Genomic DNA, 126530 nt, shown 5'->3' on the forward strand with positions numbered 1-126530 from the left:
GGAGAAAGATAGTGGAAATAGACCACAGGGGACTACAAAAGTGAAGGATGAAAAGAGAAGGGATTTGGGAGGGAGGGAAGGGTGAAGATGTGCACGGTGATATGAAGAAAAAATAAAAAAGTAATTTACACTTGGCTTGCCATCCTGGCCTCGATTTCCATTGTAATCTCAAATTGATTGTGCACACTGCAGCATTTATACAGCTTTTAGTTCTCTGTGAAAGGTAATCTATCTGATAAACCAGAATTAACCCAAAACAAAACCTGAACAGATTACCTCATTAGGTATTTTATGTCATAATACAGAATATTCTTGGTCTAAACCAAAAAACTGACAAGAGTTAAGATGGTTCCAGGAGGTACCTGGAAAGTGCATTTAAATTTAGCTTTGTTGAACCCATAAAACGGAAATATTATTAGATTAAAATAACTAATTCTAATTAATGATTTCAGCAAATCTTTCCTTTTAAAGAAAGGAAAATGATTTGTGTAATGTGTGCGTTTTTTTTTTTTTTTTCCTTTTCTTTTTTCTCCCCTTTTCTCCCCAATTTGGAATGCCCAATTCCCAATGCACTCTAAGTCCTCGTGGTGGAGTAGTGACTCCGGGTGGCGGAGGACGAATCTCAGTTGCCTCAGCGTCTGAGACGTCAATCCGCGCATCTTATCACGTGGCTTGTTGAGCACGTTACAGCAGAGACATAGCGTGTGTGGAGGCTTCACGCTATTCTCCACGGCATCCACGCACAACTCAACACGCGCCCCACCGAGAGCCACATTATGGCGACCACGAGGTTACCCCATGTGACTCTACCCTCCCTAGCAACCAGGCCAATTTGGTTGCTAAGGGGACCTAGCTGGAGTCACTCAGCACGCCCTGGATTCGAACTCGTGACTCCAGGGGTGGTAGTCAGCGTATTTACTCGCTGAGATACCCAGGCCCCCAAGTTTTGTTTTATTAATTTATGTGAAAGAAGCTCATATCAGAATACATGTATGTGCTATTTGGTGGGTCTGTTTTTCACCCACAGTATCATAGTGACTTTATTAATATTGATAATCATGCTAAATTGTATCCAGTATAATATAAGTAATAAAAAAAAAAAAAAAACATTTCTGGTTTATTTTTAAGACGTACATCTTATTGATGGGGCTGTGAGGTTACATAAGACAAAAAAAAGTTTGGGAAATGCTGGTCTAAATTATATTCCAAGACTATAGTGTAGATTCACCAAGATGATCTTTGTGTATAGACACAAATCAGTGTATAAAACAAATTCAACAATTTTAGCACTTCTGATGTCATGCGTATGCAAACCATATGCCGATGCGGCTGTATGTCTGTCCAGCACTGCGGCTGCAGCTAACCAATGGGTGGAAAAGTTGTGAGTCATTGTGAGTGTGTATCTCTGTAAGAGGCGGCATGGTGTTTGCGCACAACTGTTTGTTGATGTGTTTGTCAAAAGTAGGTCAGTCATGGCGGACATTAGATTTCATCATGATTCATAAGAATGAAACAAAAATGTGTTTTCATGTTAACGATGTGCCGTGTGCCCAACTTTTGTGACTCTTGAGCTATCGCGTCAATTACGAAAGTTTAAATGAGCTGCTGAAACATGTCTGGTTTGTTTAAAGTAGAGTTGAAAAGTGTTAGTAAAGGGGACTGCAGACGTGTTCTACATTATTATATATATAGAAGGATATATGGTAACACTTTACAATAAAGTTCCATTTGTTAACATTAGTTAATGCACTATGAACTAAAATGAACTAAAAATGAACAATTGCATTTTTATTAACTAACATTAACAAAGATTAATAAATGATGTAACAAATATTTTGTTAATTGTTTATTCATGATAACTAATGCATTTACTAATGTTAACAAATGGAACCCTATTGTAAAGTGTTACCGTATATATAATATGTAGGTCTTTTCACCTTTTACAATGCAAAATAAAACAATGAAGTAATATCTTATAACACTTTTTAAAAGAAGTTAGAAGGTGATTTTATAAGATCCATATGAAATTTCATTGTATGTCCATGCAGATTCTTCTATTTCACTCTTACAGTAGTCTGCATGCAGGGTGTGTTTGGGCTGGCATTCTTTGTGTGTGTCTGTTTGTGCACAATATGCTCGCCCTTTGTCCGATTGGCATTGTTCAGAGAAAAGCCACAACTTCATTTTAAGGGTGTGACTTGCTGGATAAACTGCATCTGAGGACGAAGGAGCTCTTAATAACACTGGCAATTTCAAAGGCCATATTACAGCACAATGCAGCATTTACGGGAACTGCTGTTTCCAATAGCAAAAACAATATAATTTTTTTTTGCATATCAGATAGCAGCTGATAAGGTTTATCAGCTGTCCCGAGAGCTATATAGAACGGGTCTATTTACTCAGGAGTATCGTTGGAGGAAGTTACTTGGTGTCTGACCTGTTCATGAGACCCATAGGGCATACAAACCTGCAGGAAAGGAGAGGAGAGGAGATATGTGGCATCATTAGAGAGGGGAATGAGTGAGTGAGAGGGTGAATGAATGAGTAGACCTGACTTTCAGTTGTAGTGATTCATTAAAATGAGAACAGTCTTGGCAAGCCATACCACTGGTTGTCATGACAGCAGGGCTAGAGAGACAGAGAAAGAGAGGTCATCTTTCTTCACATCCTTATCTGAGGAAACAACTATTCTGCTGTCAGTTATTTATTTTGATCCAAAAAAAAAAAAAAAATACAATTACTTGTGCATAATACAATATTATTATTTATATTAGGGCTGCACGATAATGGTTAAAATTATAATCATGATTATTTTGCTTAAAATTTTAATCACGATTATTAATCACGATTATTCTGCCCTTTGAAGTTTTATTTATTTATTTTTATTACAGGGATGCACAATTTGGACTGTTGCCACAGCTTTGATATTTTTTTCTTAAATAAAAATAAAATGACATTAAACAGCAGCTCCCATGTTGAACAAGGTTTTAAAACTACAAACAAGTAAATTATTCTTTCTGACCAAAATTAAGTAATGTTTTGCCCATGCTTTACTTCCAATTTAAGGGTTTTCACACTTAAGTTCCCTTAAAAAAAATTATTTACTTATATTATTATTATTGCAATAAACAGTATTAATGTATTTCTGTAATAATTTAGCAGGAGGCAATGTTTAAATGGTCTCAAGCCTTTACTTTGATGTAAAAAAAAAATAAAATAAAAATAAAAAATGGTGTGTGTGTTGTTTCTGTTGACAACAGTTTTGGTAGGCTCTGGTGCTCCATCCAAACATGGTGAAATGCTCATATCTCCTCCTCGACCCACAAAACCCTGGTGCCATGGGTTTACTTTAGATTTTTTAGACACTTGTAATGGCCAAACATACCTGAAATTACGCAAATGTGCAATTAGGTAAATCTGGAGCGTGTTAGCGACGCGCACGAACCGAACCGAACCGAACCGAACCGAACCAAACACCGAGCACAGCTGCCGGTGTATAATGAGAGCACGAGATGGAACTCGTGGCTATTGAGCACTAAACCCGCTCTAAACCCGCTGTAACACCGCGCTGCAACCAGCGTTTATTCAGACTTGCTGCATAATCAGCTAATGGCTGAACAGACAGAGTTGTTGAATGACTGGTCTCAGAATAATTTGAAAGGCACCAGATTTTCATCCTACCTCCACATAGTCTCCGAAGGCAGCATGTTCCAGCTTTCTGATGCGAGTCTTGTATCAATCAAAGCGATATATGAAACATACTCGTAAACATCTGCGGCTCCTTTTGTCAGTGCATGCTCGACACTTAAAAGTGATTGGTCAGTGGCGACCTTCTGAAGAGAGCTCGACTGGTCAGGTGAGGTGAAAATAGACTCAAAAGCGCTTGTGATCTGACCTATCATCTGTAGACACAGCCTATTATAAAAATGAGCAACAATTTGCAACTTTAGTTGGCTGATCATTTCTGTTTGCTAGCTCACGAATGTGTGCAAAATACAAGATTATTATTTATATATTGTATTGTACCAGTGTGTTCCTAACTTTGTTCACTTTCTCTCAGGGCTAAGGGCTTGTCCTGCACCTTTATGCCATTGGTTAAAGGAATAGTTTGCACAAAATGAAAATTTGGTCAATATTTGTTCACCTTCATGTTAATTCTAACCTGTATGACTTTCTTTTTACCATGGAACACAAAAGATGTTAGGCAGAATGTTAGCCTCAGTCACCATTCACTTTCATTGCATCTTTTTTTCCTTATAGAATTAAAGTGAATGGTGACTAAGGCCAAGGGCGGATTATGAACTGAGATGCCCATGGGCTGAAACATAATGGAGGCCCCCATGCCAAATGAAAATAATAATAAAAATGCAACTGCATGACTAGTGACATGACTACATTTTCCTTTATGTGCTGTGTTACAGGATGCTTAGGAAGCTTGGTAGATTTAGTCAGATTTTTCAAATAGAAAGAAGAAAAGTTTAGAAAACGTTGCAGTACTTATTACAGTGGAAAAATGTGAGCAATGTCATACATGGCCAATTAGGCCTATTTGTACTTTTGTATTATGAACCGAAGCAAGATCAATGGCCATTGAGGCCTACTATCAGTTTTCCATTAACAATTTAAAGCTGGGGCCTGGGTACCTCAGTGATAAAATACGCTGGCTACCACCCCTGGAGTTCGCTAGTTCGAATCCCAGGGCGTGCTGAGTGACTCCAGCCAGGTCTCCTAAGCAACCAAATTGGCCCGGTTGCTAGGGAGGGTAGAGTCACATGGGGTAATCTCCTCGTGGTCGCTATAATGTGATTTGTTCTCGGTGGGGCGCATGGTGAATTGAGCGTGGTTGCTGCGGTGGATGGCGTGAAGCTTCCACACGCGCAATGTCTCCGTGGCAACGCGCTCAACAAGCCACGTGATAAGATGTGCGGGTTGACTGTCTCAGACGCGGAGGCAACTGGGATTTGTCCTCCGCTACCTGGACTGAGGCGAATCACTATGCGACCACAAGGACTTAGAGCACATTGGGAATTGGGCATTCCAAATTGGGAGAAAAAGGGGAATAATCCCCCCCCCCCCACCCCCCAAAAAAAAAAAAACAATTTAAAGCTACACTATGTAAGATTTATTTGTTAGAAATTAACAAAATTTAATTGACACCAACACTCCGTCTTCCAAATCATGTTTTTGCCTTACCCAGATTCACTATAGTAAGCCTAAAATAATGATTTATATTTTAGAAATGTCAGGACGGATTTGGAGGGAAATTGCATGTTCTGCCATTCGTCCGTGTGTGTTATGTCCGTAAATAAAGAAAAGGAGGTCCAGCTATACAGCATGTTTATGTGCGGTGATAGGTATGGTAGTAGTTTGAAGCTTAACGCTTGTAGCCACAACACATGAGCAACACTGATAATGGATCATTCAAAAAGGCAACCCTCTGGGGAATCACCCATTTTCAAAATAAAGAAACCTCAAACCGAGAAGAGTCTGCAAGCAAAAAGGGAAAGCAACAGAGCCGTAATAAAAACGAATCAACATGGGCTTGGCTCTTCAGAGGATTTAAAACTGACCCAGTGATGGAGTTTTTCTTCCTCGATGGGTAAGATATTTTATTGGGTCGATAGTTAGCCAGGTAGCTCCCTTAGCATGGTAGTTTGTTAGATAGCGTTAGCCACTCTAATATGGAATTTTATTATGGATTGTGGTACTGCAGTGCTTTCAATTTCATTTTCGAGGAAGGACAGTGAAAAAAATAAATAATTTTATGCTGGTAACAATGCCAGTCTCTAAACCAGTTACTACATTGGTCTGTTTGCCTATGTTATAATAGTTTGACACCGTTTGACTTTATCTGATTTGACTAGCAATCATGCCTTGCCTAACTTTTGTAACGCTATTTATTTAAAAAAAATTGTTTTCAATAAGTCGAAGCAGCGGAAGATATGCTACTTACCTGCTCATAATACATATTTTTCGGATATCTGTATTTTTCTTCCTTTTGTTATTGATTTATTTATTTATTGAGGGGAGGGGGTGAGTTTTGTTGTCTTTAGTGACATTCGCTCTGATATGATGATCACCTGTAACCATGGTTACACCAGTACTCCTCAAACCATCAGATTCATCCGCGCAGAAGAGCAGAGCCGAATTATCAAAACAATGTTCCTCCGCAAGTAGTTTGCAGTTTTATGCTTAAACAGCTAGATGGCCAAAAGTTATATAGTGTAGCTTTAATGCATGCCGGACTTAAACATTTTAAAGTCCTCCATAGATTCTGTGTTGCATAGATTTTGTGAATCAGAGGCTGTTCTCTATAGTATGCTAAATAAACGCGCTGCGCCTGTGAGACACAGATTCCCTGAGCGCGCACTTGAGCGCTCGATTGGCAGAGCAAAAGGCATTTATCATGAGGCTGACATTTATAGATATCTCAATAAACAAAACTAAAAAAAAAAAGTTTTCATTTCATGGTGACGTCATAGCTGTTGACGTATTGAATATCCACTGAGGATGCCAACTGCTGCTGTTGGTCTCTCAAGAAATGATTTCATGCAGCTTGTGTTTACTTGAATGAGTAATATATATCTATTTAGGCCAGAACTGTAATCACACTTGAATATCAACACTGATATGCAAGTCACTAGATGTAAAAACAAAGTTTATATAAGCAGTGTGTGACATTTTTTTAATGACCTGGAAGGAGAATCCTAAAATTATGATAATTAAATGTGCTGCTTGTTAGTTTTATTTGAGGCACTCAAGAAAAGTATGAAAATTATTCAAACGATCCATTGTACTTGGCAGATGAGCAACGAGGTAATCATCTCTTTGTAATATTCTCGACAATTAGAGATGAGTCGACACATATTCATCGCTCAATGTGTTTATCTGCAAATAAAATGTCCAGATGATGAAATTCTGGCCATCTGGGGAGCAGTTGAACATGGAAACCAAGAGCAACAGTATGTAAGGGAAACTTTAACAGGCCCAAATGAGCCTATGTGGGTTAGTTTGGAATAATTACAATTTATTCCAGCCTTATTGTCTTTCTCACTTTCAAACTTCAAATCTTGGGAGAGTAGGAATATTCTTTCCTGGAATATAATATAATTTACTTCATATAATGTAATTGAAGGATTTTAAAGGGATATTTTAGGCTGCTGCTCCTGAAGATTAACCGGGGAAGTTGTAGAATGGAGAAGAGGAGAAGGGAGCAAAAAATGAAAGGAGAAGAAAATTATGGAGGAGATAGAAGAGGATGGGCAGGCTAAAACTGGATTACACCCTCACAGAGAAAAAGAGAGAGATTATCCAGACTCTGAAAGAGAAGAGGAGTCAGCGGATTAAGAAGATAACGGAGAGGAGTGGTGAAGGGATTACGGTGATGAGAGCTGGATTCTACAATAATCCTTTTGGAAAAAAACAACATTTTATCTACCGCCCAACACACAAAGGAGAGCAGAGCTGATTGTTTGTATTATATATTTCTCTATAACCTCATCATCTCTGATACCTTTCCTGAAATTAATTTGCCATTAGATCATAATACAGCTCTAATCTCACCATAACTTTCTCGTCATGTTTTTCAGCAGACATGTAATATGAACGGCACCTTCATTCACTGTCTCTCTTTGTGCTTCTATCTAATGTCAGCCCCCTTCCCTCTCACTCTATTCTCTGAGCGAGCTCTAATTTAGGAGACTGTGGTTATATAAGACAGATGGCCAGGAGGTCAGTGAAGTGTGCGTGTACGTGTGTGATAAAGAGAGACAGAGGAAAAAAGACAGCAGAGGGGGCTGCTTTTGAAGGAAAATAGCCCTCTTTTCTGTGCAAAATATGGAAAGACTGCAGGAAGATATAAGGAAGAGACCCTGAAACAGGAAGAGAAATCTAAACAGAATAATAATAAAAGGGGAAGCAATGCTTCTGGAGCGGAAATATTGCAAATACTCATATATTTACCTCATAGAGATTTGTTGTGACAACGCTGCACAAACATAGCAACAAAGGCTGATTTTCCCTGTGCTATGTATGAAGCAGAGAACTATTTTATGCATGGCAAAAAGGTTGATACAAAACAGAACAAAGACAAGACAAAACCAGAAACAGCAACAAAGTCTGCAGGAATGAAAATAATTCATAACCAGGGTTGGGAGGGTTACTTTTGAAATGTATTCCACTACAGATTACAGAATAAATGCTGTAAAATGTCATTTGTAACGTATTCCGTTAGATTACTCAAAGTCAGTAACGTATTCTAAATACTTTGGATTATTTCTTCAGCACTGGTAGATTTTTTCACTTGTTTTGACTATAAAAACTCTGCCAGTACAGTAAGACAAAATACACATGTAAAAAATACATTCTCTGAAAAACCTAAATATTTTATGCAGTGTTGTTTCTAAAACAAGATCAATCTTATTGATCTTGTTTTAAGGATTTTTAGATATTTTTACAGGAAAACAATACAAAAATTAATTATTATCCAACGTGAATTTTGTTGATAAAAAAATTATGATCGTGCCTGGTAACATGTGCATGTAAAATGGCTAGAAATAGCATTTTATCTTAGCGTAAAGCTGACAATTTACACAAGGTTTATTTCTATTTCTTCTGCTCCAAACTTACTTCAAACTTACTTCTCTGTCTGCTCGTATGAATGTAATACATCATCAGAAAGTGTTTCACCGCTGTTTAAATGCACTTTAGATCTCATCATTTATATGTATAAATGTTTTCCATCTGAAAGGACTAAATATTAAATGAAACAAATGACAATAAAATGCAAAGTAATTTCTTCAGTAATCAAAATACTATTTGAATGTAACTGTATTCTAATTACCAATGATTTAAATTGTAACTGTAGTGGAATACAGTTACTTATATTTTGTATTTTAAATACGTAATCCCGTTGCATGTATTCCGTTACTCCCCAACACTGTTCATAACGATATAAATACAAAAGGTATGAACTAAAACAATACAGGTAAACATTTCAAAGTTTCCCTGTAAGCCTGATCCTATACAAAGGGGTGCGTCTATAAAAAGACAAGGTATAAAAGGGATTCAACAGTTAGAAAGAAAGCAAAGGATGAAAGGAAGAGTGGCCAAGCAGGAGGGAGTGACAAAGCTTTCTGTCAGCTTCCATGTATTTCTGCTGCTCCACTAACCTACTTGCTATAATCCCTCCTCTCCTCATTTCATAATGGAGAGTCCCTGGTTACATCATATCCCTTCTATCTTCCGCACACTCTCACACACTCAACACATCCTGTTATTTTCAACCCCCACATCGTTATTTTCAATGGCATCGTTTGAAAAGCACTCCTAAAATAAGCTTGTTAACAGATCAAATCTTTGTGCCTACTCTTACACTCTTCCTCACCTCTCTGTCACCCTCACCTATACACAAGACGTTGAACAGAAATTAGCCTAGTTTGTTTTTCATATTAGCCATTAAAGTGTGAAAAGTGTCTTTCATATTAGTCATTAAAATGTGAAAACTGTTACTGTAAAATACACACCTTCTCATATTCAAGTAGAAAAAATATTTGTCCACAGTTTGCTTCTGTCTAGTGTTGCACATCTAGTGCTGGTGTGTATTGTGTGCCCCATATGATGTGGATAAGAATTCCCCTAGTATGTCCAATGAGATTGGATATAGGTAGTTGAAGTATAACGTGTCCAATGACCTTTTTTTTTTATTTATTTTTTTATTTTATTATTTTTTTTAAACATCAAGATTTTACGTTACAATTTATATGAATGCTTAGTTTTTGTTTTCACTAGTTCACTAGTTCATTCAACATCATCACAATGTGATACACATTTTGTAAGTAAAAAATAATCCATGTATTCTTTCAATTAATATGAGGTCATAAAAGCTGTATGCATAATAATGATCAAAGAATTTGAAAATGTTTTAAAATAGATTTATATGGAATATGGCATGTTACACCATGGGACATGTGAACTTGCCAAAAAGATTTTATTTCTACTACCTATATGCCAACCGCTTCACTATGCATCAATTTACAAAGGCCAACATGAAATAATTTTTTGGCCTTCAAGTTCTGGTAAAAGAAGAGTTTAAATGAATAGTTCACTCAAAAATGAAAATTCTCTCATCATTTTCTCACCCGACTCTTGTGGTTTAATCCATATCTTCAGAAGCAATATGATAGGTGTGGGTGAGAAACAGGTCAATATTTAAGACCTTGGGTGCTGCTCTTTTCCTAAATTGTGCATCCTCGTTTCCTCGCTCCTCCATCCTTGAGCCCGTGACCAGGAAACTGATCAAAGTCCACCATCATGTAGGACGGATCAATTCCCTAAATGCACCCTGAGCAGGCGAGGACAGAGGACGGAGGAAGCTTACCAAGGACACTTGAGCGAGGAAGCCCAGAAGTATCCTATGCAGAACACTCTTTGGTCCAAGCACCTGACGCATGCTTAAATTCTCCTCCCCTTTGCATCTGGTACAAAAGTTTTAATTTAAGTTTCACCGTTACAGTTTAAATAAACCATATTTGTCACATACTCCAACAGTGCATCTTGAATTATTTGGATTTGTTATTAATATATAAGTAAATAAAGTTTTAAGAACATAAGTGTGCCGAGGTACTGCAGCTGCGTAAAAATGCACTCTGAAATCATGCTTGAGTGAGCAGGACATTTCATTTTACAAATCTGCCTTGCTTCGATTCCTCAGGAGGCACAGTTTCAGAAATGAGAAGAATCCCTTTTTTTACTATAAATCTCCACTTTCACTTTCACTTCTTTTGTTTTTGCCGAATTGCATTCTTCTTGCATATCACTATCTACTGAGCAGGGAGGACAAATTAAAGTTAAAAAAAAGATTTAAATATTTGTTAAATATTATAATAATATATTTCTCACACCTATCATATCGCTTCAGAAGACGGATTAAACCACGTCGTATGGATTACTTTTATGCTGCCTTTATGTGCCTTTTGGAGCTTCAAAGTTCTGGCCACAATTCACTTGCATTGAATGGACCTACAGAGCTGAGATATTCTTCTAAAAATCTTCAAAGTTCAGCTGAAGAATGAAAGTCACACACATTTGGGATGAGGGTGAGAAAATTATGAGAGAATTTGTTTAATTTTGAGGTGAACTATTCCTTTAAGGCATTAACATAGCATGTCAACTTTAAACTCTTGTTTCAATGAGGGATTGATTTGTCATAGTATCTATGCATTTCTCATTTACAATTGGATGATGTCTGCTTTTGACAACTTTAAAATACCATTTGACTACTTTGCGTATCCTTTGCAAAATAAACATCCACACCCCCTCTACAAAACACACACACACACACACACACACACACACATTGGTGCAGCTATCCTTATGAGGACTCTCCTTAAACATAATGATTTTTATACTGTATGAACTAAAGATTCTATCCCCTAAACCTAACCCTCACAAAAAACGTTTTGCATTTTTACACTTTCAAAAAAAAAAAAAGAAAAAAAAAAATACAATCGTTTAGTATGTTTTTTAAGCGATTTGAATTATGGGGACACTAGAAATGTCCTCATAAACCACATTTATAGCATAATACCCTTGTAATTACCAGTTTGTAACCTAAAAAAATGTCCTCGTAAACCACCCAAACCTGCCCACACACACACAGGAAACATGTTATGGAATGGTATTTTTATTTTTTTGGTCATTTAGTTAAAAAACCCTAAAAGGAGACACAGTAATAATGTTAGACAGATTTCTAAGCCTATTTAAAATGTCCTTAATAAACAGTTTCACAGACTGCATGAATAATTACACACACTTACTAAAGTGAAAGCACAAAATATACACATTGCACTAAATTAATAACTATGCTGGACAGGTCTGTTTTAAATTCATAAAGTTATGGAATCTGCAACTTGTTTGACCTCTTGACCCTATATTTTCTAATTATTTACCTCTGTGCCAAAATTTTTGAAAGAGCCTGAATAACAGTCACGTAACTAAAATAATGATATGATTATTTTTCAAGAGCCGCTATGCTGTAATAGCAAACAATCGCAGCCGCTGGAACCGCGAGCCCGCGAGAGATTCCCACGATACTGTTGTGGTGACACACTGCCACACTTTCCCACGCGCGCTCACACTCTGGCGCACAGATCCTCCTTAAAGCGCGTGGTCGTGTGCGCGTGCGCGCCGCTGCCTGGGGGCACGAGGCGGGCCAGTGGAGCTAGATCATGTGAGAGTCCACGCGCCGAAAGTAGATTAGACTACAGAGAGAGCGAGCGAGAGAGGAGTGCATCTTTTTATTGCATGCAGCGAATAACTTCAAGCCTATGATGGAGCGGAATTCACTCTGAATCGCTGGTTTATTTAGAGGACAAGTAACTTGTGCAATAACTTATGAGGTTTAGTTCTTTTATTTGTTTTCAACTTCTCCTTTTTGGAGTTGTAAAATTTCACGCGATTTTTTATTTTCGGCGTTGTTCAAATGTGCAGGAGTTACATTGTTATTCGCAGATAATACAGCATCAAAATGAGAGGTAAGTTTAAGAAAAAATTGCATTTATAAAAAAACCCATTAATGTATAATAATTGGAACAAACTGTCACTTTGACAGCAGTGTCTGTGATAGCTTGTGCTGTGATATTTTGTTGCACGAACTGCGCAAAGTCTTTACAAAAGCGCGAGCGCGCATAAATAACTCTCCGATAATCTGCAACTGTTGTTTGTTTGTAACATATGTCATATGTTTTGTTGCTTTGATATTTTCACCAGTCAAACATATAACGAAACTAATCAGTACACGGAAACCATAAACCTTGCATATATTTGTTTTGTGTCTTCGCTTGCAAGCGTGAAAGGGAAGCGATGAGCGTTATGTAGGCAATGTCTCACTGTAATTACTGTGAACTGCCGCTAAGCGAACCACATTATGTAAGAATAAAGCAACATGGTTGAAAATACTTTTAAAATGTTATTATCACATGGCATCCATTCATATAAACTGTATGTCAACCTAAGTTGAAAGTTCAAATACTCCAGTAATGGTCAAGCGAAAGTTGATTTGCATTTTGTTGTCCTTTGGTCACGAAGCTATTAGCTCTAAACCGCCATGTTGAACTGGAGCTCCGGTGAATTCTTGGTTTCTTTTGCGTGGCAGTTATCGTGATAAAGCTTATCAGTAAGTTTAGGGGAGACTTGCTGAATGTCAGTTACTGAAGCGCAAGGAGTGGGGGTGCATCTCCTGCGCTGTGCCTGTTGTTTTTCAGAGCTAGTGTAATACAGTCTAGCTGTTCAATTGACCTACACCTGTAATTAAGGATTACACAGCATATTACAGCATTGAGAGATCAGGGCGAGAAGTTGTCTGTTTTATGAGCAGTTAATGGTTTTTACTGTTAGAATTTTTTAAAGTGTAACTTCATCCTTTATCCAGTACTGAATCTCAGCATGCCAAACGGTGTGGTAGAAGTGGAAATACCGAAGTTAAACCTGAAATGCTGTATGAAGGAAACAGCACCTCCTTTGGTGTGAAGGCGTAACTACAGGGGTTTCAATCAGTGCTCTGAAAAGTAGTGTGAAAAGAGCAAATCTTTAAAAAATATAACATAGTAATAGGGTTGCCAAAACATTTGACATTTTATTTAGGAATAACTTTTGGTTACCTGTGCATCATGATTTGTATTTAAGCATCATACTGTATCACACTATTTAATATTCTGCAGTTAGTCGTTATATTTATTCTTTTACCACTAGAATGTTACAGATACAGAAGTCAAACTTTTCTTTGGGTTTCAACACTGAAATTCCTAAGATGCGCTCAGTGGAGAAAAATTCCAAGTTTAGAAGAAGATCGTTTTAAATGCCAAAATCAGGCCTGCAAGATCACACACTAACTCTTTTTTGACAGCCTGTGTGATCAGAGCACACATCCTATTTAACACAATTCTGTAATATTTTTTTTTAATTATTATTATTAGTATTTTTTTTTATTGCCATCACTGAATTATTACTTATCACTAAAGCAGTCTCTGAGAGGGACATAGTACAATTCAATTGAATGTACATTTAGGAAAACCTGGTTTCCATTGACTTTGTCGGTCATCCTGAGGAAAGGCAGCCTTCTTTTGGCAGAATGTTGTTGCCTAGATGCTGAACAGGTACAGGCTTTGAAGACTAGGCTTTATGCAGTCTATAAGTGAATGCTGAGCAGCTTAAAGCAGTGGCACTTTGACACCTGCCCATGAAGTTTCCGTTCATTTAACCACAACTTAAGCTCAGGGCAGGCAGTGGGAGAATGTGGCCAGCCTCTTGAACTATTGGGGCTTGAAAAACTTCTTTTTAAACAATGTTCACTTAATAAGTAAATAAGGTGTAACCTAAAATTACATTCTATGTTTTGCACACCTTAGGTTGCTTACCAGTTTTAGTGACTTTTTTAATCTTAAATGAAACCCAACCATGAAATGTGATGCTTAACAGAGTCCCTAACATTGTTCTTGTTATTGACTTGTTATTAATAATAATGACCAAATATTTTTTCCCCTGCTTAGTATTTTTTGCAAACTACAGGTTTATCTTAAATCAGCCCTCTTACAAATAGTATGTTCTTTTTTAGGTTGAATTTGTAAAAACCACAAAAGGAAATAAAAAAGTTAATTTTATTTGTGTTTTTGTGGTGACTCTTACTGTTGCTTAATTCCAGCAGGCATCAAGATAATTAATGCCCATCAGAAGCCACCTTACACTCCCTATCAGCTCATGTATTTCAGCTTGGTGTTGTTACTTATACCAAAGAATTACTCAATCCCATTGTGCATATTTAAAGAGAGCCTCACTGTGTCATTCCACCCTCTCACTTTACTTAATGTAGGTAGGTCACTCTTAAGTGGGAAGGGACAGGAAAAAATCACTACAGACCACAAAACTGCCTAGAAAACTCATGTCTGCATAAGTGAATGCAAATGGGACCCTGTTTGTAAGAGGCATCAAAGCAAACTTGTAAGAATGCGGAGAAGGCTCAGAAATTGCCTTAATATGGACTGCTGACACAAATCTCATGCCATTTAGGCTAGCACTGCATTGTGTTATGCAAACACAAGGTGTAAGGTAAACAGGACCTTTGGACATTGCCAAACAAAGTTGCTTGATTAGATGAGATAAGAGGGCAAAGTTTCTGGTGTTGTGATGGGTTTTTCCCAGCAGTACTGAGTGAATCTGCTGACTGGTGTTTGATGGACTGACACACTGACTAACTGACATAGAGTGGCCCAGAGAGAGGAGATAAGGAGAGCTAGATTACTAACCCCAGCTTGCCTGATAAACATAGCACTCTAATAAATCTTCTCTTAATTAGTTTTCGGCAGCCTGACTGCATTTGCCCTCAGCCTCTATGGCGCTGCTTGAGCCCGCTTATCAGACAAGCGTTGTTTGATATACCTTTGATTTATTTTATTATTTTTTTTCCAGTGGGAATTTGGCTTAATATGTTTACCTTTACATATATATATATATTTGGCATATGCTTTTATCCAAAGTGACTTAAAGGTATACATTTTTATCAGTTTGTGTGTACCCTGAGAATCGAACCCATGATCTTGGGGTTGTTGGCGCCATGCTCTACAAGTTGAGCTTCTGGAACCCATAAAATGTCAAGAATAATGGGCATTAAAAAGGTGTATTAGAAGGAGATTAACTTTTTTGATTGTTTTAAAGTGACAGAGGAGAAAATGGCTACAGATATTACATGACAAAGGACCTGACTATGCACTCTAATTATTAGTCATTGATAAATGTGCTCCCATTTTTCATTTATTGATTGGCCAGAATTCAATTATGTCGTGGAAAAAGCTGTAATTCCTGTTGGCTTTAATGTTTTATAAGTCATACTTCCTTATGTACTCAGTGCAGTGTGTCTGTGATTTACTGTGAATGTGTGATATTCACAATATGAAAGTAGCAAAAGATTTCTGATTTTGTTTTGTGCCATGAATGCAGGTGTATAAATATACTGTATATCTGACATATAGCATGATAATACTGTATAACCGAGGTTCTCCAAGGTCCAATCGCTGTGCACAGGAGCCATTGATTAAAAATAGTTTTGTGTGAGTACTTCGAGACAGCTGGGACTGTGCTTGAATTCTTGACAAGCTGCCACATGTTGAGGGCAAGTGTAAGTTACAGGGCCCCTCTTGAGTGTACTGTAGATATTTAAAATTTGGCCTCAGGCATTGCATGAAATGAATGTGAATAAACCTGATATCTAGTAAAAAGTTAATCGCAGTTGCATGTAGAGGCCTTGGATTTGTCTGAAACTGCTTGCCTAAATCACAAATTATCCTGATAAGATGATGGTTTTTGATTTTGTGGTTCCACCTTAAACTTGACAACAGGGGGGAAAAAAGAAAAACCAAAAATGTAATCAGATTACAGCCCTTGTGAGGCTACCACACAAGCTCCTCCCTCGACTGAGTAGAAAAGTGTGTCAGTAGAACAGCTCAGCCACATAGCCTGACCGTGCTACACAGGTGAGTGGCATGTGAGCTGACGAGTCAGAATCCAAGCTATGCTCTCATGAGCCAATGGGAAAGTGGGAGGGGCGGGATGGAGGAATGCTCGTCACAGCGTTGCTAGGGTGTCCTCCTCTAAATGAGTGTGTTCGTGGAATATAGCCAGACAGCAGTTATATAACACAGGGAGGGTGGGGGCCAGGGGCTCCGAATGGGGTAGATGGAAAGAGAGAAAAAGAATAGATGGAATATGTTCCATGTAGTAATTTACACTTTTTACATTTGCAGGACATTTTGCATGATGGAATTTTTTTTAAATTACCCAATGTCATTATATTTAAAGGGATAGTTCATCCAAAATTAAACATTCTGCCATCATTTACTCACCCTCATATTGTTCCATCGAAACCTATAAGACTTTATTTCTAATGTGGAACACAAAAGATGTCAGGCAGAATGTTAGCCTCAGACGCCATTCGCTTTCATTGCATCTTCTTTCCATTCAATGAAAGTGAATGATGATTAATTGAGCAAATTTTGACAGAATTACATTTTTTGGATGAACTATCCCTTTAAAAGAGTACAACATGAGCTTGTGTTTATCAACCATGTTAAAGGACTCTGATAACATAAGGCAGAAATGTCTCTCTTTGTAACCCCCCCCCCAATCTCTTTTCCCCTGCACGGCCTCCATTGCTCGTGTGTGACGCACGCATCAACTAGCAATGAAGCCGAAGTGTGAGTCTGTCATTATCTCTGAACGGCTGATTCCCTGTCACAACACATTAACCGTTACCTAAGGTATTGCATCAGTGCACAAAATGTATTAACACGGTTCGGGGGATCCTACATCCTAAAAAGACAATGTTCCCTGTAAATAGCCTTTTTGTTGAGCATTGGAGACTTCCTGTTACATGTAGCATTACCTGACTCATCTGCAATAGTTGTAGTGAGAATGAAACGTAATAACCTTTTGGTCCTGCACAGTGGATAGGTGTAGTCGCTTTGTTTGTTTCAAGGCTCCGTTTGTGTTTTCTTCTTTTCCACCGTTTTGACACAACAAAGACACTATTCATGAGCCTGCAGCTGTTTATAATTCTCAAACTGAGTATCACAATCCGCTTAATTCGATCACAGCTCAGCCATGCAGAGAGCAAGCTTTGTTTAAAAAGCTGTTTTAGATTCTACACTCCAAAGCCTTGTGTTATTATGTCATCCTGAGTAGGTCAAAGCTTTCAGTCTTTGAATATGAGTTCTAGCGTTTAACCCCACTCATTGTGCATGAGCTGTGTATTGTTACTGTTGAAGGAATTAGACACTAGCAAAGTTTCCACTTCCATGTGAGAGTCAGACCTCCCGGCTCTGCGTCTGCCTATATTTCTATTATTTTATTGAACGGTTGCTCAGAGATCAATAGGTCAAACAAAGAATCACTTTAGAAGTGTGATGTAGATAGCAGATAGCTTTCATTGCTTAGTTACTGACCCAGGAATGTTCTATAGGCTATGTATGGTAAGTGGCTGGATAATTGTGTCAAACTCTAGCTAAAGTTTCACCCAATTCTCTCCCTCTCTTAGCTCAAATTGAGGTAATCCCATGCAAAATTTGCGGGGACAAGTCATCAGGCATCCATTATGGGGTGATCACCTGTGAGGGTTGCAAGGTAAGCATCCTTATCAAGTCACAGCATTCTCACTCGTTTAAATGCTGAGTCTGAGTTTTAGTCAAATTCCCTCCTGCTAAACAGGTCTTAAATGATAGTTCACCCAGTGGTGAACTCTCAGTTTTGTTTGGGGGGGGGGGGGTTACTATCCCTTTAAGAGATCTGCCACTTTTAGTTTCAGTTGCTTGAGGTAATGGAATAAAAAAATAAACAGTATTAAAGTAGAAATGAGTAACAGGAAAATTAGAGTTACACCCTGATGACGTCTTCAAACTCTTCCCCGAAAAAGTAAACAATACAAGCCCTTTATCTGATCAGCCTTACTGAACAATCAGAAATCTCAGCCGGTTGTTATTGACCATAGGACGAGTGTATGCCAGAGCTGAGCTAGTGTTTCAAACCCTGTGCCATAAAGTCTTGCTTGCTAACCTATTTGTGTTGAACCACAGAACTCAGCCATGTTTCAAACCATGTTGTGTACCATCATGATTGAACACAATTAAAAAGAGTTTTTCTCTTTCTTTTTTTATTAATGAAAAGATGTTAACATGGCATTAATAAATGTAAAGACCTTGAAGACAAGGAGGCGTTTGAATTAAATTAAGATTAATGTAATAGCGGTCTAATCCATTGTCCATAACTCTGCCATTTCCATTCAGAATTACACGCATGAAGCTGTAAACTTTCAGTGTTACAGTTTAACTTGCTATTCATCAAAGTACAGAGGAAATCAACTTCATAATTCACACTTTACAAGCTTCAAAATTAAAGATAGCTACAAGGTAAAAAGACTGTCTAAAAATGATTAATTTCGTTGTTCTTTGTTTTACATATGAAATGTACCATGGTCATGTGATTAAAAAAAGGGGGGATATTCTGAATTTCAAATAGGTTCTCATTAAAATAAACAATATCCCAATAGTGTAAATTAGTAATATTATACAGTCTAAATATATATATATATATATATATATATATATATATATATATATATATATATATAAAATGCATATTCTATATATATATATATATATATATATATATATATATATAAAATGCATATTCTAATAGTCAAACCACTCCCAATATTCAGAAAATATTGTAAACCTCTAATTTTTTTTTTACTCTAACATTTAATCATTAATTTAAGATAGTGCTTAATATAATCCCATCGTCATGTAAAACCTGGAAGGATTAGGACATTTTAAAACTGCAATGCTCAGGGCTAGAAAAGTCAGGGAAATTAATGAAATCTTAAAAATCTTAAAAAAAAAAAAAAAAGGAAATTGGAAAGGTGAATATACATTTTTATAGTTATGCACAATTTTTATATTCTAACATATTTAATCATCTTAAAATTGCTCATTGTGAGTGCAATCTTTATAAAATGATTTCAAAAAAATTTTCACAAACAACTAGAAAACTCATGGAAATTCAGTTGTCAAAAGGTGTGGAAACCCTGTCTAATATTTCATCCTTAATTAATTTAACACAATTGAGGAAGTCCAGTTAGGGAAACGCAGCCACTTTTTGACCTCTCTTTTGTTTTATTTCTTTCCTGCCCTTTTTCATTCAAGGGCTTCTTCCGTCGAAGTCAACAGAACAATCCAATATACTCCTGCTCAAGGCAGAGGAACTGCCTAATTGACCGAACCAATCGCAACCGCTGCCAGCACTGCCGCCTGCAGAAGTGTCTGGCACTGGGTATGAGCCGTGATGGTGAGTCTAGTCTTCTTACCCAAGAGCAAACATCCTCTGTCAGAAGTCTAGTCTCCTTGGGTCCCATTAAATGCTGCTGTGGTCTCAGTGTGAATACACAAACTGTCACAGGCCCAACGAAACACAGCCAGGCATTAAATAAGTTACACTTTCAGTCTCCCTCATCATTTAGCTTACGTGTCAGCCCATATCAACAATCACATCTAACATTCTTCTTTCTTTCAACACCCTCCTTTTCACTGCAGCGGTGAAGTTTGGCCGCATGTCAAAAAAGCAGCGTGACAGCCTCTATGCTGAGGTTCAGAAGCACCAGCAGTTCCAGGAGCGGGCAGGGGGTCTGGGCAGCACTGTACCCGGCCACACTGGTGATGATGCAGGGGAGAATGGCAACAGCCACAGCCGGGCTTACAGTCGGGGCTCCAGTACCACCCTTAGTGACCTGGATGACATTACTACACTACCAGACGGCCTGCTGTTTGATCTGCCGCTCACACCGGAGGAAGCTAGTGACTATTGCAGCCTGGAGATGCTGGGAGGCAGCGGGGGGAGCAGTTCATCTTCCCAGAGTTCCCCTGAGCCGAACAGACATGAGTTTGGTGACTCAATGCACATCAAACACGAGTACGATTCGGGACTCTTCTCTCACTCATTGCTTAACCCACATGAAGGCTGTTCCTTGATGGAAATAGGTTAGTTTCTAACATACACTGTGAGATGTTTCCAAAGCCCTGCTAAAAAGACCAGCTTACACCAACATGCATTTACATGGTTCCTATGGTCATGGAAAGCATGTTTATATCAGGGAATTTCAAAATTGGATTCTACAGGCCTGGAAAAGTCATAAAAATAAACAAACTCTTGAAATTCATGGACATTTCAATAGTAAATAAAAAACAATCTTGTTATGCTGTGCTCTAAAATATTTCATCACCTAAATATTGCTCTTGGTAAGAGCTTTTGTAAGGTAGAACTTGCTCGCAAGCCATAGTAATGTCAGATTTGTGAGAGAATCCTTCTTTTGAATTGGTCGAAGTGGTTCACAAATTGGTCTGAATGACTTTTTCGTGAATCTCTGAATCAAAAGACTCAAAATGCAATATGCTGGTGATCAGAAGTGCTGGTCTTTTGAACAGGGAGATCAAGAACTTTAAGTGAAGATATTTTGCCTGATCATATTGTATACATTTATGCTTCCTGTAGAACGGATCACACAGAATGTGGTGAAATCCCACATGGAGACGAGTCAGTTCAGCACAGAAGAGCTGAAGAGATTCGCTTGGACCCTATATACACCCGAAGAGATACGCGCCTACCAAAACAAGGTATCTGTCAACTGCCAATGAGATGCGTCATACTTTCTTTTGCTTTTAAACAAGGTGTAACTATCTACCGTTTTGCTTGATATGTACATAGCAATCTTACCAATTACCCACCCATACATTCCTCTCAAATGACACATACAGAAAACAGTAGTTCCTGTTCTTATTATCTAACAGCCTGATTAAAAGTGGATTGTAAAGTACATCAATAAAATGTGCTTCATTTTACATAATTATTGCACTCATAATATGGGCGGAGGAGTCTAAAAAATGTTTTCTATTTCATCCAAGCCCACAGAGATGCTGTGGCAGCAGTGTGCAGTGCGCATCACGAATGCCATCCAGTACGTGGTTGAGTTTGCCAAGCGTATCTCTGGATTCATGGACCTGTGTCAAAATGACCAGATAATCCTTCTCAAAGCAGGTCAGCCTTAATTCTGCACAAGAGAGCAACTACACCAGGAGTTACTGTAATCCACATAAGTGAATACATGCAGGAAATACTCTTAAAGGGATAGATCAGCTAAACAATTAAACTCTTGGAATCATTTGCTCACATCACGTTGTTCCAAACCAATATGACATTCATTCTTCTGTGGAACACAAAAACAGAGATGCTAGGCAGTCAGTCACCATTCACTTACATTGTATGGAAAAAAGCTGTTAGGCCCTAAAATTCTACTTAACATCTCCTTTTGTGTTCCACGTAAAAAAGAATGTCAAGGGTTTAGAACATGATTAGCAAATGATTCCAGAAGTTTCATTTCTGGGTAAACTGTCCCTTTAAGAGTATTTACTGCAGATATACACTGATTGTGGATTACGATAACCCGTGATTTGGTCACAAATGATCAATCTAAGTGCCCATATATATTTGGCTTTATATCTCTATTAAACCCTTCTGAACAAAATGATTAATCAATATTTTTAATATACAGGATTTTATGCTAATTTGGTAGTATTGTTTTGTTTTGTTTAGAATGTATGCATTCTCTGTTTCTCATCTGTGTTCTGAAAATGGCTCTTTTCTCGTTTTCTCTCACCCTTTCTTCCCTCTTGTGTCTTCCCTTTATGCATTGTGTGGTGTACCTTTTTCCCAATTTGTTATTTAAATGTAAACAAAAAACACTTTTGTCTTTTTCCCCTCTCTAAAATAACCATCATTGCCATCCAATTAAATCACTATCCATTTGTGAACATATGTTTGCTGGTACCTATTCTGTTCCACATTATGATGTATGTTTTTATGAATCCTCAATTTGAAAACATTTTGTCATTTGTGGAATTAAATCCCAAATTTTTTTTGTTTTCCTGTGTGTATGTGCATCGTGGAGCATTCGTTTGCCTATCTTTCCCTTCTGTCTCCCTTTTTTCTCCTCCTTTCCTCTGTCCATCTTCTATATGGCGCTCTAGGCTGCTTGGATGTGCTATTGATCCGAATGTGTCGGGCCTACAACCCCATCAACAATACGCTGTTGTTTGATGGAAAGTTTGCGAGCCCACAGCTGTTTAAAGCACTCGGTGAGTCTCCACAGATCTTTCACATAATTTAGGACCACGTAGCATTTCAAAGGGCATGTTGGAGACTTGTGTACAATTAACCCAAGTCCTGCAGAGTAATGTACACATAGTGCTGTAAAATCATATGATGAACTCAAGAATACTTTTTATATAGACCTAAACAAACATTCATTTAAAAGGAAAATAGGTCAATTAAAGTCTATTCAGGTCAGTTGAATTATTGTTCAAATAGGTTGGTTACCCTTCTGTTTACCTTCTTTGTGGAGCAAATTACAGTGTCGCAAAACTTGGACAGCTCATTGTAATTACTTTTACCATTAAACCCCATCTGTAGGTTGTGACGATCTGGTCAGTGCTGTGTTTGAGCTGGGTAAAACCATGAGTCGACTACAGCTGTCGGAAGAAGAGATGGCACTGTTTACTGCCATTGTGCTTCTGTCTCCAGGTAGTTTAAAAGTAATGTTTAACTCTAAGAGTCTAGTTAAAGTATACATTGGCAGACATTTGAGTTTAACCTTCCACTGATCAATAGAACAAAAAAGAACTTATTGATGTTGAAATGTCCTTATTTTTTTATTTCACAGACCGTCCTTGGCTGACAGATGCTCAAAAGGTGCAGAAACTTCAGGAGAAGGTCTATGTTGCATTGCAACACTGTCTTCATAAAAGTAGTGCTTCTGAGGAGAAAATGGCAAAGGTACCAAACAAATCCATGCATATATACTGTACTGTATACAATGACCCCAAAAAGTATTTGGACACTTATTTTAAACACTTAAGCCACACTATCAAATTTTCCTTGATCTTTTAACAAATAAGCGTTCATTGTTCTATAAAAACTGTATGTTTCAGACCTCAAAACTTCCTCCTCACTGCAAAAAGAGCATTTCTTGAAACCAAGCTGCAAATACAACTCATTCTCTATTTCCTCCACATTGTGACATCACTGTGATAGATATTTGCATCTGACCACGTCCACAACATTGCCTACTTTACCTTATCACTTCTGTAGCCCCAACATATAGTGGTGAGCAGTGAGATGGCAAGGAGAGAGCAGGTCAGTCAAGAGCAGAGAGCCAATCATAAAGGTGGGCGTTTACTGACAAGTCTTAAAGGAGAAGCAGCACCAAAACGTGATGTTTCTGACAGAGGGTCAGAATGAGAGTGGAAAATGATCATGTTTTACAAATATATGACTATATTAATATATTATTAATGTTATAAGTGAACCACAAAGAACATTTTAATATAATAAAAAATGCATGTCATGACCCCTTTAAAATGTATGAGTGTCATTGCGCTAGATGACAAAATACCAAACCAAGTGGCATCTGTAAATAAATGATGCTAGACCATTTCTCATAACTGATTTAGCAACTGGTGACAAGGTGATTTTTAGTGGATGTATGAATTCAGTTCTCCTCAAGTTCACACAAATGTCCTAGCAGAGTAACCACGGGTGTAGTTCTTTACATGAACTACGAACATGTTCCACTGTCGTTTGACAACCAATAAGTGTCCAAATCCTTTTCTACATTTTGAACAATACATACATTTATATTTGAAACCTAACAAAATGTGATTTTTAAGTTTTGTGCTGGTTTTATGTTTTTTAATTGAATGCAAATCCATTAAGACATTTTAAGTGTGGCTGAAGTGTCCAAATACTTTTTGGTGCCACAGTATTTTTTTCTTTTTTTTTAAGGAAATTATAGAAAATGAAAACGTTCTGGACTAACTCACTGTTTTTTGTCTTTCCATTGGCTCAATAGATGGTGTCCAAGTTGCCCAAGATGAAGTCTATTTGCAACCTCCATATTGATAAGCTGGAGTTTTTCCACCTCCTTCACCCAGAAACGGCCTACAACTTCCCTGCTCTCTACAGGGAGGTCTTCTGCAGCGAAATCACCTTCCCAGACTCCACTGAGGGCTAACATTAATTCAAGTGTCACAGTGGCGCTAATGTCAGAGAGGTAGAGAGGGTTAAAGAAAGACAGGGGATGGAAGTAGGAGGTAGATGGATATGTGTTTGAGACAAACAAGCAAAACACTGACAATCCTGCACATTACACTTTAGGACTCCATCTATAACCTCCCTCCTGATGGGGTGATTCAGACCCACATTTCTTACGAGACGCTGTTAAATGGCAGCAGTCTAACATGAGGTGCTGGGTGCTTTTACTCAAGCTACCTACTTATAGTGACTCATGGAGTAAACAATATATATGTAATTGAAAACAGTACTCAATTAAACCTGGAGCTCAAAATCTCCCTAAAAATGAAATACTTGAAAAGTTGGTTAGGGGATATTTCCCTTAACCATTTTCTTTGTACTCTTAGGAAGAGAATTGATTTGAATGTAACCCAAATGACATGTGGCACAGCCTCAGGATTAAGACAGAATGTATTATGTATTCCTGCCCCATATGTAAAACAAGCCTTTGAGGCTTCGTTTTTGTAGCGTAGCCCTGCAGGCGACAGTTTTGAATCCATGAAAGGGACCAAATGCAAACATGCAGCCCTGTTCTTAGTGCTTTAGCATTTCAGTGAGTCATCCTGAAGTTGTAAATGCCATATGAGCACCCACACTTTCACAGACTTAACACTAACTACAGTGCATTGCACAGGCTTTGAACAAACACACGTGTACAGTGTGTTCATTGTAGCTCTTTATTTTTGCATATAAATTACAAAGATGCAACTAAAAATAATGAAAACCTCATCCCTACTTCCCTTTCCCATGCAAATACCAAGATATTAGTGGTATTTAGATATCCTCATTTGATTTTAAAGAGAAACCAATAGATGTATTTCAAAATATATTTATAAGCAGAGCCTACAGAAAAGATAAGATATTTATGTAGAGAGAGAAAGAGAGAGGACTTAATTACGGTAGACAGAAAGTTGCACCAATGATTGAATGTTCTCTAGCCCCTTCAAAGACTTCCAAAACCTTGGAGTGGAATTATGGGAAGACAGGTCTGGATTTGGAATTTGCCTGACATGCTGATTTTGAAAGCTTTAGATTTAGATGCAGGTAAACAGCACTTAAGACTCTGATACATCACTAAAAAAACTGGGGAAATAAACGCTGTCATTGATGCACTCTTATACGAGCAGGACTTTGCTTTCATCCTACCTTCGATGACTGAAAGACAGTGCCACTTTGAGGGAGAGTTTCTGAAGTCGAGCTCCTTTAAGTGCGCATGCAGCAAAGCACTCAAACAGCTACCGTGGGAGCAGGGCCTCGGGAGGAAATGGATGGGCGGAACCGTATATCTTTAGAGACAACTAACAGACAACCTGAGCTCACTTGTCAGTTGCTAGGACACCACGGAAATGAGGCACAGATGTCATCAAGGATATGTGGATTCACAGACTTTACCTCATTCTTTGAGTCTGATGTGGGGATCAGTGTTGTGTTGTTGTGTGATTGTTTTCTTCCCACCACCCCTTCACCCTCTGTGTTCACACATAGCACAACTATTGGTTGACAGAGCCATCAGCTACCCCCCTGAGTTAGGGAATACTATGGTTAGTTTGTTTTCTAAAACTTTGCATATTTTGTCATCCAAACCGAAGGACAAATAATATCTAATATCTATCCGCAGTGTGATAGCAACTTCTATTCTTCTGAATCAGGAAGTCCTACAAGCTGGAGATCAAGACTGGCCTCAGGGGAGATTAAGGATTGGCCCAGAAACAGGTCAACCAATCAAAGCCAAAAGGAGGGCTTTTCAAAACATCTCAGAACCCCTCTGTGCCCAGATCCAGGCAGAAAAAATACTTTTCTGCAACTGTATCAAATTACAGGGTATGAGAGATGTTGTTCAGAATGACTGATGACTATCAACCTCCAGTTTCCTGTCAGTTACACTTAACAAGCTCTAATAATTCATGTTTGCACTGCTGGAACAGTGCTGCTGTCCAAACTGTATATTTGCTTGTAAGATTTTATATGGTGGTATAATATACTTTTTCTGGGTGCTTCATACAGTATCATAATATCTGCCTGTTTAATAGTCAGTCTTTCCATGTTTAGTATTGAGGGCCCTCGAAAGCCAAGGAGTCATCCCCTTGGATTTCATAAGCACTCCAGCTCAGATCGTTTAACACCTCCCTTAAGGTTGCTAAGTTCTGTATACTCAACACTCGAATATCTTTAATTTTTTTTACACTTGTCTAGTATTAACTGATTTAAAGCTGATGCGTGAAGGCAGAGAAAGAATGTAACAAAGTGCAAATACTTTGTAAAAACCATTTAGAGTTTTAGATTATGTATTTTGTGGAGTGTAATTTGCAGCTTCTCAAACTGCCCCAAGCATTCACCACTGTCTGTAAGGGCAGTTCTGGAAGATTGCGTTTACTTCTACACAGTCACTCAGGGAGATAGCTGGGTTCTCTGTCCTACGATGTCTTCTTCAGTTAGCCTAGCAAGACACCTTGCACCAAATAGAAGACCTTAAACCTTAATCACTGTGTACGGTAACTTTTCTTGTGATTGTTAATCGTAGAAGAATCAAAGACTTTTAACACCTGTCTTATATCAGTGCTATTGGAGGACTTTTTGAGTTTGACTTCAAAAAATAAAAGGATCAAAATTATATTAAATGGCATATAGATATAAATGGATGAATTTAATCTTTGATTCTAGCGTTGTTTTTATTTGGTTTTTGTGATCTTTTCTTTCTCTATGTCAGTGCTTTTCTGTCATATATTTTCATACCCGTTTAGAGTCATCCTGTGTCTTGAACAATTAAATCCTATTTTTTTTAAAGAGCATTTTTAAGCAGAAAATCCCCTGAGAGTCCTTAGTCTTTTGCCATGGTCCTTCTGTGGTTACTTTCAGTTTTAACTTTGTTGTTTTTAAATAAATATATCATATTATAGATTTTAAGGAAAATAATGTATGGTATATTATGGATTCAGACATTAAAACAACACATAAAAAGAGTTTTTGTTGTACATTTAGGATTAAACATGTGGATTCCAGAATGTAATAAAGGTATTTTTACGTTACATTGAGTGTTTTGTGCCTACTAAAGAAACACACTGAAGCAATCCTAAAAATGTTCTTCCTTTTTTATTTATTTAATTTGTCTTAAAGAAGCATTTCAAAGTAAAATTTGATATAAAACATTTGAAAATCTCAAACTTGATCCAATTCCTCATAGCTTATTGATTCCACAAGTACTATATATAGGCCTACTGGGAGAAAAAGGTGTGTATTATAAGTTACAACAGCAGTGTATACTGCATATAATAATTATCATAATAATACAATGTTATAGTTAAATACTGCTGTTCAAACTTATAACACCAGCTGTGATATTTATACAATAAATCCTGTTCTATCCATTAAAATGTTTATGCATTCAGAAATCACAGGCTGCCAAGGCAATCTCAGAGCAGTTCTTCATAATAATAAAGTACTAGCATATTTGTAGCACTACAATATAAACTAATTTCTAATGAAATAGCACTAATTGACTAGAATAGTCAAAAAATAATGGAAAACAATCCTAGAATAGTACGCCTTTGTCGCCATCGTGTGGTCAGTAAAAGTAATGCACTGAGAGTGCAACACCTGTCCTGGGCGGTAGTGGACGCTGCAGTCGCTTCTCCAACCCTTTCTCCGCTCGTGCAAGGAATGTGCTTGCGTTGCGCAGGAAACCGCTAGTTTCTCAGGAATTATAAATGCGGTGGATAGACTGTTAAGCGTGTTAAAACTCTAATTTTCAAAGAAACGTACTATATATATGTATATATATATATATAACAACACGTAATATTGTAGCTTGATAACCTTTCCCAACAGCCACCTGTTTTTTGTTTTTTTTTATGTGGAGTGGGTGTCGTTTATCGTTTATCTGAGGACTTGGAGTTTTATGTTTCACTCAGCGACCGTTGACTTTTTGTCACACAGTTGTGTCTGTGTAATATCTACGTTATAAGTCTTTTTTCGTCGAGAAAAGGGGAGAACGTTTTGAAGATGTCCGTGGCGGGCTTAAAGAAGCAGTTTTACAAAGCGAGCCAGGTTTGCGAGTTACTTTTTTCATGTTGTTTTCTTCCAGAGAACCGCAATGCTGTGTCAGTTAGCTTAGCTTGCTAACGTTGCGTTAAACTTCAGTCCTCTGTTTAACACTTTAAAAGTGTTTATGTGCTTTTTCTTGCTATGTTTAACTATTTCTAACACCATGCAGTAATATATCGTGCTATTGTTTGATGTCATGTCCTTTTTGAGGAAGCTGCTTTTAATGTCCCTTTATTGTAGGTCTTGTCCTAATTAAAAGACGTGATATTTAAAGTTATGCAGCTTTCATAAGGATCATATATAGTCAGTGTCAGTATCCACATCTAATTAGAGGTTATAATGTGTTGCGTTTATGCAAAAAGTGTGTTTGTTTTCCTTTAGCTTGGTAAGGCAATGCCCCCATCCTTAATATCATCACTCATTTTGCCACGTTTACTGCAATAAAAACAACGTGTTTGGCTCTGAGCATAAGCTCGAGATCGACTCATGAAACACGAAGCCATGAAAGAATGCTGGTTAAGGAAATAATATGCTTGTGTTTGTGCGTAAATGCAAATTCTGCATATAAATGCTCCAGGAATGTACTGCAGCATCAGGTTTACAAGTGTACCGCAGTTTTCTGAAGTGCTAGCTGCTCTTTGAATGCCATCGGTTCGACAAGCACGTCTTCTCTGGGGCTTGTGTGTGTGTGTGTGTGTGTGTGTGTGTGTGTGTGTGTGTGTTTTTCTCCTGGGATTTCAATGGTTGTGGGTATCTTAAAGCTGATGATATGTAGTTGGAAAGTGTTACGTTGCAGCACTGACGTTTTAAGCATGGTCATCTTGTAGCTAGTCTGTCAGTAGTTTCAAGAAATTTGCATTTATTTAAAGAAGCACAAGTTGTATTCAGCAGCTGTTTAAAAGCAGCGGAAATAACCTGTTAGTAGAGCTCTGTTGGCCAATTATATTTCTATATCTTAAGAAAACTAAATGGTGTGTAAATAATCACTGTTAGCATTGTTGCTTTATTTACCAACTAATTTGGCTTAATATTGTCTTTTTAATTATGATAAGAACAGTCAATCAAGATTAAAACACTTGAAGGCAACCAAATCTATTATCAGGAAACCCCCCCCCTGATTTTGGCTGCTGTTGAGTTCTAATGGATCTACAGCCTTATCATTAAGGCTGTGTCTTCCTTGTTCCGGGTTCAGTACAACTTGAGCTCAGTCGACAGCATTTGTAACATAATGTTGATTACCAAAAAAGTTGTCAAATAAAAGGGGGAAATATTATGTTTACAGTATGGCATTACAATGGAAGTGAAGGGGCAGTCCATAAACGTTAAAATACAAAAGTATAAAGTTCAAAATCATAGCCACAAAACGTAAACATTATACATGTTAGCATGATTTTAGTGTGGGAAAGTCTCTGTTCTAAATGATTTTAGTGAGAAAAAAATAGAGTACAGGGTTTACGTTACCCAAAATGATAATTCTCTCAAAATTTACTCACCCTCATCCTCATACCATCTCAAACACTTATTTATTTATTTATTTTTTTCATACAAAACATAAATGAAGATATTTTGAAGGATTTATGATCCGTATTTGTCCATAAAATCAGGGCCTGAAATTTGGCGCAGAATTGCGGGTATTGCACACAATTTTAATAATTCCTGCAAGTTCCATGTTCATAATGTGGGGAAAGTAAACAAATCCACACATATGAACAAATCAAATCAATACATTTTGTCTTTCTATCATATTGTTATCCCAACAATCAGAACCAGTAAATCAGCACTAGGTGTCCTTTCTCTCTCTCTCTATCTCTCTCTTCTCTCTCTCTCTCTCTCTCTCTCTCTCTCTCTCTCTCTCTCTCCATCAGTGAGCACATTGCACATTGAGCAAAGAAATCATGTTGTGGTATATTTGCTGCTGAAGATGTCTAAACCTCTTAATTTGACACGGCAGTTGCGTTATACAGCATCTCTGCAACCGACTGACCAATAAAACTATCGCTCCTGTTTATAACAAACAAAGCTACATTCATTTGTAGCTATACTAACTATAAATGTCAAGATTTATAGTGAATAAGGACTTAATTTGTGGTCTGTTTCTTACCCAAAGCAATCGTATTGTTTTAAAAGACGTGGATTAAACCATTTGAGTCATTTGGATTTCTTTTATGCAGCCATTTGGATTTCTTTTATGCATTGTCATATTTGGAGCTTAAAAGTTTTGGACGCCATTGACTAACATTGTATGAACTAATCACATCCTTCAAAATATCTTGCTTGTGTTCAGCAGGAGTCAGAAAGTCATATGAGTTTGAGGCGACTTGAGTAAATGAGAGAATTATAATTTTTCGGTGAGCAATCCCTTCAACTTGTATTGAAGCCGGAACATTCCTTTAACTGTTGTCTGTAGTTAATGGTGTAATTATCCCATGTCTCCAGCTAATGTGTTTTTGACTATTTGTTAGTTTCTCTATGTCAGTTATAATTTTTCGGAATTATAATTTTTTGGGGAGCTATCCCTTTAAATTGTATTGATCCCAGAACATTCCTTTAACTGTTGTCTGTAGTTAATGGTGTAATTATCCCAAGTCTCCTGCTAATGTGTTTTTGACTATTTGTTAGTTTCTCTTTGCCAGTAGTTGTCTTTCCCTAAGGGCACATCACATCTCTGTTCGCTGATCTCAGCAGGAAGGGACAAACAGTTGTCCAATTTCCTGTCAGGAACAAGCTCAGATCCCCACTGGGGATGTGAAAAGAGAAAATGAAGAGTGGACGAGTACAGCAGGGCAAACTAAAATGGACAGCCAGTGGTGAGCAGTGTTTGGGACTAAGAGATGGAGTATGACTCATGTAGAGCTAAGGGGGGTTGGGAGGTGCTCTGCTCTGCTTGGCTCATTTTATTGGACTGCAGTACTGCGAGAACTCATGCCAGCATTCCACAGTAATCAATACTTGACAGAGGATGGAGATCCTGCCAAAACAAAAACTCTCACACCAGTCACACCCTCAGTCCTGCCTTCCTCACCATGTGGTGTCTGTAGAGCTGTTTGGCTTTTAATGTACACACAATAGTCCTTTTCTAAGTCTGTATTTGGAGAAACCTTATTTTGCGTGCCTTCTCGTGCACATTTCATAAAATGTAGCCTACCTTAACACCTAACAAGTTGATTGTTCAAAATTGGCTGGCTCCAGTAAACCATAGTTCATCAAAACTACCTTTCACCCCTCGCAGTCAGTGGGATAACGTTAGCTTCAAAGATGAAGTGTGTAATCTGCACCACAATCGTGACCAAACCGAATTTTCAAACAGGTTTCCCAAACACTTTCCCTACCATTGGGGTTGAACAAACTTATAGTCCTGCCCCAAACCCCAGAACCATTGGTCAAACCAGTCTTGCTATTTTGAGCTGGTCAGGATACTCAAAGAAACAGCAAAGTTTTAATGGCATTTACATTTAATTACTCATTGTTTCAGCATATTAAACTGGCAAAGGCAATAGTTTATAATATAGTTAAATTACTGATATCACCGTTAAAGGGATACTTCACACAAAACGCAGAATATCTTTTTTTCTTTTTTCTTTTTTATGCAATGAAAGTTAGTGTGAGTCTGGTGACTGTCAGTTCTTAACATTCTGTCTAAGGCCACATCCACACAAATCTTTTTTAGTTTTCCTGGCATCATTTGTTTTCTTTAGTTTTCAATTATTGTTAGCATTTTTGAAATGCTCTGTTTTCAGTGGAGGAAAACGCTGTTCTAGTAAGGCTAAACAATTTGGACAAAAAAAATCTAATTGCAGTTGTGATTTGAACTGTGAAAAAAAAACAAAAAATCAAGTGAATTATTTTTACCAAAATTAAGTTATGAGCAAACATGCTTTACTGCCAATAGAAATACTCTATAGTCCTCGTAGAAAGAACCAAACCAAAAAATACAGTGAAACTTAGAGGGGGGGAAAAGTAGCGTTCACATTGTATCTGTTCACTGTGTACCTGTTTTTACCCACTTTGTGATAGGGATGCACCAGTCTGATACCTGGATCGGTAATGGCTCTGATACTGATGTTTTTTGATTGGGTATCAGTCTGACCAGCCTGATCCAAATCCTATACTGTGTGTTAATTATGGTCTTTACATCAAGCTCCAAAAATGGCAAAAAAGAACCATTAAAGTAGTCCATATGACGCATGCATTTTACTTGAAGACATACGGTAGCTTAGTAAATCTCAAAAGGCTGCGTTTAATAAATAACTATATAGTCTGCATGCATAGCACACTTCAGTAAATGAGCGGTGCTCTGTTGTGTCACACACACACACACACACACACACACACACACACACACAGTACAGCACATGCTGACTGATGATGTGCTTTGGTTTCAGCTCTCAGAGTTGCTCACAACAGAGCATGTGAGCGGTGATAATTCCACCTGAGCGGAGAGCGCCTTTCTGAAGATTCTGCTCCGCTCTCTCAGGCCACTCAGTGCCGCTCGCTCAACCCAGAATGTGCTTCGTGATATGCTGGTTTGGGAATCTGCTAAATAAGCAATATCCCTGAGGTTATGGAGCTCTAACATTGTTTTAGTGAAGTTGCAAACCTTATAACCTCAATAAATGCAAAGTATTAATCAAAGCTAAGAACGAAGAATTCGAAAGGGAGTGTGGAGAGACAGTGAGAATTAGCAAATATTCCTTTTGGAATCGTACACGTCACATTGCCAGAGAGCACGAGGATGTGCTACGCGATGTAGTGCAGCAAAAGGTGAGCTAGTAGGCTACTCTACTATTTGATAATAAATTAATAGATAAGTAAGGTATCTTGTTGTTTTGCCATCATGTTAGTGCAGCTGCCAGCTAGATGCAGGCCTGGTTCTGTGGGGTTGCGAACGTTAGAGCACCCTTAATTGAATATGTAAGCTTAATAATACTGTATATTGGCAAAGCATTTTGCCTTGAATCCCGGCTTACACACACACAAAACCAATAAACATGTATGATCTTGCAGATCAGTGTGTCCTAATTTGCAGGCAGAGCATACTGCTTTCATACCTCCATTGTACAATTGAGTATTTGATTGTTAAAGATTTCCACTCTCGCATAGAGAAATTTATTGCGGAATTATCTCACTTAATCGACCAGATTTCTGCTTCAGGATAAAGTGGCTCATAACTGCTGGTCAGTTTCCCAAAGCCAAATCCACACCTTAATAAGAAGTGGAACGTAAAGAAAATTATTCTAGATTAGTGGTTCCGACATCGCTTGCTGCATTCATGAGCAGAGGAAAAAAAGCTATAAATGATTGTACATTAGAAAAAAAAGAAACTTTTCTTAAACGAAGGCAGTATAATTTGTGAATTAAATAATTTTTATTTGTTTTAGGATCATTAAATGTGAATTCATCTAATATATATTGGACAAAATCTCACTTTATGCAGGACAAATATATTTTATTTGTTAAACCATGGTTAAACCTTGCTGTACATATAAAGAGTGCATGCACAAGACCTGATCGTTTGATGCATATAAAGATTCACTTTATAAAGCTTTAAAAATATCAAGGAAAAACAAAGGGGCACATGGTAACTACTAATATAATAATATATAAATAACCACAGTCCTTTAGATTGCATATGATTCGTACATATAAAATTGTTGGGAATATTAATAAAGCAACAACACTGAAAATGAGAAAAACATTCACTGCTGTTTTCTGGATAAATTAATACACACTTTAAAACTGAACACAAAATTAGGATGAGAAATTGCTCATTTTAATTTACAGACCCAAAGTCTGATAGCATTATATCAGAAACCTATTCATGTTTCAAATCTACAGTATAATAATTCTGTGGAATCAACTGAAAAACAATTATGAATTTCACTTTTACTTGCAATATTTTTCCTGGCATCAGTCCATGTTTTCTTTCTTTTTTTTTTTTTTCACCCAATTTGGAATGCCCAATTCCCAGAGTGCTTTTAAGTCCTCGTGGTGGTGTAGTGATTTGCCTCAATCCGGGTGGCAGAGGATGAATCCCAGTTACCTCCGCGTCTGAGACCATCAACCCGCGCATCTTATCACGTGGCTTGTTGAGCACGTTGCCACGGAGACATAGCGTGTGTGGAGGCCTCACACCAAGATGTTCAATGATGTGCTAACAGAGAAATATTTGACTGATTACAAATGATAAGGAAGATCTGGTTGACTCGATTATCTAACAGCAGTTGTGAACCAGTCCAAAATAAACAGCGAAATTTTATATACAAAAACACAACAATACAATCACATAATTTCAGATGTGTTCATTACTAATCATTTGGTAATTTAATAAATGTCGGCCTATAGTCTATATTTCACCCAGAGGGGCACCTCAGCCCATGTGGGCAAAGGGGCAGTTGCTTGGGCCACTGTAGCTACCCCCTGTGTGCGTGTTTGGAACCAAGTATACTACAGAGAAATTTCATGTCAGAGTGGGATTTGAGCGAACGCTTTTTTACTGGTGAACATGAGCGGTACTTGAGCAGAGCGGCTGAGCAGCTGAGCGGAGCGCACGTGCATGGAGCAGGTTACTGAGCGGAGTGTCCCACCGCTCCGCTTCGCTCACATGCTCTGGCTCACAATATGTGGGCGGGGCATGAACTACATCTTAGATGTAAATGCTCAATAGTTTGGTTCGCTTATAACATGCATTGTGATCGGAGGAGTAATACACCAGATCTTGAATGAAATACATATTAAGCTACTGTGACTACTTTTGCTGCTGCATTATCCAGTAGACAGTTTTAAAAAGTTTTTCCTTATAGGCTACATTTTTTTAATGTAATTGTATTTTGTTTTCTCTATTTTATAATGAAATGATGAGTGGTTAGAGGTTTGTGTTTCTTCCGATATAGAAGACTACCCCCAATCAGTTCCACACAATGAGGATTAGATATTCTAAACTGATTTAGAAAAAATAACCCTGGTATCGGATTCGGGATCAGTTTTGGGTGATACTGAGAGTTCAGGTATCAGATCAGAAGAGAAAAAATGCTAGCGGTGCATCCCTCCTTTGTGATAGGGTCTTAGCCCGCTTTAATCATAGTTTTTTTGGAACCAAATCATTTGTTATTATTGTGTTAAGAAATTATTATGAAAATATATTTTTGTATGATGATTACAATGATGATTATAAAAATAATAATAATAACATTAGTAGTATTATACAATGGTACTATATTTCTTTAATAATTTCTTGCATGTGGCATTGCTATGCAGTCCGGTAAAACCCTCAAGCTTTTATTTTGGCAGAAAACTGAAGGAAGACATGCAAATTTGAAATTAGTGAATCTAGAGCGCTGTAAATATAATGCGCTCAGTGCACTTTAGCGCACTGAAATACTCGAGCACTCTGAGCAAGAGTGGGAATTTGTGTGTATAGAACCACATTGAAAACACTGCATTATGAGCCTCATGTATGCTCAGACTATGTGGAATACACTATAGTCTGAACAAAACCACTCTAAAATCACTGGAAACACAGTATCATGAGCCTCACGTGTGCTTTGTGTATGTGTAATACACTACAGAGAACAGAGCTGTGCACATACAGTAAGCCATGCAGGCAGTGCATGTTGACAATTTATTTAGTTATTTCAATCACAGCTTTTGCGGTTTGGTAGTCACACTAGTTTAATCACGATTTAGATTTCTTTTCTCAGATTAATCGTTTAGACCTACGTTCTAGTGTGGATGTGAGACATAAATGTAGCAAATTTCATGCACTTTCAAACTAAAACTTATTAGTCAGGGCTCCACACTTCGACTAAAATGGTTGCAAATGTGACCAAAAATAAATGATTGCGACAATAATTTAAAATCTAGTCACCATTGGCGACAGTCGGGATGTGTGCTTTCGTATTCGGTTTCATCAGATATCATCTTGTTTTGAATACATCTTTAGAGCTGGCTGCACGCAACAACAAACAGCGCATGCCATGATGTCCGATTTGTGAACAGTGACTATTTTGAACAGGGTCTTTATAATGAATCACCCGACAAGAGCTCGTTTGAACTCAGGAGCTCAGGTTAGCAGTTTGAATTTGGTCACTTTCTCAGTGAATCAACCGTCAGTGAGTTCACAACTGGGAGCATGATCATTTCAAAATAGTAGTCCCATGTGTATTTCGGGCTTGTTTATAATTCAAATTCCTGTTATGTACTAAATCTTTTTTTTCATCAGAGCGTGCGCAAACCAGCTGGCTGGTGTTTTTACGGACATTTTCAACCTTTACCTCTCTTTGTCTGTAGTCCCCACATGCTTTAAAACATCCACCATTGTGCCTGTTCCAAAACAATCAAAAATAACTTGCTTAAATGACTGGCGTCCTGTTGCTCTGACCCCCATCATCAGCAAATGCTTTGAGAGACTAATCAGAGATTACATCTGCTCTGTGCTGCCTCTCTCTCTTGACCCGCTGCAGTTTGCTTACCGCAACAACCGCTCCACTGATGATGCCATTGCATCTACAATACACACTGCTCTCTCCCACCTGGAAAAAAAGAACACATATGTGAGAATGCTGTTTGTAGACTACAGCTCAGCATTCAACACCAGAGTGCCCTCCAAGCTAGATGAGAAACTCTGGGCTCTGGGCTTAAACAGCTCGCTGTGCAGCTGGATCCTGGACTTCCTGTCAAGCAGACGCCAGGTGGTTAGAATAGGCAGCAACATCTCCTCATCACTGACCCTCAACACTGGAGCCCCGCAGGGCTGTGTTCTCAGCCCACTACTGTATTCCTTGTACACACATGACTGTGTGGCAACACATAGCTCCAATGCCATCATTAAGTTTGCTGATGACACGACGGTGGTAGGTCTGATCACTGACAATGATGAAACAGCCTACAGAGAGGAGGTGCACACTCTGACACACTGGTGTCAGGAGCACAACCTCTCCCTCAACGTCAGTAAGACAAAGGAGCTTGTGGTGGACTTCAGAAGAAAAGACAGAGAACACAGTCCCATCACCATCAATGGAGCACCGGTGCAGAGAGTCAGCAGCTTCAAGTTCCTGGGTGTCCACATCACTGAGGAACTCACATGGTCCATCCACACTGAAGTCGATGTGAAGGCTCATCAGCGCCTCTTCTTCCTGAGACAGCTGAGGAAGTTTGGAATGAACCGCCACATCCTCACACGGTTCTACACCTGCACTGTAGAGAGCATCCTGACTGGCTGCATCTCCGCCTGGTACGGCAATAGCACCGCCCACAATCGCAAAGCACTGCAAAGGGTGGTGCGAACTGCCAGACACATCATCGGAGGTGAGCTTCCCTCCCTCCAGGAAATATATACAAGGCGGTGTGTGAAAAAAGCTTGGAGGATCATCAGAGACTCCAGCCACCCGAGACATGGGCTGTTCTCACTGCTACCATCAGGTAGGCGGTATCGCAGCATCAGGACCCGCACCAGCCAACTCCATGATAGCTTCTTCCCCCAAGCAATCAGACTTCTGAACTCTTGATCTCCCACGATCAAAATACATCAGCACTGCACTTTATTACCCTTACTCTTATATCTCACACCGGACTGTCATAAATTATATTATTATTATATTATATTCTCTCTTAACAACTGACTATCAACCGACAGCCTGAATGTCAATACAGTACAATACTGTACATTCTATATATACTATATATACATTTTTATATATTTTTATTTTTTATTTTTATTGAATAATGTGTATCTATATAGTGCGTATTGTATACTGTACAGTGTATGTTATTATTTGTGTATTGTTGAGTGTAATTATGTGTATATCAGATGTTTAAATTGTGCTGTGTTAATTTGATGTTACTGTAAATTGGTACTGTCTCATCACTGTCACAACTGCTATGTTGATCGGAACTGCGCCCAAGAATTTCACACACCATTGCACTTATGTATATGGCTGTGTGACAATAAAGTGATTTGATTTGATTTTGATTGTCCCATTTGTATCTTTCTAGGACTTCTGTCTGCTTGTTTCACATCCGTCGTCTTTAGTCAGTTATTTAAATGCTCCCAAACAGCCGATTTAAGTCGCCATTTTTGATGGATATGAATCTGGTAGATCAAATCCCTTTGTTATATGTTGGAGTTTGTGTGTTTAAGCCCCAGTTTTAGGTAAATTGAAAGTCAAGCACCACGACAGCATCCTTAACCACAGCAACAGCTCCAGTACCACACAGGCACAAGAGTTTTTCACATTTAGGCTTACAAAATATTAGGAAAAACTCTTTATATAATATATTTATACATTATATATAATATTTTTGCCACGTGTAAAAAAACGCATTTCAGGGTTTTAATCCATGGATTCGAAATTCTTACTGTTAAATTAACCGTGACATTTTTAATTGCGGTTAAAAGTAAAACCGTATAATTGCACCATCCCTAGTTCCACAGAGCAAATTTATACGGATTTGCAAAAAATTAGAGTTAGTAAATCATGACAGAATTTTTATTTTTGGGTGAAAATTCTTTTAAGTGGGTAGCTACCTAGTGACATGTTTATTTGCCTTTTATTTGTTGGTGAGAATTTAATAAGAGTGGGGGATTGTTCTGAAATTCCAGCTTTTTCTCTGTGACAGTAGACTCATGCATTCTTCTCTTCATGAGGCCCACAAGTACAACATTATCTATGGAGTGTGGCCTTGGTTTCAGTCTTCTCCTGCTGGGTCTGCTTTGGCTACATGGCTGCCTGTGTGTGTGTGTATTTATGCCAAAGTTAGCAGAACTTTGCCTTCATTATCAACAGTGTGTGACAGAACTGAGCCCTTGCATTATCTCTTCAGCTGCTGATAGAACCTCATTCTCTTGAAAATATGAATAATCATGTTGCTCTTTTTTGAGCTGTGCAGATCATTGTATGAGTGACTGATTGAGATCATAACACTTGGGGAGAACAGATGGTCCTCTGTTGTCTCTCTGGAATTATATTAAACATACATGCACAGTAATGTATATCAGATGAGGTTAATTTGACATCATGCTTTATGCGATAGAACACATGATACAGAGAGCCCATAAGTCCTTGTTTTTTGAGACTGCAGTGTATTCACAGTGTAAATCTGTCCATGCTGAAACTCAGTGCCGCCATTATTTTCTAAAAATATGAACTTTAACCGCTTTGGGGAAGGTCAGGTTGCACTGAATGTGCATTACTGTTATATTTAAAAATACCATCATTTTCTACATGTCAGTTTGAGAACATCTTTATCAATGCTCTAAATATGAGCAGTATGTTTTTCACCCAGTTTATAAGGTTGACTCTATCTAGTGCCTTTCCCCACCCCAACATATTGGAGACGTACGGACGCAACAGTTGACTGCTTGCCACAAAACGCCAGTTAATTAATAATTTGTTTCCTTTGTGCCCTGGCCAAACAAACTGAATTGCACAAATATGCAAACATGCTTGGCGGATGTAGAGGAGTGAAAGGTTACTACAGGCAGACACCTCCATGTCAAAAATGTTCTTTTGTGCCTTAAAGTAAAAGTGTTAGAAATCAGTGACTACAGTTACATGGACACCAGAAAGCAGCTTATTGCAAGAAAACAGCGTTCCTGTTTACATGCACTGTATAGCTAAGCAGCGCACTCTTTACTCCCATATACATGTGGCTTGTTCAGTAAGCAGCTTTCTCCACAGCAATGTAATTTTCCCGTGACGCTTGTGTAAATAACACACATGGCATCCAAGGAAAACTTCACTATTTTACTCTCAGTTGATTTGCTTCATTTCCTGATATTCCAGAGTTGTTGCTATGTTTGTTTCCTTAACTTACTATCATGACCTGCAGCTGAATTGCAATGCAATAGTAGGGATTTCCCTATTACATAAAACTCTGGGATTCCCCCAGTGTTCTAACACATATGCAGACCTTAGGGACAGTCGATATTTTACATTCGTATGTATAAATGGGTATAGTTTATAGCAGGGTTCCTCAATAGGTGGCCCGCGGGAGACAAATGTTTGGCCCATGCTAAAGGCCTGTTTACACCAAATCAGTGACAATTTTGCAAGACAATCTTCCAACGAAATGTCTATACACACATTTTTCATTTTAAAAATGAAAAACAATTTCACCCCTGTACAGTTGGTGGTGCTGTTGCTGTTCTTCAAACATTTATACCAGTCTCCTGCCCTGCAAACCTGTCAGTGCTAGAGATTAATATATTGAATGCTGTTAAAGCATTTATTTACCTAATTTGGCATAACTGTTACATTATGTTCTTTCCATGGTGTTGATGCATATAATTTGTGTTTTTATGCAAGTGAGATGAGTAAAGAGCTCTGTTGCATAAATATACATCCTATTTATATTTGCACGTATATTTTGCTACGAGTATATTCCAAACAGACTCCCTAAGTCAAGTATTCTTTTTATAATGTCTGGATTAATGCCTGGATAATATAACATAAGGTACTGTGATACAAATACACGTGAAATAGTGCACAATAAGAATAGCATTCTACAGTAAAAAAAATATGATGCATAGCCTAATATTAAAAATTATTTTTAAGAAAACATTGGCTTTGATGAAATTATTGCAATACTTTGTTATCCTTAAGAACAATAACAATATTAATGCTAATAGGTCTAATAATTTAATATGCGGTTAGGGAAAGTGCAGGAAGTAGATCCCATTTGGAGATGAGCAGGAACAGTTGACACATGGAGGACATGGAGATCCAGATTGTTCATCAAAGTTTCTTTTGTTTGTTTTTGTTTCTGTATACAAACAAAATGTTCATAATTGTTTGAATAAATAAAACAGGCTGCTAAAACTGTGAAAAATAACTAATAAAAATCTGAATATTTATGTGTGAATTTTAATAATGAAAACAACAATAATAATAAGAGTAATAATAGCAGCAACACAAACACTTTGTCATTACTTTGTATTGTTGGCAGAATTTGGCCCTTGGTGAAAACTAATTGGGGAACCCTGGTTTATAGTATATGTGATTTTTCCACTCTACTCCCAGAAATGTTTAATTCTTTCCGCTGTGTTGACATGTTGATGGGCTCCATCCTATGACTTTTGCTAACCCATCAGAACACAGCTTATGTGTTTACATGAGCACATTAAGCTGCATTATTCGAGAGAAACCTAGGTGTGTTAAACTGCTTTCTCATAATCCCTTAAACGGCATAAGGAAATCAGTGTTCTTGTTTACATGATGTTTCAGAACGCCACTTAATGCTAAAACCCTGGAATAAAATTTTCTTAAGTGCATGTAAAAGTGGTCAGTAGGAATTGACCATCTGGAGCTTGTTTCTGGATTACTCTAGTGAATGGTGGTTTTAATTGCCATGCTGATTTTTTCCAGCAGCAAAAGCTGTGTTTGTAAGCTAAATTGCAGATGGTGCAAGAACCTCCCCAAGTGGAGTTTAAGCAGAGATGGAGAAAAGTCTTTGTAAAGTAAAAAATAAATAAATAAAAACTAGTCCTTTAAGTGTACAGTCTGAGTAGAGTTCAGAAAGTCCTTGCTGTAGTGCAGAATAAGTGGAAGTTGTAAAGAAACAGGCGGTTTTAGATCAGTGGTTCTCTATTTTTTAGGTTCACACCCCCCTTTGAAATAAGAAAAACTTTCGTGTCACGTGAAATAATCTAATTGAAAATGATTATTAATAAAATAATGTTTCACGTTTTTACTGAAAAGAAAATGCTTTTAAAAGATTTAACTATATTTTCTTTCATCTTCATGTTGAATTTTTTTTTTTATTATTTAAAAACACAATGAAAACTGAATGATAAGTCAATCTTCACTAAAAAAGGATCTAAATGAATTTACTTTTGTCAATAGGTTGTGCTGTTATTTTGTGAATACTTTTTACATAAATACATAAAAAATGTATTTATGCCTATATACTTTCAAAACATACATTTTTTTTTTTTTTTTTTTTTAAGTGATGCTGCTGCAGGAGAACCCCTGGGCATGAATACATTGCAGATGTTGTCCGCCAAGGATTGTATTACATGTGACGGGGCGCTTGGCTGCTGAGAAAACCGAATACTCCATTAATCCGCACTTAACTATCAGAACGTTTAATATCTTATTGGAGACATTTTTACACTAGATCATTTTTTTTTTTTTTCCCCAATTTGGAATTCCCAATGCGCTCTTAAGTCCTCGTGGTGGTGTAGTGACTCGCCTCAATCCAGGTGGTGGAGGACGAATCTCAGTTGCCTCCGCGTCTGAGACCGTCAATCTGTGCATTTTAGAAATTACCTACATACGTTAGTGAGGTCTGAAATGTAACACTGGCCTTGTTCAACAGTTGCCCAATCATTCTCTTTGGTGCTCTGTTGCATGCTCATGATTTAAAGACTGTATGGAACGAGCATATGTTGCCAAGTCCTGAGAACAACTGTGTGGTGGCAGAAGCAGGTTCAGTAACGTACATTTTCAAGTCGACTAGTTAAAAGTAAGAAACCCTCTGAAAACAGTAAAAAAAAACTGTGTGTTTATGCAACCCAATTCGAACAACCATTCCAACAGCCAAATCTGACACTAAATTTCACTGAAAAGGGGCATTTAAATGAAACATGCTTGCCTTGCATTATGATCATTGTACATTAAATATAGAACATGACATGCATTCACTGAATCAATGTTAGCGAATATGGGCATAGTTATTGAAAACAATTGAAAGAATAGGCAGTGCAGGATGGAAAAGAACAAACCTAGTAGCCTGTTCTAAATGGAATTCACCAAGTAAAAGTTACTTAACATATTAAAAACAGTCAGGACATTGTTGAAAATAATTAACAGGAACTCAAATCTACAAGAGAAAAATATTTTTTAAAAAGTTTTGCGTGTTTCATGTTCATTAGTTTATGATCTAATATGACAGCTGTTCGGTAAAGAACGTTAACCAATAACAGTTACGATGTAAAAAAAATTAAGCCTGTGAGAAATGTACAATAAACCTAATGTATTGTTCTAAACATGACATGCACACAGAATAAAATATAATTTAACCAGTTAAGCAGTCAGCACTTCGTTGAAAATAGCCTTGTTGATCAGCAGGATAAAAATAATAATGGTAATTAAAAAATAGTGTCATACCTATCCTAAAATAAAAAAATTTTTTAGGCTACTTACTCAGAGCATACATTTTTGATGAGCAAAATTAACGTCAACATGGTCTGGTGAAAGAAGGGACCTGACTCACCTGAGGCGATTATCCTGCACTTCAAAAAAGCCTACTCGGAGGGAAAATAAGACTTAAATGTGGAAACATCCGTAGTGACTTGCAAGCCAATGTTTCGGAAATCTGCTTCCTGCAGATTTAGAAAGAGAAATCCTGTGATTCGAGAAATGAGCTTCTGACTCTTCATCCCTCTTCTTTTACATAAAATGAGTAGTGTTTTCTCTGCCTGACATTCAGGGGCATAGTGATGACTAATGACGTAATCCGTACGATTGCGAGAATTCAGTATATTTGTATTCAGATTGTCAGAATTCACTGTAGTTACAATCCTAAAATTCACCAGTTCTCCATTCCATTCTTGGAGGCACGGGAATACATAATCGTCCCATATTTAAGGGAACAGAATTGCGTTCCTTATTAAATCTATACAGGATGCAGTTCATCCCATATTTAAGCGTCTCATCCCCAAATAGTTTTTCTTTTTTTTCATTCGAGTCAGTTTCATAAACAGTTTTTAATGTTAATAATTACAGATTAGAATGGAAAACAAATCCAGAGAAATTTATCTAAAACACAGACACCTTTCACCCTAACAGGCTGTTGCTATGTTACACGGATGCTACACTTGACAGTGGGGGAAAGATCAGTGACAGTCAATGCATGTCTTCTGTTTGTTTTCCATAAAACACAGGAGAATTATATAAGCAGCATTTTGTCAAAAATGTGCATGATGTAATTTGGGGGTATGGGGTATTCCATGTTTGGAGCTGGAATATGCCATATTTGGTAGGTAGAAAGTTGGCAACCCTAGCAGCGTGTCTTACAAGTGTGCAGTGGGCACGCACTGTGAGTTGGCTATGAATAGAGGCCTTTTGATGCAGACTTAAAACATGGAAGGTTGACAAGCTTCAGTCTTGTGCCGTGCACTTGACTTTAAACAGAAATTGGCTAGCCTTAGAAAATCTGCTAATCCCAGAATGTAAAGTTCATTATTATTATTAGTGACTTTTTACTAATAATATTAACAGAAAATTATTATTCCTGGACTTCCCTTTATCCACTGGCTTGCTCAAAATGTGATGCACAAGCTCTTTGTTTCAGTTACATTGATTAATTTGTCTTCACCTCGTTTCTGTCTTGCAAAATCTTCTGTCATTTTGTTACTTGTCAAAAGAGACCAAAATGTTGAGCTGTCTTTCTATGGCTCACCACAAGTCTCTTAAAAATGACTTCATTCTCTCTGTTTGTGTCAGATGGTGAGTGAGAAGGTTGGCGGTGCTGAGGGAACTAAACTCGATGAGGAGTTCAAGGACCTGGAGCGAGTGAGTGGAGCATAATTTCCCCCCACTGCAGTCAACATTTTTTCTAAAGACTTTGATTTAAACACATAAGTGATTCAAAGACTTGACCTCTGTCCCACACACCCATCAATGAGATTTTCTACACCATGTGTGTTTTTCAGAAACAGCTATTAAGTTTACTCCGTTTACCGTTTTAAAAGTGAAAGTGTTGTATAGGGCTGTAATAAAGGAAGTCGATTGTCTGCTTTTTTTAATTAGCTAATTTCTTTGTTTTTAATTCACTGCAGTGTCTTAAACTGAAATCTAAATATCTGAATGAAATAATCCTATCCTGTAATCCTGCATGATGTCATAAAAGCTTCTGCGCAAATATTGCTCAATGATATGAGTTTTACTTTGTTGTAACATTAAACATTGGCTTCACAAATTTGATACATATAAATTGCATCCTTATTTAAGTAGTCTTTCACATATTGTGGTATCCAGTTTAATGAAGTTCCTAATCCAATAAAGATTACTTTGGCCTGAGGAGCAGTGTTTTGATGGCACATTTTAAATGTGACCTTATGCTACAAGTGATTTTCAATAGACAATCCTGTGATAATCTGATTTAGTTATAGACTTGGCTTAATCTGACTCTGGGGATCCTTGTAGTTTGTGTAATATTTGAGAGGTTTAAACCACTCACAGTCGATGACAGATGAGATTTGGAATACCAAAATGAAATAATCCTCCTTTTCATCACAATGACATGAATGCAATTGTAGAGAAACCAAACTTTTTTATTACATTTTACAGTTTGGCCTTTATTTGCATTTATCCTTATTAAAAACGGTGTTATTAAAAATAATTTTGAACCATCAAGAAGGATCTGTGTGGGTTATTGTGTCTGGCCTGTAGTGCTGTGTGTATATATACATTTAGTCATGTTTTCTGTGCAGTAACCTTCCCTCTGTGTTTCTGTAGAAAGTAGATGTGACAAATAAAGCTGTGGTAGAAGTCATCTCTAAAACATCAGAGTACCTGCAGCCCAATCCAGGTAAGACCTTAAAATACCTGAAGCTATACCATGTTAGACACAGTGCCTGGTGCTTTTATTTAGTTGGCTTAAGGCTGATTTATAATTCTGCATCGAATATACAGCATATGCTCCGCGTAGTGGCCAGCGTGTTGGTTTGCATTTACAGTATAGTTCTGCGTTGGTGTGTCTGTGTCGTTCTGTGAGTACACAGCCAAATGCTAACTATATGTTTCATAAATAAACAAAAGCAATGCAAGCAATTTAATTTCTGGTTTCAGAAGAATTTATTAATTTATTGTAGCATCAAAAATGAGTTCAAAGTATGTGAACATGTTGAAATGTAGGTACATATTTATTATACTAAATAAATGAGGAAATTACTGTATGCTTACTCTTGAGTCGCTTAAATAATAATACATCAATATTTTGGCATACTTTTGATGTTCCGCGATGAAAAAGATATCGTCAAATTAATTAATAACTACTCACCTGAATAACACAAAATGGGTGTTGTTTTAAAGACTTTACAATATATTTAGGCAATATAACCAACTCTTACCAGGTGCTTTTTAATTTGCTGACAAATTTGAAGTGTTCTGTTTCCATAAGTTATGAAATATTTTTATTTATTGTCAGTGTTGGGGAGTAATGGAATACATGTAACGGGATTACATATTTAAAATACAAAATATAAGTAACTGTATTCCACTACAGTTACAATTTAAATCATTGGTAATTAGAATACAGTTACATTAAAAAAGTATTTTGATTACTGAAGAGATTACTTTGCATTTTATTGTCATTTGGTTAATTTAATATTTAGTCCTTACAGATGGAAAACATTTATACATATAAATGATGCGATCCAAAGTGCATTTGAACAGTGGAAACACTTTCTTATGATGTGTTACATTCATACGAGCAGACAGAGAAGTAAGTTTGAAGTAAGTCTGGAGCAGAAGACATAGAAATAAACCTTGTGTAAATTGTCAGCTGTACGCTAAGCTAAAATGCTATTTCTAGCCATTTTACATGCACATGTTACCAGGCACGATCATATTTTTTTATCAAGAAAATTCACGTTGGATAATAATTTCTTCTTTTCTAGTAAGATCTTTGATATTAGGGCAAAAATCGTATTCTTGATAATTTTTTTATTGTTTTCCTGTAAAAATATCTAAAAATCCTTAAAACAAGGATTTGTTTTAGAAACAAAATTTTTAACGTGTATTTTGTCTTACTGTACTGGCAGAGTTTTTATAGTCAAAACAAGTGAAAAAATCTACCAGTGCTGAAGAAGTAATCCAAAGTATTTAGAATACGTTACTGACCTTGAGTAATCTAACAGAATACAAATTACATTTTACAGCATGTATTCTGTAATCTGTAGTGGAATACATTTCAAAAGTAACCCTCCCAACCCTGTTTATTGTACTCAATACTGTCAAACATACGGTCAAAACATCATGCCGATCAGAAAGTTTGCGAATAGAATACAAAACATATTCACTCACATATCAAATATCAAGTAAAGGCCTGGAGAAATAAGCTTTTAGAGTTTGTAAGATGTAAACAGATAACTGTTGTGCATTTCGCTTGTAACTTCATAAAATACAAACAGAATAAAAAAAAACAACAGATGCTCCCGATTGAGACAATTGCTTTAATGGCCACGAGCCCAAATACAATTTGATATTATGCAGAAATATTACAATAAACTTGGATAAAATGTGAAGCTACCTCAGAATTCCTTGTTATCATCCTTGGAGGCGGTCTTTGGTTAAAGTGGATAAATTACAGCCTTGTGGTCTGCGTCGACGCAACGCGCAGTTACATTTTTGAAGAGCTGCACGTCAGGCTACGGCGTAGGTTACGCCATAACCGCTGTAGCTACACCTTGCCTACACTGTATGTTCGACGCAGAAGTATAAATCGGCCTTTACTGTTTAAAAAATTCTACACGTTGTACTCCTCAGTAAGTTTTTTCCCTTTGCAAAACAGATGGGTAATTGCTGTAAAATGTCCAACTCTGCCTCTATTAGTCTTTCTCTTTTGCTGTCTCTGCCTGTCTCACACAGCATCTCGTGCAAAGCTCTCTATGTTGAACACTATGTCTAAGATCAGAGGGCAGGTGAAGAGTCCAGGTTATCCACAGGCAGAGGGGCTGCTGGGAGAATGCATGGCAAAGTATGGAAGAGAACTTGGAGAGGAAACTAACTTTGGTGGGTCTACAGAAAGAGTGCAGCATTTAAAACTTCATGAGTTTATGTTTGAGATTCACCTGTTTTCCAAACATAGAAAATAAGTACACAGATACAGTATTTATGCAACCCTGAGAATGCATTTTTTGTGAGTGTAGGCGGTGCTCTAGTTGATGTTGGTGAAAGTATGAAGAGGCTAGCAGAGGTAAAGGATTCTTTGGACATTGATGTCAAACAGAACGTTATTGACCCTTTACAAGGCTTGTGTGACAAGGACCTGAGAGAGATACAGGTTTGCTTTCTTCTCTGTCTGTTTCACACATATACAGAGATCCTTTTATGCCTGCATATTTTAAACAGTTAGGTTGGTATAAAATGTGCTAGACCAGTAGTTCTCAACTGGTGGGTCTGATCTGATTGGGTTGTGGACTGGAGGGCAAAAACAATGCTAAATTCTAATAATAAAATTAACCTAACAATTTATTTGTGCATTTAGGATAGCAAAATAAATAGACTTTTCCAAAGAAAATGTTTCCCATATCTTTTGTTATGGTTTTTCTTCCAATCAAACTCAACAGTATTTTGCCTTGTCACTTATAGGGCTGGGTACTGATATGGATGTCCCGATTCAATTCGATTCAGATTCACAAGCTCTCGATTCAATTCAATATCGATTCATATGGGTTTATTTCAGTTATAATGTCCCTTTTGCTTACATATAAAAGAAATTATCTTCCAGCTAATGCTGTTAATTATACAGGGGAGCTTTTAACTTGTACATTAGGAAAACATAAATTGTACTAATTATATTTGATTACTTTTTCATCTTTTTGGTCACATCTTGGCTTTTTAGAAATGAATAAATAAATATATTCAATCAATAAATAAGATATTATATTTGATATATTATTTTTGTTACATATTTATTGTTAAATTGCATAATTTGTACTATTTACAAGTATTTACATTGATTTGTTGAACACTTGCTAAATCCGGTAGTGTCTCTTTAACAAAAAACAGCATTTCTGTAAACTGCGCCTTTAAATGAGCGCATGTTAACTAGAGAGGACTCTGATGGCTTTATCTCATCTGTGCGATGCATGATTAGAATTAAATGTGTTTTTGTAGTTGTTTTTGATCAAAAACTAACTGTAAAGAACAGAAAGAGTATTAAAAGAGACATTATTCAATGACAAATGGGTTGCATGGATCTCGTCTTGGACACACATTACACGGAAAAACTTTTACTCTCAACACTCTGTGAAAGGATCTCGCTGCTGAACACTTCACGACTAAACTACACAATTTCCAGCCAGTTGCGTTCGTGATTAATCAGAAAAACTATATTTTTACCCACCCCTAATCACTTAGTAGACACATGGTAACCCATGTTGATGAGCCATATTAGGCAGATGCCAACATTGGGTAGGTTGCATGACATGTTTTCATCCTCAAAAACCATGAACAAAACTATGCAGGTTAAAAGAAAATACAAGTCAGACTACATATTATAGCTTACAGGTTTGATATTATGTTTGGACACCACTAGATTTTATATATTTTAAATTGATTGCCTTTATGGCTATGCTTGAATATGCTCTATTCTACACCACTTGGATTGACATGGAGAGTTCCCCTTTTTCTCAGCACCATCTGAAAAAGCTAGAAGGACGCAGGTTGGATTATGACTATAAGAAGAAACGTCAAGGGAAGATTCCAGATGAAGAGGTCAGGCAGGCACTGGAGAAGTTTCATGAATCTAAGGAGGTGGCTGAGATCAGCATGTACAATCTTCTAGAAACTGATGTAAGGATCTGGCAGCTTGACACTTAATTTTTTTTTATATTTTTGTGCTTTTGTGTGTCCTGGGGGTTGTGCTAATCCTATTAGTAGCACTGCGTAAATTAGTGTGTGTCTGTAATACCTTGTCCAACTGAGTTTATACCAGGAGGGAATATCTTTGGCATTACCAAAATTAACAGTAACTCTTGAATGAATGTCACTTTAGAATTAGTGGAATTAAAAATGAAAATATCCCGTCCTTCTTTGACTCCAGCCAATCAGTGGTTCAAGCCAGTTAATCCAATGAAGCTGTACTGCAGCCAAAACAATAAAAACCTCACAGTAACTGGCTGTAGCTGTCATCTATTTTCTTGAGATTTCACAGTGCCATCTGTAGTTTCAAAATGAGAATGACTTCATGGGGACTGAAGCATTGGCAGATGGAGTCTATGAATATAAAGAGCATTTAAAATCATCAAAGTACTAAATGCAAAGTGATGTAGTGAAGATACAGTTTGGCACAGATTTAAAGTATAGTAAAAGTTTAGTGTGAATCATAGCAGAGCTGAAATTCAACCGTCTAATGAGACTCAAGTGTAGTGAATTCAAGTCAGGCTTCATGAAGTACTCATTAACTAGGCTGTTTGTTTATGAAGGTTGTTGTGGTAGCCCAGTGTTACTGTGTGTAAGCTGTGTGTAGTCATGCAAGAGGAGAAATCGCTATGCATGTGTGAGAGAGAACTCGTGTTCTTGTAGTTAGCTATATGTGAAAGGTTCCATTGAGCAAGTTTGCATGTGGGGGGCGGGGGGTTTGGGTCGTTTAGGAGGAAACATTTTTAGGTTACAAACTGGTAATTACAAGGGTATTTATGCTTAAAAAACACACTAAACTATGTTTTTTTGAAAATGTAAAAATGCAGAAAGATTTTTGTAAGGGTTAGGGGATAGAATCTATAGTGCGTATAGTATAAAAATCATTATGTCTATGGAGAGTCCTCATAAGGATAGCCGCACCAATGTGTGTGTGTGTGTGTTTGTTCTCGTTCGTTCCTGGCTGTGCAGATTGAGCAGGTGAGCCAGCTGTCATCGCTGGTTGAGTCTCAGCTGCAGTACCACAGACAGGCTGTTCAGATCCTGGATGAACTGTCAGACAAACTCAGAGACAGGTGTGTATGTGTGAGCACATGTGACCTTACAAAGCGTCTGTTCATACAGATACTATAGTCATGATGGGCTGATTTCTGTCAAAAGAAGAAATAAGTGACTTATAATTGACTCTTCTTTTAATCAACCAGGATGAACGATGCTCAGTCACGTCCTCGTAAAGAGTATATTCCCAAGCCCAAACCTGCAATTGACTTTGGAGACACTAACGAACACTCAAATGGTGGCTTCACCCCGATATCTGCTCCACCCATGCACAATGCAGGTAAGACCAGACCACTAAAAAAAAAAGAGTTATTTCACCCAAAAATGAAAATTCTGTCATCATTAATTCAACCTCATGTTGTTCCAAACCCGTTTATTGTTCCCTCTTCTGTGGAACACAAAAGGAGATTTTAGGCAAAATATTAAATATAAAAATATACTTTCATTGCATGGAAAAAAGCTTAAATGAAAATGAATGGTGACTGAGGCTAACATGTTGTCTAACATCTCCATTTATGTTCTACAGAAAAAAGATAGTCATATGGGTTTAGAACAATATGACAGAAATTATGACAGAATTTTCTTTTTTGGGGGAACTTTCCCTTTAAATGAAAAAATGCAGCCCAACTTTCCCCATTCCATTGTGAGACATACATTAAAGTGAGGAATTGAGCTGTTGCTGGATCAGAATAGATGGTCAGCATCTCCATTACATTGATGAAACCACTTTAACAAGAGACTTGTGAGAGAAAGGCACATTGTCTGGTTGCGGTTTGGTGGCAGGGTGTGATGAGACCGCCTGTCCATTTGTGTGTGGCATGAATGTATGTGTGTGTCGGGATAGGCAAGCCAATTCGGCAGCTGTCAGCTGCTCACTTCGTCAGCCAGTGACCCTGTTCTGTATTCTCTTCCCATTACGTCATCAGACCCATACCACCAGTCTGGCAGAATGGCATTGCGGAAAACCAGATTGCGTGAGTCAGAGAATGTTTGTGTGTATATCCATATGTGTATGCATGGGAAAGTGCATGTTAAAGTGCGCTGGGGGTGGGAGGAAAAATTAGGAAGTTGGATGAGATTTATTGGGAAGGTGCATTAAAATAAAGGAAATATAAATCCTCAACAATTAGTTGTAACTGTATTTGATCAAAAGCAAGATACAGATTAATCATGTGCTTTTCTTTAAAAAGTTTTTGATCAAACATTTACTTTTTTTGCATAATTAAGGGGCCATTCGGACCAAAACCGTTATTGCACTGAAAAAAGCCAGACGCACAAGTGTTTTTAAAAATGAAGTTCATTTTAACTTGACACACGTATTCCTTTGCAAGACTGAAAAAACAGCAAGATGTCAAAGACGCAGCAGTCAAAGACATCCATCTAGCACATGTTTACAGCACAGATGGACACGAACATTTGTTGTTGTGAACAGATCAAGATAATCAAATGTTTCTGCCACAGCAACACAATTGATTGGCTTTTCTACATACGTAAACACACATACATATCCATGAGGTCATACTAATGTTTTGGGGCATGTTTTTAGGGAGTTTCCATAGCAGTGAAAGTGAGAATTTCTTAAGGGACATATTTAGCCGCTTTTCCACCATGGGACTGAACGGTTCTTAGCATGGAACAGTTACAGTCACATTTCCACTTGAGCACGGATCAGCACAGCACGATTATAAACCATTCTCACCACAGAATTCTCTACACAGTTAGCTAACCGTACTCCACTGCTGACCATACTCAACCATTCTCAACCGTGCTGGTAGAATGGCTTTAGAATGTGCCGACTGAATGGCTTTAAAATGTGTTTCTTCATGATTTTATTATGATGGATGGTTTAGCTAGTATTGTAGACATTAGTTTTTCTACACACCTTTTTCATCAGGGAAGTAGATTACTAGCTCATTTAAACTCAAAATACTTCAGTATATAATATTTTGTCAATAAATATCCTTTTAAGCTAGTTTGGGAACTTTTACCTTTCTGCATGTTGGTGTCCAGTGGTAAACACAAGCCCTCAGCAAATTATTGTAAACCTTGGGCCTTTGTCTCTTTGCTTTCCTTTTTGCAGCATGGTCTGTGTCTTTGCTGTTTGTTAACAGAGTAAAACCAGGGAAAAAGGTAGTCCTAAAAACTGGAATATGCGATCATCCTCCGTCGCTCCAAAGTTTACCTCTCACAGCATCGCCAAAAGACAGATCTGTTACGTACCACAGTAGAAGAGGAAACCTTAACCGCACCAGCTGGCCTGGATCGGCACGGAACAGTATGGTTTTGCGATGAGAACTGTTCGGCCCATTGGTGGAAAAGCGGCTATAGACTTAATCATGCATCAAGTTCAGGCTCTCCATTAGATGGATGTTTATTGCATCAATATACAGCTAACTACAGGTTACACATTGGATGTTTGGGTGGGATATACTGTGTGTGTTTTACACACACACACAAAAAAAGGTTTGTGAATGTGTAAGGTCATGTCCACACTAATACGTTTTTGTTTTTTAATTTATTTTTAACATTGATTATGCTATGTTTATGCATCTCATCCACACTGGAATGGCATTTTGCTCCAATGAAGACATTCTCCATAACTGCATACTTTGGAAAACGATGGCATTAGGAAACAGAAAGCAGAGATTTCAAATTTAAACAGATTAGTGTGGACGTGGCTGAGGAGAGCAAAAGATTGTACGAATATCTCTGTGTTTGTGTTTGCATGAATGTGTGCATGTGTGTTGGCGTCAGGCTGAGTGCTGCTCCACTTGACAGAGTAAACCCCTGCTACAGACTGAAATTCAGGGTCTCCTGTCACATGACGATAAACCCAGGCTTTAACACCTGACCCCTCACTAACATAGTGCACCTAATTTTTAACAAATGGTTGAAGTGGGATTTAAACTGTGTTAATCTAACACAAATGCTAACCTCCGTAATGTTGGCACCCCATATAATTAAATAATCACCAAATGTTAATGTTAAAAAAATGTTGTGCCAATTTGTGCCGCAAAAATTAACGTTTGTGCTGGTTCAGTGTTTGAGATATTAGACATAATTTTTTTGGCTGTGTGACATCACTTTCCACCCCATGTGGTCCAAATCACTCCAAATCAGTGCCGTTTGTTTGTGCTCGATTGTTGCTGATTTTTGACGTTAAAATTAATCTTGTATCTATTCTCCTTCCTTAGAAATAACAGCTTGTATTCAGGAGCAGTGACGTCACTCTCTACCCCATGTCATCCAAATCGCACCAAACCGGTGTCATTCGTTTGTGCTCGGTTTGTGCTGATTTGTGCCATTAAAATTAATCTTGTATCTATCCCCCTTCCTTAGAAATAACAGCTTGTATTCGGGAGCAGTGACGTCACTCTCCACCCCATGTCATCCAAATCGCACCGAACCGTTGTTGTTTGTTTGTGCTCGGTTTGTGATGTTTTGTGCCGTTAAAATTAATCTTGTATCTATTTACCTTCCCTAGAAATAACAGCTTGTATTCGGGAGCAGTGACGACACTCTTCACACTATGTTGTCCAGCCTCCGTGAAGTTGGCACCCCATATAATTAAATAATTACCAAATCTATACCATTCCTTTTTGCCGGTTGTGTAGGAGTGACGTAACTGCTCCCGAAAAGTTTCATGCTATATCTAAGGAAGATAAATATTTACAGTGTTTCTTTTAACAGCACAAACCAGCACAAACAAATGGCACTGGTTTGGAGCGATTTGGACCACATGGGGTGGAGAGTGACGTCACTGCTCCTGAATACAAGCTGTTATTTCTAAGGAAGGGAAATAGATACATGATTAATTTTAACGACACAAACCGAGCACAAACGAACAGCACCAGTTCGGAGAGATTTAGACCACATGGGGTGGAGAGTGACATCACTGCTTCCGAAAAGTTCTATGTTATTTCTAAGGAAGGGAATTAGAAACAAGATTAATTTTAACGGCACAAATCAGCACAATCCGAGCACAAACGAACGGCACCGGTTTGGAGCGATTTGGACCACATGGGGTGGAGAGTGACGTCACTGCTCCCGAAAAGTTTCTTGTTATATCTAAGGAAGGGAAATAGTTACAGTGTTTCTTTTAACGGCACAAATCGAGCACAAATGAACGGCACCGGTTTGGAGCGATTTGGACCACATGGGGTGGAAAGTGATGTCACACAGCCAAAAAAAATTATGTCTAATATCTCAAACACCGAACCAACACAAACGTTAACATTTGCAGCACAAATGCAGCACAAAGGAATGGTATAGATTTGGTAATGATTTAATAACAGTTGGGCTCAAAAGTTTGCATACCCTTGGAGAACTGGTAATATATGTACCATTTTTAAAGAAAACATGAGTGAGCAGGCAAATCACATTTCTTTTATTTCTAATGGGATTCATATTCAACTGTAGGTTATAACAGAATGGCACAATCATAAAACAAAACATGGCAACAAAGAAAAAAACGAAATGACCCCTGTTCAAAAGTCTAAATACCCTTAGTTCTTAATACTGTGTATTGCCCCCTTTAGCATCAATGACAGCATGCAGTCTTTTGTAATAGTTGTCTATGAGGCCCCAAATTCTTGCAGGTGGTATAGCTGCCCATTTTTCTTGGCAAAATGCCTCCAGGTCATGCAAAGTCTTTGGTCGTCTTGCATGAACCGCACGTTTGAGATCTCCCCAGAGTGGCTCGATGATATTAAGGTCAGGAGACTGTGGTGGCCACTCCAGAACCTTCACCTTTTTCTGCTGTAACCACTGGAGGGTCAACTTGGCCTTGTGCTTAGGGTCATTGTCGTGCTGGAAAGTCCAAGAGCGTCCCATGCGCAGCTTTTGTGCAGAAGAATGCAAATTGTCTGCCAGTATTTTCTGATAACATGCTGCATTCATCTTACCATCAATTATCACAAGATTTCCCGTGCCTTTAGAGCTCACACACCCCCAAAACATCAGTGAGCCACCACCATGCTTCACAGTGGGGATGGTATTCTTTTCACTATAGGCCTTGTTGACCCCTCTCCAAACATAGGTCTTGTCACTCCAAATTACAGTGTGCCAGAAGCTGTGAGGTGTGTCAAGGTGTTGTCGGGCAGCCTGTATTTCTCCTGAGGTTACCTGTGGGTTTTTCTTTGTATCACGAACAGTTCTTTTGGCAGTTGTGGCTGAAATCTTTCTTGGTCTACCTGACCTTGGCTTGGTATCAAGAGATCCCCGAATTTTCCACTTCTTAATAAGTGATTGAACAGTACTGACTGGCATTTTCAAGGCTTTGGATATCTTTTTATATCCTTTTCCATCTTTATAAAGTTCCATTACCTTGTTACGCAGGTCTTTTGACAGTTCTTTTCAGCTCCCCTTGGCTCAGTATCTAGCCTGCTCAGTGCATCCACGTGAGAGCTAACAAACTCATTGACTATTTATACACAGACACTAATTGCAATTTAAAAAGCCACAGGTGTGGGAAATTAACCTTTAATTGCCATTTAAACCTGTGTGTGTCACCTTGTGTGTCTGTAACAAGGCCAAACGTTCAAGGGTATGTAAATTTTTGATCAGGGCCATTTGGGTGATTTCTTTATCATTATGATTTACTAAACTTAAATAAAAGGATCAGTCATATTTTCAAAATCAATGCCAAAATTTCACAATTTCTGCCAGGGTATGCAAACTTTTGAGCACAACTGTATATGGGGTGCCAACTTCACAGAGGTCAAATACCTGTGTATTTTGTGGAAATTGCACTTGAAGGCATGACTCTGGGTTGACAGACTAGTTCCTAGTTGCTGCTGGGAATTATGAAAGTATTATAAATATATACAATTTTAAAATAGTTATAGTATCTGCCTTGTGAGGGTGTAATACTTAAATTACTGTATGATTTTTTTTTTTTGGTCATTTCTAATACATCAACCACTGACTCCTGCCCTCATCATTAAATCTCTGTCCTCACCATCTTACTTCACAGCAGCGGAGCAGCCGTGCTGTAAAGCGCTCTATGACTTTGAGCCAGAGAATGAGGGTGAGTTGGGCTTCCATGAGGGTGACATCATCACTCTGACCAATCAAATCGATGAAAACTGGTACGAAGGCATGCTTCGTGGCCAATCAGGATTCTTCCCTCTCAACTACGTGGAGGTGATCGTTCCTCTTCCACACTAAAAGGTGTCCAAAGAGGAAAAGAGGGGGAGGGGGAGAGAGGAGCAAAAACAAATAAAAGGGAGAAAGATGGAGGGAAGTGAGGTAGGGAGAAAGGAGACAGCTGAAGTCATCTTGGTCTTCATCCTCACCTGTATTCACATTGTTGCCGTTGATCCAAATGTACCTGTACTCAGGCACTTTTACACATTGATTTATTTTTGAAGGAGGGATGGTTGGAAAATGACAACTTCACATTCCAGGACTGAAAATAAGCATTAACTGACTGACTGACTGACTGACAGACAAGGACAATTCAACTTGGTTAAGCTTTAGTTTCATACACTAACACATTTCATTTTTTTTTTCTTTTTTTTTTTTTTTATCAAGTTTGTTAATAATGTCTCAAACTATTTTGTAGTACATAAACTAAAAAGAAATGAATACAGATAAAGATACCCCAGTGGGTTTTTAAAGAGCAGTGAGTGTACGTGCTCAATGCATGTCCTCGATTGTTGGATTGTGAATGGTTGCATTTTGACTCGACTGGTCCCTTTACTTCCCCCTGCTGGTCAGGTGCGACGTGTACCTGCCCCTGATTAAGGAGAAACTGCCTTTTATCTGTGACGAAAACGTTAACTCCGCACTGTGAGGCTGCATGTGCAATGTCCCAATAAGCAGCAATCCTGAGCCACAAACCTGTAAAGAGGAATTAGTCCTTTTATACACTCCATATTTGTAATGTTTTTCTATAGCTTTCCTCATCTAATATTTTCATGCATTTTTTACAAGATATGATTAGCACCTGGGACATCATTTTGTAAAGATGAACTAAAATACTTATGTAAGGGATGTGTTTCAGGTTGAGATGGCTTTCTGGGATATCTGAAAAAGATGTTCTATTCTTACTGCACTACAATTTTTTAACACTATGAAGTTTGAAACACTTTGCCATCCTCTTATTATTACAGTTCAACTTCAAACTTGGGGGACTGATACCATCCAGTCATTTTTTGTCTATTTTCTAAGGAAAACACAGCCAAATAGTTATGGAATGTAATAAGGTTCTTGAAATGTGTTCCTCCGGTTGCCTGAATATACAGTCTTCCTCTCTTTCTCCTCTTTTGTCAGTTTACTGGTAGTCTAACCATCTGATGCTGCTGGCAGTGTCCCATTATTTCAGCTGTGATTATTTAGACATGTTTAGGGTGGATGTTGTCTAATAACCCCCTTGTTTGAAGTAAGACAATTTTACATAGACTTTTTTAAAATGTATATAAATATAAACATTTCTTTCAGTCTTCAGAAATGAAGGGATGGTGCTACATCTCTTGTTCTCTCTTGGGGTGATGTGGTATGATTTAAAAAAAAAAAAAAAAAAAAAAAAAAAACTGTGTCATTGCAAACTTCACAGTCCCACGCACCTCTTGTCGGTTCTGAACACACCAACTTCTGTCCCTCCACCCACTCCAAGTCCTATCTGAACAGAGCACCTCTCTAGTGGATTCTGTATGCTTTGTCCTTTGCCTACCGGTGTCTGTTTACATGTGTCAGGCCACCAGATGTGCTGGAGCAGACAGGTTAAAGTCACTATCTCAAAGTGAAAACAAAAAGATGATTACAGATTTTTAGTGCCTCTTTGATGGCAAGAATGGACCTAGAACAACAAAAAAAAAATAGTAATTCTTATTTTCAAGCTAACATGTCGTTTATTTCTGTCTTTGTTTGTTTGTTTGTTTTGTACAAAGAGCTTGTTGGTTTCAGTATTTGGTATGAGCTCTGTGACCAGATGTACAAGCATGTGTACTGATGTGCCTTTGCAACACTACAAATTTAAACAAATGTGTTATTTCTGTCTAATTCAACCGGAGTACCAGAATAATCTTATGAAAATAAATCATTCTGGTTCTACTCTTTTAGTATTATATTATTTTTTATATGTATACAAAACCATTCAGCTTTTTTTAATTAAGAAGTTTTGCATGTTGGCTTACTATCATAGCAGGTTGATGTATGTTGTAGTTTTAAAGTCTCCTCTTGTATGTCTTGGAAGATTTAACTGCATTATATTGTTATTCTTAAATATCCCAAACCTTAAATATTTGTATTTTAATGTTGTGTCCAGTCATCTTTAAGTGAATAAATTCAAGAAAGTACCCCATCTGTTTTACTTGTAAGTGGAGCTTTCTGTTTGTTTTTATTTTATTTTAATATAAAAAAATAGTAATGTCAAGAGCCTCCTTTTCACCATCAGGCCTAAAAGTAACCATTGTTGCATCATACAGTTCTGTACTAGGGATGTGCAAGGTTACCATTTTTAACATTCTGTTAACCGCAAGGTTTCATGAATGGTTAATCGGTTTTTCATATGGAGTCGGGACATGGGATTAAAGAATGTTTATTATAATAGAATTACCTTAAACACTACACAAAACAGCAGCAAATAAAATGTACAGTGAGCTATGAATCTAATACATACTGTACATCTTTAAATGAAAAAGTCTTGCATTAAAGTCAAACAAAAATAATAAAACTGCCACTGCCAGTATATGCGCTCTGCACGGGCAGGTTCACACATCGGTGAGGCAGCGAACGCAAATATTATGTGCGTGGGGTCACAGTAAATAGCCTCTTCATGGTGCTTTGATTTTTAAATGGTTTAAAATCAAATTACATTGAATTTGTCTAATTATTATACTAAATATGCACACCAGAGCAAAAGGGAAAAAACACATTCTTACTGTTTATAAAGCGTTGAAATGTTGCTTGGTGAAAAACAAACTGGAATCATGTTTAATGGTGTAACGTCACATAAAGTACTCTTCTTCAGAACGCAGAACAACGAATGAAACACAATGCAGGTGTTTCGAGATGCATTTATAAAAACTGAAGTCTTTTGAACTTTTACTCGTGTCTAAAAATGTGGCGATCCTGCGCCAGGCGCTGAGAGAAAAAAGTGAGATTCAGTCAGCGAAACAGTAAAAGACTTCCATACAGCACGTGCCAGTACCACTGATCTATAACAGTGCAGATCCACACAAAAGGCATGTTTGAACAGCCCCTAACTCACCCTAATCTGATGGTTTGTCGGAACTCATCGAGCTCTAGTCAGGTTGCAGACCTGTATTGCACGTGTAGAATAACCGAATAGAGGTTTTGATATTCGAATAGTAGCAGATCGAACGGTTAACCGAATGTCGAATATCCGTGCACATCCCTATTCTGTAATGATGCAGACTCATTGCCACTGTTATGGTTTCTTTTTCAATTGTGCTGCTGTGCAATCATGAATAGAATGGACGGACTAGGCAATTGACCAATCGTGAGTTGTCATGTCACTAAAGCCATTTCACCAGCATGGTTCTCAGTTCTGAGTATGGTTACAGTGCTGTGAATTCTGGGCCAGGAATGGTTTGCAGTAGAATCGAAAGCGTTAAAGTGAAAATGCCACTAAAACCGTTACTCACCGTGCTCAGAAAAGCTTGGCACGATGGTGGAAAAGCGGCTAAGATGTTAAAATCAGAAGCAAATGAAATGAGTTTCATGTGTTCCAGTGTATATTTTCAGGTTTCAGCAGGTAAAAGGCATTTGTCCCATATTGCGTAGTCAACATGGCACAAATCTAAGCACATAAACAGATAAAATACCAGCAAAAAAAGTGAGGGAGATAGAGAGAGAGGGGGAGAGAGAGAGAGAGAGAGAGAGAGAGAGAGAGAGAGAGAGAGAGAGAGAGAGAGAGACTCATTAACCTGTCTTCTCTTTCCTAACTACCCACAAGAATTTTCTAACACAGAGGAAGACATGTTCACAGCACAGGTATGGCAGAACCGCATAAACCACAGCCAGTAATACAGACCTAACCGTCCTAAAGGCAACAGTTTGGACAGAAGCACATATGGTATTTCCTCCATGAAGGCATTTCATATACAGTATAACAGTGCATAGACAGTAATGCACAGGTTGAGAGTTCCTAAGTCAGCACTGACCGATAAACTGAACAGTTCTAACAACCTGACTCAAACACGCACAGACACACACTGCTCTAGTCACTGTGTGTTGCACAGTTGGTTGTACACATGCTCTAGGATCTGCGTATACACCTTGTCTTTTGGTGTGTAGCCACTTAGAGAAGCCTGAGGATGAAACAACACAAAGTGGTTAAAAATGCACATCTCTGGAATGTTATTGGTCAGAGTTACAATCATACTTTACTGTCAGATCCAATCTATTAATGTATTAAAATACTGTAATTGGCACTGAATAAAGTATTCAGTAAATACTCTCAGCCAGCTGTAAATTATAACGTTCTTAACGATAATCCATGAGTCCATGATTTAAGTTTTAATCAAAACATTTATTTTATTTTTTTAATGAAGAAAAGCTATCAAAGCAGTCCTAGACTTTGTCGAGTATTGAGGTATTAGGACTCCATATCTTACTGAACTAAACCAGGTCTGGAGCAGACCTATAAAACTCCACTATTAGCGTCTACACACAGAGATAAAGTTTTTTATTTCAGCCATAGTTTTACTCAAGATTTCGTAATCCTGGTTAATAAAACATAAAGTTATGTAGAATACTTTAATAATCTAATCTACTGTACGTTGAGGTATTACTCCGTGCTAAAAAGACTACACAATATATTCCTGAGGCACAAAGAATTGTAGCAGAAACTGATATCCCTGTTTTCCCAACATTGTTTACAATGGTGAACTTGTTAAATAAATTTTAATCATCTAATTAACACATCTGTAGTGAGGAAGTTGTCAGCACGCCCTGGGATTCGAACTAGTGAACTCCAGGGTTGGTATAGCCAGCGTCTTTTACGACTGAGCTACCCAGGGCCCTTGTTTGCCACACATTTAATGGTAGATACACAGGCTGCACGCTCTTCTCATACATGAGAAAATTAACAAACCATTAGCATCACAAAACATAAAAGTATAATAAAGGTCAGGAAGAGCATCTTCCTCCTGCACCTGTACACAGACTGAGTAGTAACTCTCTAATCCCACAGCACACGCATATGCAAATGAGATGGTCAGTGTTTTAAAGGTACCCTGCATACTAATAGAATGCATGTAAATACATTGTCTTAATCGTTACAGAACGATCATATTTTTTATCAAGAAAATTCATGTTGGCTCATAATTTATTTTTTTCTAGTAAGACCTTTGATAAAAGGGCAAAAAATCATATTCTCGATAATAATTTTTGTATTGTTTTCCTGTAAAAATATCTAAAAATCCTTAAAACAAGATCAATTTGATTTTTCTTGTTTTAGAAACAACACTGCATAAGATATTTAGGATTTTCAGAGAATGTATTTTTAACGTGTATTTTGTCTTACTGTACTGGCAGAGTTTTTATAGTCAAAACAAGTGAAAAAATCTACCACTGCTGAAGTAGTAATCCAAAGTATTTAGAAAACATTACTGACCTTGAGTAATCTAACGAAATACGTTACAAATTACATTTTACAGCATGTGTAATCTGTAGTGGAATACATTTCAAAAGTAACCCTTCCAACCCTGACTTTAGGTAACTAAGACTAAACTAAATTTGGACACCACTTAGAGTAGCATCATTCTTGACATCAACGTGGCAAGGATAGTGACAACACAAGTGAGTCAAGACACTACAGTAATTAATATAAACGCAAAGAGGACTGTAGCAAAATGGAACATTCCCTCCTTTTAATCTCACTATAATTGTCTATTTTTGCTGTATTGTGACATAAATCATGAATTAGGGCATTTCATGTTTTTGATTAATACAACTGTAAATAAATGTATTTATTAAGCATTTATAACATGTTTGTAAAAATGCTCACTATTTGGCAAGTATTGCATGAAAGTCGTCCTTTTCATTCATGTTGTTATAACTGCATATCAATGATTCATAATGCATTTGTAAATTACTTTATCATCATTAATGAAGCCCTTTATAAACCATTAACAAAGGGAACATTAATTCACAGCATTACACAAAATTTTGCTTTTAGCTGCAGAAGCTGTATTCATAAATACTCTGCCAGTCTAAAAATGTCCTGTTACACTATATTCTATATTACCCTTGGGTGCTTTGTTCTGATATCAGTAATAAAAGTGGTTGTAAATGCAAGTTGCACTACTCATGTTTATGTGGAGTACAGTGTCATACCGTGCAGCTCTTCATCATCATCTCCCATTTTGTCATCCTCTCCCTCACTTATCAGGCTCTGAAGTAAACAAATGAAATAATACAATTACTGGCTACACCTCATAACATGTATTGTCCAAAATTGTCATAATCATCCCATATTTATTCAAAAATAATGTATCCCCTTTTAAATACTTGTACTACAAAATTCTCTGTTGCTTACCATGTCGGCACTAGGATGGTATTTGTGGAGCCAGGTGGTTTTGTACTGCACCAGTTTCTGGCCACGGTACCGCACTGAGGCCCAGCCACAGCCAGACTTCTTGGCCGGGTTGACCAGGCGCTTACGGTGTGGGCCCAAGCACTTACGGTGTGGGCCAAGGCGCTTGGAGAGCTAAAAAATCTGCCCGGTCTCCACCCAACAGATCTTCCCATCATTTAAAAAGTATCCAACAATCTTTTTACCTTGGAGAGAGAAAGACAAAGTGCAGCAAACACATTCAGTCAGTACAGTTGTAGTTCATCCATAAGCCAAACCATGAAAAAAATAATATTGATTAAGCAGAAAAATAAGTGGTAATAGCCATGATGAGTTGATTGTCGGACAGTACCAGGTAGTGTATGGACAGAGCGCTGTCTCCGGGCTCCACAACTGTCCTTTAAGAGGACTCTTAATGTGATGCCTCTCCTGGTCAGGAGGGAACACCTCCCAGAGCAGGCCCTCAGATCTGTGTCTTCTGCCCCACTCAACTCCTCAACTTCTTCATCCACTCCCTCCTCAACCACCTGATGAGGGTGGCTCTGAGGCTGAAGACAATCAATAGACAAAGAACTAATAAATACGGTACTGACAAGAATACATCAAAAGGGCTTTAAATGTTTGATGCATGTTTATGAGATGAAGATACATGTTACCCTGACACAAAGCAGGATCATTATGAGATACACATATATAAGAAGAAAATTTAATATTTCATCCAAGGAGTAACAAAAATCACACTGGTTGAATGAACAACTGATTATATTAGTAATTTATGTAAAAAAAAAAAAAAAAAAAAAAGACTGGAGTTCCATTGTCTGACTGGACAGTTATACCATCAGATCAAGTTAAAACAGTGTTTAAAAGTAATTTCACAAACGTCTGCATTGTACAATTATAATGTCCTTTGGAAAAAGTATTTTCTCAGTGATGCATGTGGCTAGAGTTCTATATTTTATATATTTGCTTATTTATATTATGCTTGAAATCAGCTATAATCAGAAGCTATGCAATCATTTTCATATATTCACATTTATGTACTCAGTTTTATATTCATTCATATCCAGGGCCGGCCCAAGCCTTTATGGGGCCCTAAGCAGAATTTGATTTGGGGGCCCCTCTGTGCCGCCAATACGATTGACTATTGTCAATGCTTGATTATTTGTACACTATAAATCTAACACACCCATTATCAATTTTATTAGTTGTAGCTGTGTTGCTTACAACATACCAATGTCTACCTGGCATGTTTTTACCCTTCTATTGGTTTTAATTGTAACAGTAGCAAACCCACGAGAGTGGTCAGGTGTTAATTTGCACTTTAATATTCAAAGTCTTACAGTACTAAGTGGCATACTTAATGCGGTGTACTGAAAAGTAGCAAAATAAACCAGCAGACAATGCATTTACTGTAAACAAGTTAACCACTTTTGGTTAAAAAAAAAATTAGCAACGTGCAAAAGTGCACAACAATCAACTACAAATAAAATAACTTAATATAAACAGTATTACATTAATAATTATAATTAGAAATATTAATCTCAGGATATTCTACAGAAAACAGAGCAAATACAAAGGCTGCTGTGGTTGAAACAGACATGGAAGGAACAGTAGGATCAGTGGATGCAGGTGCTGCTAAGTGCTCCTCGCCTGCATAGGATGGACCTGATGAAAGATGAAAATAATAATCATCATAATTATAATAATTATAATAATAATAATAATTATTATTATAATAAAAGCTAGCCATGTTAGATGTCATATTAGAAGGTAATGCAACTGTCTGTGAAAAACAAAAAAAGATCTCACAAAAGCATAGTTTATCCATATAAATATATTGATCTGGGATTGTTGAAAACTCACCTGCTGTATCATCATCAGCTGTAGCACTGGCACTTGGGGCAGGTGGCATTGATTGTGCCCCACCTCCAAAATATTTCAACAGTGCTCCTAAGGAAGTTTCATAAGAGTACATAGTTGACGGAACAGAATGTTATTTTAACAACATAAATTATTATACACAGCAGCAAGCCATCTGTACACCTAAAACAACAACTCTTAATCTATAACAAGCTAATTGAGGCATAATAATATTGGAATATAATAGCAAAGACCCCAAAATGGTAGGCTAATGTAAATAATGTTAAGCTGTTATCAGTACCAAGTTTATGGAACAGAAACTTATTTTTTATTACTAAAATAGTTTTATTTTTACACAAGAAAAAAAGGTTAATCGATAAGAAAAATAATATTGCGTTTTTGTATAATTACCATTGTCCATTGACATATATATATATATATATATATATATATATATATATATATATATATATATATATATATATATATATATATATATAAAACAATCAAGCTGTCATTTCATGTGCTCTTGGGGGCCGCCTGGTGGCCACGGCGGGCCCTAAGCAACCGCTTAGTTAGCTTATGCCTTGAGCCGGCTCAGTTCATATCGTCACTGTAATACGATCATTATATTCATGCTTGACGCCTAATGTATCCAATGTTCCCGTGAGAACTAAATGCATGCGTGAGACCAAATGTATTAATTTGGTCCTCTAATATATGAGTTTGTTACCCTTTTGACCTCATGAGGCTTCAGAGCTGGAACATGAGAGCATAGTTTATGATTTATTGTTCTAAGAAACGTACAGACATAGTACAGACATAGACCTAGTACATAACAGGATAAGTTTCGAGACACCTGTCCTCGTTATCTCGCTGAGATAGGTACATTTACGAGTCGTTTGCATAAACAAATGTACGAGTGGATCTGTAGACTATCTGTCCATTCAAACCAATTATATAGGTCATAACAGCCTGAACTGACACTTAGGGTTATTACATCATTGTGCAGAACTTTCTGTACCTAAAAAGGAAGTGCCTGCTGGCACAGTCTCAAAAGGGTATAAAGACCTTAACGAGTATTTGGGTAAAAATAACACACTCTCTAGCTCTCTGCATCAGATCTCCAACTTTGAGGCCTCATCTTGACTCATTCTGTACTTTAACTATTTTTCATTTACTTACTTAGTTCATTACACAAAGACAAGACTTTGTGTTGTTAGGTTTATTACAGGACTTAGTCCTTGGGTATATCCTTAGGATATATTAACTCAACATTCATGATCAAACATTTATTTTCTGTATTATCGCATTTATTCAGTATTCATTATTTAATTTTTATTCATTTATTAATTTTTACAAATTAAAGTTGTTATTCCTTCTACAAGTCATCTGATTTATTGAAGTCATTTCCGTCTGCTGGATCTCGCTGCATCACTCAGGACAGTGAACTCTCTAATCGTGGGAAATATGGCTTTTATTGTGGGACAAACAATGGGCAACACAACGAAAGTGCTCAGATGGGAATTAGCGACTGTCCGCAGCCATTTGTATCTGATAAGCGTTTTTCTCAAATTTAAACAAAACTATTTGTATCGCTTGTTTTGTTCTCGCTCCTCTCCGCAACCCCGTGGCGTAGTAATTATTACTTTCATCCGCTTAGTAAAAATAACATTTTTATTATTATTATTATTATTATTATTCTCACCCATTTCGCGGTAAGCGTCGGAAAACGGTTTGACCTGAAACTGCTCCAAAGACTGACTTCTTTCTTTCCCGCCATTTCAGCTTAGCAATGTTACGTAACACTTTTGTGCGGACACTAGCTACCAGGATGTTATTCAAAAACATAAAACGAAGGTGCGTGCGTACGTGTGAAGTTTACTTGTGTAGTGTTGCTTTTATGTCAGTTCCCCTCCTCTTTCTCCCTGCTACCCGTCCATGTCATTTACTCCCCTTTATAACTTAGCGGTGTTTGTGGTGGTACACTCGCCAGCTCAGTGGGGATGCATGTGTTGTGTTTTGCTGTTTCAACAGAAGACATGTATTCGCGGAAATATTGCAAGCTAATTGTCTGCGGTTATTTTCAGTCTTTATATTTATATCGGTTTTAGACCCAGTTTCTGGTTGCCCTGAACCACGGTCAAATGAGCAGTCATCTGTGACTGATGGACAGATGGTTTGGGAATTTGCGTGAACAGTATAAGCATTACGGTAATGAATAGAGCGCACTGTCTAAGTCTGACCACTAGATGACGCCAAAGGATGTAAAATTGGCATAAATTATTATTTTCTTGAAAACTATAAAACATTTCAGAAAAATTATGAACACAAATGTTAAATCTCAAACCCAGCTGTGCAAACGACAAACGTTTAAGACAAAAATCAAACACTTTTAAAAATAAAAATACTGAATCAAAATCAAACTGCTTCAAGAAAGGGCAGAAAAGCAAACACTCAGAAATACTACACAAATAAGAGTAGCCTATAGTAGTGAAAGCAAAGACATTTCAAAGACAGTCAAACATTTCCTGAACATATAGTATTTGGTTTGTGTTTTACACTAAAGTTATGGAAAATGTTTTACATAATTTGAGGAAATGTGTCTGGCTATTAGGAACAACTGTGACTCTTTGCAGGTACAGAATTATAAAAGGTCATTATTTGTCTCTACAATGGATGTTATCTAAAGCACACACTTCAAAATCAAAGTACACTATAATGTTTATCAAGTAAGTATCCACATGTTAAAATAAGAGGAAAATCTCAAGAATCTTCCTTCATTCATAAGCCACATCCATTGGTTGTAAGACTGCACAGGTAAGGGTTGTTATGACGTTTAGATGATTATTGAATGCTATGAGCATTCTTTACAAACAAAGTGCTGGATTTGTGTTTTGAGTCTTGATATTAAGAGGAGAAGAGAGAAATTGTTTGGCCTGGGATAACCCCAGATTGCTTTAGAGGGTCTGTCTCTGAAATAAATGGACTGTTAGTTTTAAGTAAATAAGGCGTATGCTTATAGTGACTAAACACCTCGACTTGCTGTAGCAACCAGTGAAAATTGAAAGGGTGCGTAATTCCTGTTTTTTAAAGAGACATTTTCGTCCAGATTTTTTAGATGTCGCTATTTTAAACGCTGGTATTTCACAATTCGTTTGCGTCTACAGTTTCTGTGAGCAGCCAAATTTACATTTGCTCAAAATGGGCGGGTCCCTCGTTCCTTCCGGGCAACCCTCGTACTCGCGCGCACCTGCCATACCTGTGTAACCTACAGGTGAGACGAGGGAAACTAGGAGTACAGCACGTAGACTTGCTAAATAGACGTTTGACAGCAGTTATGTTACTTTTAGTACACTGGGTTTCTGTTGGTCTCTAACATTTTATATAGCTTTAGAATGTGCTTTAACATGCAGCTGGCTGTTAAGTAAACGCAGTTCGGACAGTTAAGCGTCTTCTTTCAAATACACCGCAAGACTGTGTTGCTTCAAAGACATTATAAGAGCGTCGCCCTTATCGGAGGATTCAATTCTATACTGATGGCAACAACAAAGCACCATGGACGGGCGAGACCTCAGCTGCCAGCTTGTTACCACGAAGGCTTTCTGGAAAAGAAATCTATAAAAGACAAGGTAGGTCAGTGAGCGGACTACGTGTGTTCACGCACCACGCGCGTGTATTTCAGTGTTCATCTGGAACATTTTTGTTAACTTTGTCTTCTCTTTCACACCTGTTCGTGCATCCTCATCAGGTGTATGCTTCTAGAAAAACTGCAAGAAGGGTGATTTTTATGACCCAATAGTCAGCTTTATTCATCATACAGTGTTCTATACCAAATGTGCACTTTAATGTGCACATAGCAAGCCTGTGGATGTGTGTTTGTTTTTGTGATTTTGCTATTTATATAAGTAATATTTTTTTCTCATTTTACTTTTGGTGTTGATTTATTCAATAATTGTTTGCAAATGTAAAGGACTGTAAACATGTTGATCAGGCTTGTTCTGAAATCTCAATTAAGTTCAATTTAGTTTATTTGTATAATGCTTTTTACAATAAATATTGTTTCACAACAGCTTTACAGATAATAGAAAAAAGTAATGTGCACAAATGTTAATATTAACAGATAGTCTCTTGACTAATTTTGTTTATTTATGACATAACATTATTGGAATCCATATGCTTTGCAGTTATAGGGATGTTGTCGATGTATGACAGACAGTTTACAGCTGGAGTTGGGGGAGACTCTTGATAGGGCAGAGGTGTTGGTCAATAGCAGACCTCCAGTTTGCATGAAATTAATGAGATACTTATGAAATTTACCTGTATATCAGCTGCAGATTTCATTGCAGCTTATGATGTCAACTGGCTTATCGTGACTGTCGGTTATGATTCACTGTGTCACACATTACTAGTGGTTATTTTTTAAATCAGTTCCTCTTTTGAATGAGGTTTTAGTGTTTCTCTGTAAAAGGGCCAATCCTTTCTAAATGGCACAAAGTACATAATCATTTGAATTGTTTCAGGGCTAAGCATGTATGTGCCGGGAAATGGTCCAAAGATGGCCGGAGAAGTTTTCTGTGGCCGTCAAAAGGAATGTTACACAAGTGTCTGTCGTAATATGGAGGCTTTTTTTCCTATAAATGTGGAAACATAAACAAAAACCTGGTCTGGTGGCATACTTGTGTGCAGAGCATACACTTTGGATAAAATATTTGCTTCTAGTGAAGATGTTTTTCTTTAATATGACTGATGAATTCTGTTTATCGAGTGCTCACCACTTCTTTTCTTTTCACATATCTGAAAAGTTAAACATTTTGTTAGGTTATGATTTATTATGTAAAAAATTGTAAAATATTTGGCATTTCAAAATGTGTTTTGAGGATAAACATTCCTGGTAGTTTGGGATTATAAGTCTTCTAACAGTGACCCTAAAGCTTTAGCTAGTGTTCACCTAAATTAATATAGATGCATGGATTACATCCATAATAATGGTATGTGATTGTAACAGTTAAGGGCGGGCAAGGAGGAGGCGGGAACCGGCTGAACAGTAAACGTAAAGTTTAATGTAAAACTAAACTTAAAACAACATAAGACAAACAGACACATAAACAAAGTGGCCGCGTGCGTCTCTCTCTCTCTCGAACTGGAGTCTCCGGCTGCCACTTATCTCGCTCTCCCGCTGATCAGATGATTCAGCGCTGGCCGTACTCTATCACGACCTGGCCACGCCCTCCACCTCGTCACAGTGATGCATTCCTTGCAAACTTGTGTCTTATGTAGATGTTCTTGTCATGTTAGATTGGAAATGATTCAAAGAGCTGATCAATAAAATCAAGCCTGTGAGTACAGTACAGAGTACAGTGAGTAAAAAAAAATTTTTTTTTCTAAGTAAACTTTCTGAAGAAAAGAATGGTGTCTTTGTTTCCTTCATTCTTGTCATTCTTACAAACTTTTTTAGTCTTTCCACCAGATGTAGTTTATAAATAAACTGAACTACTTTCCAACAACATCGGGCATATTCAGTCTGTGAAAACACACATATATACACCGATCAGTCACAACCTGCCTAATAGAGTGTAGGTCCCTGTGGAGGTGAGGGCATGGTCGAGTGCCCCTCTGGGGAGAAAGAAAGCGGTAAAGAGGTTCGCCTGAGATGAATTGCTGGTAATTACTGTTTCTGGGGGAGACAAAAACGGCTCGGTGCACAGAGAGATGAGAGGGACACACGAGAGACTGCATGCATATTACTGAGTGTTTTGATTGATTGTTGGAAAGGAGAACTTTATTTGTGTATGCTGAAAAGCCATTCTTTGTTTTATGTAAGCTGTAAAGCGATTGCTGTGTATCAAGAATTAAAATCTGACTCACATGGATCGTGGAAACCGGCTCCCGCCTCCTGCCTGACAACGAACTTTGATACAGTTCCCCTAGTGCCACCAAAACAGCTCTGAACCATGGAGGTATGGACTCCACAAGACCTCTGAAGGAGTCTTGTGGTATCTGGCGCCAAGATGTTAGCAGCAGATCCTTTAAGTCCTGTAAGTTGCGAGGTGGGTCCTCCATGGATCGGACTTTTTGGTCCTGCACAATCCACAGATGCTCAGTTGGATTGAGATCTGGGGAATTTGGAGGCCAAGTCAACACCTGAACTCTTTGTCATGTTCTTCAAACCATTCCTGAACAATTTTTGCAGTGTGGCAGGGCACATTATCCTGCTAAAAAGGGAATACCGTTGCCATGAACGGGTGTACGTGGTCTGCAACAATTGTCAAAGTAACATCCACATGAATGCCAGGACCCAGGGTTTCCCAGCAGAACATTGTCTATAGCATCACACTGCCTCCGCCTGCCTGCCTTCTTCCCATAGTGCATCCTGCTGCCATCTCTTCCCCAGGTAAACGATGCACACGCATCTGGCCGTCCATATGATCTAAAAGAAAACATGATTCACGTGCCCATTGTAGGTGCTTTCGGCGGTGGACTGGTCAGCTTGGGCACTCTGACCAGTCTGGGGCTACGCAGCCCCATAAGAGGCAACTGCAATGCACTGTGTGTTCCGACACCTTTCTATCATGGCCAGCATTACATTTTCAGCAATTTGTACTACAGTAGTTCTTCTGTGGGATCGGAGCAGACGGGCTAGCCTTCACTCCCCACGTGCATCAATGAGCCTTGGGTGCCCATGACCCTGTCACCGGTCCACCGGTTGTCCTTCCTTGGGCCACTTTTGATAGGTACTAACCACTGCATACCAGGAACACCACACAAGACCTGCTGTTTTTTAGATGCTCTGACCCAGTCGTCTAGCCATCACAATTTGGCCCTTGTCAAAGTCGCTCAGATCCTTACGCTTTCCCATTTTTCCTGCTTCCAACACATGAAATTCAAAAACTGACTGTTCACTTGCTGCCTAATATATCCCACCCCTTGACAGGTGCCATTGTAATGATCACTGTATATACAGTTGAAATCAGAAGTTTACATACACCTTAGCCAAATACATTTAATCTCAGTTTTTCACAATTCCTCACATTTAATCGTAGAAAACATTCCATGTCTTAGGTCAGTTAGGATCACTATTTTAAGAATGTGAAATGTCATAATAATAGCAGAGAATTATTTATTTCAGCTTTTATATCTTTCATCACATTCCCAGTGGGTCAGAAGTTTACATACATTTTGTTAGTATTTGGTAGCATTGCCTTTAAATTGTTTAACTTGGGTCAAACATTTTGGGTAGCCTTCTGCAAGCTTCTCACAATAGGTTGCTGGAATTTTGGCCCATTCCTCCAGACAGAACTGGTGTAACTGAGTCCGGTTTGTAGGCCTCCTTGCTCGCACATGCTTTTTCAGTTCTGCCCACAAATTTTCTTTCAGATTGAGGACAGTGCTTTGTGATGGCCACTCCAATACCTTGACTTTGTTGTCCTTAAGCCATTTTGCCAAAACTGTGGAGGTATGCTTGGGGTCATTGTCCATTTGGATGACCCATTTGCGACTGAGCTTTAACTTCATGGCTGATGTCTTGATGTTGCTTAAACGTATCCACATAATTTTCCTTCCTCATGATGCCATCTATTTTGTGAAGTGTAACAGTCCCTCCTGCAGCAAAGCACCCCCACAACATGATGCTGCCACCCCCATGCTTCATGGTTGGGATGGTGTTCTTCGGCTTGCAAGCCTCACCCATTTTCCTCCAAACATAACAATGGTCATTATGGCCAAACAGTTAAATTTCTTTCATTAGACCAGAGGATATTTCTCCAAAAAGACTTGTAAGATGTGCACTTGCAAACTGTAGTCTGGCTTTCTTATGGTGGTTTTGGAGCAGTGGCTTCTTCCTTGCTGAGCAGCCTTTCAGGTTATGCCAATAAAGGACTCGTTTTACTGTGGATATAGATACTTGTCTCAGGGCTTCAGACTGTGACTAAAATGGTTGCAAATACGACCAAAAATAATTTATTGTGACTTTAATTTAAAATCTAGTTGCCACTGGTGACAGTCAGGTTGTGTGCGTTCATATGCAGTTTTGTCAGATATCATCTTGTGAGTTATTGAATACATCTATAGAGCGCACACCAGTGTGTCTCGCGCTGCTTTTCACCCGTTCTGTTGTGATGACTAGCTCGCTGCACGCACACAACAACAACAAATCCAGCGTGAAAAAGTCATGACCAAATTACTCTTTTGAACCGGATCTTTTTAATTAATCACCAGAAAAGAACGATTCTGAGGGTTTGAACTCAGGGTAGGGTTGCACCAGCTGTGCGTAAGGTCTCATGCAAGTTGGAACGTAAAGTTCACACTAAGGGCTTAGTAACGACTAGTTAGTTTGTAACCAAGTCAGTGCTTAATTTGGTTGCACCACCTGTTCTTAAGGCAAGACTTAACTAGTAGGTCATAAGTTCTCCGCAAAGTAATTCATAGTTGCATAATATGACGGTTACCTGTATTGATTCAATAAACAGCCTTCAAATTTGTACACAAGTGTTAAAAAGCTGTGAATTTCAGTTTGATCTTGTTACGGTTTATGTTCAAACCTTGTTTTGCTCACATAACTGTCAGCTGTAATAAATTATATCCCCATTAAAATATGATGCGTAATAAAACAAGATTATGTAAATAACAATATTCAATAACTATCTAAAATGAATAAGGGGCAATAAATAAGTACTAATACAACAGGCTGGAAAAAGACATTTATTCATTTTAAATTCTATTTCGTATGTTGACACCAGGCGGCATACACCTGGAAAGTGCACCGTTAGATCGAGTTAATGCTGAAGAGGTGAGCTTTTTTTTTTTTTTAAACATTGTTTTCTCTCGTAAATGTAAACGAGTGCCAATACCATATATGTCGAAAGTACTGAAGCCTGTCAATCAAAACATGAACTCATTGATGTCATTAAATGAGTCTGATTTTGAGGCTTCCGTAAATATTTAGTTTATACATAGGGTTATGTCCTACCGAAGTTTAATGGTGCAACGCTCAAATATTTTAGTAGTGTGTAAATTGTGACTTAGCGCCCATTTACGTCACAACTAGGCTAATTGGTAACTTACGTATAGCTGGTGCAACCAGCCCCAGGAGCTCAGGGTAGCAGTTTGAATCAGATTCACTTTCTCAGCGAATCAGCCGTCAGAGAACTCACAACTGGGAGTGCAGACATTTCAAAATAAGTGTTCCATGTGTATTTCGGGCTTCTTTATAATTAAAAGTCCCGTATGGTGTACCACCTTTTTTCTTCATTGATTGGGATTGGAGTAGCACAATAAACTGCATCTGGGATTTCATTCAATTTGTACCATCTGGTAACAGTAAAAAAACTAAGGCAATATTGTAAAACAATTTATATACTGTATATATATGAGATCAAGCTTTTTACACAATTGAGGGACACAACTGTTACACAAGGTGCAAATATTCATTGATGCTCAAGACGACAACAAACTACTATATGCATACTATACTTGATGTAATTATCTGTAATGTAGATTGTGAAGTATTAAATAAAAAATCGTATCTCTTATTTGTATAAATTATGAAAGGGGTGTGAATATTTGAGACTAAAGGGAATGCAAACTTATATTCTCAACTATATACTGTATACTGTTAATTAAACCTCCGATTAATGGGTTATCAGCTGTCTCGTTTCTGAACAGCAATCTACGTAAATCTGTATGCAATTCTGCGATTTGGCGACTAAAAACAGCCATTTGGCTCCTTAATGTTTTGGTTTAGGAGCCAATGGCTCCTTAGTCATTTTTTTTTAGTCTGGAGCCCTGTGTCTACCTGTTTCCTCCAGCATCTTCACAAGGTCCTTTGCTGTTGTTCTGGGATTGATTTGCACTTTTCGCACCAAACTACGTTCATCTCTACTAGACAGAATGCATCTCCTTCCTGAGCGGTATGAAGGCTGTGTGGACCCATGGTGTTTATACTTGCGTACTATTGTTTGTACAGATTAACGTGGTACCTTCAGGCATTTGGAAATTTCTACCAAGGATGAACCAGACTTGTGAAGGTCCACAATTTTGTTTTCTGAGGCCTTGGCTGATTTCTTTTGATTTTCCCATGATGTCAAGCAAAGAGGCGCTGAGTTTGAAGGTTGGCCTTAAAATACATCCACAGGTACACCTCCAATTCAGTGCACCTATCAGAAACTAATTGGATAATGGTTTAAAAGGCTCGACATCATTTTCTGGAATTTTCCAAGCTGCTTTAAGGCACAGTTAACTTAGTGTATGTAAATTTCTGACCCACTTGAATTGTGATAGTCAATTAAAAGTGAAACAATCTGTCTGTAAACAGTTGTTGGAAAAATTACTTGTGTCATGCACAAAGTAGACGACTTGCCAAAACTATAGTTTGCTAATAATAAATCTGTGAAACGGTTAAATAAGTTTTAATGACTTCATCCTAAGTGTATGTAAACTTCTGAATTAGATTTATTTTTTGATGTGCCAACATTTTTCTTTGTCTTTGCACAGATGGGTCGTAAACTCTGGACCAGTTTATGTGGCAATTCACTCTTTTTCTTTAATAACACCAAAGATAATGTTGTAAGTGTGTTCATTTACTTTTCATTACATTTTTTTTTTCAGTTTCAATGCTAGATAATTAATTTCAACGTCTGTGTATGTTTTCTAATCTATTTATGTGCATTTTTATATTTGTATATACTTGTAAATGCATGCTTATAAGCATTATTTCTGTTTAATACCTCATCTGTTTTGTGTATGTTTTTGAATACAGTATATAGAGAAGCTGGAGCTCTCTGATCTCGTCTCTGTGACAGATGACTGCTGCCATGACCGAAACCTTGAAAATGCTCGATTCACCCTGCATATGAAAAATGAAGACATCAAGATGATCGTAAGGCTTCTGTCAATGTCTCATCTTCTGATGTTAAACTAAATACATTTAGAACACTGCAAAATATAAACTTTTTTTACACAGGGTTCTCTTCCTAACATTCATTTATCTCACTACGGGAATTCGCCTCAGGCGTATCCAACACTGTAAGCAATGACACCACGACTGTCAGCTGACAGACCAATCACAGCAGTGATAAGGGAGCCCCACTTCCCTGTATAAGACATTGCCACAGGTCTCTTCTTCCTTCTCGTTCTCTTCCCCATGAAGATTATTGGAAGCTATCCTCAGCAGGACTGCGCTAGGAGTGGTAGCTAAACAGTTCGTTAGATGAGCCATTCAGGTACGTCACAGAGCGCAGCTTTTTTCTTTTGCGAATATAGTCACTGTCGAAGTTAATATACGGCATAAACCAGTGCGTCAAGGCGAGTTTACGTATTTTTTCGGTAGAATTAAAAGCGGTTATAGCTTCTACCCTTTCCTGCACATCGTGGTGCTGTGGCAGATCGGCTGGTCTTATCACATTAAGGAGAAATCCGGGGAATAACATTGAATCAAGTGGCACGTTGTGGTGAACTGGCTCTGTGTTCTTGAGCTCAGGTTTCTGTAATGGCAAGCTCACCGAGCGGCACAGCGAAGGGGAAGGATCCCTCCCATCTGTGCGCGTGTGGATCTATGATCTCGCCCAAGGATTCCCACCTGTTCTGTATCACCTGTCTCGGGGTCAGACACGCGCAGGCTGAACTCGCTAATCCCGAGTTTTGCCTGCACTGTTCCCAGTTCGTACGGCAAGTTTTGGAAAGGAGGGTGCAGGTTGCGGCGTCGAATAATGGGGATCCCTGTTTTTCTCTGCTGTCAGCAGAGAAAGACCCCTGCCCACCCGCAGGAACACCAAACCTGGGGCAATTTAATGGACGAAGTTTCCACTGATCTGCCTCCCCTCTTTGAACCTGTCCCTTTGGCAGGGGACAGGGAAGAAAAGGATTATGACTGTGATCGCCTTTTAGAGGACGATGGCAAGGAGGATGAGGATGATGCTATTTTCCCCGCTCATTCTCGGCCGGGCAGCGCGATGGACACATCCCCCTTTCCTATCCAGGGAGAGCTGGACATGGTTGAAATGTGTAGACGGGTAACAGCCAAACTCTCCATCGACTGGCCATCACAGCAGGCTGGCCAGGGTGCAGAGAGAGAGACCTGTATGACGTAAACTGCTGCCCCAGTAAAACAATTGATTCCTGCCGTCCCAGCATGCGTTGCGGAGATGCAACGTTTTTGGGACAAGCCATTTTCTCACAAAGTGCCTGTTAAAGGTTTCTCTAGGCTGGATGTGCATGGGATGGATGATCTAGAGATGTCCAGCCCCCCTCCGGTCGATGCATCAGTGGCGAATCACCTCCACTCCGATCGTCAGGCAGCTTCTTGTCCACTCCCCCTTCATTGCTGGGATGGACAGAGAGATTGTCGGCTTCAATTTATCAGAAGATCTTCAGTGCTAGCCGTAAGGTCTCTTAATGCCACCTTGCTCCTCACAGTGTATTAGGCCGAGCCGATGGAGGAAATGGGGCAGCAAATTGACACCAGGGCACCGGCCGCAGCATGGGCTCTTTGGCTGGGTTTGTCTGAGAGAGAGAAGATGGACTTCCTGGACGCCCTGGTAGAACCGAAAGCCCTTTTCGGGACTACGGTTTCTATGATGCGGCATGATGTCAAGCCTTTAGACAATTAGCCATTTAGTTTCTGATCGGAGGTGTACTGAATTGGAGGTGTATCTGTGGTTGTATTTTAAGGCCTACCTTCAAACTCAGTGACTCATTGCTTGACATCATGTGAAAATCAAAAGAAATCAGATTGTGGACCTCCACAAGTCTGGGTTATCCTTGGGAGCAATTTCCAAATGCCTGAAGGTACCACGTTCATCTGTACAAACAATAGTATGCAAGTATAAACATAATGGGACCACGCAGCCATCATACCACTCAGGAAGAAGACACATTCTGTCTCCTAGAGATGAACATAGTTTGGTGCGAAAAGTGCAGCTCAATCCCGGAACAATAACAAAGGACCTTGTGAAGATGCTGGAGGAAACAGGTAGACAAGTATCTATATCCACAGTAAAACGAGTCCTATATGGACATAACCTGAAAGGCTACTCAGCAAGGAAGAAGCCACAGCTCCAAAACCACCATAAAAATGCCAGACTACAGTGCACATGGGGACAAAGATCTTACTTTTTGGAGAAATGTCCTCTGGTCTGATGAAACAAAAATTGAACTGTTTGGCCATAATGATCATCGTTATATTTGGAGGAAAAAGGGTGAGGCTTGCAAGCTGAAGAACACCATCCCAGTCATGAAGCATGGGGGTGGCAGCATCATGTTGTGGGGGTGCTTTGCTGCAGGAGGGACTGGTGCACTTCACAAAATAGATGGCATCATGAAGGAGGAAAATTATGTGGATATATTTAAGCAACCTCTCAAGACATCACCCAAAATGTTTGACCCAAGTTAAACAATTTAAAAACAATGCTACCAAATACTAGCAAAGCGTATGTAAACTTCTGACCCACTGGGAATGTAATGAAAGAAATAAAATCCGACTTCCATCCCCTTAAAACAATCTGCCTGCCTGTCATAGCACTGGTCAGGAATGTATTTATCTCCTATATCGATGACCGCCCCATCGCCCAAAACACAGAGTCTGGGGCAAAACGAAACCAGTGTGCCCAACATGTCACACAATAAACTGAACCTTCAACCAAAATCAGCACATCAGCCCACCACCAAAAAACATGGGCCGTGTCTCCATCCTCCGATTGGCGTTGCCAGCAGGTGGGTGTGTCTTTAAGAACAAGCCTATACAAGTTAAAATCTTTCTCCCATAATCTCTTGATAGAAGTTAAAGCTCCGTCCCCCAGACTCTGAATTACCAGGGAGTAATACACTGATGCCTCATGACCTTTTCCAAAAGCAGTAATCACCACTCCCAGAGTGTCTGCCGCTTTAGGGGGGTGTATGCTACTCCCAAAAATAGTACAGAGCAGGTGGCGCAGCTGTAAATACCTACAAATCTGAGATCGGGGAATCCCAAAATGTTGAACCAAATTTTCAAAGGATCTCAACACTCAACACTCATTGAGTGTAGCAACCCCCCTCACAATCCACTCTGACCAGCAGAAAGGGAACTTATTAATACATAATTTTGGGTTCAGCCATATGCTCGAGGCAACAATTAAATAAATGTCATTATTAAACACTCTGGACACTTGTCCATACCGAGTGCAAATGCAAGATAATGGGGTGTAACTTCTCCGGTTAGTTTGATAGGCTTTGCAATGGCGAAATAGGGGCAATAACTTCCTGTTCAATACAAAACCAGGGAGGGGCTCTCTCAGGTGGAAGCGACCAATGAGCCAAATGTCTGAGACTGAATGCATAATAATGAAACAAAATCTTGGGGAGGCCGAGCCCACCTTTGTCAATCGGCCTATGTAACTTATTGAAACGTAATCTGGGATGCTTACCATTCCAAATGAAGGACTTCACTGTGCTATCAAATTGCTTGAGGTACACACAGTATTAAATAATATATATTTTTTTTCTCAGGCCCCAAGCCTTGAGTCTCGAGAGCTGTGGAAAGGCTTCATACTCTCAGTTTCTAAGGTCAGTTGTGCTACTGAAAAGTCTTAAGGAATGATTGCTGTATGTCAAACACATCACACAGTATGCTGTTTTATGCCTACTATACCTTATTTTGTGAAGTTAAATTACAGAATGACATAATCAGTAATATGGTATAATATTTAAAGTTTAATCAGATTGCTCAGAATGGTAAATAAAAATGGATCTTAAAGGAATATTCTGGGTTCAGTACAAGTGCAACTCAATCTACAACATGACTTGTCCTACAGTTCTTAAAAACAAAAAAAGATCCTGTCCATTGTAATGCACATACCATAGAAGTATGTGTGTGGTAAACCAGAGAGTGTTTTTTTTGGTTTGGGTTTATTTGCATTCATCAATGTAAATATGAACTTGGATCAATATTTCAGAGCACATGTCCCCAATGGCTGCTCTGATTATTAGATACCACTCCACAACTAGACTAGAACAAAAGCGATATAAGATAAGACCTAATCATTTACAGTTTGGCAGTGAGTACAACCAACGTCAGTCATTTGTACTTGTCATACTGAGTCCCGATAAACACTCAATAATCAGTCTGACTGTTTCTTTCCCTCAGCTGTCTGTGCCCAGCTGTCTTAACCTTCTTCCTGGCCAGATTCACATGATGAAAGAAATAATTGAGAAAGAGAAAAAGAGGCAGCAGCCTCCAACAGCTCCCTCACTGCTTCATAACATTTATCTTCCTGTACTGCCAGACATGCCTGCGTAAGTTTAAACCACTCACTTCAGATCATGCATTTGAAGGTAATGTGTGTCATTTTTTCCAACTTTAAAATACTTGCATATCCCATTCCCAGCTACAAATGCAGAGACAGCTGTAAGTAAGCCATTCTTAGGTTGATTCTTACAAAAAGTGTAAACATTTTGTTGCTGTAGTTCTACAAAAACATCTCTCTGTTTTAACATCCTGACCAACCTGACATAGTAACATTGGCTCAACCAATGGCTTGAATTTAGGGCAGGGCTATCTGTTTGGTCGACCAATGACATACGGGGGAATGTTTGGAGAAACCTGTCTGATAACAGTTAGAATTGTTGCTATTCTGTTCGGTGGCACAAGTGGCGTAAAAATACTTCACTTTTAATAACACATTGTTTTGTCACTGAATAAAATAATCGTACTTATTATGTAATGCTTGTTGCAGGTGTTATCATGATGTCTCTCGTGTTCAAGCTGAGCTCTTATTGGAAAGGAATGCTAATCGAGGAAACCTGCTACTGAGGCCTGGCCGAGATGGGGCGTCTTTCGCTGTAACCACTCGCCAAGATGTCAACGGGTAAAACACACTTATCTGACCCATACTGAACCTCAAGTGCAGTTTTCAGTTCTTTCATCTTTCACATTTTATTTGCCTGTTTGTTTCATTAGGAGAAATTTCTTTTTCACTCTGCAGATCGGTATTCAAACATTATCGTGTGTCTCGGAAGCACGAAGGAGGATTCACCATTGACGTTGAGACTCCTGTAAGTAATTTGGATTAGTTCTGTTTATTCGAGCATCCCAACTAACCAGACACAGCAACATTGCCAACCATTGGCATGAGTTTGGGCAGGGCTAAATGTCTTTTCAAACAATGAAAGATGGGGGGAGTGTTCAGGAAACCTTTTTGAAAACAATTATTATTTTTGCAGTTAAATTTGGTGACTATGGTGGCATAGAAATTACACACTTCTGGTCAAATTTCACAGCAATACTCAAATCATCTAATGATTAATTTTACCATCTCCAAACTTATGTGTGTACTCAAAGCTTTTGCAAAAGGTACTTTGTACAGTCTTGCCATAAAAGCAAAGAGTTTTGATAAGGAAAAGCTTTATGGGTCACACAACTGGAACTCTGGTAGCAGTAGATCAGTACAGCTGATCACTAGAGTTATAAATTAAACATTTCTTGGAGATCACCATAAAGATTTAAAAGCTTTAGTTCTGAGCAATTTAATCTCCTGATTTTCATCTGCCATTTGGAAACGAATGTACCACACCCCCTTTTATGCCTTATTTTGTATCTTTCTTTCTTGTCCTCACTAATATACAGGTGCATCTCAATAAATTAGAATGTCGTGGAAAAGTTCATTTCAGTAATTCAACTCAAATTGTGAAACTCGTGTATTAAATAAATTCAATGCACACAGACTGAAGTAGTTTAAGTTTTTGGTTCTTTTAATTGTGATGATTTTGGCTCACATTTAACAAAAACCCACCAATTCACTATCTCAAAAATTAGAATATGGTGACATGCCAATCAGCTAATCAACTTTAGCCAATCAGCTAAATCAGCTAATGAGCCTTCAAAATGGTCTCTCAGTTTGGTTCACTAGGCTACACAATCATGGGGAAGACTGCTGATCTGACAGTTGTCCAGAAGACAATCATTGACACCCTTCACAAGGAGGGTAAGCCACAAACATTCATTGCCAAAGAAGCTGGCTGTTCACAGAGTGCTGTATCCAAGCATGTTAACAGAAAGTTGAGTGGAAGGAAAAAGTGTGGAAGAAAAAGATGCACAACCAACCGAGAGAACAGCACCCTTATGAGGATTGTCAAGCAAAATCGATTCAAGAATTTGGGTGAAATTCACAAGGAATGGACTGAGGCTGGGGTCAAGGCATCAAGAGCCACCACACATAGACGTGTCAAGGAATTTGGCTACAGTTGTTGTATTCCTCTTGTTAAGCCACTCCTGAACCACAAACAACGTCAGCGGCGTCTTACCTGGGCTAAGGAGAAGACGAACTGGACTGTTGCCCAGTGGTCCAAAGTCCTCTTTTCAGATGAGAGCAAGTTTTGTATTTCATTTGGAAACCAAGGTCCTAGAGTCTGGAGGAAGGGTGGAGAAGCTCATAGCCCAAGTTGCTTGAAGTCCAGTGTTAAGTTTCCACAGTCTGTGATGATTTGGGGTGCAATGTCATCTGTTGGTGTTGGTCCATTGTGTTTTTTGAAAACTAAAGTCACTGCACCCGTTTACCAAGAAATTTTGGAGCACTTCATGCTTCCTTCTGCTGACCAGCTTTTTAAAGATGCTGATTTCATTTTCCAGTAGGATTTGGCACCTGCCCACACTGCCAAAAGCACCAAAAGTTGGTTAAATGACCATGGTGTTGGTGTGCTTGACTGGCCAGCAAACTCACCAGACCTGAACCCCATAGAGAATCTATGGGGTATTGTCAAGAGGAAAATGAGAAACAAGAGACCAAAAAATGCAGATGAGCTGAAGGCCACTGTCAAAGAAACCTGGGCTTCCATACCACCTCAGCAGTGCCACAAACTGATCACCTCCATGCCACGCCGAATTGAGGCAGTAATTAAAGCAAAAGGAGCCCCTACCAAGTATTGAGTACATATACAGTAAATGAACATACTTTCCAGAAGGCCAACAATTCACTAAAAATGTTTTTTTTATTGGTCTAATGATGTATTCTAATTTTCTGAGATAGTGAATTGGTGGGTTTTTGTTAAATGTGAGCCAAAATCATCACAATTAAAAGAACCAAAGACTTAAACTACTTCAGTCTGTGTGCATTAAATTTATTTAATACACAAGTTTCACAATTTGAGTTGAATTACTGAAATAAATGAACTTTTCCACGACATTCTAATTTATTGAGATGCACCTGTAGTTTTTAAGGTCTGGCCTGTGGCACACTGTAGTTTTTTTGTGTATAAAGTGGTTAAAAAAATGAGAAAGCAATCAAATAATTTGCTCTTGACCTGTATGTGCACTGATGTATCGGAAAATGTTGGTATGTTCACAAGTCATGTCTGTAAATGCAGATCTCCTGTCCCACTCTACATGATGTGATCACCTGCCTGGTGGAGAAGACCAATGGGGTTTTAGAGCCTTTTCTACTGGAGCAACACTATGAGGATAATATCAGTAATACACAGTATTGGCTGTTTTTTTTTTAGATAAAGAAAGCATCTGGTGAATAACACAAATGCTTGTGGAGAGAGGACGATATATTATCATCAAATCTGACTGAAACTCTAAATGATGCTCGATACTGATTAGACAGACAATCAATCTTGGGGAAAAAAAAACCCTTATCTGTCATTAAAGCAGACATACATTTGAAGTCAGAAGTTTACATACACTTAGGTTGAAGTCATTAAACAATTTTTTAACCACTCCACAGATTTCATATTAGCAAACTATAGTTTGGCAAGTCATTTAGGACATCTACTTTTTGCATGACAAGTAATTTTTCCAGCAATTGTTTACAGACAGATTGTTTCACTTTTAATTGACTATCACAATTCCAGTGGGTCAGAAGTTTACATACACTAAGTTAACTGTGCCTTTAAGCAGCTTGCAAAATTCCAAAAAACGTCAAGCCTTTAGACAATTAGCCATTTAGCTTCTGATAGGCTAATTGGAGTCAATTGGAGGTGTACATGTGGATGTATTTTAAGGCCTACCTTCAAACTCAGTGCCTTTTCTTGACATCATGGGAAAATCAAAAGAAATCAGCCAAGACCTCAGAAAAAAATTTTTTGGACCTCCACAAGTCGTGTTCATCCTTGGGAGCAATTTCCAAACGCTGAAGGTTCCACGTTCATCTGTACAAATAGTACGCAAGTATATACACCATGGGACCACGCAGCCATCATACCGCTCAGGAAGGAGACGCATTCTGTCTCCTTGAGATGCTAGAGGAAACAGGTAGACAAGTATCTATATCCATAGTAAAACGAGTCCTATATCGACATAACATGAAAGACTGCTCCGCAAGGAAGAAGCCACTGCTCCAAAACCGCCATAAAAAAGCCAGACTACAGTGCACATGGGGACAAAGATCTTACTTTTTGGAGAAATGTCCTCTGGTCTGATGAAACAAAAATGTAACTGTTTGGCCATAATGACTATCGTTATATTTGGAGGAAAAAGGGTGAGGTTTGCAAGCCGAAGAACACCATCCCAACCGTGAAGCATGGGGGTGGCAGCATCATGTTGTGGGGGTGCTTTGCTGCAAGAGAGACTGGTGCACTTCACAAAATAGATGGCATCATGAAGAAGGAAAATTATGTGGATATATTGAAGCAACATCTCAAGACATCAGCCATGAAGTTAAAGCTCGGTCGTAAATGGGTCTTCCAAATGGACAATTACCCCAAGCATACCTCCAAAATTGTGGCAAAATGGCTTAAGGACAACAAAGTCAAGGTATTGTAGTGGCCATCAGAAAGCCCTGACCTCGATCCGATAGAAAATGTTTGGGCAGAACTGAAAAAGCGTGTGCGAGCAAGGAGTCCTACAAACCTGACTCGGTTACACCAGTTCTGTATGGAGGAATGGGACAAAATTCCAGAAACTTATTGTGAGAAGTAGGGATGTGCGAGACTAGTCGAATAAACGGTTCTGATTCTGCTAGTCGACACTTGAATTACTAGTCGGTTAATATGTCCCCCGATTAAACTAATCATCATTTTTACACATTTACGTTTGGCTTTATATTTTTTACAGAGACCACGCTTAAATTACTGTCATATTAATGTTACATATTTTAGAGTCACGTGACGCTGTGCGAGGTTCAGACGTGAACGGCGAGCTCTGCGCACTTTGCTTGTTTTAATACTTTTCATGTCATAAACCGGTGAGATTCGATGCACCCTGATCCTTAACTGTTCTAGGAAAACAATATGTCAAAGAATTCAAAGTCCTCGGGCTCTGGAGACATTAAAAGACACATACGTGCTCAAGCTGACGCCCTCTCCCCGGAGGTCTCGGAGCAGGGAGTCAATTTGGCTGGAGAAGTGAAGGAGATTCGGCGTGAATTGCTGAACGTGTCGGCAATGCTGGTGAAGGTCGTTGCTGACTTGGAGGATCTTGCTGTAATACATTGAATGATCACTACCATGGAGACGAAATTCACTGATATGATTACAAGAGTGGCGGATGTCGAGAAACGGACTGATTATCTGGAGTCATCGGAGAGGGAATTAGCTGGTAGGCCTAGTCCACCTTTGTCAATCGACCTATGTAACTTATTGAAATGTAATCTGGGATGCTTACTATTCCAAATGAAGGACTTCGCTATGCTCTCAAATTGCTTGAAATAAGAGAGGGGGACATCTATAGGGAGAGATTGTAGCAGGTAGTTGAATTTTGGAATACAATTCATTTTCATAACATTAACCTTCCCAATCATAGATAAATGTAATGAAACCCACCCGCCCACATCACTCAAATCTTTTTATTATTGGGTCAAAATTAACAAATTTGCTGGGAATAAAATGCCCAAATATTTAATGCCTTGTTTGGGCCACTGGAAGGCGCCCGGCAGAAAAGCTGTTACTGGGCAGTACGCTGTCAGAGACAAAGCTTCGGATTTAGACTAATTGACCCTGTATCCCGAGAATTTTGAAAAGGAATTAATAATTCTGTGGAGGCAAGGCATAGATGTAGTGGGTTTGGAGACTAATAATAAAATATCATCTCCGTAAAGCAAAAGCTTATGCGCCATACCTCCTGCCACCACCCCTGGAAAATCATCCTCCTTTCTTATCGCAGCTGCTAATGGTTCCAGGGCAAGACAGAACAATAACAGGGAAAGAGGGCAACCCTGCGGGTGTCCCTATCCAGACTAAAATCATCTGAAATTAATCCATTTGTTTGTACCGCCTCTACCGGGTGTCTATTAAGTAACTTAATCCATCCAATAAAAGTGTTCCCGAACCCGTATATTTCCAAAATCTTAAAGATAATACCATTCTACCATATCAAATGCCTTTTCGGCAACACGTGAGATGGCAGCGACCGGAGTCTAATCGTTCGCCACTGACCACATGATATTAATGAAATGCCTAATGTTATCAGAAGAGCTGTGGCACCGAATAAACCACACCTGAACTATATGTATAAGAGATGTCATAGCTTAATCGGTTAGCCAGAATTTTTGACAATATTTTAAAGTCTAGCTGGATCAAGGAAATTGGATGGTAACTCTTACACTCGCTTGGATCTTTGTCCTTTTTAAGAATCAGACTGATCCGGGCTTGTGTCATGGTTGGCAGAAGCTTTCCATTCTTTAATGATTCTGTATAAACTCCTAGCAAGGCCTTAATTACCTCGCCAAGCTCCTGCAAGGTTATCTCAGAATCAAGATAATGTTTTTGCTCCATTGTCAGTTTAGGGAGTTCTAATGGTTCCACAAAGTTTCTAATATCTACATCAGTAGACGAAGATGTGGAACTATAGAGATAAAGATAGAATTGTTTAAAAGCATTATTAATATCAATGGCCAAGGTAAATCACCACCAGCAGACTTCACTGAGGGAATGGTAGAAAAAGTCTCTCTGCTTTATATATCTAGCCAAAAGCTTCCCTGATTTGTCCCCCGACACAATATTCAATTAGTCTTGCCCTGAATAGTCAAAACAGAAGGTGGTTCTGCAACAAAATAATGTTATCTGTATTTCAATCGGGTCAATTCTCTGAAGCCATCAGATGACATTCGGTGCTTCAGCTCTGCCTTGGCACTTTTAAAATTCCCTTCCAATTCCACGAGTTCTCGTGCTTTGGAGTTTTTGGTTAATGAGGCATACTGTATGATCCAACCCCTAAGAACTGCCTTAAGTACCTCCCAAGCCATGCCCACAGAGGATACTGTGGACCAATTGGTCTCCATATAAACATTGATTTCAGCCTTTAACATTTGTTGGAATTTAGGTTTTTTGCAAAAGGGATACATTAAAGAGCCAACTAAATGATTTCTTTTTCTCCGTATGTGGCAACACCTCTAAAAACACCAGGGCGTGATCTGGGACTAAGATGTTTCCAATTGAGCAATCAACAACAGATGAAATGAGGGACTTTATTTTATAAAAATAAAAAAAATCTATTCTTATGAACTGATTAATTTTTTTAATAGTCCCTACCAGATGGGTTCAGAAGTCTCCAAATATTTGTAAGACCAAGATTTTTACACATCCTGTGAAGCGTCAATGTTGCTCTAGGGGGCTTGCACACTTTTGCTTCACTATGATCAAGGATTGAGTCCATCAATAGATTAAAGTCTCCTCCCAATATTATATCATGAGGTTTGCCAGCGGCTTGCAACATCCCTTCAAGATCTATAAAAAAGCCCTGATCATCAGTGTTAGGTGCATACATATTAGCCAAAATAAGACTTTTGCCTCTGAATTTCTGCTAAAACAGTAATGACTCTTCCTAATTTATCTTTAATCTGTTTGAGACATTTGAATTGTAGATGTTTACTTAATGACTCCTCTGCTCTTACTTGAGACAGCACTAAAGAAAACATGTCCACCCCATATCTTCCTAAATTTTTCAGCTTCCTGCAGGGCAAGATGCATTTCTTGAAGAAACACTGTATCATTTTTCTTAAGTGTAAGAAAAGAAATAACCTTCCTTCTTTTTATGAAGTGCCCCAACCCATTCACATTCCACGTCGAGAGAGACAATCCACTCATATTAACATTTGACATTTTGACATATTAGAATAGATTGTGTTTCAAAAACAAGATTATAAAGACCACATTCCAACATTAGTCCAACAGTCAAACCCCGAGCCTCCCCCCGAACCAAACAAACAGATAAAATAAAAACGTGTGCATCAACCCCGCACACGACAGCGCCTGCTGGCGTCCATCCCTCTAAACTCAAACAGTCCATGTACACCTACGAGAGCCCCCGCGACAACTTTGCTGTTGGATTGCTCAAGTCCGGGGTTTCTATACAAATTATCTGAGACAGAATTACATAACGGAAGAAAATCTATAAAACTCCAGCCAATAGGTGGGATAAACACAAAGAACGTGTAGATTCATCCACATAACTGTCCCGAAGGAGTGTTACTATACAAAAAAAACTCCAGCTGCTAGGCGGAACCAGCACAGAAATAAACAAATGCACCTAGTTTCCTCGGACGGTCAAGTGAATGTTCAGTGAGTCAGGCCCACTTGGCTGCAATGCGAGCACCACACAATGACCCACTCACTCCATTAACTCCATGAAGGACATCGCCCGTTGGGGACATGTAAATACTTTGCGGCCATCTTTAGCATCTACAGGTGCATCTCAATAAATTAGAATGTCATGGAAAAGTTCATTTATTTCAGTAATTCAACTCAAATTGTGAAACTTGTGTATTAAATAAATTAAATGCACACAGACTGAAGTAGTTTAAGTCTTTGGTTCTTTTAATTGTGATGATTTTGGCTCACATTTAACAAAAACCCACCAATTCACTATCTCAAAAAATTTGAATATGGTGACATGCCAATCAGCTAATCAACTCAAAACACCTGCAAAGGTTTCCTGAGCCTTCCAAATGGTCTCTCAGTTTGGTTCACTAGGCTACACAATCATGGGGAAGACTGCTGATTTGACAGTTGTCCAGAAGACAATCACTGACACCCTTCACAAGGAGGGTAAGCCACAAACATTCATTGCCAAAGAAGCTGGCTGTTCACAGAGTGCTGTATCCAAGCATGTTAACAGAAAGTTGAGTGGAAGGAAAAAGTGTGGAAGAAAAAGATGCACAACCAACCGAGAGAACCGCAGCCTTATGAGGATTGTCAAGCAAAATCGATTCAAGAATTTGGGTGAACTTCACAAGGAATGGACTGAGGCTGGGGTCAAGGCATCAAGAGCTACCACACACAGACGTGTCAAGGAATTTGGCTACAGTTGTCGTATTCCTCTTGTTAAGCCACTCCTGAACCATAGACAACGTCAGAGGCGTCTTACCTGGGCTAAGGAGAAGAAGAACTGGACTGTTGCCCAGTGGTCCAAAGTCCTCTTTTCAGATGAGAGCAAGTTTTGTATTTCATTTGGAAACTAAGGTCCTAGAGTCTGGAGGAAGGGTGGAGAAGCTTATAGCCCAAGTTGCTTGAAGTCCAGTGTTAAGTTTCCACAGTCTGTGATGATTTGGGGTGCAGTGTCATCTGCTGGTGTTGGTCCATTGTGTTTTTTGAAAACCAAAGTCACTGCACCCGTTTACCATGAAATTTTGGAGTACTTCATGCTTCCTTCTGCTGACCAGCTTTTTAAAGATGCTGATTTCATTTTCCAGCAGGATTTGGCACCTGCCCACACTGCCAAAAGCACCAAAAGTTGATTAAATGACCATGGTGTTGGTGTGCTTGACTGGCCAGCAAACTCACCAGACCTGAACCCCATAGAGAATCTATGGGGTATTGTCAAGAGGAAAATGAGAAACAAGAGACCAAAAAATGCAGATGAGCTGAAGGCCACTGTCAAAGAAACCTGGGCTTCCATACCACCTCAGCAGTGCCACAAACTGATCACCTCCATGCCACGCTGAATTGAGGCAGTACTTAAAGCAAAAGGAGCCCCTACCAAGTATTGAGTACATATACAGTAAATGAACATACTTTCCAGAAGGCCAACAATTCACTAAAAATGTTTTTTTTTTATTGGTCTTATGATGTATTCAAATTTTTTGAGATAGTGAATTGGTGGGTTTTTGTTAAATGTGAGCCAAAATCATCACAATTAAAAGAACCAAAGACTTAAACTACTTCAGTCTGTGTGCATTAAATTTATTTAATACACAAGTTTCACAATTTGAGTTGAATTACTGAAATAAATTAACTTTTCCACGACATTCTAATTTATTGAGATGCACCTGTATTCTCAACCTGGCCAGGAATATCAGTGAAAAGCGAACTTTCGTTGATGTAAGAGTTTCTTGCATTCTTTGAATTGATCACGTTTCTCTCGTCGAATTTGCAAAGTCTGAGAACAAGAAAATGTTGTGGTTCTTCCAAGAAAGCCTTCCTTTGCTCCTCGCCTTGTGTAACAAGATCTTTATCTGATGATCTCAGAAATTTGGCCAGAATTGATCAGGGGGAGGGGTTTAATGTATATAATTGATTCTGTATTTTATGTTGTGTATGTTTGTTTTATGAATGGAATCAATAAAAATTGTTAACAAAAATATTACATTTTAAATAGAATAAATAATACAAATATCATTTAAAAAAAAAAGGTGGACATCTGGAGCAGATACAAAGTTTAATTTCACCTCAGGCTGCGCGTGATTCTTCTCTCTCTCTCTCTCTCACTAGCGGCACGCAGGAAAATGTCCTCTCGCTAGACAGTCAAACTCAGCAAAGTAGTTATGAAGTCACTTCAGGAGTGGTGGAGGAATCGGATTTCCAAACATTTGAAAGTCCCTATTGATGTTTTCACATTTGAGTCTTAAATCTGTGCATGCTTGTATATTATTTTTCCGCTGAGCAGGCTTTTTCAAGCGCAGGATAGCCGCCTCAGGTGACCATGTCGACGTGTTAATTTTGCTCATCAAATAATATGCTTTTGAGTAAGTAGCCAAGAAAATGACTGTTTCAGGCTAGCCATGCCATTTTTTTTTAATCTGCTGATTAAGAAGGCTATTTTCAACGAGGTGCCAACTGCTTATCGGGTTAAACTATCTTTCATTCTGTGTGCTCATCATTTTTATAATGCATTAAGTTTATTGTAGGCTACATCACAGGCCTATTTTTGTTTCTATCCAATAGCTACTTTTTTTTTTTTTTTTTTTTTTTTAACATCGTAACTTATTGGTTAACGCTCTTTAATGAATAGTTGTCATGTTAGATCAATGGCTAATGCACAACTGCACATTGTGAAATACATGCAACTTTTCAGCACATTTTTTCTCTCTCGTAGATTTAGTTTAGTCTACCTGTTAATTATTTTCAACAATGTCATGACTGTTTTAATATGTTATGTAACTTTTACTTGGTGAATTCCATTTAGAACAGGCTGGGTTGCTCTATTGGTCCTGCACTATTCATTCAATTGTTTTCAATAAATATGCCTGTTAAATATTCACTAACATTGATTCAGTGAATGCGTGTCATGTTCTACAATGATCATAATGCAAGGCGAGCATGTTGCAGATAAATGCCCCATTTCAGTGGAATTTAGTGTTCGATTTGGAATAGATTAAGTATTTTAAATGGGTCACATACATTTTAATATTTTTTTTCCTGTTTTCTGAAGGTGGGTTTCTTTTTAGACTAGCCGACTTCAAACTTTTCATTTAAACGTCAATTAGTTGTTCCGCACATCCTTAGTGAAAAGCTTGTGGAAGACTACCCAAAACGTTTGACCCCAGTTTAACAATTTAAAGGCAATGCTACCAAATACTAATAAAGTGTATGTAAATTTATGTAAACACACTGGGAATGTAATGAAAGAAATAAAAGCTGAAATAAATAATTCTCTCTACTATTATTGACATTTCACATTCTTAAAGTAGTGATCCTAACTGACCTAAGACAGGAAATGTTTTCTACGATTAAATGTCAGGAATTATGAAAAACTTAGTTTAAATGTATTTGGCTAAGGTGTATGTAAACTTCATCCCTCTAGAAAAATGTATGACACTATGAATAGCATGCTGTTCACAAAACAGAATGAATTTCAAATTTGTCTTCCTATGTTTGAACAAGGGATGGCACCAGCTACCTGGATCTGTATCGGCTCCAATACTGATGTTTCTAGACGGTTTGGGTATAGGTCCGACTAGCCCGATCCAAATCCAATACTGTGTGTTAGTCATGTTTGTTCCTGACAAGCTCCAAAAATGACAAAAAACCATAAAAACACCAATAAAGTATTTCAAATGACTCGTGCATTTTAATCAAAGCCACCTGAAAACGTGCAATAGCTCTGTGAATCACAAAAGGCTGTATTTAAGTAAATTTATAAAAAGCACGCGCAGCGCCAGGGCTTTAGTGAATGGCGCTGCTCTGTTGACACAGCCTTTAGTGGTGCGCAATATTTGAGCGCTACTCACGAACAACATCTCAAATTTAGATGCTCAATAGTTCGGTTCACTTATATGCATTTAGAAGGGCACCGGAGGTGCATTTTACCAGAATTTAAACAAGAAGCTAATTAAACTACTGTGAACTTGCCTACAAATAGACACATATAGGACTTCTGGAGAGTTCATAATGTCAAAATAAAGGGTTTTAAAGTTAAAGGAGCACGATTGAGAAATATTATTGTTGTATATAAAATTCTAAAAGTTAATAGTAATATATATATATATATATATATATATATATATATATATATATATATATATATTTATTTATTTATTTTTTTACTAATTATAACAATATTTAAGTTGAATGGGTTCCAAAAAATAACTGTGAATGAAAAGTGAAGTGATATCTTATAACTAAATTGAACAAAGAATAGATCTGAATCCTTTAAAATTCTGACACAAAATTGCAAAAAAAAAAAATAAATTGCAAAAAAAAAAAAAAACATTTGCAAAAAATTGCAAAATATATATATATATATTTTTAAAAACTGCTGCCTTTTCTACTGAACACTTAGACTGGAATTACTATTAATTTTGTTGCTACACTATCCAGTAGACCAGTTAAAGTTTTTTTTAATAAGCTATACATTTATATTGAAATAATAGGTAGAGGTTTGTGTTTCTTTACATATTAAAGAGTACTCCCAATTAGTTCCACACAATAATGTAAAGATCTTCTAAACTGATTATGCAAAAAAAACAACACTGGTATTGGATCGGGATCGGCCGATACAGAGATTTCAGATATCGTAATCGGAAGCGAAAGAAGTGGTATTGGTGCATCCCTAGTTTGAACTAAGCTATTTAGCTATTAATTTAAACAAAACCCATGAGCCAGCACTGCATTCTGGGTTATAGTTTTTATGATCTCTAATGTATTTGTTCTTTTTTTATTCTTTCTCTCAGGTTATGTTCAGGCCAATGAGGAAAATGGTGAGAGGAGTGTACAATGTGCCAGCAGTGAACCTTTACCATCTCCACCAGTTCCACCGCCTAAACCAGGTAAATACATCCTTAGGATCATAGAAATTTACTGATAATCAGCTCATCTATAATATAAGATATTGTAACTAATTAATTGCCTCATCTTGGATTTTCATTGGGTTTACTGGATGTCTACCTAACTAGACCTGGCAGCTCTACTTTTAAAAGGCATGTAAGGTGATAAACTGTTATGTTGCATGTTTAGTCCAAAGGGATTACAGGGCCAATTCAGAACCACTGGCAAACACACAGGAAAACATCTACCTCAATGAGCCAAGTGAGTGCATATACAGCTTTCCAAGTAGCTGCCAAGAACTGCAGTTCTTTCAACATTAGCTTCTTGTAATGTTTTAAGTTAGTTTGATTGATTTACATTGATTAATTCCATGTTTTAAATGCATTTCTAATGTATGTTAATCCTCATATGATTGTGTTTTCCAGAGGTTATAGAGGAAGAAGTAAATCCATCTTGTGCTGGTCCCCCTGTACAACCATGCCCTTCTGGTAACATAAACATTATATCTATGGGGCTGTTCAGAGCTTAAGCTTTCTTGTACTAAAAAAAGCTGAAACGCAATGAATGGAACAGAAAACAGGTGTCTCATGATGCATTTTTACAAGTTGAAGTTCTTTTTAACTTTACTTGCAGTTTAAAAATCACAGCGCTCCTGTATGAGACACTGACAAAAACATTAAGTAGGGCGGTCATAGACATCCGTGTGTTTGCCTAGAAGAACTATTGAAAAGCAATGCGGACTGATTCAAAAGCACATTCAATGAGAATGGCCCCTAAGCTCGTCTAAACTTAAACACAGGCCCATATTTTTATTAAACATGTATAATTTAAAAAAGATTGTAATATACTATATACTTTACTCTGTCTTATACTCCATGTCATTTCAAAAATGTACTGTAACTAGATGGTAAAAGTTTGACAAATAGGTTATGAATTTTTAAAAAAAAATTTTTTTTATGCCGTTGAATGACTGAATTGACCTAATTATTATATTTTGTTTTAACAGTGCGATTTTTGCCGCATCAAAATTTAATGCTGCCAGACCAGAACACCTGTTCAGGTGAGTTCACTTCAAGTTGCTCTAGCGAGATTGTTATCCAAACTGAAAAATTCACATCTTTTCAAAGATCATTTGGATGGAAGCACAGTAGAGCCTTTTTACCTTCTGTAAGAGCATTGCTAGTTTGAGGTCTCACCTAGTTACCAAAAGCTACTGGTTGTAATGCCCCAACCTTTGTACAAACTGCACCCCTGCGTAGTATAATGCAGATGGTTAGATTTAGTTATTATAGGAACAATAAAAAAACAAATAAAAAAAAAAAACAGCGCACAAGCAGCTTACGACATCATACTTTTCTCTACTTTGATGTAGGTAGTGAAAGAAAAGCTTTAAAACTCCCTGGCTACCCTCTTGCGGCACTCCGAAGCTACAGTATGTCAGACGTGCCTGAGAACAATTCTCAGCATGGGCCACAACCTGCATGTATAAGTAAAGGCAAATACCTTTTTTTTTTTTTTTTGTATGTTATCAATAATTTAATTATTCAAGGGGTAATTCGCCCAAAAATCTTAATTCTGTCGTTTACTCACCCTCATCTTGTTTCAAACCTATAATGACTTTCTTCTGTGCAACACAGAAGTAAATGTCAGGCAGAATGTTAGTTTCAGTCCCCATTCACTTGTTTATGGCTAACATTCTACCTTACATTTCCTTTTGTTTTCCATGAGTGAAAGTCATACAGGTTTGGAGCAACATAAGTCAATGATGACAGATTTTTATTAAAAAAAATTTTTTTTTAAAAATCCATAGCTTACTGTGGTTTTGTTCTTAACAGCTTTATCAGAGGAGCTCAAGATGATTTTTAAGAAGAAACAGGCTCTCCAAGAATGATTTCGAATCGATGTGATGAAAACAATGACTGGATGCACTGTGGAACAATGAACAATTCCTGTTAAACTGGTCTTTAATGTATACCAGGAAGCTTTGAAATATGTACTTACCTGAATACCGTATCAATGAGAGTTCGACATGGCTCAGCGTCAAGCCAGTCAGATTTGTCTGCTGCAGTCCAGCTGGATGGATCAACTAATAGGCCCTTGAATCAAGTCAGCAGCTCTTTCTGTATTAAGATGTATTACTTGTTACAATCACTTAGTAGTAGCTGGTCTGTCTTCTTTTTTTTTTTCTTGGTCTCTCTTATACTACAAACATTAGGCTTGCTAAAAACATCACAAAGGGTTGTTGGTAATATGATGAGCTATATTGTGGTAAAGACTTTATATTTTGGGGAAGTTGCAGGTCTACTTTTTCATATACAGAAACTTAAAACAAATGTGATGTTTTCTGTTCCTGTTGAAACTAATAACTTGTTTTATACTACATGTTTTAAGAACAACATGATCACAGAAATTAAGTATGTCTTCCACTTTCTTCCTTGTGTGGATGTGCAACACAATAGGTATGTTTGACATGTTGTTTTATTGACGTAATAGGTGGTGTAATATTACAACTTTACAGGTTGACGTTCGTTTCAGAGAGAAACGTAAAATGTTCAGGTGTATGTCTAAAAGCGTTGCAGGTTATATTAATAAGAGAATAGCAAAAAAAAAAAACAAATCGCCGTCTTCTGTAATATATACAGGTTTTGCAATAGGCATCCAAAAAAAAATCAGGTCTGGTAAATATTTGCATAAAGAACACAGAACGTTAACCATTATAAGTGACTAATCATATATATGGACACACGTGTCTACACACACACACACACACACCATTGACCGTGCATAACCGAATGGTTTGTTTTGAATCACCTCCCTCTTCCTGCAATGCTGGGACTGATGACTTAAAGGACTGTTGAATTAAATACATTTTATAAAAGGCATTTGACTTCCTCAATGACTTCGCTTAAAGGAATATTTCACTCAGGGTTAGTAAATGATGAAAGAATTTTCATTTTTGGGTGAACTATTCCGTTACGTTTGTGCTACTTTGATACTAAGTTTAAAAATGTTTGTTCACAGAAGCAGCTTGCAGAATTCGGTGCATATAAGACATTAAGTGTGTGAATATAATAGTAACATCTAAGATTTCAAACAGTAACACCAACATGCTCTCAGCTGCATTGAAATAACTTAAAATGTGCCTTAATTGACAAATACTGTGGTCTGGATTAAAGCTGCTGTGTGTTATTTTTTTGATGTAAAAATTTTTTTTAAAATGTTGAACACTGAGACTCTCAAAACATTATCTGTACTCTCTATGAGCATCCCGACCGGTCCAACACAGCATTACTGGTCAACCAACTATGTTCAACCAATGCCAATTGGGGGGAGTGTTCAAGAAACATATTTGACATTTTTGCTACTCTGTTTGGTGCTGCATAAATGGCATACTACATTTTTAAATAATGTTCCAGGTTCAAGTCAAGCTCAATAGACAGCATTTGAGACATAATGTTGATTACCACACAAAAATAATTTGATTTATTTTTTAAAAAAAAGGCACTCATAGTGAAAGTGGTTGGGGCCGGTCCACAAACATTAAAATACACACTTTTTCACGTTTCAAGACGTAAACAATGTGTTAACATGATTTTAATGTGACACAAATCACTTACCTTATCTGTGTTAAGTTAAAGCCATTATTAGTTAAAGCCAATATTACAATGTCGTTGTCATGATGACGTAAAGCTAGTAAACACTGAAATCTGGTAAATGCTGTAACGGTGGTAAATCCCTGATTTTATCACACTAAAATTATGTTAACATGAACCATGTTTACGTTTTGTGCTTCTACTTCAATGTTTATGGACGGGCCCCATTCACTTCCATCGTAAGTGCCTTAGAGTTACAGTACAATGATTTTTGCTTTAATTTTTATTTTAAATAAACAAGGGACAAGTTGAAATAATCTCTGTGGTAATCAACATTATGCTACAAATGCTGTTAGTTGATCTTAACTTGTACTGAACCCGGAACATTCATTTAACAAATGCTAAACAATACAATGCAATATGTTGGCCCTAATGAATGACATAAACAAGCTAATAAAGCTCGGTGCATTATGAAATAAAATAACACCTCTCCATGTCTTAATTCGGGACACTGAAAGGCACAGTATCACTGAGCTAAAAGGAGTGAGGAAGGTGAGCTAAAAGAACTCCCCCTGGGCTGGCAAGACATGTAATGATAGGAATAGCCTCCAGGCTTTGTTAGGGTTAGCCAGATGTTCTCCAAGCCTGTGCAAACATGAAAAAGTTCTAAAGAGTGTATATATTTGTCAGTGATAGGTAAGGTTTAGGTAAGGCTGGCATTGGAGCTGCTTGTATTACTGTTTCTCTTCTGACCACTCAGCACAATACTGGGTACCTGCAGCCCCGTCTGCACTGAAAAACTCCCATTCCACACCTATAAGGGGCAATAGAGAGGGCACGGGTTAATATGTTTCGGTAGACACAACAATACCACGATTTAAGTTTGATTTAATTGTAAAAATGTCAAGTGAACTGTACTGCAGCTACTTTGAAACTGGAAATTGTCAAGCTTCAAGCGACTCAATATTTCAAGTACTTATACTACAGTCAAGCTGTTGAAAACTTAACTACATTACTAATTAAAAATAACTAACTACTACTAATTAAAAATAGCTGAACGGATCAATTTACACTAAATACATCAATGAATCTAGAAAACACCATAATGTATATAATTTGGTAAAAACAGTAATGAACAGCAGCATTTCACAAAAATATATTTTTTTAAATTCTTGTAAGAAATATATTTTCATTATCACTGCAAAAAACATAAAAAAAATTATTTAAATCAGTGAATCAGTTTTGAACCAGTTAATTTAAATGAAGCATCCTAAAGCGAATTGGACTTCGCAATGCTTCATATGAGAGAAAGGACATTTGATTTATTGGCCTTAAAGCTGGGCATTCAGTACAATGTAAAAAAAATAAAAAATAGGGCTTGTCATATGAAATTCAATGTTTCCAAATCAGTGATCCTGTGTAAAAGTAGCTAATTACTGGAAAAGCTACTCTGGTTGGAAAAATGTTGCTACAGTAGCAGCGTAATGATCTTACCATAAAGGCTGGTATAACAGGCTGCTGGAACTTGGTTCTGAAGGTATGAAGAAGACTTTTGGTTCTGCCGTTATAAAAAGACAATGTGCCTGTAAAAAGGGTGAAGAAAAACACAAATAACACTTAAAATGTTCCTTGTATTCATTAAAGTTTAAACTGAGTCCATTTTATATCCTGAGACTGCTGCATCTTGCCAGTTATCGCACAGCAAACATCCATTTGCTTTTAAAATAGCTACGAGTTCTCAGCTTCATGGCTAACTGCGGAGAAACTGCGACAATACTTCCTCATTTTGTTATATGGATGGGTTAACTCACCCTCTTCGTAGTTGCAGTAAATGCCGATGCGGTCTGGAATTTGGCAGTCCAGGGCTCGGGCTTTATTATTGTGCTTGGCTGTGAAGCTCTGCTGAAGCCAGTTGTTCAGGTGGATGCACCAGGACGCATTACTCTTACCCAACTGGTCAAAGCGGCCAAGAGACCGCAAAGCGATGCCTGCTGCAAATGCCTTACTCTCCTTATCAAACCGCACCTCCCAGTAATGCTGCCCTGAATCGATAATGGTGTCACCTAAATAAGAGCGGTAAAGAAAATCAAGATATTGTTTGCACAGGGCGTTTCTTAAAAGGGAGAGTTTACACAAAAATTTTAATTCTTCAGTATCTTAAAAGGTTCTTCAGTACCTTTACTGTGAATGATATTAATAGTTGTAGGTTTGTGTTTACTTACCCAAAACAGTGTAGGACTCTGCTGTGAAACGGTCTCGACCCACTCTAGCAGATGGGGCTCTTTTGGGGGACATCATGGCTGTCCTATGGGAGAGAATGGATTATAAATTGGGGCAAACTTGACAGTATATGATGAATGGCCAGCAAAGGCTGCTTTCAGAAAGCAAACATTAATGCCAATTACAGATTAGTAGATATATGAATCCTGCGTAAATAGGCCATCTGTCTAATATACCAGTCATGAGAAGCAATCATTAACAAATGTGTTCAGTGGCACCAGCTATTAGTACAACTGGCAATGTAAAGAGTGGGAAAAACACACTGCAGCGTATCACTGTTATAAATGTGTGTAACAAAGGTGACACATCAGAGCTGATAGACTCTCTAAGGCATGAGGATTAAAGGGATGTTCACCCATAATGAAAAATCTCTCAACCTTTACTCACCATCATGCCATCCCAAATGTGTGACTCTTTCTTCTGCAGAACACAAACAAAGATTTTTAGAAGAATATCTCAGCTCTGTTGGTCCATTCAATGCAAGAGAATGGTGGCCAGAACTCTGAAGCTCCAAAAAATAAATGCATATAAAGGCAGCATAAAAGTAATCCATATGACTCCAGTGGTTAAATCCATGTCTTCATATTCAATATGATAGGTGTGGGTGAGAAACAGATCAATATTTAAGTCCTTTTTTACTATAAATCTCTACTTTCACTTTTACATTCTTCTTTTGTTTTTGGTGATTCACATTCTTTGTGCATATCACCACCTACTGGGCAGGGAGGAGAATTTATAGTAAAAAAAAAAAAGTACTAAAATATTGATCTGTTTCTCACCCACACCTATCATATCTCCTGAAGTCATGGATTTAATCACTGGGGTCGTAAGGATTATGTTCTGCCTTTGTCCTTTTTGGAGCTTCAAGGTTCTGGCCACCATTCACTTGGATTGTATGGACCTACAGAGCCGAGATATTCCTCTAAAAAATAGAAAGAATGTCATACACCTCCGTGATGGCATGAGGGTGAGTCAATGATAAGAGAATTTTTATTTTTGGGTGAACTGTCCCTTTAAAATATTTATACATAGAGACAAGCCACAGTAGGATAGGTGAATCTGACCTTGCGGGAGAATGCATGGGAGAACTGGCTCTGTTCTTGTCCTTTCGGATGTCCTGGACTGGTAACTTTCCACCACTGCTGTCCCATTCCACACTGAGATCCTCTACCTTCAAGTTCTGATGGGCTGAACTAGCGTCCAGTTTAAAAACAAATGCTGGAAGTAAAGGAGAGGGCGAGACAAAGGTAATAAATGGTTCATTACGTATTTTTTTTTTTTTTTAAACCATTAAAGATACTTTCATAGATGCAGGGTCCTGCATTGACTTTTGCAAATGCCATTATTTTATTGCAATTTATATACTTTTTTCATATTGTGACAAAGAAATTATACAGCTGATTTCCTTTTGCATACTTTGCATATATTTTGTTTAACATCAGGAATATGTCAGTAATAAATTATATAATATAACTTTATATATTTTTCTTTTTTTTTCTAGCAAAATATCAAATGGTAAATGTATCATTTTTATAAAAAAACAAAAAAAAAAACTGTTTTTATTAATATGAAAATCAGATTATCGTTCTTACATTGCCATTTAAATAATGTATTACATCACAATTCCTAAGCATGTTTCTGACCAACTGGCCAGTAACTCACCAAAGACCATTTTAAAGATTAGGGTTGTTTGTTTGTTTGTTTCTTTCATTTTTTACACCATGCTAGCTTCTATGGCTATATTCATGGCGGGAACCAGGTTTAGTTATTTAAAATAGTTAAATAAGTTAAATGAGGTGTTTAAGATACATTTTTCCTAAAAACCTTAAAACTAAATTAGGATTCACTTGATTAAAAACCTTTTCAAAAGAATCAACTGAATAATACAGGTTCCTCAGATGTGTAGAGGTATGACAGTCCAGTAAAATATGTTTAATGGATAGTGGGTTCTGACAAGATGAGCACGTTGGTGAATTTTCTCCTGATAGTAAAAATTGGTGTGTGAGTCTTGTATGTCCTATCCGGCATCGTGTATAAATGACTTGATCCCAGCGATTATTAAAAGGGAACACATATCTTGTTCCAACAACAAGATTTATTTCTCGTAATTTGTTGTTTAAACATTGATCCCACTCCGACTGCCATTTGTTTTTGATATATACATTCAGAGTTGGTTTCAGATCTGTGGAAGGTATAGGGCATTTTACTGGTTCAGTAGATAGTGCTTCTCTGGCAGCTCTGTCTGCTTGTTCATTACCGGAGATTCCTGAGTGTCCAGGTACCCACCAGAAAATAATATTAAAACTCTTTGCGTCAAGAGATGACAGTTTGATTAAAATCTTCACGATTGTTGGGTGATCAGTTTTAGTAGCTTCCAATGCTTCAAGACATGATTTGTTATCAGTTATTATTTAAAAAAAATGTCGTGGAGCAGTCTCAAACTTCAGTGCCAGCAGTAGAGCGTTTACCTCTGCAGTGAAAATTGAACTTTGGTCAGAGATGCAGATACCCTGACACAGTTGGTTTGTTGCAAAAGCTGCTGCCACTTTATTTCCAGATTTATATCCATCTGTGTATATTGGGATACAGTGCATCCGGAAAGTATTCACAGCACTTCACTTTTTCCACATTTTGTTATGTTACAGCCTTATTCCAAAATGGATTAAATTCATTATTTTCCTCAAAATTCTACAAACAATACCCCATAATGACAACGTGAAAGAAGTTTGTTTGAAATCTTTGCAAATTTATTAAAAATAAAAAAACGAAAGAAATCACATGTACGTAAGTATTCACAGCCTTTGCCATGACACTCAAAATTGAGCTCAGGTGCATCCTGTTTCCTCTGATCATCCTTGAGATGTTTCTACAACTTGGAGTCCACCTGTGGTAAATTCAGTTGATTGGACATGATTTGGAAAGGCACACACCTGTCTATATAAGGTCCCACAGTTAACAGTGCATCTCAGAGCACAAACCAAGCCATGAAGTCCAAGGAATCGTCTGTAAACCTCCGAGACAGGATTGTATCGAGGCACAGATCTGGGGAAGGGTACAGAAAAATGTCTGCAGCATTGAAGGTCCCAATGAACACAGTGGCCTCCATCATCCGTAAATGGAAGAAGTTTGGAACCACCAGGACTCTTCCTAGAGCTGGCCGCCTGGCCAAATTGAGCGATCGGGGGAGAAGGGCCTTAGTCAGGGAGGTGACCAAGAACCCGATGGTCACTCTGACAGAGCTCCAGAGTTTCTCTGTGGAGAGAGGAGAAACTTCCAGAAGAACAACCATCTCTGTAGCACTCCACCAATCAGGCCTGTATGGTAGAGTGGCCAGACGGAAGCCACCGATGGTATTCATGTACTTGCTCTTGTAGCAAATGCAGATATCATCTACATATAAACTACAGAGGACATCAGAGCCAATTACTTTTGCAGTGCTATTTATTTTAATACTGATGTGGGTTACTGATAGGATACTTCCTTGAGGTACTCCAAGTTCTTGTTTATGTAGGTTAGACAAGGTGTTCGATAAAAAAATTTCAATGAAGATTGGCAGTCGACCTCTAAAATTCATTTGGTACAAGTCCTTTAAAAATCCATGTTTCCATGTCGTGTCATAGGCTTTCTCCAAATCAAAGAAGACAGCTACAACGTGTTCTTTTCTGGTAAAGGAGTCACGAATTTAGCTTTCAAGACAAATAAGGTGATCTGTAGTGCTTCAACCTTTCCTGAAACCACATTGGGCGTTATTTTATGTGGTGTTTAAATTCCAGTATCCAGACCAGGCAATCATTGACTATCCTCTCCATTGTTTTGCATAAACAACTGGTTAAAGCTATAGGGCTGTAGTTTATGGGGTCGTAATGGTCTTTTCCTGGCTTTGGAATAGGTATTATTTCTGCTTCATGCCAGGCAGATGGGATTTTTCCCGATATCCAGATGGACTTAAAAATTCTAAGGAGCATTTTCAGGGAAAGGTGGGGTAGATTCTTTAAAAATTGAAAGTGGATTTTATCCGGTCCAACAGCTGTGTCGTGGGATTTTTTTAATGGCTCGCTGTAGTTCTTCCATAGAAAAAGGTTGGTTGTATGGCTCTGTGTTACTGGAGCCGAAGTTAATCTTTTCTTTTTCTTGTTGAGCAAGAAAAGTTTGAAAAGCAGGAAGGCAGTTCTCAATAGATGAATTGTTTTCAAAAGTTTTTGCTAGAATGTTTGCAATTTCTTGTTTTGAAGTCAAGAGTGTGTCGTGCTGTTTGGTGTGTTTTTTCCTTTCATTTTCCATATCAGGTTCCATATTTTGTATGATGGAGTACTTGTTGTCATGTTGGAAACAAATCTTCTCCAGCTTTCCTTTTTTACTTCATTTATAAAGATAAGGGTTGTAAAGATAAGTGGCAAAACTACAACTGTGGTCTTTGTGTCAGTTTTTAACCACCAGTTTAGTAGGGATAGTGCTGAGGTGAACCTTGTAAGACTGTCTTTTCTCAGTCAAGAGAAGAAACATTCACGCCTCATTACCTTTTGTTTATGTGTGCGTAAGCACAACTTACCATGTGTTTCTAGAGTAACCAGCTCTGAGAATTCACCTGCCACAGCCTTATTGCATGCCTTCACCCGAAAGGTCATGTAACGCGTGTCAAAACGAAGACCTGAAAAACAAATGGCCCCCAAGACATTATAGTTACAGCTTTATCTATTTCTACTCGAAAAAGACCACATCCAAAACAAGCATCAGCACTTACCCGTGAGTGTATACTCAGTTTCTTTTATCCCCTCTACTACCATCCAGGGGTGGTCTTCCCGAGCGCGGGGAGGACCTTCGTGATTGGTTCTTCGATATTCCAGAATGTAGTGGTCGATTTTGGAGTCAGGTTCAGGTAAGGTCCACACCACTGTGACTGTGTTATCAAACACCTGGCATTCAGCCACCTGAATTTCTGGTGTCGCAGGCACTAAAGGTGAGAGGCAAAGAGTTAGGGTGAATTACGGTCATCTAGGACATTTTTCGCACATTTCAACATGTGTAATTCACTGTAAAACTCTTCAGACCAACAACCTAAAATAAACAAACCTCAATCACATGACAACCCAGCTAGAATATGGTAAAGCTAATATACATTTGCTCGTGGGAGCTTAGGTGTCCCAGATTACCCCATTTCATCCTATGTGATTACTTTTAGATTACTTTTATTTCTAGTCAAGCTAAAATTGATGCCAGTCCTACTTCATTAAGTGGAAAATGAGACAAGGAAGTTGATTCTAAAATAGAATTTCAGCATAATCTTTATTAAATTAGACTTTTAAACAATATTTAACAGGCTGTATTGATGGATTAATTCTGAAGCATGTACAGTTTATGAAACAGACTGCATTTACATATACACTGATAACTATCAAAATCAGCAGATTGGAAAAACCTGTTTTAGGGGTATACATGCAAATAAACTGACGACATCAAAACTGTTACACAGTCAAACACAGCTCATAGTGCAAGCTGACAGACTGACAAAAATCTAGGCGTGTCGATCGAGTTTTGCTTAAGAGATAGTTCACCCAAAAATTAAAAATTCTCTCATCATTTACTCTCTTACAATCCCAGATGTGACTTTTTTTCTTCAGCAGAACACAAATTAAGATTTTTAGAAAAATATCTCAGCTCTGTAGGTCCATACAATGCAAGTGAATGGTGATCAGACATTTGTAGCTCCTAAAATCACAAAGGAAACAAAAGTAATTCATAGGAATCCAGTGGTTAAATCCATACCTTCAGAAGCAATATAATAGGTGTGGGTGAGAAATAGTATTTTTTTTACTCTAAATCTCCACTTTAACTTTCGCTTTCACATCTGAAAGCGAAACTAAACAGGCACCACATGTGACTTTCAGATTTAAAAGTGAAAGTGGAGATTTAGAGTAAAAATAAAAAAATAAAAAAAAAGGGTTACATTTTGATCTGTTTCTCACCCACAACTATTATATCGCTTCTGAAAATACAGATTTAACCACTGGAGTCTTATTGATTACTTTTATGTTTCCTTTATGTGATTTCTGGAGCTACAAATGTCTGATCACCATTCACCTGCATTGTAAGAACCTACAGAGCTGATATATTCTTCTAAAGATCTTTGTTTGTGTTCAGCAAAAGAGAGAAAGTCATACACATCTGGGATGGCATGAGGGTGTGTAAATGAATTTTCATTTTTGGGTGAACTATCCCTTTAAACTGCTTATGACGATTACCCTTTGATGCTACACCGACCTGGAAGAAATGAGATGGCCTGTAGCATGTTTCTTTCCAGAGTGAAGTCCACCATCAGGTGATTCATACTGTCACTGGCCTTGGCTTTCAACGAAAGACGAAATGCTGGAGCCATAGTCACACTGTAGACACACAGTTCCACAATAGACACTCATTAGTTTACAATGAAAATAACACAAGTTATTGATTGAGAATAGGAATGTGGGAATGCATTAATGGCACAATAAAGGGAGAGTTCTCACAAAAAATTTAAATTCTGTCATCATTTACTTACTGTATGACTTTTCTTCTTCCATGGAACACAAAAGCAGATGTTAGACAGAATGTCAGCCTCAGTAACATTGCACTTTGATTGCATTTTTTTTTTTTTTTATTCAGTGAAAGTGAATGGTGACTGAGGCTAACATTCTGCCTAACATTTCATTTTGTGTTCCACGGAAGAAAGTCATATGGGTTTGGAACTACATGGGGGTGAGTAAATGACGACAGAATTTTTTATTTTTACAAGAACTGTTATCACTCCATGCATACACACACACACACACACCTGGGGAGAAAAACAGAATGAAAAGACAGAGAATGAGGATCTTGCTAAAGACAGGATTGAAAAAAAAAATGAGTTAATCATAAAGTGAATGAACTTTCTGGGGTAAATCAGAGTGCAAAGATGCTCTACACTATGCACTGAACTTCATCAGTATGACAAGTATGGACAGCTGTACAGTACCTATCCTTTATGTCTTTGGCCGCCTGCAGTAGAGAGGAAAGAGAAAAAGAAAGAGAGAGAGATAGGGAGCAAGAGAACTGAGTCGCATTGAACGATAAAACAATACATCAGTCATACCAGCACGTGTTAGCAGGACCAGCTAGCAGAATCTGCCACAATTTGCCACTTTGTTAGCGAAAGCAACAGCAGTACCAAAAACGTAGTAAACACACAATCAAAAACGTCACCAATGCTTTGACAAAATAGCTAAATATGTGAGGAAAAGCTCCAGTATACAACTGACTACACAACTGTTGATTAAAAATGAAATTACATTCAAAAATATATCACAATAGATCAATTATTTTTGTAACACAATACATTAATTTAGGCTGATGAGATTTATATTCAAGTGTGTAAACATTCCCAGTGGGCGGTACCTGGGTGAAGCTGTCATTCTCAGCTGAGCAGAGCGTCTGATTGGCTAATTCCAGCAGCTCCTCTGAGCTCTCCAGGGCTTTGGTAGATGCACTCAGCTGGCTCTGAAAGGAGGAGCACAATAATCATGCTTTTTTGATTGGGAAACATTTTGTGTCTTTTCAAATAGTCACAGTACAAATACATAATCTTGAAGTTTACTCAATAAATACCTTCCAGTATTACCTAATAATAATAATAAGCCTAGATTGGTTTAGAGAATCTCACTTATCATAAGTGAATTTTAGGAGCCAAGACAACTTGTAATATGTAATATCAGCACTACAGGCATAATTGTTGTAGAGTAGAATATTGCATACTCGTTTTATTCTTGGCACTGAACGCCTAAGCTTATTTGCCTTTGATTTGAATTCTTATTTTACAGCATGTTTGTTTTATTGCATGTTTCATACCTGTTCTAGTAATTGCCACGTATGCAAAATGTGCAATGTTATTTTGGTAAGAAAGCATTAGCTAAGAATATAAATGTAAATGTGAAAAAAAAAAACAACAACAAAAAAACATTTGCATTTTGATAGCTGGGCTTCAGATGAGATACAATACTGGTTAGAAATATCTGCAAATCACATGAAGTTGAGAAAAACACAATACAAAGTACAATAAACATCAATCAATAAGAACAACAAGCAATGGATAATGTCATTTTTGTGATACAAGTCACAAAATGGTTGCATTATCACGGAAAATACAGGACGATTGTATGTCATGGAGTAAAAGTACTGCAAACACAGGGGAAAAACACCTGGGGTTTAAACATATTCAAACCTACTTTTTGGTTTTACCTAGTGACTTCAGGTTCATATACTTAAGTCAAGAGGAAGTGCTTTCAAATTTTATTCTTCCAAGGAAGCATATACATAAATAACAGTAATGACATTTCAATGGAAAGAAATGAGTGATGTGACAACTTTATCTCAGTTGTACAGGTATACAAAGATGCAATCTGGATTACACACACACACTAATCCTCAAAGATCTCTTATTATCCTTCACTTAACATGACATGCCTAAGTCCTGCATGAGCTCTAAAGCTGTCTCACTCTGCTGGCCCTTTTGCTGATTATGTCTGCTCATTCAGTCAAGCAAACATGAAACACTTGTGTTAATTTATGTTGTATTTATTAACCCATATTATGCTTTTGGACCATCAAAAGCGTGATCAAAAAGCTTGGCTCAGACACTGAAACATGCATGTAGACATACACACAGTGCTCTCACCTGTAGCTCGTAGGTGCGGCTGGCTCTTTCCTGTTTGATGCGTGTGACCATGCTCTCTTTTAGTTCATCCAGGACAGTATGCAAAGAACTAAACTCCGAGTCCAGATCCTCCTGCACTCGGTTTGCATTCGCCTGGATACACAGTGAAAAGTGCAAATGCACAATTAAAGCTGCACTGACTTGCCTCTCATTTCATACTATTACATTGCTTTTGCAAATTGGTAGAATGTGCTTGCCACATCTCTAGGCCACCTCAAATCTGGCTGAGAGTTGACATTTCCTCATTCAACAAAAACACGGTTCAATGAGCAAAGGTGTCATTACCAATTAAGAGTCAGTAATTCAACCTCTGGACATTATTTCAGAGATCAAAAACATGACACAAAGATGAAGAAAACTGGGCTATGGTTTTTACCTCCAGGTTCCCTAGTCTCTGCTTTAGACAGCAAATGAAATTCTGAATTTCCTCATTCTTCAGGGCCAACGTGGTGATGATCTTCTGCAGTGACTCCTGAAACATGCATATGAAATCAGATACATCTCTGGAAAAAAAAAAAAAAAATAAGAGACTAGGGCTTGGCGATATGTAAAAAAATATTTTAGCGATAATTGCCTTAAAACATATCACAATATCCGATTACATCGTCAACCCACCTGCGGAGGGTGGATTTTTTTTTTTTTTTGCTTTATTGATTTTGTTTTAAAAATGTAATTCATTTATTGAAACACAAACTTAAAAGACATTTCTAAATTCAAATTGCACTTTAAACTAAACTTTAAAAAAAAGCATTAAAATAAAGTGATCAAAAAATCTTATTTAACCATCTCCCCAAATCCAAATATTTACCGTCTCCAACGGCCCCATTTGCCATCATGCAAGCATCCGTCAATGACACCAGGTGGAAAATTACTAAGAGCCTACAGACTAAGACAATAATAATCATAATAAATAAGCCTAATAAATTCCCTTGTGTTCCCAAAATAATGCTGCCAAATGTGTTATCGAATTTGTGTTTGTATTGTATTTGTATTGTATTGTTAATACAGTTAATGCTGCCAAAATAAAAGAAAATAGAACTCAATTTTAGGTTCAAGATGAACGTGTCTTGTATTACTTTATGATTTATTCACTTTCGTCTTTGTTTCATCAATACAAAGATATATATTACTTAACCTGCAGAGTTGCATTCACAATGCATGATAACTGCGTGGAAATAAAGTGAACTAAACTCACAGCACCTCTTGAGACGATCAGAGATCATTTGCAGCATTCTCATAGACGACAGTATTCTTGCAAACAGTTTTCAGACTAATGAAACAGAGCAAAAGAAACAGTGCAAACCCGCAAATACGCTTGTTCCACGAGACACGAGACCTGTTCCAGCTCGCGCTGCACGACTCTGAACAAACAGCGAATCAGACACAAGCAGTAGCTATGTTTCCATCCAAGCTGTGAATTAAATTTTTGAGAAAAAAAAAAAAAAAAAAAATATATATATATATATATATATATATATATATATATATATATATATATATATATATATATATATATATATATATATATATAAAAAACTCACAATATCGCAAAAACTATGTGCGGATAAAGCCGCATTTCCATCCCTTGCATCCAAAAGAACAAAATCTTCACTTCCGGGGAAATTGTAGTGACAAAAAACTTTAATAACTTGTTTCATAATGACAGTGCATCACACAGTTCTGGGAGCACTATATGTGTGTGCATTTCTCTATCATGACTTTGTAGTGTGGATCTATAAGATATTCTTTAAAAGTATCAATTAAAGCTGCTCTTCGGGGAAAAAGTGCAAGTTTGTGTTTAAATTATTTGCTCTGCAAACTCTATGCAGGCTTTGGATTTTCAGGACAGCGGTATTTCAGAATGACCAGGGCAACAATTCAGTTGTGATGATTGATCCGCTGGTTCGTCCAGTTATGAATGAAATATTCAGTCACATGATTTATTTTTATGCGCATCTTGTATTCCTGTTAAATTCAATAGGAGTTTATTCGGTAAATGTGTTTCCATCATAGTTTACGCTCATTTCTTCCTCCACCTCAAGCATAATTTACATGACCACACTGGCACTGAAAAAATCTGCTTTATACTTTATAAGGTATTGTTAATCACCATAAAAATTACAGAAGAGCACATGATGACATGAAGTTCACCAACAGTGGCTCTTCCAGGAGCAATGACCAATAAACATGTAGAGACAATGCTCAGTTGCACTCACACAAACACTTAACACCATCAGGGCAAGGCAAGTTTATTTATATAGCACATTTCATACACAATGGCAATTCAAAGTGCTTTACATATACATTTTAAAGAAAATACAAGATACATAAGAGACGATTCACGTGGCACCACGCGAGGGCGGACGAGCTCTGCGCACTTTGCTAGTTTTTAATATGTTTTGTGTAATAAACCAGTGAGATTCAATACACCCTGTTCCATAACTGTTCAATGAAGACAATATGTCAAAGAATTCAAAATCCTCGGGCTCTGGAGGCATTAAAAGACACTTACGTGCTCAAGCTGACACCCATGACAGGGCCGCAGACCGGGGACTCAGTTTGGACGGTGCGGCGGGAGAGATTCAGCATCAACTGTCAAGCATGTCGGCAATGCTGGCGAAGGTCATTGCTGACTTGGAGGATCTTGCTGTAATATGATTGATCGATCACTGCCATGTAGATTAAATTCTCTGAGTTGGTTACAAGAGTGGGGGACGTCGAAAAACGGATCAATTATCTGGAGTCATCGGAGAGGGAATTAGCTGATAATCTGCTAGCGACCAATGTGGACTTTGAACACGTTTGGGAAAAGTTGGAAGACCTTGAGAATCGTAACCAGCGAAACAACGTCCAAATTGTTGGAATTCCTGAGAACGAAGAAGGCAGAGATATGGTGAAATTCCTAGACGAGCTCTTCCCGAATCTGCTCAACATAACAGGCTATAAGCTGGAAATCGAGCGAGCTCACAGGGTTCCAACTCAGAGATCCACTTAGGGAGACAGGCTCCGATCAATTCTGGCCAAATTTCTGAGATCATACGATAAAGATCTTGTGTTACGCAAGGGAGGAGTAAAGGAAGACTTTCTTAGAAGAATCAGAAACTCTTACATCAACGGAAGGTTTCTTTTGCACTGATGTTTCCAGCCAAATTGAGAACAGATACAAAGGGTGGCCGCAAAATATTTACATGCTCACAGCAAGCGATGTCCTTTATAAAGTCAATGGAATGAGTAAGTTATTGTGTGATGCTCTCGATACAGCCGAGTGGACCTGACTCACTGAACATTCACTTGATCTTCCGAGGAAACTGGGCAACTTCTTTGTTTCTTTTTGTGTTGGTTCTGCCTAGCGGCTGGAGTTTGTTTTGTGGAATAACTTTCCTTTGGTTCAGTTTGTGGATGTTTCTGCATGTTCTATGTGCTTATGCCTCCTATTGGATGGAGTTTGTTTTGTGGAATATTTCTCGCAAATCATTAGAGTGATTAGGGCATCTGTTCCACTCATGTAGCAGCTGAACGGGCAGGATAACTGAACATTCGTTTGACTGCCCGAGGAAACTGGGCTGCCTTTTTTTTTTTTGTGCTGGTTCCGCTAGCGGCTGAAGTTTGTTTTGTGGAGGAACACACTTTCAGGATGGTTTTGCAGATAAATCTACACGTTCTTTGTGCTTATGCCTCATATTGGCTGGAGTTTTTTTTATTTTTTTTATTATATTCTGTTGTGTAATTCTGTCTCATAAAATTTGTATAGAAACACCAGGCTCGAGCAATCCAACAGCAAAGTTGTCATGGGGATTCTCGTAGACGTACATGGACTGTTTGAGTTTAGAGGGATGGACGCCAGTTGGCGCTGTCGTTAATGCGCACATTTTCTTTTTTGTCATGCTCGTTTGTTGCTCTATTTGTTGGAATGTGGTCTATATAATTTTGTTTTAGACACAGTCTATTTTTTCTAATATGTCAAAATGTAAAATGTTAATGAGTGGATTGTCTCTCTCCAGGTGGAATGTGAATGGGTTGTGACACCCCATAAAAAGAAGGAAGGTTATTTCTTTCCTTAAACATAAGAAATATGATAGTGTTTCTTCAAGAAACGCATCTTTCCCCGCAGGAAGCTGAAACATTTGGGAAGATATGGGGTGGACATGTTTTCTTTAATGCTGGCTCAAGTAAGTGCAGGGGAGTCATTACATTGATAAGTAAACATCTACAATTCAAATGTCTCAAACAGATTAAAGATAAATAAGGAAGATTCATTATTGTTTTAACTGAAATTCAGGGGCAAAGGTTGATTTTGGCTAATATTTATGCACCTAACGCTGATAATCAGGGCTTCTTTATAGATCTTGAAGGGATGTTGCAAGCCGCTGGCACCCCTCATGATACAATATTGGGAGGAGACTTTAATCTTTTGATGGACTCAGTCCTTGATCATAGTGAAGCAAAAGTGCATAAGCCCCCTAGAGCAACATTGATGCTTCACAGGATGTGTAAAAATCTTGATCTTATAGATATTTGGAGACTTTTGAACACATCTGGTAGGGACTATACATTTTTTTCATCAGTCCATAAGAGTTATTCTAGAATAGATTTTTTATATACCTAAGTCCTTCATTTCATCTGTTGTTGATTGCTCAATTGGAAACATTTTAGTGTCAGATCATGCCCTGGTGAGTTTAGAGGTGTTGCCGCATATGGAGAAAAGGAAATCAAATAGTTAGCGTTTTAATGTATCCCTTTTGCAAAATCCTGAATTCCAACAAATGCTAAAGGCTGAAATCAATGTCTATATGGAGACCAACTGGACCTGAGTATCCTCTGTGGGCATGGCTTGGGAGGCACTTAAGGCAGTTCTTAGGGGTTAGATTATACAGTATGCCTCATTCATCAAAAAATCCAAAGCACGGGAACTCGGAAGGGAATATTAAAAGTGCTGAGGCAGAGCTGAAGTGCCGAATGTCATCTGATGGCCTCAGAGAACTGACCCGATTGAAATACAGATATAATACTATTTTGTCACGGAAGGTGGAGTTTTGGCTATTCAGGGCAAAAAAAATAAATTTTGAGCCAGTGGACAAAGCAAGGAAGCTTTTGGCTAGATATATAAAGCAGAGAAAGTCTTTTTCTACCATTCCCTCAGTGAAATCTGCTGGTGGTGAAATATTTACCTCAGCCATTGATATTAATAATGCTTTTAAATAATTCTACATTGATCTCTATAGTTCCACGTCTTCGTCTTCTGACGAAGACATTCGAAAATTTGTGGAACAATTAGAACTCCCTAAATTGACAAATGAGCAAAAAAATTCTCTTGATTCTGAGATAACCTTGGAGGAGCTTGGCGAGGTAATTAAGGCCATGCCTACAGGCAAGGCTCCGGGGCCAGGTGGTTTTGCCGCTGAATTTTTTAGATCTTATGCTACAGAACTGGCTCCGCTTTTGTTAGAATTTTATACGGATCATTAAAGAATGGAAAGCTTCCACCAACCATGACACAAGCCCAGATCAGTCTGTTTCTTAAAAAGGACAAAGATCCAAGCGAGTTACCGTCCAATTTCCTTGATCCAGCTAGACGTAAAAATATTGTCAAAAATTCTGGCTAACTGATTAAGTTATGACATCTCTTATACATATAGATCAGGTGGGGTTTATTCGGGGCCGCAGCTCTTCTGATAACATTAGGCGTTTCATCAATATTACGCGGTCAGTGGTGAATGATCAGACTCCGGTCATGGCCATCTCACTTGATGCCAAAAAAGTGTTTGATATAGTAGATTTTGGAAATATACGGGTTCGGGAATACTTTTTTTGGATGGATTAATTTACTTTATAGACACCTGGTAGCGGCGGTACAAACAAATGGATTAATTTCAGATGATTTTACTCTGGATAGGGGCACCCAGCAGGGTTGCCCTCTTTCCCCATTATTGTTCTGTCTTGCTCTGGAACCATTAGCAGCCGCGATAAGAAGGGAAGATGATGTTCCAGGGGTAGTGGCGGGAGGTGTGGCGCATAAGCTTTTGCTTTACGCAGATGATATTTTATTATTCATCTCTGACCCCATTAGATCTATGCCTTGCCTCCATAGAATTATTAATTCCTTTTCTATATTCAGATACAGAGTCAATTGGTCTATATCCGAAGCTTTAGCTCTGACAGCGTACTGCCCAGTAATGGCTTTATAGCTAGGCGCTTTCCAGTGGCCCAAACAGGGCATTAAGTATTTGGGTATTTTATTCCCAGCAAATTTGTCTGATTTAGTTAGAGTTAACTTTGACCCCTTAATAAAAAGGTTTTTGAGCGATGTGGGCAGGTGGGCTTCATTACATTTATCTATGATTGGGAAGGACAATGTTATTAAAATGAATTGTGTTCCAAAATGTAACTACCCGTTACAATCTCTCCCTGTAGATGTCCCCCTTTCTTATTTCAAGCAATCTGATAGCATAGCGAAGTCCTTCATTTGGAATGGTAAGCATCCTAGATTACATTTTAATAAGTTACATAGGCCGACTGACCAAGGTGGGCTTGGCCTACTCAAGATTTTTTTTTTATTATTATGCATTCGGTCTCAGACATTTGGCTCATTGGTCACTTCCACCTGAAAGAGCCCCTCCCTGGTTTTGTATTGAACAGGAAGTTCTTGCCCCTATTCTGCCATTGCAAAGCCTTTCTATCAAACTAATTGGAGAAGTTACACGCCGTTACCTTGCATTTGCACTCGGTATGGACAAAAGTGTCCAGAGTGTTTAATTCGGACATTTATTTAAATGTTGCCTCAAGCATATGGCTGAACCCTAAATTATGTATTAATAAGTCCCCTTTCTGCTGGTCAGAGTGGATTGTGAGGGGGGTTACTATACTCGGTGACCTGTATGAGAGTGGAGTGTTGAGATCTTTTGAAACTTTGGTTCAACATATTTGGATTCCCAGATCTCAGTTCTATACGTATTTACAGCTGAGCCACCTGCTCTGTATTGTTTTTGTGAGTAGCACACACCCCCCCTAAAGCAGCAAATGGGAGAGGTGATTACTGCTTTTGGAAAAGGTAATGAGGCATCAGTGTATTACTCCCTGCTACTTCAGAGTCTGGGGGATGGAGCTTCAACTTCTCTCAAGAGATTAATGGAGAAAGATTCAAATTTGGTATTGGGGGAGGGAGTGTGGGCTAGGATTCTAAAAAATCATCAAGTCTGCATCTAGAGATGCAAGGGTTCGCCTTATGCAATTCAAGATTTTACATCAATTCTATTGGACCCCCTCTAGATTGTATAGGCTTGGTCTTAAAGACAAACCCACCTACTGGAGATGCCAATCGGAAGATGGAGACACAACCCATGTCTTTTGGGGGTCTGTTAAGATCCAAGATCTTTGGCTGAATGTTCAGAGTTGTATGTATATCGTTTTGGGCACTCAAATTTTACTTTGCCCCAGTATTTTGGGTGATGGGGCGGTCATAAATTTGGGGATAAACGTTCTGACCAGTATCATGATTGGCAGACAAATTATTTTAAGGGGTTGGAAGTCGGATGGAGCGCCATCATTTCCGGAGTGGTGTGCAGAGGTGGGGAGGGTTGCAGCTTTCGAGGAGGTGGCAAGTAGAAGGCTGGGGTTTGAGGACTTGTTTGTTAGGAAATGGGGTAATTATTTAGCGTTTCTGGGGGACTCTCGGTGAGGTGATGGGGAGAGAGAAGTTTAGTTTAATTATGTATGTTTACTATATTTTCTTTTTTTGTTGTTGTTTTTTTTTTTTTTTTGCATTTGTGTATTATTATATGTGACCACAGGGGTGTTCGTTGGGGGTCAGGGTGGGGTTGGTGATTGGGGAGGGATATCAGTGGGGGTTAAATGTTAAATGTTGATTCGATGTGTATGTGTTGTGTTTTTCTCTGTTGTGTATTTTTGCATCAATAAAAAATGCAATTAAAAAAACAAAACAAAAAACAATTAAGAACATGAAATAAGAATATAAAGTAATACATTGAGGAAAAGTTATATAAAAATAAAATAAAAAATAAAATAGCATAAAAATCAGGAGAACAGGCATTAAGACACATGTGAAATTTAAATAATAAAGTAAACATTAACTAAACTACATTAAATATAAAACAGAACACCCCAATGTATATAACTGATATTAAAAATAAGAAACATAACTATTTCCATAAAATATAATGAAATATGATAGGTCATGCAGGAATTGTGGGAATGCCCAATTATTGTTTTTTACTGTAATTTTAACAATAATTTACTGTAAAAAGTACAACAAAAAAAAGTTAAAAAGTTAAACAATGTAAATTTTTATTTTATTGTAAAAACTACTGTATTGTCTTTTAAAATATATGTAAAAATGTTACTGTATATTTTACAGTTAATACTCGTTAATCAACTAAAGTTTTTTTCTGTAGCATTTTTACAGTCTTTTACCATTAAAATTACAGACATTTTTTACAGTGTATTGACGGATTTCCTTTGGTCTGTTCTTAAAAATATAATAAAGTGTGTTTCTTCAAGCGCATGTCTTTGTGACTAACAGCATTTCTTGTCATGTGTCACTCCGAGACCTCTTGCAGCAGGTCGCCTGCCTGTTGCGGGTAGATGAGCAAAATTTCCCACGCATGAAATACATTTGGACGAGGAGCTCGCGAACTGAATTCAGCCTCATCGCCTTTGGCAGGTGGCGGGTGCTAGTCTCACACCCTGGTCACTGTTTAATATATTTGGCGACTTCCCAGATCCACGGTTTTGCCATTTCCCAATATTGTCGATCATCGTCTATTCGCAATCGGCATCTTTGTAAGACATCGTCGATATCCGATAACGTCGTCCTATCACCCAATGTACATTTTACTCAAACACACACCTATAATTAGTAAATCCAAAGAAACTGATAATAAAATTATCAGTTTCTCTGGATTTACTAATTATAGGCGTGTTTCAGAAAAAATGTACATTTTTGTTTTATTCTATAAAGTACTGTTAACATTCCTCCCAAATTCCAAATAAAAATATTGTCATTTAGAGCATTTATTTGCAGAAAATGACAACTGGTCAAAATAACAAAAAAGATGCAGTGTTTTCAGACCTCAAATAATGCAAAGAAAACAAAGTTCATTTTCATTTTTAAACAACACAATACTAATGTTTTAACTTGGGAAGAGTTCAGAAATAAACATTTGGTGGAATAACTCTGATTTTCAATCACAGCTTTCTGGCATGCTCTCTACCAGTCTTTCACATTGCTGTTGGGTGACTTTATGCCACTCCTGCCACAAAAATTAAAGCAGCTCAGCTTTGTTTGATGGCTTGTGGCCATCCATCTTCCTCTTGATCACATTCCAGAGGTTTTCAATGGGGTTCAGGTCTGGAGATTGGGCTGGCCATGACAGGGTCTTTATCTGGTGGTCCTCCATCCACACCTTGATTGACCTGGCTGTGTGGCATGGAGCACCCCCAGATCATCACCAATCCTCCACCTGGTCATCTAATGGTTAGATGGAGACCTGGAGAGGCCTTCAAGCCACAGTGTCTTGCACCCACTTTGATGATCTTGGGGAGCTTCAGCAAGGCTGGAATCGGGCAGATTTGTCTTTGTGAAGGATGCATGAATCAAGCCACGTACAAGGTTATCCTGGAAGAAAACTTGTTTCCTTCTTCTCTGACAATGGTCCCCAACTCTGAGGTTTGATTCTTCCAGCAGGACAATGCTCCATGCCACACAGCCAGGTCACTCAAGGTGTGGATGGAGGACCACCAGATAAAGACCCTGTCATGGCCAGCCCAATCTCCAGACATGAACCCCATTGAAAACCTCTGGAATGTGATCAAGAAGAAGATGGATGGCCACAAGCCATCAAACAAATCCAAGCTGCTTGAATTTTTGTGGCAGAAGTGGCATAAAGTCACCCAACAGCAATGTGAAAGACTGGTAGAGAGCATGCCAAGACACATGAAAGCTGTGATTGAAAATCAGGGTTATTCCACCAAATATTGATTTTACTCTTCCCAAATGAAAGCATTAGAATAGTGTTGTTTAAAAATTAATATAAACTTGTTTTCTTTGCATTATTCGAGACTCTGAAAACACTGATCTTTTTTATTTTGACCAGTTGTCATTTTTCTGCAAATAAATGGTCTAAATGACAATATTTGTATTTAAAAATTGGGAGAATTTTGTTGTTCATTTTACTCAAACACATACCTATACTGTAAATAGCAAATCCAGAGAAACTGATAATTTTGCAGTGGTCTTTCAAACACAAAAAACTGAAATGGCAAATAAAACAAAATAGGTGGACAATGGTTGAACGTGCAGAGCCTCTAACACTTTTTGCTGGAAGGAAAACAGATTCTTAGTCTATTTTTAAGTCAGTTTCTGACTAATTATTTTTCTGCCTGTGGACATACACACTCATCCATTCGTGATGCACATTACACAAGTAAAGGAGAGTGAGTGAACGCGAAGATATTGCTGCAAGTCATACATGGTTGACTAGAAATGTCATGTTTCATTCTCATCCAGGCCAAATGCGTTGGATTAAGTCACTGATAATGATGCCACCCAAGCGGCTTTATGTTCAGGGCGCCTCCCTGAAGCCAGAGGCTTCTAACAATACAGGCCGGTTTAGGGTTATCCTGCACCACAAATTTGCCTTCGTTTGTTTGATTTGCATCTATGATAGAGCATAACTATAATTTCCTCCTTAATAAGACTGCCTGCAGTGCATATTTGAGAAGAGCACTCACATTACGATATGGAGCTGCGAGAACTGGGGCGGTTTCTGGCGATTCAAGGGTCTTCCGCTGATCAACTATGGGATATTTTCATGCATGCATCGTGCTTTTAAAACACTGTGAAAATTCTAAAGTTACGTAGTTGTTACTTCGTTAGGCTGTACTTTATAAGTGCACTAATTCCACTAACACAATGGGCGGAGGGCGTTTGGAAGTGAAGCTACAAGCTAACGGTATTTCGTATTTAGTCTGTGTTTTAAATGCAGCATCTTCTTTCTTTGTCAACAGAGCGTATCTATTATCATTTTTCAACAACTACGGTTAAATCTTACCCTCTGGTCGTCCATGCTGTCTGCATGCAGCACCTGTTTCAGATATTCTCTGGGTATTTGTCCCAGGTCGTCCGCAACAGTGCTGCTCCACTAGCCCGCCGCCCTGGTGGTACTGATGTTGCTATGGAGCAGTGCATCCTTCACCGACTATTTAGTGTCAAAGACAGTTATGCGCATGCGCAAAGCAGGTTCTGCTGGGTGAAGTAGTTTTCCCCTGTACATTTCTACTACTATGCAAAACAAATGTAAAGTGCTGAAAACTGTGTAATAATCTACACTTTCTTTAATTTTTTTGTGGTTAGTTGACAAGCAATGGGCATAAAAAAAATGTGTTTCTGCGTTTGTTTAAATTTTTTTTTTTTTATGTAAACATCCGTTAGAGGAATGCATTTGACGGTTGTGCTGTGTCTTTTGGAATTTTAGATTTTCTTCAGCGTCTTGTAGAGGAACACTGCATATTTTACACCATGTCAGGTAAAAAAAGTTTTTTTTTGTTTTAAAGTGTCTCGAGACCAGGGACTAAAAATGGTTCAAGGAATGGTAATGAAAACCGAAAACGAACATAATTTTTAGCAGAACATAACCGAAAACCGGAACAAAGTGATTTTCAATTGTTCCGGAGTGAAAACTTTATTTTTGTATATTATTTTTAAATGCTGGTAACTGGTTATAACCGGTTAATTTTGTTCAGATAATTTTTTCATGAAACCAAAAGCCAAAGTGTTTATCACAGTACATTTTTGGAACTACATCACTTCATGTTGCCAGAAAAAATGTGCATCACACAGTTCTTTGCCTAATTGCCCATTGTGGATGTCGCATTCTCTGAATGAAAACTTTTTTAACAACTTTATATAAATACTACATATACATGCACGGCTAATCCAGATACAAGGAAAACATTATTAGAGTTAAACAGTAAATTTCTCAGTTGTTTTCAAGTCTTCACTGAATTATTGTTAGATATGATGCATTAATACAGATTTGATGCTGCCAGGTTTTGAATCAGAAGCAGATCTGTAAATAAAATTATACTTAACTGTTAATTAACTGTATGCTTGTTATCATTTCTGTGCCAAAAAAATCCTCTACACAGGTAAAAAAAAAATTTTTGCTTTTTGTCACTTATTTTGGTGAGACAAGTGGCTAATTTTGGGCTTGTTTTTCCAGACCATGTAGCTTGTTTCACGTGCAAGATCTGGCAACCAGGGACTGAAAATGAACTGTTTTTCATTTCGGTTCGTTCTGAGCAAAAACTGTATTTTAGAGTAGGGTAGAGCGGAATGTTTTCACTCGAAGATCATGTGCAACACGGACAGGTTTAGCCGTTATGCACCCTCTCTATGTTTACATCAGCGTCTCCCGCAGAACGCGTTTACATAGGCCCTCCCAAGAATGTCAACGGGACAATACCACGACTGGGCCACACCCCATTTACTGTGATAATCCCTTTGGCCTTTTGTTTTATGAAATATAGCATTTAAAAATAAAGTTTTCACTCCGGAACTATTGAAAATTACTTTGTTCCGGTTTTCGGTTATGTTCTGCTAAAAATGTTGTTTGTTATTTTTGGTTTTTGTTCCTTGGACCGTTTTTAGTCCCTGCTGGCAACACTGCAATTGGTATTTCACCCACCCCTTATAGCACAGAGTACTGTCATTTTAAAAATAACATTATAAACCATTCTTTTATTTTGTTCTAACCGGTAACCTTTTGGAAAGGAGGCTACGGAACTTCTGAGCCGGAATGATAAAATACAGTTTTGCTCAGAACAAACTGAAACGATAAACATTTCATTTTTAGTCCCTGCTCAAGACACCTGCATTTTGTTTGTTGCGCTGCATCTAGCTTTTGTTTTAGTGCAAGAATGTGTTCAGTGTGAACTACACCTAACATGGACATTTATTTTGTATTTTTCAAAACCCAGATATTAAGTTAAAATGTAAGTGAATGTGTAAGGGAAAGGGGATATTTTAGATGTTGTGACTGGTGAAGTTTCTATTTTTAAGCACGTTAGCATTAGCTTTTTTGCAGTTTACATAAAGAGACAGTTCACCCAAATTTTTTAATTCTCTCATCATTTATTCACCCTCATGGCTTCCCAGATGTGTATGACGTTCATTCTTCTGATGAACACAAAGATTTAAAAAAAAATATCTCCACCCTGTTGGTCCATTCAATGCAAGTAAATGGTGGCCAGAACTTTGAAGCTCCAAAAAAAAGCACTTAAAGGCAGCATAAAAGTAATTCACAGGACACCAGTAGTTAAATCTATGTCTTCTGAAGCGATATGATAGGTGTGGGTGAGTAACAGATCAAAAGTCCTTTTTTACTATAAATTCTCCTCCCTGCCCATTAGGTGGCAATATGTATGAAGAACGTGAATCGCCAAAACAAAAGAAGAAGAATGTGAAAGTGGAGATTGATATTAAAAAAGGACTTAAATATTTATTTGTTTCTCACCCACATTTATATAGCTTCTGAAGATATGGATTTGGCCACTGGAGTCGTATGGTTTACTTTTATGCTGCCTTTATATGCTTTTAGAGCTTCAAAATTTTGGTACCCTTTCACTTGCATTTTATGGACCTACAGAGCTGAGATATTCTTCTAAAAATATTTGTTTGTATTCAGCAGAAGAAAGAAAGCCATACACAACTGGGATGGCATGAAGATGCGTAAATAATGAGATAATTTTCATTTATGGGTGAACTGTTCCTTTAAATAGCCCTATGGTGTGACAAATTAATTTGTAAAAGTACAAATATTCAATTAATTCTCTCAATTAATATGCAGAATTATTTACTGTGTGTATAATACTGTGAAGTACAGACAATAATGTTAAAAGCCTTTTTTTTTTAAGATGGCTGTAGAATTTGGAGGTCATAAAACACTATTTTTATTTTAGATTGACTGGCTTGATTTCCATGAACATGAGAAACAACACAATCCACTCTTTTCTCATTTCCCCTTGCACTTAGCTATCATTCAAACAATGTCAACATAGAAAAATCTTGACACACATACTGTATACCTTACGAGCACTGGAATGCTGAACAACAGATCAGAACTGACCATTCAGAATGCCTGTGGCACATATAGTTCACAGAACTCTGCTAGGTGTTATGAAAGCCCAGGAGATATTCCAGATGTGTAGCCTTGCTCCCATTCTTGCTATCAGAACTTTTGCATTTCCTTCAGTAGTTGTAAAGCACACTAGTGATGCCCGCAGCGGACACGTGGCAAATCTACAGGGAAGCTAGCTACACAAAAATTAAGAATTTGATGATTCAGCATAAACTCCATTAAATCATCTTGGTGTAGCAATTATTTTAAGTGCCTAAAGTTATTTGGAACAGGAACATCCACTAGAGCAACTGTGTCATCTCTGTATTTTGAAAAGGGATGAATTGGAGATAAAAAAGGATTGGAGCTCTTTTAGCTCTTTCTTTGTGTTCCTAACAACCACATGTTCTTTCATCTTCTGTATCACTAAGAGAAGTTGTATACAAATCAAACCACAGATACTGATGGGTGACCACAGTGATTGTTTGAATGAATTGATCTCTGAGGTTATAACAATGGTCACATGTACAGTGGGAGGTGTTCAGTAGCGGTAGCTGTAGGGGTCACTGAATCGTAAGGGTTTGATCTCATTGACAGTGCAGAAGAGGTCATATATGCGTCTGGCTCTTCGCTCTTCCAGCACCAGCCTGCGGGAGCCCTCTCCTGCCGCCTGCTGTTCCACTCTTTTCTCTGCCCGCTTACGTCTCAACCACCTAAAGTGAAATATAATACAAGAAAGAAGGACAGCATGATAGAAAGCTACTTTTACATCCTGATAAACTTAGTACACCAAATCCAGTGTGGGGGGTTGTAACAAATATGTTAAATCATAATATCCACATTCCAGATGACTGTCAAATGTTCCTCAAAACTCTCTTTTTATCTCCAACAATATTTCTACATTTGTATAGGTGAGCTGGATCCTAGAACAGCAGTTTTTTGACATTCAATGTTTGGTGCTGAACTCACTGTCTGAAAGCTTTTTCACTCTCTTCTCGGCTGTGCAGGCAAAAGCCGCTCTCCTTTTCCCGTTTCTTCATCTCCTCTAGATGCTTCTCTTTCAGCTGCTGTTCTTGTTTCTTCTGGAGCCAAATTTTAAAGGCCTCCTCTGGGTCTCCATTGTCCCTCTGCCAATAACAACAACAGCAATTAAAGTGACAGTTAGATAAATTCAATAAAAAACTATGGTAAACCTGTTAAATAAATGGGATAATAACGAAAATTGAGAAGTGACAAAACAAACAAAATTGTCAGCTGTGTTGAAATACAGCTGAAGTTCATAAAACCATTTTATGTCATTAGCCATTTAACCATCAAATGACTCTGAAACAAATTTACTGAAGAGAACAGGTGAGTTCGACTTCATGCAACGCTGCGCAGACCGAATGGCACTGGACTTGAAGCAGTGCATGTCGGTTAGAAATGTTGTCCGGCTTCAGACGCGCCGCCACCACCACGTCGTATGCCATCAAAGTAACGCAAGAGCGATTCGTGAGCAGCCGCCTGGCTCAGTCGGCGCAGTTGCTCCTGAGCGGCTGCACGAGCTCTGACAACGACACACCTTATTCGCGATTAGCTAGATTTCTCCGTTGACAACGGTGACGTGTGTTTCATGGACTGAGTTCGCAATGGCATACTACACATAATACTCTTACTACTTCTGTTATATTAAACTATGGCAGAAATAGTAATAGTAGTATGGAAGTATGCCAAAAACAAGCTGTTTATTCTGACCATTCCAGTTCCACTAAACTCTCACAAATCCACGTTCTTATCACAGTACATCATGTTTATATCATGTTATATAATGTTTATCATAGTACTATCATGCTTTAAAAAAATCTAAATTATTAAAAATTTATTGGTATTAAAATATTACAAGCTTTAGTTGGACTTTCTTCTTGTACACACAGCAGGCACTTTATTAAGCAGCATATAACCGGGACCTGGGTAGTTCAGCAAGTATTGCTGCTGACTACCACCCCTAGAGTCCCCAGTTCAAATCCAGGATGTGCTGAGTGACTCCAGCCAGGTCTCCTAAGCAAACAAATTGGCCCGGTTGCTAAAGAGGGTAGAATCACATGGGGTAACCTCCTCGTGGTTGCGATTAGGGGTTCTCACTATCAATGGGGCGCATAGTAAATTGTGCGTGGATCGCGGAGAGTAGCATGAGCCTCCAGTGCTGTGAGTCTCCGCGTTGTCATGCACAGCAAGCCACGTGATAAGACTGACGGTCTCAGAAGGGAAGGACGGTCTCAGAAGGGAAGGCAACTGAGACTTGTCCTCAGCCACCTGGATTGAGGTGAGTAACTGCGCCACCACCAGGACCTACTAAGTAGTGGGAATTGGGCATTCCAAATTGGGAGAAAAGGGGATAAAATTTAAAAAGCAGCACATGACCTTTTCAAATTAATAGTATTTATGGGTTTTATGTGTAAAATTCAAACCTTGCAACCGGCAAAACTCACAGATTGGTAAATCAAAGTGAGTTCAAGTCGAGCACACCTAATGGCTTAGTCTGGAATGGCATACTACTCATTCTACTCTTGTAAGTGTTGTATGCTAGCATGCCTTTCCAAATTAGCCATTCTTTTTGTGTGTGTGTGTGTGTGTGTGTGTGTGTGTGTGTGTGAGTCATTTGATGGCTAAATGGCTCCCCCTAGTGGTCTAACCATGCAGCTCATTCTCTCCATATCCTGGGCTTTCTGGACCCTCCTCTGGTCCTGCAGTTGCCCTCTCTTCCTCATAAGCCACGATCGGAAGGCAGTTTCATTCTCCTGACGCTTTTGTTCCTCTTCCTCTTTTTTCTTATGCTCTTCCTGAGAGAGAACCAGAGGAAACAGAAAGGAGAGCTTGAGAGCACGCAAACATTTAAAAAAACAATGTAGAAACAGTGGGGTCCAAAAGTCTGAGATCACATAAACAATCTGGGATTTTTTGGTTTGATGTAAAATGAACAATAGATTTTTAAGCTTCTACATTATTTCTAGGTCACTAATCAAATGTAAGCAAATTTATGACATTTGAAATTTGTACAAAATGACAGATTTCCTTGCTTCCATTGAAGCACACAAGATGCTTTTTTGAAAACTCTCAAAACATGCTTGAATAACATGGATCATAATGTGTGACTTGGTGTAACTTATGAAGTCCATGGCAGCTCAAGTGTATACAAAAGGGGTCATACCAAATTCTAAGAAATTCGAAAATTCATTTTAATTTTTACAATTCATCATTTGTAATGGAAAAACTTTGTATTTAATTGGAACAGAATGCAGAATGTAGAATGGTCTCAAAATGTATGAACCCCACTGCATATTCGAGTAAGTGATCATAAGGAAATTTAAATTAATCTTTAACATAACACTTATCGCAACACCATACCACATTATAATGACCGATTCATGATTGACTGATAATATGAGTATTGGCTGATGACTTTGCTTTGTTTTTATGATTAAAACAACTCATGTGTCTGCACTGTGATATTAAAACAGTCACCAGGGCCCACCTCTTTAGCTTGTCTCTCTCTCCGCTGTTGAAGTTTCATCAACATTTCATTCTGCTGTGGTGTAATTGTAAATGTGGCATGTGAGGGTGTTCCACTTG

General features: G+C 38.1%; 5 protein-coding genes across 9 annotated transcripts in view; 3 read left to right on the plus strand and 2 right to left on the minus strand.

The window, feature by feature from the left end:
* Positions 1-12202: 12202 nt before the first annotated feature.
* Positions 12203-27746, plus strand: LOC127424451 (nuclear receptor ROR-beta-like). 2 transcript variants are annotated; one of them, XR_007894474.1, is made up of 11 exons: positions 12203-12533; positions 18083-18168; positions 19746-19887; positions 20133-20576; positions 21088-21209; positions 21498-21630; positions 22620-22727; positions 23062-23172; positions 23312-23424; positions 24500-26261; positions 26370-27746. XR_007894474.1 is itself a non-coding variant. In XM_051669692.1 (10 exons), the coding sequence occupies exons 1-10, from the start codon at positions 12527-12529 to the stop codon at positions 24659-24661; spliced, it is 1428 nt and encodes a 475-aa protein (XP_051525652.1). In that variant the 5' UTR covers positions 12203-12526; the 3' UTR covers positions 24662-27746. The 2 variants fall into 2 exon arrangements, 1 of the variants encoding a protein (XP_051525652.1); XM_051669692.1 differs by having other exon boundaries at positions 24500-27746.
* A 653-nt stretch (positions 27747-28399) lies between these two features.
* LOC127424456 (endophilin-A2-like) lies at positions 28400-63663 on the plus strand. Of its 2 annotated transcripts, XM_051669696.1 has the most exons (10): positions 28400-28764; positions 45204-45272; positions 46218-46290; positions 48351-48494; positions 48632-48765; positions 50121-50279; positions 51318-51421; positions 51551-51684; positions 52331-52378; positions 57379-63663. In XM_051669696.1, the coding sequence occupies exons 1-10, from the start codon at positions 28720-28722 to the stop codon at positions 57570-57572; spliced, it is 1104 nt and encodes a 367-aa protein (XP_051525656.1). In that variant the 5' UTR covers positions 28400-28719; the 3' UTR covers positions 57573-63663. The 2 variants fall into 2 exon arrangements, with proteins under 2 accessions (XP_051525656.1, XP_051525657.1); XM_051669697.1 differs by lacking the exon at positions 52331-52378.
* Positions 63664-68960: 5297 nt separating this feature from the next.
* On the plus strand, positions 68961-96175 carry LOC127424453 (signal-transducing adaptor protein 1-like). 2 transcript variants are annotated; one of them, XM_051669694.1, is made up of 14 exons: positions 68961-69440; positions 76300-76371; positions 76565-76684; positions 80290-80346; positions 80927-81075; positions 81516-81647; positions 81765-81834; positions 84142-84244; positions 94104-94199; positions 94387-94458; positions 94623-94685; positions 95204-95257; positions 95570-95692; positions 96033-96175. In XM_051669694.1, the coding sequence occupies exons 1-14, from the start codon at positions 69348-69350 to the stop codon at positions 96086-96088; spliced, it is 1260 nt and encodes a 419-aa protein (XP_051525654.1). In that variant the 5' UTR covers positions 68961-69347; the 3' UTR covers positions 96089-96175. The 2 variants fall into 2 exon arrangements, with proteins under 2 accessions (XP_051525654.1, XP_051525655.1); XM_051669695.1 differs by having other exon boundaries at positions 95570-95686; positions 96033-96169.
* Positions 96176-98466: 2291 nt separating this feature from the next.
* Positions 98467-119994, minus strand: LOC127424449 (fibronectin type III and SPRY domain-containing protein 1-like). 2 transcript variants are annotated; one of them, XM_051669690.1, is made up of 13 exons: positions 119856-119994; positions 109166-109261; positions 108751-108882; positions 107475-107576; positions 107056-107078; positions 106329-106450; positions 104812-105021; positions 104620-104718; positions 101135-101288; positions 100013-100095; positions 99602-99853; positions 99285-99373; positions 98467-98604 (listed from the first exon to the last, which is right to left on the minus strand). In XM_051669690.1, exons 1-13 carry the CDS (start codon positions 119868-119870, stop codon positions 98494-98496), a joined length of 1488 nt encoding a protein of 495 aa, XP_051525650.1. In that variant the 5' UTR covers positions 119871-119994; the 3' UTR covers positions 98467-98493. The 2 variants fall into 2 exon arrangements, with proteins under 2 accessions (XP_051525650.1, XP_051525648.1); XM_051669688.1 differs by having other exon boundaries at positions 109166-109292; positions 119856-119956.
* Positions 119995-122739: 2745 nt separating this feature from the next.
* LOC127424450 (coiled-coil domain-containing protein 181-like) overlaps positions 122740-126530 on the minus strand; it is a 9177-nt gene continuing 5386 nt past the window's right edge. The window contains exons 3-6 of the mRNA XM_051669691.1: positions 126433-126530; positions 125594-125740; positions 123891-124048; positions 122740-123634 (exon numbers count right to left, since the gene is read on the minus strand). The exon at positions 126433-126530 is cut by the window's right edge and continues 820 nt beyond it. Coding sequence (XP_051525651.1) covers positions 123463-123634; positions 123891-124048; positions 125594-125740; positions 126433-126530 — 575 coding nt within the window. The 3' untranslated portion in view covers positions 122740-123462. The remainder of the gene's footprint in view (positions 123635-123890; positions 124049-125593; positions 125741-126432) is intronic.

This window comes from Myxocyprinus asiaticus, chromosome 33, assembly GCF_019703515.2.
Source record: "Myxocyprinus asiaticus isolate MX2 ecotype Aquarium Trade chromosome 33, UBuf_Myxa_2, whole genome shotgun sequence".
Classification (NCBI taxonomy): domain Eukaryota; kingdom Metazoa; phylum Chordata; class Actinopteri; order Cypriniformes; family Catostomidae; genus Myxocyprinus; species Myxocyprinus asiaticus.

What these genes read in the sequence shown, in the direction of transcription:
- LOC127424451 (XM_051669692.1), top strand. An exon ending in TCACCTGTGAGGGTTGCAAG is followed by an intron (nt 18,169 to 19,745) that starts GTAAGCATCCTT and finishes TTTTCATTCAAG; the next exon opens with GGCTTCTTCCGTCGAAGTCA. An exon ending in TACGCGCCTACCAAAACAAG is followed by an intron (nt 21,210 to 21,497) that starts GTATCTGTCAAC and finishes ATTTCATCCAAG; the next exon opens with CCCACAGAGATGCTGTGGCA.
- LOC127424456 (XM_051669696.1), top strand. Translation starts at nt 28,720, where the DNA reads ATGTCCGTGGCGGGCTTAAAGAAGCAGTTTTACAAAGCGAGCCAG. An exon ending in ACAATCTTCTAGAAACTGAT is followed by an intron (nt 50,280 to 51,317) that starts GTAAGGATCTGG and finishes CTGGCTGTGCAG; the next exon opens with ATTGAGCAGGTGAGCCAGCT. An exon ending in TCCACCCATGCACAATGCAG is followed by an intron (nt 51,685 to 52,330) that starts GTAAGACCAGAC and finishes TTACGTCATCAG; the next exon opens with ACCCATACCACCAGTCTGGC.
- LOC127424453 (XM_051669694.1), top strand. Translation starts at nt 69,348, where the DNA reads ATGGCAACAACAAAGCACCATGGACGGGCGAGACCTCAGCTGCCAGCT. An exon ending in GTACTGCCAGACATGCCTGC is followed by an intron (nt 81,076 to 81,515) that starts GTAAGTTTAAAC and finishes TGCTTGTTGCAG; the next exon opens with GTGTTATCATGATGTCTCTC. An exon ending in ACCTGCATGTATAAGTAAAG is followed by an intron (nt 95,693 to 96,032) that starts GCAAATACCTTT and finishes TGTTCTTAACAG; the next exon opens with CTTTATCAGAGGAGCTCAAG.
- LOC127424449 (XM_051669688.1), bottom strand. Translation starts at nt 119,881, where the DNA reads ATGCAGACAGCATGGACGACCAGAGG. An exon ending in AGAGTCCTACACTGTTTTGG is followed by an intron (nt 99,854 to 100,012) that starts GTAAGTAAACAC and finishes GCTCTTATTTAG; the next exon opens with GTGACACCATTATCGATTCA. An exon ending in CTGTTATACCAGCCTTTATG is followed by an intron (nt 98,605 to 99,284) that starts GTAAGATCATTA and finishes TGCCCCTTATAG; the next exon opens with GTGTGGAATGGGAGTTTTTC.